Source organism: Cricetulus griseus, chromosome 8 (assembly GCF_003668045.3).
Source record: "Cricetulus griseus strain 17A/GY chromosome 8, alternate assembly CriGri-PICRH-1.0, whole genome shotgun sequence".
In the NCBI taxonomy this organism is placed as follows: Eukaryota; Metazoa; Chordata; class Mammalia; order Rodentia; family Cricetidae; genus Cricetulus; species Cricetulus griseus.
This window is the reverse complement of record NC_048601.1, coordinates 17,255,560-17,399,738: the sequence shown is the minus strand read 5'-3', so window position 1 is coordinate 17,399,738 and position 144,179 is coordinate 17,255,560. Positions and strand designations below refer to the sequence as shown.

Sequence of the window (144,179 nt, the reverse complement as noted above, 5' to 3'; positions counted from 1 at the left end):
TGCACTGTGCCACAAAATTGATGCTTTCCTTTATTACCTGTGGCTACAAACTAATGACATGTCCATTGACAATCCAAGTAAGTCAAGAAAGAAATAGTTCTCAGGTATCCCTAAACAAACAAAGCATTCATCCCTGCCCATTGTTTCATTTCATTAAAAAGAAAAGTCTCTCTGTGCTTACCCAGACCAGCAGGTCATTCTTCAGCGACAGGTCCTGAGAAAGAAGGTCCAGGATTTCAGAGTTAAAGAAGACAGAACATGTGAGTTTGGTATGTATTGCAGAAGCTGTGCCTTATGCTAGGCAAGTTCACTGAGAAATACATCATCTTGTACATGATTTCCAGTGAAGAAATGGGACAGAGCCAGAAAAAGCTGTCATCCAATAGGATTAAGTCTAAAGGAGGGTAATCCAACAGCAATGCACAAAGGATATGTGGAGACTCTAAAAAGCATGGCAGACCAAACACAGAGTGGCCTTGGGGATGATAACTCCAGTCCCTTTTTCTTTTCTTTTTTACTTTTTCTTTTTTTTTCCTCCTCCATTATAAAATTTAAATTAGAAACAAGATTGTTCTACATGTCAATCCCAGTTCCCTCTCCCTCCCCTCCTCCCCTGCTCCCCACTAACACCCTACTTATCCAATACCATTTCTGCTCCCCAGGGAGAGTGAGGCCTTCAGAGTCTTCAGAATCTGTCATATCCTTTGGGATAGGGCCTAGGCCCTCCCCCTTGTGTCTAGGCTGAGGGAGTATCCCTTTATGTGAAATGGGCTCCCAAAGTCCATTCCTATGCTAGGGATAAGTACTGATCTACTACAAGAGGCCCCATAGATTTCCCAGGCCTCCTCACTGACACCACCATTCATGGGGTCTGGATCAGTTCCACGATGGTTTCCCAGTGATCAGTCTGGGGGCCAAGAACTCCCCCTTGTTCAGGTCAGCTGTTTCTGTGGGTTTCACCAGCTTGGTCTTGACCCCTATGCTCATCACTCCTCCTTCTTTGCAACTGGATTCCAGTTTTTTATGGAGAGAAGTCTCATTATCAGGAACTGATATTTAAACTCCTTTGAGGCCCTTTCCCCAGCTCCAGTCTGGCCTAGTCAAGTTCACTCCTGAGCCAGGACACAGAACTGTATTCCATTTTCCTTTTCATCAGGGCCTCTGAGAAAGCTTGGATAGTTCTGGCTCTCCACAGTGTGGGGTGTTTCCTCCTAGATCTTCAGCAGGATGAGGCATGAGAGAGCTGCATCATTGCCTAGCCCCTTCTCTGCAATGTATCTCTGGTTTTAAAATGGGCTGGTACAACTTCCCAGCTAGTCTCCAGACTTCTCACAGAGGTGCTCAGGTGTGTGTGGCAATGCACAAAGCAATGACTCTGTGGAGAAGGAGGTCTTGTAGCTTCTGGTGAGTCATTCTGCTCCTGTCATCCATTCCTTTGTAGTTTTAGCTTGAAGCAGAAGCTCTTCCCTCTCAATTATCACTTTCTGTCTGGTATTTTCAACTTCTAGAATACAATTGTTACTTTACCACATCTGTCTTCACATGAAGGAATAATACTGCTTGCGTTTTGCTCCCATTATTTACTTGGGATTTTTTGTTTGCTTTTTTTTTTTTTTTTTTTTTCCCCGAGACAGGGTTTCTCTGTGTAGCTTTGGAGCCTATCCTGGCACTTGCTCCGGAGACCAGGCTGGCCTCAAACTCACAGAGATCCGACTGCCTCTGCCTCCCGAGTGCTGGGATTAAAGGCGTGCACCACCCACGCCCGGCAACTTGGGATTTTTAATATCAAAATGGGCATCTAGTTAAAAACTTGTCTTTATTTTTTTGAGACATTCAACATTAGTTTCTTTGTTTCCACACTCTAAAATCCTGGATTACTTATAATCCCTCACTATTAGACTTACTTAGACTTAATGTCACATTGTGTGCCTGTAACACCACATAGTAATCTCCCTCACACATTCTCTGTCTTCTCTCTATCCATATATTTTATTGTGACAAGATCAAGTTAATTCTGAATTCTGATGTATTTTGTGGTAAAAATATCATCCTGGAAATCAGGTGATCAAATAAAATCTTTAACACAGCTCAATTCTCAGGATTGCAGTCTCAAGAGGGTGCATTTTAGCATCTGTAGGATGATAGCTACACAACTGTGCAGTGGGTGTTGTTTCTGATATTGTGTAAACAGCAAGTGGTCAGTTTGTTTCCCACTCATGTGGACAAATGACGCTCATCTCTGCTTACTTTTTCCACTTAGTTCACACTTCATAGCGCAGAGGCGCTTGCAAGCATCTTTATCAGAAATCTTTTCACCGCAATCATGCCGTTCTTAGCAGAGCTAGTGTGGATTCCTAGTAGCCACAGATGGCTTCAGAACTTACAGCTCAAGTTCAGTGTCCTTACAGCATTGTCCGAATCTTCTGCTTCCCTTTATCAGACTTCTCTTCACTCCATTGATATTTCTAACTCATCCCCGCAGCTTTCATTGGCTGCAGGATTGCTTATTTAAGTGTGCCCCACGAATGAACTTAATACTTGGAATGTTTATTCACACAATCCCCATGTAAGGCTACACCATCTTGACAAAGCAAGGACTTGACAAAGCAACAAAGCAGGGGCATGCATTGTTAATGAATTTTCTGGTGATTCTTATATATAATAAAACCTGAGAACCTTATTAAATATACACTGAAGTTCCTATATGCTAGATTTTATAATTTTCTAGAACTGTATAGAGTAACTCAAGATTGACACCCCTGGAAGGTCTTGCATACTTGTTGAAATTTAGGTTTAGATGAAGAATGAGGAAGAACTTTGTGTCTGGCGTTGAGTGAAACGTCTGTCAACAAACAACGAGAGCTGAGGAGGTTTCACGGAGTCTTAAGTGTCTTGTGAGACCCTCACACAGGCTTCCTCTCACTTTTTAATCATCAGTGATCTTGGGGGATGAGGGTGTGCCCCGTGCTGTCAGTACGCATCTCCTGTCTTCTGGAACTCACTGCCAGCAGACTGCTGCCACTGCCATGTAGTTTTGAGTGCCTGGTACAATTTCAATCTGTGCACACATAGTAGCTTTAAGGAAATCCTTGCTTTTCATCTTCACCTGAAATCTGAGAATGTCTTGGAATTTGTAGTCTTGTTCTAAGTCTCAAGGCCTGAAAGTCCTTGGAGGAGTTGACACATGCTATAGACCTTGTAGCTCTGACAGATAAAGCTTCACTCAGGTGAATATTATTCTAACAACCATGTGAGCCTTCAGGGCAATGCTGAAAGGCACGTGTGGCTCCCTCCTCATAGCTTTTCCTATTTTGCCAGTAATGTCTCTATCACTTTATCATCTATCTGTCTATCTATCTATCTATCTATCTATCTATCTATCTATCTATCTATCATCTTTCTAAGTCATCATGTATCTATCATGTATATATCTATTTATCCATCTTTCATAATATTTTGCCACATTATTGTCCTTATTTCCACACATTACAGTTTCCCTCATGCCATGGATTTTCAGAAGGATTTTTGAGATTCAGCTTGTGTCAAATATAACCTTGGACTTTGATGCGTTAATTTATGTTTTTATGAAAAGTCACAAAATACCTCATATCATAATTCCTGGGAATTTGGTGGGGAGGGATCCCTTACATTTGAATTCAAGATTGGGTGGTTGTAGGCAGAGTTTACCTGTTCTTCAGTCACTCTCAAATAAACATACCGAGGCTTATTTTAAATTATATTATATTAAATTATAAATGCTTGAACAATAGCTCAGGCTTATTACTAGCTAACTCTTACATTTTAAATTAATCAAGATTCCTTATTTGCACTCTGCCACTTGGGGATCCATTTATTAGCATGGCAGTTTCATCTAACACTCCCTCTGTGTCTGGCTGGCAACTCCTGACTCCACCTTCTTCCTCGCAGACTTCTCCTAGTCTGGCTTTCCTGCCTAATCTTATTCTGTTCAGCGGCTGGCCAGTCAGCTTCTTTATTAAACCAATCACAGCAAAAATACATTCATATATTGTAAAGGAATATTCCACAGCAGGTGCTCATGTACCCTGACGTTTACTCTGAGGAAATAACTGAGAACAGATGGCTAAAGAAATAAGGACAAAAAAGTCTTTTCCATAATTTTCTCAAAATGCATTCCATGTGTTACATCTTCCCTTTGAAAGATAAGAACGAGTAAACTATGTGAGCATAATGAATACCAAATTTGGTAACTGTGGAGAAACCCTCACATACAAGTGTGCGTGGGTGTGGACACAAGCAGGAGAGTCTTAACAGCGGATTTCCTTTTGTTAATTTGACCTCACAGAGCTTTGAGTTTCTCTTCACTCACAAGACAGTGTCGAATCTCCCACCTTAATGGACACATCAGTTGTCTACGCTGACTTAAACTTAGCCAAGACTCAAGGCCTTAGGCATGTATCACCCCCATCTCTCCACTCAGGTAAGTAGTGGCTTTGTTTCTTCTTTCAGTACTTGAATATATTCTAGAGCTATGATTCCATTATATTACAGTTTGAATTTATTGCTTTGGGATGGTGAGATGACTCCTCAGGTAAAATCACTTGCTGCACAAACCTGACAACCAGAGTTCAATTCCCTTTGGTGGAAAGAAAATCAGCTCCTGAGAGTTGTTCTTCCATCTTTACACCTAGTCTGGCATGCACACACCTGCAATCACACACACACACACACACACACACACACACACACACACACACACACACACGAGCGTTAGGGTCTTTCTATAATCTCTCTCTCATTTCTTTTTTTTTAAATTTAAATTAGAAACAACCTTCTTTTAAAGGTCAATCTCAGTTCCCTATCCCTCCCCTCCTTCCCTGACCCCCCACTGACCCTCTAGCTCAACTCTTTTCAGCTCCCCAGGGAGGGTGAGGTCTTCCATGGAGGGATCTTCAGAGTCTGTCAAATCATTTGGAGCAGGGCCTAGACCTCCCCGTGTGTCTAGGTTGAGAGAGTATCCCTCTATGTGGAATGAGCTCACAAAGTCCATTTGTGTACTAGGGGTAAATACTGATTCACTACCAGTGGCCCCATAGAGTGTCCAGACCTCAAAACTGACCTTCTCATTCAGGGCGTCTGGAACAGTCCTATGCTGCTTTCCCAGCTATCAATCTGGGGTCCATGAGCTCCCCCTTGTTCAGGTCAGCTGTTTCTGTGGGTTTCTCCAGCCTGGACTTGATCCCTTTGCTCATCACTCTTCCCTCTCTGCAAATGGATTCCAGAGTTCAGCTCAGTGTTTAGCTGTGGGTCTCTGCTTCTGCTTCCATCAGCTACTAGATGAAGGCTCTAGGATGGCATATGAGGTAGTCATCAATCTCATTATAAGAGAAGGGCATTTAAGGTAGCCTCTCCACTATTGCTTAGATTGTTAGTTGGGATCAACTGTGTAGATCTCTGGACATTTCCCTAGTGCCAGATTTCTCTTCAAACCCATCTCCCCACTCAGGTAAGTAGTGATTTTCTCCCTCTATTGTGGTACCTCTTTTCTTACTCTCCTCTATTCTTCCCCTGACTAGATTTTCCTGCTTCCTCATGTCTTTCTCTCCCCTCTTCTCCTCTTCTCTTTCTTCTAACTCCCTCTCCCCTCCCCCCATGCTCCCAATTAGATTAGGAGATTTTATCCCTTTCCCCTTCTCCAGGGGACCATGTATGTCTCTCTTACGGTCCTTCTTGTTTCCTAGCTTCTCTGGCAGTGTGGATTGTAGGCTGGTAATCCTTTGCTCTGTGTCTAAAATCCATATATGAGTGAGTACATGCCATGTTTGTCTTTTTGTGACTGGGTTATCTCACTCAGGATGGTTTCTTATAGTTCCATCCATTTGCCTGTGAATTTTTCTGCTGAATAGGACTCCATTGTGTAAATGTATCATATTTTCTCTATCCATTCTTTGGTTGAGGGGCACCTAGGTTGCTTCCAGTTTCTGGCTATTACAAATAATGCTGCTATGAATATGGTTGAACAGATGTTATTATGTTTAGGTATATTCCTGCTATCCCTGATCTCTCCAAGACCTTCATCATGAAGGGGTGTTGGATTTTGTCAAAGGGTTTTTCAGTGTGTAGTGAGATGATCATGTGGTGTTTCTTTCTTACTTTGTTTATATGGTGGATTACATTGATGGATTTTCATATGTTGAACCAGCCTTGCATCCCTGGGATCAAGCCTTCTTGATTATGGTGGATGATTTCTCTGATGTGTTCTTGGATTCAATTTGCCAGTATTTTATTGAGTACTTTTGTATCAATGTTCATGAAGGATATTGGTCTATAGTTCTCTTTCTTAGTTGTGTCTTTGTGTGTCTTGGATACCAAGGTTACTGAAGCCTTGTAAAAAGAGTTTGGCAATGACGCTTCTGATTCTATTGTGTGGAATACTTTGAGGAGAATTGGCATTTGCTGTTCTTTGAATTTCTGGTAGAATTCTTCACTGAAGCTATCTGGTCCTGGGCTTATTTTGGTTGGGAGACTTTTGATGACTGCTTCTATTTCATTAGGGGTTATAAGTCTGTTTAAGTTGCTTATCTGTTCTTGATTTAATTTTGGTAAGTGATATCTATCCAGAAAATTGTCCATTTCCTTTAGATTTTCAAATTTTGAGGAATGCAGGTTTTCAAAGTATGACCTGATAATTCTCTGGATTTTCTCAGTATCTGTTGTTATGACCCCCTTTTCATTTCTGATTTTATTAATTTGCATGTTCACTCTCTGCCGTTTGGTAATTTGGATAAAGGTTTGTCTATCTTGTTGACTTTCTCAAAGAACCAACTCTTCCTTATATTGATTCTTTGTGTTGTTCTCCTAGTTTCTACTTTATTGATTTCAGCCCTCAATTTGATTATTTCCTGGTGTCTACTCCTTGGGGTTCATTGTCTTCTTTGTGTTCTAGAGCTTTCAGTTGTGCTGTTAATTCTCTAGTGTGACTATTCTCCAGTTTCTTCATGTGGGTACTTAGCGCTATGAACTTTCCTCTTAGCACTGCTTTCAAAGTGTCCCATAAGTTTGGGTATATTGTGTCTTCATTCTTGTTGAATTCTAGGAAGTCTTTAATTTCATTTTTTATTTCTTCCTTGACCCAGGAATGATGCAATTGTGCATTATTCAATTTCCATGAGTTTGTAGGTTTTTTGCAATTTGTGTTGTTGAATTCTAACTTTAAAGCATGGTGGTCTGATAAGATACGGGGGTTATTTCAATTTTTTGTATCTGTTGAGGTTTGCTATGTTGCCAAGTATGTGGTCCATTTTAGAGAAGCTTCCAGGTGGGGCTGAGAAGAAGGTACATTCTTTTTGTTTGGATCGAATGTTCTATAGATGTCTGTTAAACCCAATTGGGTCATAACTTCTATTAGTTATATTATTTTTTCTTTTTTAAGTTTCTGTCTGGGGGTTCTGTCTAGTGGTGAGAGTGAGGTGCTGAAGTTACCCACTATAAGTGTGTGAGGTTTTATGTGTGATTTGAGTTTTAGTAACATGTTTCTTTTACAAATGTGGATGCCTTTGTATTTGGGGCATAGATGTTCAGAATTGAGAATTTAGCTTGATGGATTTCTCCTGTGATGAGTAGGAAATTACCTCATTCATCTCTTTTGATTGATTTTAGTTTAAAGTCTAATTTGTTGGATATTAGGATTACTATCCCCGATTGTTTCTTGTGTTCATTTGATTGGAAAATCTTTTCCCAATCCTTAACTCTGAGGTACTGTCTTTCTTTGAAGTTGAGATGTGTTTCTTGTATGCAGAAGGATGGATTCTGTCTTTGTATCCATTCTGCTAGCCTGTGTCTTTTTATATGCAAGTTAAGACCATTAATACTGAGGGATATTAATGACCATTGATTATTCATTCTTGTTTGTTTTGGATTTGTTGTTGTTGGTGGAATTGTGTGTGTATTTCCACGACATTTTTCTTTTGGCTGTTGGTAAAGTGGAATTATATATTGCCTATGTTTTTCTGGTTGTAGTTAACTTCCCTGGGTTCGAGTTTTCTTTCCAGAACTTTCTGTAGGGCTGGATTAGTGGATATGTATTGTTTAAATCTGTTTTTATCATGGGATATCTAGTTTTCTCCATCTATAGTCATTAAAAGCTTTGCTGGTATAGTAGTCTGGGCTGGCATCTGTGGTCTCTTAGTGTTTGCAGAGTATCTATCCAGGACCTTTTGGCTTTCAGAGTTTCCATGGAGAAGTCAGGTATAATTCTGATAGATTTGCCTTTTTATGTTACTTGATCTTTTTCCTTAGCTGCTCTTAATATTCTTTCTTTGTTCTGTATGTTTGGTGTTTTGATTATTATGTATAGAAGGGACTTTTTTGTGGTCTACTCTATTTGGTGTTCTATAGGCTTCTTTTACTTTCATTGGCATGTTGTTCTTTAGGTTGGGAAAGCTTTCTTCTATGATTTTGTTGAATGTTTTCTGCACCTTTTAGTTGGGTTTCTTCACCTTCTTCTATTCCTATTATTCTTAGATTTGGTCTTTTCATGGTGTCCCATATTTCCTGGATATTTTGTGTTAGGGATTTGTTGGACTTAAGATTTTCTTTGGTTGATGAGTCTATTTCTCCTAGTGTAAGCCTTTACCCATATAAATTTCCCCATTTAAATAACCTCTATCACAATATCTTACTATATTTATTAAAAACCCTCAATCATCAAAATTCTATTTAAACTAACACTATAATTGTATTAAATCTTTGTTTCTGTTAAACAGTACAGCTTAGGAGGAAATCATCTTCATGATAATCCACAGGTAAAAATGCCCAATAGAACAGGATGTTTCTCTAAGATAACCCCAATACACTTAAGGCAGTGGGGAACTGATCAACATCCATTCACACTATTCCAGATACCAGAGAAAATTAGCTTTGGCAAATGTGTGAAGGCACAGTAGCAAGAGGCATTCTGCCCCCAAAGCCCTTGCAGTCTTGCTTGTCAGAGATTGACTCATCAGTGCTTTGCATTGTGGTGGGCGGATCTCCTGAAGTCAATAGCCAACTGCTGCTGTTTGATATAGTCACCAGTAGGTTAGAGACTCTTAAATAAAAAATTGTAAAAATCGGGAAAACATCTTGTACATCAAATCTGCTTTATTATCATTTTCACATCAGGGTCAGGGGAAAGTGGAGGCTGTGACACTGCTGGGAGGATGCCATGCTTTTCTTTTCCTCATGTTCCTGCCTAGCAAAAGGATGGGACAGGGCTTTTTGAAACGGATGTAAGAAAATGAAGGTTGAGAAAAACAATGAGATTTCCTCAACACTATTGTCCACGATCCCAAAGCGAGAGCCTAGAGAATTTGTCTGCCCTCATTGTGATTATTATCCTACCCATCATTAGCTTGAACAGAAACCTAAAGGACAAAAGTGGTAGAATAAAACCAGAGCAAAGATTGTGAAGAGAAAACACTGACCCGGTAATGAAAGAAATGAAACTGCCTGGATCCATGAGGTAAACAGATCAAACTTTGGGAAATTTACAGCATAGTGATTAGATGTCTCAGTAAACAAACAAAAAACACAAAGAGGGACATGGGCAGTGACCTCCTTTGTGGCCAAATGATCAGTTTGCTTTAATAGTAGAAAGGATAAAATGTATACAGAGCTCATTCATTCACTAGAAATAGGCATCCACTGTGTGTCAGCATTTCTCTAGTTGATGAAGATCCAGCTGTAAACAAATGTGAACATCTTTTCTTTATAGGGGCTATATGACTGTGTAGGTGTGTAATAATTGAATAACTACATCAGAGACTGTGTGATGTTGAATACTATCAAGAAAAACACTTGAATGGAAATTAAGGTTTTGCCTTTAGAAATGTCAAGTAGAGTGATCAAGTTAGGCTTTTCTCTGAGGTGATGCTGGGGTCAAGTCCTAAGAGACATTGGGGACCAAGACTGAATATCTAAGAGATGAGTCTTCTAGAAAGGTAGACTGGCAAATGAAAAGAGAAATCATGCCTGCGGTGTTGGAGAGGAACATGAAGGCCTGGTGAGGTGTGCACATCAAGTCAGGAGGAGTGGTGGCTGAGGGAAAGGGATTTGGAAGGCATTCCCTAGGTTCAGATCACCGTGAGAAGGAAATGAAATGTCTGCAACAGTGGAGGTGACTTATCATTCTGTGACTATCCAAAAATAAATAAAATAAAATAAAAAGAAAAGAAAGCCTGAAACCGATACTTCCATATAACTAAAGTTGACATGGTCTTTAAAGGCCTATTCATCCAGTCTATTCTCATACAGAAGACATCAAACAGGGCTGGATGTCTATGCAATTCCTGATATGTTAGCGTGAAGGAATAGCACTTTCAAAAATCACCCAGTCTTTTATTTTAGTTAAAAAAAGAAACACTTGGTGTGTGTGTGTGTGTGTGTGTGTGTGTGTGTGTGTGTGTGTGTGTATGTGTGTTGCAGATGGGAAGAGAATCACTGTGTATTAAATAGTGCTTTGTAACAGGCACTATGCTTTGGAATTTATAAGAATTGTTTTATAAATCCTAGAAGTTTATGAAGTTGATATTATCCAGGCATGTTAAAGATGAGGAATTCTGGTTTATGACAGTTAAACATATTGCCCTCAATATTGTGCTGTACTGCATTCTATTATGTTACATTATGATAAATTTGAAATACGACTGTTCTGAATACCAGACTTTAATAAAAAACATCAAAATGGATACTGTATGAAGGTAATTCAATTTTATGAAAACATTCATAATTTCAAAGGTGGAAAGACTGAGAAAAGAGAAATATAAAATAACACACACACACACACACACACACACACACACACACACACACACACATATATATATATATATATATATATATAGTGGGAAGCATGACTTGTTAGGCTTATTTACTGGGCTCAGTCATTCTGTGTCACACTAGTGTTCAGGAAAATTCTAGGCTGACATAAATACACCGATCTTCTCATATTTGGGGTGTCTTTGAGGTCTTGAAGCCTTCTCTGGTGTCTGCTTCTGCCTCCTTACCCAGCAACACAGCATGCCTTACACAGCAGGAATGACAATCTGTGATCTCATTTCAGTCCAATGCACTGTGAGTTTTCTTCCACAACAGTCTCTCTCACCTCTGACCACACAGCATTGCTCACTGTCCACAGAAGATTATTTACAGAACCTGCTCATATGAGATCAACTCTCTTCTGTAAAATGTGGTATCTGCACAGCGCCTATAGTGCATTTCCCTGTGTGTTTTAGATAATCTCCAGACTGCTTAGAGTTTCTAAGGCGATCCCATTGCCATGAAAATAGTTGTTCTTATTTGTCTAGATGATACAATGGGGAAAGACTGTAGATGCTCAATAGATTTTTTTGTATGTGAAAAGTTTTAGTCAGCAGTCAACTACTGGGTCTACAGATATGGATGGCTCTCAAGGCTAAGGAGAGCCATCTTCTATCTCCTATCTTCTACTCATTCTGCACAGGGCTCAAAGACAATCCACTAAGTTTATGTACTCTGATTGTTTTCTTTTTTTATCTGAGGGGGTTAGGAAAAAGACACTCACACGCTCTCCTTATGGGTTCCTTCTTCTGTATTCTTTACAGAATATTCTATATTCTCTTTTATGTCTATCCAGAAATGTCCCTTCTGTCTCTCTTGATGTTTTCCTCCTAACACTATCTTTGTTCTTCCTCATTCTTTCATTCTTGATGTTTTTCTTCTTTGTTCTTCTTCTGTATTCTCTCTCTTTAGTTTTCTCTACAGCTTATATACCCCAACAAAATCTCTCAAGCAATAGAAAAAACTACAATGTGGTTACATTCTATTTTTCAAGTGAATAATTACAATGAATACAAGTTAAAAAATAGCATGTTTTCCATATTCCTTAACATGATTAAACATTTTACATATTACAGGTGAAAATCAGGTTATCCCAAGAACTCAGGTACATTCATACCCAAGCAACTTGTTATAAATTAACAGTGTAGGTAAGCAAGGTATTCTTTTACTGGCAGACTGTATTTTTGTGGTTATAAAGAAAGGACCAATCACTTTATTACTTATCTGGAAAGGTAATATTTAAGAAATCTTAAAAGAATCACAAAACTAAACTTTTATATATGAAAAACAACTGTTTGGCTCTACTTTAAATCTTTAGGGTGCATACCCACTCATCCTTAGTTTTTTACACCAGGAGATCGAGCACAAAAATGGGTACAAGAAATTGATCATCACCTTCGGTCATCAAACAATCCTAACAAGGAAAGCACGTCAGCTGGTAATAATTGGGCTGCTTTGTATTTGTTTCTGAACTTACCAAGTTCCTCATCCAACTATATGCCTTTCTAAAACTTTAGATTGTCTTCTTGGGTTTTTAATCTAAAAGCTACTTGATGAAAACAACTTAGTCTAACTTTGTTACTTTGAAAGCTTTGTTTCAACTGTGTTGTACTCTGAAACCTGTGAACACATCTCCCAACATTAAGGTTAAAAGAATTTAAACTAGCTTTGCTACTGGGACTCAATTGTTTTTCTTAATCTTTTACCTAAACCACAGTCTATATGACTCCCCAATAGAAACTCATGTATCTGTTCTAGCTGTATGACAATTCCTTGTTTTATTTTTTAATCCTCTGCAACCTCTGCTTTATCAGAGGTTTATCTTACCTTTACCTATATTAATTTTTCCACTAAACTAACCTCTATCATAATTCTTTATTTATTTAAAACCTTCAATAATCAAAATCCTATTTAAACTAACACTATTATTGTGGTAAATATTTGCTTCAGTTAAACAATACAGCTTAGGAGGAAATCATCTTCATAATAATCCACAGGTAAAAATGTCCAGTAAAACAGGATATTTCCCTGAGATAAACACACTATATAGCAGGCAGTGGGGAATCTCCTCCTACCTGTTCACACTACTCCAGATACCAGAGAAAGATGACAGCCTCAAACATGTAAAAACACAACAGAAGCAAAAGACATTTTGGAGTCTGTAGTCTCTGGGTCTTGCCAATCAGAGATTCACTCATCAAGGGATTTTCCTCCTGATGGGCTGACACCTCAAACTTCTATTGCCATCTGCTGCTCCTCTGACATAGCCAATGGCAAATGATTTAACTTACTTAATGATTGTTTGTCAGATTCCTAAAACTGCCCTATGGTCCTGAGACCACTAGTGTTTGTCTGCAATCTGAAGCATACAATTCAGCCACCAAAGACAATGAAAAGAAAGAAAAGAAAAAAGAAGAAAAAGTAGAAATGGACATATGGGCAATTCTTGATCACACAATGAGAACAGGGAACATTTTTAGCACATCTGATTTCCATTTTAACATGTAACTCAAAGCATGCCATCAATTATACCAGGAAATATTTAAAAACAATAGAAAATAACAAAATAGGAATAACTCTGTAGCTATAGAAATTAGGAATCCCTAGCCATGCATGGTGGGCACAGCTGTAATTCCAATACTTGAGAAGTGGAGACAGGAGCATCCAGGAGTTCAAGGTCATCTACAGCCACAGTGTGAGCTTGGGACTAGCCTAAGCTACAGGAAATCCAATCTGAGAAACAGAACCAGGCAAAACCAAAAGCTACAGCAAAGCTTTGCTCAGAATGGTACAGTATTTTCTTCTAATAATTAAATCTAGAAAGCCACTCATAAGATGGTATCATATGGAGTTACTAGAAACTAAATGAGAACAAGGGGAGACTGTGATTAAATTAGAGAGGTAAGAGCCAGCTAATATTTATGATTATTACCTTTATGAACAAAACTCATGAGTGAGTATATACTGTGTTTGTCAGGATTCTGTGTCTGTGTTACCTCACTCAAGATGGTTTCTCCTAAGTTCCATTCATTTGCCTGCAAATTTCAAGATGTCATCGTTTTTTTACCACTGAGTAGTACTTCATTGTGTAGATGTGCCACATTTTCTTTATTCATTCTTTAGGGCATGTAGGTTGCTTCCAGGTTCTGGATATTACAAATAATGCTGCTGTGAACATAGTTGAACAGATATTAGACATAGAGCAAAGGATAACCAACCTACAATCCGCAACCCCAGAGAAGATAGGAAACAAGGAGGATCCTAAGAGAGACATACATGGACCCCCCACCCCCAAGAAGGAGAAAGGGACAAAATCTCCTAAGTAAATTGGGAACATGGGGGGAGGCAGGAGGAAGCAGGAGAAAGGGGAGGAAAGAAGGGGACGGGGTGGAGAACATGAGGGATCAGGAAGGTTGAATTGGGGGAAGAAAAGAGCAAAGGAGAGCAAGAAAAGAGACACCTTGATAGAGGGAGCTTTGGAGGGCTCAACAAGAAACCTGGCACTAGGGAAATTCCTAGGAATCCACAAGGATGACCCCAACTAAATCTAAGCAATAGTGGAATGGCTACTTTAAATGCCCTTCCCCTGGAATGAAATTGATGACTACCTTAAATGCCATCATAGAGCCTTCATCCAGTAACTGATGGAAGCAGAATCAGAGGCTCACAGGTAAACACTGAGGCAAACTCCTGGAATCCAGTTGTTGAGAGGGAGGAGTAATGAGTAAAGGGGTCAAGACCATGCTGGGGAAACCCACAGAAACAGCTGACCTGAGCAAGTGGGAGCTCATGGTCTCCAGAACGACAGTTGGGGAACCTGCATAAAACCAAACCAGGCTCCCTGAATGTGGGTGTCAGCTGGGGGGCTTGGGCAGCCTATGGGGCCACTGCCAATGGAACCAGTATTTATCCCTAGTGCACGAACTGTTTTTTGGAGCCCATTCCCTAGGGAGGAATACTCTCTCAGCCTAGATACAGGGAGAAGGGCCTTGGTCCTGCCGCAAATGATGTAACAGATTTTGATGGTCCCCCATGGGAGCCCTCACCCTCTCTGAGGAGTGGATGGGGATGGGATGGGGAGACTCCAGGAGGAGTGGAAAGATGGGAAGGGGTGGGAGCTGGGATTGGTGTGTAAAATGAGATTCTTTTAGTGTACATTAAAGAATTAACAGAAAGCTCATATTGTTTTCCATATCAAAGCTGATTTTTTAAATTCTCTAGCATAAAGTTAAATTCACAAATTTGTGGGACATGATGACCACATCTCAAAATTAATACACTTCACTACCTGATAGGCATAAGATATTCATTGTTGATGTTTACCAAAGAGAGCAGAGATATCAAACATAGTGTCTAGGCAGTGCAATGTGGTAGACACAGTACATGTCATGTTACAGGACAGGACTCCTTATCTGCTACAGACAGTGTATGTCATGTTATAGCATAGTACCTCCTTATTTGCCATTTTAGTATCTGTAGCTTCTGTTACTTGCATTCAACAGCGGTCTTTAACCACTAACTATATATTTATAGGAATAAGTAACTCAGTGTTTTTAGCTGGATACTGCCCTGAACAGCAATGAGGGGACCTTGCACACCGAGCTTAAGAAGAAGTGAATCACTAATCACCAGTGCTTGTGTCCCAGTGATACTCAGTGTTTACCCCAAATTGAAAAAGTAGTGATATCAACAGCGCAGTCATCCCAACGAGCAGCCATAGGGCATTATTTTAAACAAAACGGACAAAGTATTTCACCTGCTTAGTGGAAAAATCATTTTTACTGTCATACATCAAATTGTGAAAACTATAGTCACCAGATGTAGTGTGTGCTTAGTTAAGACGGAAAACTCTCCCTCCGTGTGTGTGTGTGTGTGTGTGTGTGTGTGTGTGTGTGTGTATGTGTGTGTGCATGTGTGTGTGCGTGTGTGTGTGTGTGTGTGTGTGCATGTGTGTGTGCATGTGTGTATGTGTATGTGTGTATGTGTGTGTATGTGTGTGTGTATGTGTGTATGTGTATGTGTGTGTGTATGTGTGTGTGTATGTGTATGTGTGTGTATATGTGTGTGCATGTGTATGCGTGTGTGTGTGTGTGTGTGTGTGTGTGTGTGTGTGTGTGTGTGTGTGTAAAATAGTGCACACAGAATGTAGCATTAAATCTAGTTCAATCGGTCCACTAGAAGTGATGGAAATATTCCTTGTAGTTAAGAGAGGTCTTATGTAGACAGGAAACCATCTCTAACTTTTCTCTCAGATGTACCCAGGAGGATTTAGCAAGTGTATTCTTTGCACTTCTTAGGTACCTGTCGGTGCCCACACTGGCATCGGTTGGCTCTGAAACTCAGCTGTGCTGGGCTGATCCTTCTTGTCCTGAGCCTGACTGGACTCAGTGTCTCAGGTAAGTGAGGCAAGAGCTTTAGATCCATAATTCTCCAATAAACATTAGTCCTCTTCATAGCATTTGACCACCTTGAGCCTAGGGGAAGGTCAATGACATCCAATGTTACAGGACAATATCCTGTGTCCACTGCAGAATCTTTACGTTATGGGGTATGGGGTATGAGATATGGCATAGAAGCCTCTTGAACTATAAAAACTAGAAGTCAAATTGTGACCAAAGATGACAATACACTAAAAGACCCCCATATTTAGTTTATCACATGCCTGCTAAAGCTTTTCTTGGGGTGGGTGTGACTGTGAGCAATCTGAGAGTTTCAGCAACACCCACAGATTGACCTGTCAATCAGATGATAAACAACCTCAGAGCGGTGTGAATCCACATGTTCTGTGTGTTTCTTGTTCATATATCCTGGTTCTAAACTTGCCCCTTAATCCAATTTGCTAATATTTTATCCTGGGTCCAGATGTTCAGATGAAATAACTTGACTTCCTGAAATAAGAAATAAAGCAAGCTGGGTGTGGTAACACACACCTCTAATCCCAGCACTTGGTTGGGTGGGTCTCTATGAGTGTGAGGCCAGTCTGGTTTACAGAGCGGGTTCCAGGACAGTCCAGGCTGCTACACAGAGAAACCCTGTCTCAATCCCCACCTCCCAAAAGAAAAGAAGGAAAGAAGGAAATAGAACACATCTGTTCCACCATTCATTTCAGCATTTAATCCTCTCTGTGTGATTTCCTATTTACTAGTGGGATTCTTAGTGCAAAAACCACCAATAGAAAAATGCAGTGCGGCTGCTCAAGAGAACAGGACTGAACCAAAAGGTAATTGTGCGGCTTGAATTTCCCGAGAATAAGAGGTGATTTTGACATAAAATCTAAGTTACCTCAGTTAAATTCCATAAGAGCCCTCAGTGAATACACCATATCACCTTTTATGTCTTAGAAAACAGCCAAGAAACCATTAAGAAATCGCAGGCAGCCATGCAGTTTGTAAACATTGGTGGTGGGAATTGAATTGCACTGAATTGGGTGACCTTGACGTTTATGTTTTCAGGCAACTGGCCATGCTGTCTCAGGCTGCTGGTGCACGTGATCCCTAAAAGGCAGATAAGAAGTGAAAAAGTGGAATATTTGATTATTTTTTCTGAAGTTAATAATAGAAACAAAATATAAAATAAATCCTTCGTTGTTAATTAGGGTTCCTTGCCATGTGACAGCATTAAACTGTTCCAGCATGCTCTAATGAAGCAACTCCTGTATGGAGTCGATTGTGGTGAAGCAGGAACAGGGCAGAAATAAACAAGTCTTCTTTCTTACTCTAGGGAGATCAGCCATGCTAACGTGTCCAGGAGACTGGCATTCATACCGGGATAAATGCTTATTTATTTCTCAAACTTACGGAAATTGGTCTGAAGGTCTAGCTGACTGCTCTATGAAAGAAGCTACTTTGCTGTTCATTGAAGATGAAGAAGAATTGGTAAATGGTTAAATAAAATTGCTCAGTTAGAACATAACACTTGCTTGATGTCTCTGCTTAGGAAGTGGAGATTTGGATTTTAAACAGCTCATAGCCTAAGAAACTGACAATAATGGGATGAATCAATTAAAAGTAGAAATATACAGAGAACAATTTCACAAAGAAGAGAGAATTATGAAGTTGGGGCGATAGGAAGGAGTTCAGACAGCAGTAATAGTGTTTTAGCAGTTTAATAGAAGAAAGTAAGTCATGAATAAAAGGATTGAAGATGAAGTCTCCCACTCTGTTTTGATTACAGAAATTCATTCAGGATTTCTTAAAGAGCAAAGAACATCAATTTTTTATTGGGATAAATTATGTACCAGCTGAGAAGACATGGAAGTGGATCAATGGCTCTATTTTAAACCCTGATCTGTGAGTATTAAATAAGCTCATTTGAATATTCAATTTATATTCTTATTACTGAAAATTTAGTTTTGGAATTTTGAATTAGTTTATAAATTCTTGAGAGTGTAAGAATGGGCTGAAATATCAGTTGAAAATTTTCTTGTACAAGTAGACATCATCCCTTTATGATAATGTATGTGTTTATTTATTTACAATGGGATTTTAAAAGAGGGAATATGTCTGTTTGGAAATCATAGGTTTTCTTTTTCTTTCTTTTTTCACACACTCACTTACCTAGAAATAAAAAAAAAACTTTTAATGTTTTATTTTATGTGTGTATGCCTGAGTGTATTGTGTGGCCCGAAAAGGGCATTTGTTTTCATAGAACTGGAGTTACAGATGGCTGTGAGCTACCCTGTGGGTGCTGGACCTTGAACCTGGGTCCTCTGCAAGGGCAGTAAGCACTCTTACCCTTTAAGCTATTTCTCTAGCCTCTACACAGTAATTCTTAAGCAGTACTTTAGAATTGTGGCAAAAATGTTGCCATATACTATGGTGTGTCATGAAATTTCTTTAGGTAGAATCTATACAGACATTGCCATTTTAAAATAATTTCACACATAGTAAGGTTTGATTTTTTTCCTTTATGTTGATTTTCTTTGTGTGTGTGTGTGTGTGTGTGTGTGTGTGTGTGTGTGTGTGTGTGTGTGTGTGTAATTGTACTATTATGTAAACTGCTTACTTAATTTTTGTTCATAGTAAAAATATGATGACAAGTGAAGAAATCCGTGTATAGCAGCGGATTTAGCTCAGTGGCTGTGATTTTACTCTTTGGATGAGGGACGCTCTGATTAGACAGCAGTGACCTGATAAATTTGGAGGCCATCCTGTTACAATATAAAAAGTCAGTCAAACCTGCTTTTGTTTGAACTGGCCTGAGAAAATGGCTCTTGGTAAAAGCTGTGGCTGTGTAAACATCACAGTGTGAGTTCATTCTGCAGAGCCCTTATAAAAAGTCAGATTCAGAAGTCCACATGTGTATCACAGCACTCCTGCAGAGACACAGGAGGAGGGGACAGGAGAGTCACCCAGAAGTCCACTTGTGTATCCCAGCACTCCTGCAGAGAGATGGGAAGTGGGGACAGGAGAGTCACCCAGAAGCACCTGGGCCAGTGAGTCTGGAATCCACAGCACAGTGACAGAAACAAGGTAGAAAGGGAGGCTCCCCGCGCCCCTCCTCCCCGCTCCAAATTGTTCTCTGACTTCTACATAAGCTCTGACTCTTTCTCAACCATCTCTTCTCTAACTCAACCCCCTGAACCCTTGTTTTTAGGCAAGGAAAACAAGGGGAAAGTAAAATTTTGCAAGCAGGGATGTTTTGGAAACTAAACGGGCTGTTAGACTCCTCACTGAATGTCTGGCTAGGGAGGTCCTGGGAATCCGTCAAGGGCTTTTTGAAAAGAAGTCATTGATTTGAGCAGATTGGCTTGAAGATTGAAGAAAGAAGCGAAGGGATGAAAAGAAATGTAGGGACATTTACAGAAGTCGCTCTGAGGGAAATAGTTTGATTAGCTCTAGGGTGACATCAGATTTGCTGCTAAGGTGTAGGGGCTCCATGAAGAAATGAGCAAAGGAAAAGTGACAGCTGTGAGGGAGCCCTGCCTACTGCCTGATGTGTGACAAGCTCTGCTGGATCCAGGGTGGACTTGAACTCACCCCTTCCTTATAATCACCCTAGAAGATCCCTGTTTTAGTGCTTTTCCTCTGTTCTCATACCCACCTGCAGCAATCCACAGGAACCCTGTGTGTGTGTGACTAGTGTTTCAATAAAGCAAAGACCCACCAGTTCTGGGATGAGACAGGAAGAAACCTGATGTCCACATAAGTTGAGGCTCTTTTTCTCTGTGCATCCAATTCTGTAGACCCACTCTGTGTTCACTGTGTATGTTGAATACATTTATGGAGCACCTACCATGTGTAACTCTTGTTGTGCATTAATGTATATCTCAATCCCTTCCCTAAGCAGTAGTTGGTTATAACCTATTTGATTAATGAAATTGGAGCTCAGCACAATGAAGATACTTTCCACATGATCACATGACATGTTAGTATTCCACATGATCACATGACATGTTAGTATTCCACATGATCACATGACATGTTAGTATTCCACGTGATCACAGGACAGGTTAGTGGCAGATCTAGGAGTTTTCATGACAGATTCTCACACCTTCTCCTTTTCATGCATCATGATAAAGATGCCTGATGGACTAATTCTTCTCCAATGAAACTGCAACTGAAAGTTCTAGAGGTTTCTATTGGCAGCATCTTTAATGTTTATATGTGTGTATACTGTTTGTTATTGTGTGCTTACTATGATGCTTAAACACTATGTAATCTGCAGCATCCTTAAATATCCAAAAATGGCTGATGTGATCATTGTTAGAAAATCCTAAAGACTAGGAGCAGCTATTCTTGCTCTTCAGATTGCAGGTCACTGGCAAGGCCAAAGAAGACAGCTGTGGTGTCATCTCAAAGACAGAAGTGTTTTCTGAAACCTGTTCTGCAGACAACCGTTGGGTCTGCCAAAAGAAACTGAAGCATGTCTGAAATCCTGTGTCCTGACTCCTGACTGGGAATCTCATCTCTATCAGATCTGCATTGAACTGTCAAGGCTGTCGGCCCTCCCAGAACAGTTAGTGGCACAAAACATGGACTATAAAACCTCTGTGACTTACAGATGCTCACTTCCAATGTCTTATTCTGTAAATGTAAATGTACACAGACACAGATGTGCCATTCCTTCTAAGAGGGGTGCTCTATAGGAGGAGGCCCAGGCCAGCAGGGGGCACTGGAGGCCTGGTGTGGCCTTTGTTGATCTCTGTCCCTGAGGTTATCTGCAGACAGCTGTAAAAACACTGTTTACAATCTCTACTCTCCACTCCAAGCTGTCTCACATCTGGGCTGTAGAACCTTGATTAACGTCTTTGCTCCTGGCTCTGACTCCAGAGGCTCAGAGTTGTCAAGGGAAGAGTTTGTTTTTATGGACACTTCCAAAATTCACAATTGACTATTTCTGTGATAATGAGAGTGACTCTGGGTAAACTGAGCTCTGTCATGTGACACTTCCCACTCTGCTATAATCCAGAATCATATCCTGGAGAGTTGGTGGCATCTAGTTCTGGGATTGACAGTCTCCAGAGCTGTAGACAGGAGGGTCTCTTTTCTCCAGTTTATTATTATGGCAACAAAACTGGACTTAGATGATGCCTTAACTCTTCCCACTGTTCCACAGGCCTTTCTATTTTAATTTTTCATCACTTGTATAGCTTATGGACTCATGGACAAACTGTAGTAAGTATGCAATTAAATATTTAGTTATTTTAGTAAAAATTAATGACTTCTTAATTCTTCAGTTGGAGAAATTAAAAAATTAAGTATTTATATTTGATAAATCTCTTGTGTATCAACTTTTATTGAAAAAACTGGCAAATTTTCAGTGGTAATCAAAAGAAGAATAAAATTGAATTTACTATATCAGGAGGCTTACTAAAATTTCTATTAAAATAGGCATCTACATACTCTAGACATTCATTGCATAATTTAATTACTTAAATTGAAGCATATGCTAATGTCCAAGTGAAATTTCAATTAAAAATAATTTTAAATAAAATATTATTATATTGTATGGATGAATGTTCTGCTTGCGTGTGTGTCTGTGCACCGTGTGCATGCAGTGCACTTAGAAGCCTGAAGGGGGCGTTGGATCCCCTGGGACTTGGGTTTTAGATGGGTGAAAGCTGCAATGCCTGTGCTGGGGTCAAACCTGGATCATCTGCAAGATCAGGCAATGCTCCTAAACACCAAGCCATTTCAAAATTTCAATATTCTTTCTTGTCAGAAATAAGTACTTATATTGTTGTTGGTAATATCTTTCCAATATATCAAACATCAAAGAATAATTCATTTGTGAAAATGAAATTTATTTTCCAATCCTTGGGATTAAATATACAGTCTAGAAACATGCTAGGCAAGCCTACCCAAGTTATACACTAGCCCTTCACTTCTAGTCAGGGCTTCTACCACTGAGCCATGCCCCCATTATTGTTTTTTTTTAGACCAATGAATAAATTTTATTGAATGTAAATTACACTTTAAAAAGTACCAGCTGACTTTTTAAAGTCACCACATTTTGTTCATTTTTACAAAACTCGAAGATAACAAAGAGTCTCAGTTTACACTAAGGAAATGCTGAGAGAGGACTGGATGCTTAAGCTGAGGAGGACACGAAACAGAAATGGGCAGAGCAGAGTTAGAAACAGAGGGTCCGAGAGTGAGCAGTTCCAATTACACTTTAAACAGACATTTTTGATTCTGTCCAGTCCAGAGTTCAAAAGTGACTGAGTTTCTGTTTCTTTTTTCCTAAGTGATCTCCTGAATGGATGCTGGGCATGAGGGAGTAACTGATACTAGCATGTCTTCTGAGTAGCTTTGAAAATGGATCCCTAGATTTTCCTAACAGAAATGCACTGTACCAATTCCTCAGGTTTAACCCATTACTTAAATGAGTTTTGGGTCTCCTGAGAATGGAATGTTACAATAGTCTTTGAGGCCATTGAGCCTATCAGTGCTCTGTTGAGTCCTATTTTCTCCAGGTAAAAGCATGGAATTTGTTTCTGGTCCTATACAGACATGACACACCATTGTGTCTGTTGTGCCCAGACTCTGAACTCCCCAAACTACTAAGAGACCAGAACCAATGCAAAAGCAAATTGGGAGCATGGGGGGGAGGAAGGAGCGAGGTAGGAGGAAGGGGGTGGGGTTGGAGAACATGAGAGATCAGAAAGATCAAGGCAAGAGAAGAATAGAGAAAGAGAGCAAGAAAAGAGATCCCTTAATAGAGGGAGACATTATAGGTTTAAAGAGAAATCTGGCACTAGGGAAATGTCCAGGGATTTACAAGCATGACCTCAACTAAGAATCTAAGCAATAGTAGAGAGGCTGCCTTAGATGCCCTTTCTCTATTATGAGATTGATGACTACTTTAAATGCCATCCTAGAGCCTTCATCCAGTAGGTGATGGAAGCAGAAGCAGGGACTCACAGCTAAGCACTGAGCCGAATTCCTGGAATCCATTTGTAGAGAGGGAGGAACGGTGAGCAAAAGGATCAAGACCATGCTGGGGAAACCCACAGAAACAGCTGACCTTAGCAAGTGAGAGCTCATGGACTCCAGATTGACAGCTGGGGAACCAACATAGCACAGAACTAGGCCCCCTGAACGTGGGTGTCAGTTGGGAGGGCAGGGCAGTCTATGGGACCTCTGGCAGTGGAACCAGTATTTATCCCTAGTACACAGACTTTGGGATCCCATTCCCTATGGAGGGATACTCTCTCCCAGCCTAGATACATGGGGAAGGGCCTAGGTCCTGGCCCAAATTTTGTGACAGACTTTGATGACCCCCCCATGGGAGGCCTCACCTTTCCTGGGGAGTGGGAGAGGGTGGATGGGGGGTTGGTGGAGGGCATGGGAGGGCTGGAGGGAGAGGGAGCTGGGATTGGTATGTAAAGTAAGATTGTTTTAAATTTTAAAATTTTTTTAAAAGGATAAGAAATACAATCAGGGGGAATATTTCAGTCTGTTTCATGATATTGGAAATGGATTTTTTTTAAAAAAATTCCTTTTAAATTGCTTTTAAATGATGCATGGTGTACAGAAAAGATTAATTTCTTCATTTTAATTTTATATTCTGAAATGATAAGTTACCTTATCAGTTCTAATGAGCTTGTTTTCATGTATGTCTGAGACATAGTGAGAGACATGGGGGTTTTCCTCCTTTGAGAGTCATATATACCCACAATGCATTTTGACCATATCCACCCCTCATATCTATTATTCCCCTCCATCCCATCTCAGACCCCTCTAACAGTGAATGGCTTTTTGTTTGTTTTTGTTTTCCTATTTATAAACCATTGAATTCAGTGACTTCTACCTGAATATGCATAGGTGTGAGGCCATCAGAACATGAGCAACCCACCAGTGGCAACACCCACAAAGAAAACTGTCTCTCCCTTTCCTAACAACCATGGACAGCATAACTCCTCAGGAAGCGGTGGGGCCTTGTGAGCCCCTCCCCCAACTATGCTAATTTTATTGTATTTTTGAGGAAATGTCTCTCTGTAGTCTGGTGTCCTGGAACTCACTGTATAGACCAGGCTGGCCTGGAACACACGTAGAACCTCCTGTCTTTGCCTCCCAACTGCTAGGATTAAAGGCATGTGCCAGCTCACCTGATCCATGCTGGAATTTTGACTGGCTTGAGTTTGTTCAGATAACTACAAACGCTGTGAGTGTGTGAGTGCAATGACCATGCCATGTCCAGAAGACAGAATTTTAGGGTATTTTTACATTCTTTTCACCCACTCTTTCCATGATGTTCCCTGTGTGGGAATTAATATAGACACCCATTTAAGGTTGAGCACTCACAGTTACTTATTCTCAGTACTTTGAGCAGTTATACTCTTACTACATTGATCATTGCTGAACACACACACACACACACACACACACACACACACACACACACACACACACACACACACAAACACACACACACACACTAATGCTTCACTGACCAAGGTGGAGAGCATCATCAATCTGTCGGGATAGACCTACATATTAAGAAGGTAGAATGGCAACATGGCCATTTAGCAAAGGAACGACAATAGATTCTTACCTTGGGCCTATGATCTTCATAACCATGTATCTTAGTTATGGTTTTCTGCTGTGAAGAGACACCATGACCATGGCAACTCTTATAAGAAAAAAACATTTAATGGGGAGGGGGACTGGCTTACAGTTTCAGAGGTTCAGTCTATTATCATCATGGCAGGGCAAATGGCAGCCTGTAGGGCAGACACAGTGCTGGCTACATCTTGATCAGAAGGCAACAGGAAATGGATTCAGATACTGGGCAGTATCTTGAGCATAGGAAACCTCAAACCCAGTGACACACTTGCTCCATGAAGGCCAAACCCACTCCAACAAAGCTACACCTCCTAATAGTGCCTTTCCACATGAGCTTATGGGGACCAGTTACATTCAAACTACCACATTTCACTCCCTGGCCCCATATGTTTTTAACAACACTGTAATGCAAAATGCATTTAGTCCAATTTCAAAAGTTTCCATAGTCTATCACAGCCCCAACAGTGTTTAAAACTCCAAAGTTCAAAGTCTGTTTCGAGATTCATGCAATCTTTCAACTGTAATCCCCTTTAAAATAAAAATAAAAAACAGATCACATGCTTCCAACATATAATGTCACAGAATATACACTACCATTCCAAAACAGGGAAGGGAGCATAGTGAGGAAATACTGGACCAAAGCAAGACCAAAACCAGCCGAGCAAAGTCCAAACTCTGCATCTCCATCTTGGATGTTGAAACTATCTTCAGATCTCCAACTTTGCTCAGCTTTGTTGAATACAACACTCATCTTTCTCTTGGGCTGGTTCCACTCCCTTTAGTAGCTTTTCTTGGCAGGTATCCCCTGAATCTGGTATCTCCAACATCTTGGGGTCTTCAAGGCAATCCAGGCTTCAACCTCATAGCTTCAAACAATGTCATCTCTAGGCCTCCATTCAGGGACACATTTGACACATGATTGGCCTTAGAAGCTTTCCTTAGTCTTGGGGGCAATTTCGATAGTCCTTTTAATCTACCCTCATCTCAAGAACCACGTGGCCAAAGCTGCCAAGTTCTGCTGCTTACTGGGCATGGAACATGTGGTGATATTTTGTTTATGGTATAACATATAAAGCTTGCCTGAGTGCAAAGAGTGCAAAGCTAGCCACACTAGCTAGCCATAGAGGCCAGGCAGTGGTGGTTCACACCTTTAATACCAGCACTCAGAAGGCAGAGGCAGATGGATCTCTGTTAGTCCAAGGCCCCCCTGAGCCATAGGAAATTGAGTCAGTCTAAAAGAGAAACAGAGCTCACACAAAGATGGTCTTAGTGCTTGGGATCCCATGGCTTTAATCTCAGCACTAGAGAGGAATATGATGCAGAAGGGGACAGAAACAATGCAGTTTGAGGAGTAGTGCAGTCTGGAGATACAATCCAATGGAGGGTCTGGCCCTTCATTCTGAGCATTGGTAGAAGAGAGAACTCTCTAATGACTGTCTACTTTGTTTTTCTGACCTTCAGTGTTAACCCCAATATCTATCTCTGGGTTTTTATTATTAATACCAACTAGTATTTGTGCTGCAGTCAGGCACATCACAAGAATACCCCAGTGCTTGGTATCAACTTCTGTCTTAGGGTTTCTATTGAGATGAAAAGACACCTTGAGCATAGCAACGTTTTGGGCTGGCTCACTTACAGTTTTAGATGTTCAGTCCATTATCATCGTGGCAGGGAGCATAGCAGTGAGCAGGCAGACATGGTCCTGCCTACATCTTGCTCAGAAGACAACAGGAAATGGACTCAGACACTGGGTAGTATCATTAGCATAAGAAACTTCAAAGCCTGCCCTCACCTTCCCCCACAGTGACACACTTGCTCCAGCGAGGCCAGACCTACTCCAGCAAAGCCCTACCTCCTAATCGCCCCGCTTATTATGAGCTTATGGAAGCAGATTACATTCAAATCACCACACCTGCGGTTTTAATCCATTTACAGCACCAGGCATGAATTCTCTTCAGTAGAGTAGGGGACCTCAAAATTATTCTGAAACCAGTTGTTTTCCCATATAACTTTCATACCAGCATTGCACCAGCAGTGATTTTGCATGGGTAGTTGGTGTTATAGGGCAAGACCTTTGATGACTTCTCCCTCAGCAGCTTGCATAGTGCTATCTAGGATTATGAAAGCTTACCCAAACTTGGAAGTTTTCTGGTCACTTACAGATTACAGATTACATCATTCTCATTGGTTTTAATAATAAAAATCTGCAGCTAGATATGGGGCAAGTGCTGAAAGATTGAAGAGAGAAAAAAGGAAGCCACAGCCAACTCTTACCTTGCTATTTCCTCAGCTGAAAAGGCCAAATTCCTGTCTCCTCCTGTCTCCTCCTCTCTGCCCACGCGTATCACTTCCTATCTGTACAGATCTCCAGACCCCTATGTTTAATTAGTGGCTAGCTCTACTCTATGACCTTCAGGCAAGCTTTATTTGTTAGAATATAATCAAGACATTATCACAACAAATTATTTTGTTTATGTCGTAACCATGTGGTATCTTTAGCAATAGGGTCTTACCTCATAGTAATTTTGGACAATTAAGAAAAATGACAGCCGGGCGTTGGTGGCGCACACCTTTAATCCCAGCACTCAGGAGGCAGAGGCAGGTGGATCTCTGTGAGTTTGAGGCCAGCCTGGTCTCCAGAGAGAGTGCCAGGATAGGCTCCAAAGCTACACAGAGAAACCCTGTCTCGAAAAACCAAAAAAAAAAAAAAAAAAAAAAAAGAAAAGAAAAGAAAAATGACAATGTCTTGTGTTGTTTTGGGGACCTCTGGGGTCTCCCTGACCAAGAACTTGTAGATAATCCATGCCTGGCACTGAGATGTTTTTTAATAGCCCATGTTTAATAGCAGGGTTACTCAGTTCAAATTCCTTTAAAAAATATCAAGTTTAAATTGACTACTGTTTTAGTTAGAGTTTACTAGTGCTGTTAAGAGACACCATGACCATGGCAACTCTTAAAGAAGACATTTAATTGAGGGTGGCTTGATTATAGTTTCACAGGTTCAGTGTATTATACTAATAAAGAGGAGCATGGCAGCATGCAGGCAGACACGGTGCTGGAGCCAAGAGTGCTACATTTTGCAGGTAAAAGGAAGTCAACTGACAAGATTTAAACCTCAAAGCCTGGCCCCACAATGGCACACTTCCTCCATCAAGGACATACACACTCCAACAAAGACGAATCTCCTAATAGTGCCACTCCCTCTGAAATTATGAGATTATGGGGGCCAATTATGTTCAAACTATCACACTTACAAATTATTGGGTTTCAATAGGGTTTCTCATACATTCTTAGTTTTATTTAATCCATTCTATACCCCTTCTCCTCTCCTCCAGCCCTCTAGCCCCATCCTTGCTTAAACAAACATATTTTTCAGTTATTTTATTTTTATTCCAGAATTTGTGTGATTCTATTTACAGTTTATACATCTTCATTGGTATAATTAATCCATGAATTGCTTTCCTAGAGTTGTTTCTTTGTGGCGTCAATAAACATCTCTGTGACAACTTTTAAAGACAGTGTGTCTAGGAACTGGAGAGATGGGTCAGTAGGTTAATAGCTTCCATATAGGCAGTAAGATCAGACTTCAGAACCCAGTACCTATGCAAATAACTGGGAGGTATGGCAGCCTACCTATAACCCCAGTGCTTGTAAGGTGGAGATTGGAGACCACTGGAACAAGCTCACTAACCAGAATAATTGCATAAGTGGGTTTCTGCACTTGTTGAGAGATGCTGACTCAGTATGTTAAGTAGAGCATGATCAAAGACACCTGATATCAAACTTCTTTGCCTCCACATGTACATACATGTACTACAGATGTGCACCTGTACACATGTGAACATACATACATACATATATACATACATACATACATACCATGTGCACATGCAAAAGCAGAAATAAAATTACATCATAAGTAGTTTATACATCTGTGATGCTTTAGTTTAAGAAGTACTCTTTTCCTTTCTTTTGTTGGACCATATTTTGCTACTTATTTTTTTTTTCTGTGTTTGGGGCATCTGAAAAAAACCAGTCCCAACTCTGTTAGTTTTGGACTCTTCATCTGAGCTAATTATTTTTTTATCAATTTGAGGTTATTGTATTTCTCCACACTATGTTCTTGCTTCCCTCTCTTTGAACTGCCTACTCATGAACTGTGTGTCCCACACACTGATTTCCTCTATTATCCACGGGCTCTCAACTGGTGACATGTCCATTGGCAATTCAAGTATGGCAAGACAGAAACAGTTCTTAGGTATCTAAAACAAACCATAAAATTTCTTTCCTGCCCATTGTTTTGCTTCATTGAAAAGAAGGAGGCTGTCTATGGAGACCCTGACTAACAGAATCTGTTTTTCAGTGACAGGGTCCTGAGCAGAAAGGTTTGGGAGATCAGAGATAAAGAGGATCGAACTAGTGAACCTGGGATGTCTTGCAGAAGCTGTGTCTTATTCCAAGCTAGTTTATTAAGAAATTGTAGTAACCCTTCTTTGTTTGTGCCCCACATTGTGCCCTTCACTGTGGGTCTTCATTTGGATCCAACCCACTTACTCGGTTCGTATCTGAGATGGGAGTGTCGATTGAGAAATGGCAGATAAAGATACTAAAGAAAGGACAGAGACACAGATTAGAGTCAGGAGAGCAATCCAGTGAATACTGAATGCACCAAGTTTATTCTTTCAACATTCATATATAACCCAACCAAAAAGGGGAAGACTTCTTTATCATGATATAAGTAAAATACATACTTTCTTTCTTAATTTTCCAAACATTTTGTAACCACGCCTTCGACTAAATCTCTCATGCAGGTACCCATAAAACAGTTGGAGTAGATAGACTTTTACCTTGGTGCCATAGCAAAAGGCTTTGGCTTTGGGTTAAAAGGCATGACCATTTTTCAGAGGGCCTGGTTTTAGCCTGATGAAACACATCTTTAAGTCTAAATTCACTGAACCAAAGAGGTTGAGCAAGTGGAGGAGAAGGGAGTTGCACACACTTGTGGGTTCATACCCTCTTTAATGTTAACCTGTTTCAGACAGGAAGGAGTTGGCTTTCAGCAGAGTTTCGTCATATGTGGCTGGATGTAGTACAGTAATGCTGAAAAAAACCTCTATGTAGTCTTAAAAGCCAGAACCAGTAAAATCCACAGAAATTTAAGAACTCCTGAAAACTGTAGTCATTGCTCTCTCAGTTTATCAAAATTGCATTTATCAGTGCTAAAACTCTGAATCTACCAAGTCAGGGTAAGACAGTTTTTCCATTTCCCTGATTCTGAGATCGTCCATCTGATTTTCTTCTTCTTTTCCACCTGTGTCATGAGAATTTCTGACTTGGAAATTGTAGTAGTTGGGCTAAGGAGTTAGCACATCCCACAAACCTAAGTCCTCCACTCTCTGTAGCTCTGAGAGAAGTCCTTAACTCAGGTGAACATTGCTATACCTGCATGGACTTTCCAGACAATGCTGAAAGACATGGTGGCTCCCTCCTTACTACTGTTCCTATTGTGTCAGTCATATTTTTCTTTTGCTAATTATTAGTTTTTCAAAATCCACATTCATATTTTCATTTCTACATTTTACAGCTTCCTTCAGAGCATGAGTGTTTTAGGAGGATTTTTATAGCTTCAGTTCATGTTAAATAGCACCAGGGACTTTCGCATATTTCTATTTTCACAACACAGCACAGAATATTTCCTTTGAGTGTGGTGGGGAGGAGTCCTCAGATTTTAATTCAGTATTGATTGCTTTGTTTACCTGTGCTGTGAAAAAGTAACTCAAAACAGATGGTTAAAGGAAGAAGAACAAAAAGCTCAGAGTAGATCACATGTTACATCTTCTGTTTGAAAGATAAGAATGTGGAAACTGTGTGGTCATGGTGGATACCATGTTCAGTACCTGTGGTAAAACCTTAACTCCAAGTGTGGGTGGGTGTGGTCATGGAGAACAATGTTCATAGCAGCTTTCCTTTCGCCCCACAGAGCCTGTCACTGTTCATAGTTCACATCTTGTATCTACAATGGACTCTTCAAGAGTCTATGGCAATGTAAAGACATTTAGGACCCCAGAGTATAAACCTGAATCACCCTCATCTCTTCCCTCAGGTAAGTGACTTTATTTCTCATTTTGGCATTTGACTAATTTCTACAGTTAGGATCCCCCATTATATTTCAGTTTTTAAAAATAATTTACTAACTCCTTTAAATTTCATTTTACATTCCAACTACAGTTCTCCCTCACTCCCCTCTTTCCACTCTTCTTTCCCTTCCCAAGTCCATCCCCAGTCTACTCCTCCTCATGGGTAAGGGCTCCCATGAGGAGTTAACAAAGTGTGATACAATTGGTTGTGGCAGGACCAGGCTCCTCTCCCATGCATTAGGACTGAGCATGGCATCCAACCATAGGGAATGGGCTCCAACAAGTTAGTTCATGTACCAGATTATATTGTGGTCCTACTACCACCAAGCGTGTCATCTTACCCTAAGAATGGGCTTTAACAAGTTAGCTCATGTACCAGGTTTGTATTGTGGTCTTATTTCCAGGGGCCCCTGTGATAGTTCAAGCTTCACAACTGTCTCTCCCATATGGAGGGCCTAGTTCAGTCCCCTGGATTGTCTATTGTTATAGGTCTAGAGTTCATGAGTTTCTGAGAGCTTGGTTGAAACATGAACAGAGCGTGTCCCATTCAGTTTCAGTTCTTCCACAGTTCTACAGATCTGTCTCTGTAGATTTCTCCATCATGATCTTGACCTCCCTGCTCATATATTTCCTCCACCCTCTCTTCAGTTGGGTTCCTGGAGCTCTGCCTGGTGCTTGGTTGTGAATCTCCACATTTGGTTCCATCAATTATTGGATGAGGGTTCTATGATGATAGGTGGGGTATTCAGCAATCTGATTGCAGGGTCATGTCAGTTTGGGCATCCTCTCCACTATTGCTAGGAGTCTTAGCTGGGGTCATCCTTGTGGATTCTGTTTTTTGTTTGTTTGTTTGTTTGTTTGTTTGTTTTCAAGACAGGGTTTCTCTGTATTGCTTTGGAGCCTGTCCAGGAACTCACTCTGTAGACCAGACTGTCTTTGAACTCACAGAAATCCATCTGCCTCTGCTCCTGAGTGCTGGGATTGAAGGCGTGCACCACCAATGCCTGGCTTTTTTTTTTTGTTTTGGCCTTGTGGATTTTTTGGAGTTACCCTAGCACTAGGTTTCTCCCCAATGCCATAGTGGCTCTCTATTAAGATATCTCTTTTATTGCTCTTCCATTGCATCCCCCAACCATCCCATTCACTCCTGCTCTCATCCACCCTCCCCTTAACACCCACACCCCAAATTTACTCAGTAGATCTCATCTAATTACCTTTCCCAGGTTGATCCATGTGTCCCTCTTAGGATCCCCCTTCTCTGTGGGTTGTAGTCTGGTTATCCCTTGCTTTACAGCTAACATCCACTTAAGAGTGAATACATACTGTCTTTGTCTTTCTGAGTCTGGGTTACCTCACTCAGGATGTTTTTTATAGTTCTATCCATTTGCCTGCAAACTTCATGAGGCCATCATTTATTACATCTGAGTAGTAATCCATTGTGTAAATGTACCATATTTTCTTTATCCATTCTTCTGTTAAGGGGCATCTAGGTTGTTTCCAGTTTCTGGTTATTATGAATAAAGCTGCTATGGGCATTGTTGAACAAGTGTCCCCCTGGTACACTTGAGCATACTTTGGCTAAATGCCCAAGAGTGATATATCTGGGTCTTGAGGTAGATTGATTCCCAATTTTCTGAGAAACTTCCATACTGATTTCTAAAGCACTACTCTAGATGATGAGCTTGCAGCTATAAACAAATGGGACTATCCTTTCCCTTGTAGAGTTTATATAACTGTCAGTGTGCAGTCAGTGACATATGAACACTTGTCTCGGAGACTGTGTGATATTAAATGCCAGAAAGAAAAAAAAAACATTTAAATGGAAATTAAGATTTTTGTTTAGAGATGGCATTACATCAAGCAGAGTGACCATGGCAGGCCTTCATGTGAGATGATGCTAGAGTCAAGTTCTGGATGTTGTTAGGGACTGAGGCTGAGTATCTGAAAGGTGAGTCCTCTAGGATGCTGGACCAGTAAATGCCTGATGTTGTACGGGAACCTGCATGCCTGGTGCAGTGTGGAGATCGAGTCAGGATGAATGATGACAGATGGAAAGTCCTTTGGAAGACATTCCATTGGTCCAGATCAGCTTGAGGGGAAAGCCATTGATAGGATTTCAGTAGTGAGGATACCTTAGCATTCTGTGGATACCAAATAATTCCTGAAGAAGATACTTCTATAAAACTAATGTTCATGTGGCCTCTTCAGTGATTGGTGGCTGTTCTCTTCAATATAAGCTCATACTGAACAGTCCCAATGAGCCCATCTTCCAGGACAGGATACCTGTGCAGTTTCTTACATCGTAGGGATAAGAAACAGTGATCTCTAAAGTCATTAAAATAACTTGTATTTAGTTAAACAAAACCAAACCAAAACAAAAACAACAACACAAAACAAAAACATTTTCAGGGAAAAGGAAATAAAGAAAGCAAGAGAGAAGGAAGGAAGGAAAGAAATAATGAAAAATAAGAAGAAAGAAGGAAAGAAAGTAAAGAAGGAAAAAAGAAAAGTGCTGTGTATTAAACAGTGTTTTATATACTGCTTTGGAAATTATAATAATTGTTTTCATAAATACTCAAAGTTTATAAAATAGATTTTGTCCAGACATTTCACAGGTGCCATTTATGGTTTATAAAGATCAAACACATTGTCCCAATTGTTGTGGAATATTTATGAACATTGTAAAGATAGTCTCTGCTTAAGGTGCTTTCTGATTAGTTTAATAAAGACAGGAATGGACTTAGCTAGTCAGGAAGATGTTAAGTGGGACTTCCGGGGATAGAGTGGACTTGGAAAAGAAGAAGGGCAGAGTTACCAGCCTGAAAGAGAGGAAAAAAGAGGTGCAAGATGAAGGAGAGGTAAAGAGCCATGAAGCAAAATGTAGATTAATATAAATGGTTTAATTTAAATTATAAGAGCTAGCTAGGAAGAAGCCTAAACTATAGACCAAGCTTTCATAAGAAAAGTAAGTCTCCATGTCACTTTTTGTGAGCTGGTGGCTGAAAGAAAAATCTGTTTACACCCAATATTATATTGTATTGCATTATTTTATGTGATATTATGATAATTTGAAATGGCAGTGTTCTGAATACTAGACTTCTATAAAAATCATCAAAATTGTGTCTTTGTGTGGCTTCCTCTATGTTAGAGAAGTTGGATTTTCAAGGGTGGAAAGAGTGAGAAAAGATAGAAATATGAATTAACGCACATATACACAACAGCAAACATGTCTCAGTAGGTTTATTTAATGGGCTTAGTCACTCTGTGTCATGCTAGTATTCAAGACAAGTTCTCAGCTATTTTAAATGCAGTTGTCTCCTCATATTTGGAGTAGCTCTTCTCCTTGTCCAGTAACACGACATGATCTACACTGCAGGAATGACAGTTCAGGGTCTCATTCCTCAAGTCCAATGCCTGTGTGTTTCCTTCCATGACAGTCTACTGTCATCTCTGACCACACAGCATTGCTCACTGTCCACAGAAGGTTGCTCATAAAAATCTGCACACAATAGACCAAATCTCTTCTATAAAATGTGGTGTCTACACAGGATTTGTGTGTGTTTCACTGTGTGCGTCAGATAATCTCCAGACTAACTACAGTGTTTAAGATGATCTCCCCCAAATGATGTGACAGATTTGATGATCCCCCATGGGAGGCCTCACCCTCCCTGGGGAGTGGATGGGGGTCAGTGGGTGGCATGGAAGAATGGGAGGGAGAAGGAACTGGGATTGATATGTGAAATTAGATTGTTCCTAAATTAAATAAATAAATTTAAAAAATGATCTCAATGCCATACAAATAGCTTTTATAAGTATTTATTTAAAGAATAATGATTCACAAAGTCTGTATGCATTTAATGGATGTAACTTTTTTATTTGTGAAAATTTTTACCCAGCAGTGAATTGTGCCTAGAGATATGGGTGGTCCTTATGACTAAGGAGAGCTGTCTTCTATCTCTGGGAACATTTCTACTCTTTGTGTCTCTCTTCATTTTTTTCCCTCAAGAACATTTTAAAATTAGTTGACTTACTAAATGATTGTTTGTCAGCGTCTTAACACTGGTCTACAGACCTGAGACTGCTGCTGTTTGTCTGCTGTTGGAATCATTCAATTCAGCCACCAAATATAATGTAAAAATGTAGAAAAATTAGAAATAGGCACAGAATATTTGAGACCACATAACAAGAATAAAAGAAACACACACACACACACACACACACACACACACACACACACAAGCACTTCTGGTTTATAATTTTAACATGATGTTTTTCTGTTATCTTAGTGGCTCTACATGACTCTGCTGGTATTTTAACTATCATCTAAAGTCCCATGGTCCCTCAGTCAGTGCCTCACTGTCATGGCCTAGTGGACCTTCCAGCTTTGGCCCTGGCTCTGCTCTGGCCACTATATGTAGGTTTAAATTAAGTCTCTATCAGTCTATTTATCAGTAAGACTCAGGAATCAAAGGCTAGGGCAAACCCTGCTATCTCAGAGAGGTTGATTAGCTACTATCTGACCATGCTTTGTGGCCAGAGATACTGCAAGAGACACATCTCTCCCCTCATCCCAGGACCAAAAGGAATGGCCAAACTTAAGTCCCTGCCCTTTCTTTTCTGTGCATTCACTCTTTGCAAATTGCTGACTTCTCTGTAGCCAATTTTGGTCACCTAGTCACTGGCTCCACCCCCTGATTCAAGGTTAAGCTTTATTGGCAAGACTCGGAGAGTGTCAGAGTGTGATTAAAATATCTCACAACATTAACATGTAACTCAAAGCATGCTATAAGTAATAACAGGAAATATTTAGAAGCAGTGAGAAGCTAAGAAAAACAGGAATAAACCTGTATCTGTAGAAGTTAAGAAATCCTAGTCATGTATGGTGGGCACAGCTATAATTCCAGTACTTGAGAAGTGGAGATAGGAGCACCAGGAGTTCAAAGTCATTTCAACCACAGGAAGTTTTTGAGTAGCTTAAGCTACAGGCAACCCAATCTTAGTTAATTATCACCAGAAAATTTTCCACCAAATTGTGCTGTGCTTAAATATGCCTAAAATAAACTAGTTGGGGTCAGATTCCAGAAGTTTGAATCAACAACACTGGCTAATTTGTCACGTTGAATTGAAGTGTCTTCTTGCCTCCAGTGTACAGTTACACTGCTAGCCATGTTGGCCACAGAGACTCCCCCAATGCTACACCACAGTGTCCCTTATTTACCATAAACATACTGTATGTCATGTTACAGCACAGTGCCCTTTATGTGTTATAGACATAATGTATGTCTTGTTAAAGCACAGTACTCCTTGTCTGCCATTTCAGTGTCTGTATCTTCTGTTGCTTGTATTCAAAGGTTGTCTTAAAGTACCAATTAGAAAATTATAGGATTAAGTAACTCAATATTTTAAGCTGGACACTGCTCTGAGCAGCAATGATGAGGTTCCACAGTAGATCAAGAGTGAATCTCTAGTCATCAGTACTTGTAATACTCACTCACTCAGTGACGGCCCCACATTTCAAAAGCAGAGATAGCAACAGTCCAGTCATTTCAAAGAGAAGCCATGATGTATTTCTCCAAAAGGTGATAGTACAAAGTACTCCATTTAGATAAAAAAAAAATTGTTTATACAATCACACATAAAATTGTGAAAGCTATAGTCACCAGATGTAGTATGGACTTAGTTAAGATGGAAAACTGTGTGTGTGTATGTGTGTGTGCGCGCGCGCGTGTGTGCGTGTGTGCGTGTGTGTGTGTGTGTGTGTGTGTGTGTGTGTGTGTGTGTGCGCGCGCGTGTGCACGCGGGAGTGCCTGTTTGTAAAAGAGTGCACAGTGTATGGAGCATTATCTTCAGTTTCAGTCAGTCCACTAGGAGTGTTGGAAAGAGGTCTTGTAGTTAAGGGAGATCTTATGTGGTAACAAAACCACTTCTGACTTTTATCTCAGATGTACTCAAGTGGATTTAACAAGTGTATTCTTTGTACTTTTTAGGTGCCTGTCGGTGCCCACACTGGCATCAGTTGGCTCTGAAACTCCGCTGTGCTGGGCTGATCCTTCTTTTCTTGAGCCTTATTGGCCTCAGTGTCTTAGGTAAGTGAGACAATTGTTTTTGCTTCATAATTTCCCACAAACACATTACTCCTCTTCAGAGTATTTGGATACCTTGAGCCTAGGGGAAGGCCAATGAGAATGTTACAGGACAACATCCCTTGTCCACTATGAAGACTTCATAATTCTTCCATACTTCTAAACTTTTTTGATAAACATTTTAAGGTATGTCATATTTATGTCTAAAACTGTAGAAAAATGTCACAAATTTGACAAAAAATATGACAAAAAATGGGAAAACTAGAAGACTCCTATATTTATCTTATTACATGTCTTCTAAACCTTTTTGGGATGGGTGTGATTAAATATGAGTAAGCTCAGGTGTGACTGTGAGCAAACTGAGGGTTTCAGCAACACCCACAGATCGACTTGTCAATCAGATCATATGCAACCACAGAGCTGTTTGAATCCATATGTTCTGTGCTTTTCTTGCTCGTATATCCTGTTTCCAAATTTTCCCCTTAATCCAGTTTGCTGTTATTTTTATCCCGAGTCGGGTTTTTGTTTGAAATAACTTGATTTCCTGAAGTGAGAAATATTGTTTTATCTACAGCACAGTGGCTGCCCCTGAATTCCCCAGTGCCTCAGCTGCTGACTACTCCTCCACAGTCAGTCACTCGTTGTTGTTGAGGCCTGGGGGAGCCTTCATGTCCCACTGCCCACCTCTGCTACTGCCCCAGCCACCTCCTCGTAGAGAGGCAAATGTTACTTTTGACTAAGTTTCTACTTTTTTATTTAACCTATAAGGACCCGGGAGCCAGATGCTGGGGTGAAACCTGCTAGCTCAGAGAGGCAGAGAAAGCAGCTGTCTCACCACTCTTTCTCTTTCTTTTGTTTTGGAGTATTCCTTTACATTGTAAGAAAATGTGCCATTGTTATTGGTTTAATAAAGAGCTGAATGGCAAATAGCTAGGCTGGAAGAGACTAGTTGGGACTTCTGGGAACAGAGAGGTCCCAGGGGGAAGAAGGCAGACAGAGTCACCAGCCAGATACAGAAGCAGGGTGTGCAATACTGAGTAGAGGTAACCGAGCCACATCAAATAATGATTTAAAAATATGGGTTAATTTAAATTATAAATACTAGCTAGGAACAAGCCTAAGCTAAGGCTGAGGTTTCATAATTTAAAATAAGTCTCTATGTCATTATTTGTGAGCTAGAAGCCTCATGAGATAGCCTGCTACACATGGTACTCAACACCCAGCCATGTATGTCCACATAAGGCCTGAGAAAGCTTAAAAAATATTCAGAACATGGAGTCAAATGTGGCTTCCTGGTGACCATGGTCTCTTGGGTAGGCTTGGCACCATACAAAGACATGGCCATTGGCTGATGCCTGCAGGCTGGAGTCAGCTGCCAGCACCATGTCCTAGCACCATGCACTAAGCTGAGCAGTGTGGCAGCTAACCATAGCCGTTTAAGATTTGTCCCACACAGTCAGAAAATGCTGCAGGTGCTTAGTAAAGTCAGGTGAAGAGACAGAAAACCTATATAAAGGTACATTATGTTTAAACACATGCATGGCTGCTGAAGGAAGAAAATAAAATGGGTATAGACAGTCATAAAAACTTAGTTTAAAAATATCTTTATAAAAGGAGTAACACACACACACACACACACACACACACACACACACACACACACACACACACACACGTCATGTAAGGATGAAAAATATAACAGGGTGTCTGGATGACCCCACCCCCTAACGATAGGTGGGGCACGCAGGGAAAACATGCTATGTCATCACCACGTCACCTGCCACACATAACGGCCTGCGTGAGGACTCTGCGCTTGTGTGAAACCTCAGTGCACATGCGCAGTCTTCCCTTTAAAAGTTCCAGTGTCCCCCCCTCCACCTTCTCTCTCTCTGTCTCCTGACAATCCAACCCCATCCTGCCCCTCTTCCTGTCAATAAACTCCACGTGGGTTGTTCATCTGTAGCTTTCCTTTCTTTACACCCGCAGCTGCAGCGTAAAAGAATAACAAAGGTAACTGAGCCATGTAAAAGAACATAGATTAAAAGGTACGGGTTAATTTAAGTTATAAGAACTAGTTAGGAACAAGCCTAAGATAAGGCTGAGCTTTCATAATTAATAAGAAGTCTCTATGTCATTATTTGTGTGCTCTCAGACCAAAGAAAAAGCCCGCTGCAGCTGTTGTACTAGAAATAGTTTCTTCTACACCATCTTTAACAAAATTTCCTCTGACCAAAAGTCTCCCCCTTCTACTTCCTGCGCCCCTCTCTCTCCAAACTCTTGACTTTCCCTCACTCTATGGTTATTTCCAGTCAACTGGTTACTTGCTCCATCTCTTGATCTAGGGTTCATTTTATCTAAATAATGCAATCGTGGGGTTCACAGTATGATCAAATATCCTGCAACAGAGATACACATTTCATCATTTGTGTCATCATTTGATTCTCTGTGTGTTTTCTTTTTTACTAGTGCGATTCTTAGTGCAAAACCCACCAATAGCAAAATACTGTGTGTCTACTCAAGAGAACAGAACTGAACCAACAGGTAATTGTGTGGCTTGAATTTCCTGAAAATAAGAGGTGATTTTTGATGTGTACTGTGAGTTACCTCAGTCAATGTTCAAATATCCCTCCATGAAGACACCAGGTAACCATGGTTTTGACTGAGAAAACAGGCATAAACTGTTAAGAAGTCATGGAGAGTCATACAGTTTATGATTGTTGGTGCTGGAAACTTCACTGAAGCTGTGTAACCTTGAAGTCTATGATTTAGGCACCTGGCCATGTTGCCTCAGGCTGCTGGTGCAAGTGATCCTTCATAGGCAAATAATAAGTTAAGAAGTTGAATGTTTGGTTATTTTAATGAACATGTTGAATATTTTACTTTGTCTGAAGCTAATTAATAAAAACAAAATATAAAATGAATCCTTTGTCATTAATTAGGATTCCTTGACACATGCCATCATTAACATTGTTCCAGCATGCTCTAATGAAGCAGCTACTGTGTGGAGTTGATTGTGTTGCAGCAGGAACAGGGCAGAAATAAACAAGTCTTCTTTCTTACTCTAGGGGGATCAACCATGCTAATGTGTCCAAGAGATTGGCATTCATACCGCGATAAATGCTTATTTATTTCTCAATCTTCTGGACCTTGGTCTGAAGGTCTAACTGACTGCTCTGTGAAAGAAGCCACTTTGCTGTTCATTGAAGATGAAGAAGAATTGGTAAATGGTTAAATAAAATTGCTCACTTAGAACATAACAATTGCTTGATGCTGTGTTGATGTGTCTGCTGAAGAAGTAGAGATGTGGATTTTAAACAGCTCATTATCTAAGAAGTTGATTGGATTTATGAGTTGCTAACTGAAAATAATGCAATGAATCAATTAAAAGTAGAAACATATAGAGAATAATTTCACAAAGAAGACATAGTTATGATGGTGGGGAGCTAGGAAGGAGTTCAGACAGCAGTAACAGTGTTTTACAAGTTTAATAGAAGAAAGTAAGTCATGAATAAAAGGATCGAAGATTAAGTCTCCCACTATGTTTTGATTATAGAAATTCATTCAGGATTTATTAAAGAGCAAAGAGTATCAATTTTTTATTGGACTAAATTATGTACCAGCAAAGAAGATGTGGAAGTGGATCAATGGCTCTATTTTAAACCCTGATCTGTGAGTATTAAATGAGCTAATTTAAATATTCAATTCACATACCTATTACTGAAAATTTCACACATAGTAAGGTTTGATTTTTCCTGTGTGTGTGTGTGTGTGTGTGTGTTTGCGTGTGTATAATTGTACTATAATGTAAAATGCTTACACAATTTTGATTCACAGTAAAAATATGATGACAAGTGAAGAAATCCATGTTGGGCAGAGGATTTAGCTCAGCTGCTGTGATTTCACTTTTGGATACAGGGATGCTGTGGCTAGAGATCAGTGACCAGGTCCATTTAGAGGCCATCCTGTTACAACATAAAGAGAGTCAGTCAAACCTGCTTTTGTTTGAACTGGACTGAGAAAATGGCTCTTGGTAAAAGCTGTGGCTGTGTAAACATCACAGTGTGAGTTCATTCTGCAGAGCCCTTATAAAAAGTCAGATTCAGAAGTCCACATGTGTATCACAGCACTCCTGCAGAGACACAGGAGGAGGGGACAGGAGAGTCACCTAGAAGTCCACATGTGTATCACAGCACTCCTGCAGAGAGACAGGAGGAGGGGACAGGAGAGTCACCCAGAAGTCCACATGTGTATCCCAGCACTCCTGCAGAGAGATGGGAAGTGGGGACAGGAGAGTCACCCAGAAGCACCTGGGCCAGTGAGTCTGGAATCCACAGCACAGTGACAGAAACAAGGTAGAAAGGGAGGCTCCCCACCCTCCCCCCACCTGCCGCCCCAAATTGTTCTCTGACTTCTACATAAGCCCTGACTCTTTCTCACCCCATCTCTTCTCTAACTCAACCCCCTGAACCCTTGTTTTCAGGCAAGGAAAACAAGGGGAAAGTAAAATTTTGCAAGCAGGGATGTTTTGGAAATTAAACGGGCTGTTAGACTCCTCACTGAATGTCTGGCTAGGGAGGTCCTGGGAATCCGTCAAGGGCTTTTTGAAAAGAAGTCATTGATTTGAGCAGATTGGCTTGAAGATTGAAGAAAGAAGCGAAGGGATGAAAAGAAATGTAGGGACATTTACAGAAGTCGAGCTGAGGGAAATAGTTTGATTAGCTCTAGGGTTTATGGAGCAACTACCATGTGTAACTCTTGTAGTGCATTAATGTATATCTCAATGCCTTCCCTAAGCAGTAGTTGGTTATAACCTATTTGATTAATGAAATTGAAGCTCAGCACAATGAAGATACTTTCCACATGATCACATGACATGTTAGTATTCCACATGATCACATGACATGTTAGTATTCCACATGATCACATGACATGTTAGTATTCCACATGATCACATGACATGTTAGTATTCCACATGATCACATGACATGTTAGTATTCCACATGATCACATGACATGTTAGTATTCCACATGATCACATGACATGTTAGTATTCCACATGATCACAGGACAGGCTAGTGGTTGATCTAGGAGTTTTCATGACAGATTCTCACACCTTCTCCTTTTCATGCATCATGATAAAGATGCCCGATGGACTAATTCTTCTCCAATGAAACTGCAACTGAAAGTTCTAGAGGTTTCTATTGGCAGTATCTTTAATGTTTATATGTGTGTATAATGTTTGTTATTGTGTGCTTACTATGATGCTTAAACACTATGTAATCTGCAGCATCCTTAAATATCCAAAAATGGCTGATGTGATCATTGTTAGAAAATCCTAAAGATTAGGAGCAGCTATTCTTTGCTCTTCAGATTACAGGTCACTGGCAAGGCCAAAGAAGACAGCTGTGGTGTCATCTCAAAGACAGAAGTGTTTTCTGAAACCTGTTTTGCAGACAACCGCTGGATCTGCCAAAAGAAGTAAAACATGTCTGAAATCCTGTGTCCTGACTCCTGACTGCAAATCTCATTTGTATTGCTTTACCTTCCACAGCAGATGTCTGCATTGCACTGTCAAGGCTGTCGGCCCTTCCAGCACAGTTAGTGGCACAAAACATGGACCTCTGTGACTTGCAGATGCTCACTTCCAATGTCTTATTCTGTAAATGTAAATGTACACAGACACAGATGTGCTATCCGAAGAGGGGTGCTCTATAGGAGGAGGCCCAGGCCAGCAGGGGGCACTGGAGGCCTGGTGTGGCCTTTGTTGATCTCTGTCCCTGAGGTTATCTGTAGACAGCTGTAAAAACACTGTTTACAAATCCTCGTCTCTACTCTCCACTCCAAGCTGTCTCACATCTGGACTGTAGAACCTTGATTAAAGTCTTTGTTGCTGGCTCTGACTCCAGAGGCCCAGAGTTGGCAATCAAAAAAGTTTGTTTTTATCGACATCTCCAAAATTAACAATTGGCTAGTGCTATGATGAGAGTGACTCTAGGTAACCTGAGCTCTGTCATGTGACACTTCCCACTCTGCTGTAATCCAGAATCATATCCTGGAGAGTTGGTGGCATGTAGTTCTGGGACTGTCAGTCTCCAGAGCTGTAGACAGAAGGGTCTCTCTTCTCCAGCGTTTTATCATGGCAACAAAAATGGACTAAGACAAGGCTTAACTCTTCCCACTGTTCCACAGGCCTTCCCATTTTAATTTTTCATCACTTCTTTCTCCAACACCAGTCCATAGCTTATGACTCATGCACAAAGTGACGTAAGTATGCAACTAAATATCTAGTTATTTTAGTAAAAGTTAGTAACATCTTTTTAATCTTCAGTTGGGAAATTAATAAGTATTTATTCTGATAAATCTCTTGTGTATCAACTTTTATTGAAAAAACTGGCAAATTTTCAGTGGTAATCAAAAGAAGAATAAAATTGAATTTACTATATCAGGAGGCTTACTAAAATTTCTATTAAAATAGGCATCTACATACTCTAGACATTCATTGCATAATTTAATTACTTAAATTGAAGCATATGCTATGGTCCAAGTAAAATTTAAATAGAAAATAATTTTAAATAAAAAGATTAATATTTGTTTATATAGATGTTCTGCTTGAGTGTGTGTCTGTGCACCATGTGCATGCAGTACACTTAGAAGCCTGAAGGGGGCATTGGATCCCCTGGGACTTGGGTTTCAGATGGGTGAAAGCTGCAATGCCTGTGCTGGGGTCAAACCTGGATCATCTGCAAGATCAGGCAATGCTCCTGAACACTGAGCCATTTCAAAATTTCAATATTCTTCCTTATCAGAAATAAGTACTTATATTGCTGTTGATAATAACTTTCTAATATATCAAACATCAAAGAACAATTCATTTGTGAAAATTCTTAAGAAAGAAATTCTCTAGGAAAACCTTTCCAAGTAAAGCAGTAGTATAAATCAATAGTTAACATCAGCGAAGTTTTGGAAACATCCTGTAACTGTTACGAGCATGCAGCTAATCATATATGAGCAGAAAGAAAGCAGGGGCATGCACATCCACCTTTTTCTAGTTAGGTACCTCTTGACCAGGGAGGGATTCAAGAGGACAATGGCTGTGTATTTGTGATTGTATCTCTTGATTGTTGCACTGTTCCTTTGTGGATAGGCACACTTGAAGCTACAGTTGAGCTCCTCCTGCCATGTAAGAAACTATGGTATTGCCAGGCGTTGGTGGCGCACGCCTTTAATCCCAGCACTCAGGAGGCAGAGGCAGGCAGATCTCTTTGAGTTCAAGGCCAGCCTGGTTTCCAGAGCGAGTGCCAGGATAGGCTCCAAAGCTACACAGAGAAACCCTGTCTCGAAAGCAAACAAACAAACAAACAACAACAAAAACCAGAAACTATGGTACCAGGGAACTTTCCAAATTATCATACATGCCACCAATAAGTATGCTGACAGTAAGGGAAAGAAATACTGTAGGGACATCTTGGCCCTAGAACAATATGCTTAGTGTAGGAGAAAGGAAATTTCCAAGAGGGGAACTTAACAATGACATTATTGAATTAGGACCATAAAAAACTTCTGTAAATTCCTCCATTCAAAGTCCAGTGGGCTGCCTCCAACTTTCACGCCAGCCTGCTCCAATCTTGTTTTGGAGTGTACATTCACTTTGAGTTACTTTGCTTTGTTAAATAAACTTTTGTTCAAATTGTGTCTTGGGTGAATTCTTTCTGTGAGAAGACAAGAATAAAGGAAAAACTGTCACCTGCTACAATGACACCATCCGAACAGAAATCAGAGTAGGATATTACCATAATTGACAATGTATATACAGCCTCTTGGGATGGTGTTGGTACCAGCCTTCTGATGCTGGTCAGGAGGAGCTGAGTTCTTCTTGAAGGGTCAATTTATCACCCATGAGTGTTAGATCTGAAATCAAGTAACCCTGAAGGTACATTGGTAGGAATGTTTTCCCATGACACCCACCCCAAGAAAATAAATTATCTGTGTCTGTTACTTTTTTTCAATCATTAACTTACTATTGGATAGGATCTTACTGAGATCTATTTTAGCTATGAAGGTGAAATTCCACTAGGAAGCCATGTCTCACTGTATCTCAACAGGCTAAAAATATCAGGTCTAATTGAGATTATTAGAGGTTTGAACATTCACTTGTCAGATTTATTGTGAAGGGAGCAGGCAAAAGCACCTTGTCCTAAAGTACTGCCATTTTGACTTCAGACTCCATTTTCCCTGTAGGGTGAAGCACAGTTCAAGTTTCCAGGCCCTGGTGGAGCTTGGAACTTTCCTGTGGCTCACCAACCTCCTCCTTAAACAACAGAAATAGTCTGTTATGCCCCTTATTTCTCTAACACATTTTGGCTGTTCTTAACAATAGAAGGAACATATGAGTCTTATTGGTTGGACTGAAAGGCTTCCATTCTGTGCCAGTTGACAATGATGGAACACTTAAGGAAAGCCCCTAATCCTTAGGGTGAAGAAATCCTGATTGGTGAAAAGACTAAATGTAACTTGGCAATAGGTATGTTTATGGATTTGTGCTTATGAACCAGCTTCTGTCCCTTCTTGGAGATGTCGGGAGAAACAAGGCTCCCAAAGCCTTGTCCTGTAGCCCAGATGCATCAATGATTCCACTTATGGCTTATTAAAATCTTTGGAACCCATAAGTGTAATCTCTCATTCCATGTGTTGCAAACAGACTGGGTACAAAAATGGATATACTTTATGTGACTAGAAGCCAAAACAAAAGTTGATGGTTAATCTGGTATTTAATGCCCCCTGCTATTTACCAAACAAAACATGAGATAACTAAATTGAGGAGGATATAGACCAAAGGAAAACTGCCCACCATGGTGAGAATGAAAGCTAACGTGGAACAAAATGGAGTCAGAACTAGATTGACCACAGAGAGTTTATTATGAAAGTACCCACCCACTGGAGCCAGTCCTGTTCAGGTAGGCGGGAGAGGGAAAAGAGGGCTGCATGTGTGTGTCCCTGATATTTAAAGCCTTGCTACATCACTCTGATCATACCCAAGTGGGTGTGGACAGTATCACCTGTGCCAGCCCCCAAGAGGGTGTGGTCAGCATTTCCTCCTACAATTCCCCTTTTTATCTAAAAGAGGATTAAAACTTAACAGTATAAATTATCTATAATTAAAAATCATAAAGGTGAATTGCAAGAAGTTATAATAATCTACTAATGTCACATCTTAACTATTTCTATTCCAACTAAACCTTAAAGTTATCTGAAAGAAATGTCTAAGCTTGAACACCTCCTTCCAAACCCAACCTTAAACAATAGGAAACTAGCCCTAACTAGGTGTTAACAGTGGGGAAAGGGGTGTAGTATTCTACAAGCTACTTTCTGCTGAACTGGGATGGTGACAGCCTCGTGGGTCCTATAGAAAGAAAATATTAGTGTAGTGAAAGTCTTGAATGGGTTATATCCAGTCTGTGTCTGGTGGAAGATGCTTGATGAAGGTCCAGGTTGAAGTCCTTGTGTTGAGTGAAGTCAGTACTCGAAGTTCTGGCTGGAGTGTCAGTTGAAATGATGTAAGTTGGATCCAGTGTACTTGAGGAGGTGTGGCCTATTTTCTTTGCAGAGCATCCAGGGATTGCTGTCAGGCATTTCTTCATTGGCTGTGAGGGAGTCAAACATAAATGTTAGAAGAGGAATTTTTACTTGTATATGTATGCATACCGGGAAAGGCAACAATGGGAAAATAACAATTATGTGGGAATGTAATCCTTGAGAGAAAGAGCCAAGACAAGACAAATGTCAGTCAATTGGCTTCTTGATATAATACAGAAACTTTGAATTTCTTTTTAACAACATGCTTGGATTTAGAGGAGGAAAGCCAACTCCAACTCTAAAGCCAGCATTGGTTTAATTGAATAGGGACTAGGAAATAAAGAGAAATAGAGTTCTTTGAGAGACAGCTGTAAAGTTTACCATATGGCACATACCTTTTGTCTGGACGGTTACAGCTACTTCTCTCCTTAAGTATCTACCCATGCAGTGTCTTTTGACTTTTGGAGGTGAGTTTTCCTGTGAAGATAAAAACAAAACACTTCCATTCCCTTTGGGAGGTTTCTATACAGTTTATGAGTCATACCTTGGTATATTACATGTCTTTTCTCCTAAATGGAGAGGTTTTTCTTTTTCGACTGGAATCTTGATCAACTTTAATGGTATCCAAAGTTTTCCTTCTCCTGTGGAAACAAATACAAAACCCCTTCCCCAGTGTAACATATGCCCTGGTTTCCATACAGAGGTCAATATATCTTTGAAGTATACTGGGTAATTCAGTTAAGCAGTTTTCTCTGAAGTCCAGTGTTCTTTCTGCAGCTGTTTGTCCTTTCTCATTAGCATTAAAAAAGTTTAGTGTTAATAATGCATTATGAAACCTATATTTGGGGGGGTTTGTTATCCCATCCTGTTTAAGGAGCATCTCCTTTAGTGTTCTATTAGATATCTCAACCATTGCTTGTCCCATAGGATTGTGTAGTATACCGGTGGCATGCTTTATATTATAATATTTGAAAAACTGTTCCAATTTTGTGGAGACATACATTGAAGCATTGTCAGTTTTTATTTGTGTATGTATACCCATAATGGCCATCACCTCTAACAGGTGTGCAATAACAGAATCAGCCTTTCAGAGCTAAGAGTGGTAGTTCATTGAAACCCTGAAAATGAATGTATAGTATGATGCACATTTTTTTTTTTTTGGTTTTTCAAGACAGGGTTTCTCTGTGTAGTTTTGGAGCCTATCGTGGCACTTGCTCTGGAGACCAGGCTGGCCTCAAACTCACAGAGATCCATCCTCCCGAGTGCTGGGATTAAAGGCGTGTGCCACCAATGCCCGGCATCATGCACATATTTTAAATTTCCAGATTCTGCAAGTGAAAAACATCCATCTGCCAAACCTCTTTTCTCCGAATGACCTTAGGATTAGAGCCTGCTGGCAGTAGAGCTTGATTATAGAAGGAACAGATAGTCCAGTTTCTCACTATCTCCTTGGCTTGTTGACAAGTGGTGGAGAAGTCCATTTTAAAACCTTTGCTATTTACACACTGTTTCTTATGTAATTCTGAGGCTTCTAGCACACTTCCTATTAATAAGTGGTCAATCTCATCTTTGTCTTGTGTTAGTGGGCCTGGCAGACCTGTATGGGATCTGATATGTGTTTTATATATAGGTTTAATTCTGTTCCTGATTGTGTTCTGTAATTGTATAAGCAGTGAAGCTAATTCTGTATTATCAGGAACAAATTCTGTAGTCTCGAAATGTAAAACAACTCTCTCTCTGCATATTGAGAATCAGTAACTATATTGAGAGGCTCTGTAAAATCCATAAGTACCATAAGAATTGCATATAATTCTGCCTTCTGTACAGATGTATATGGACTTTGAACTACTTTACTTACCTCTCCTGATTTATATCCTGCCTTACCTGATTTGTTGGCATTAGTGTAGAAGGTAAGAACTCCAGAAATAGGAGTTTGTCTTACAATATGTGGAAGGATCCAGATGGTCTTTTGTATGAATTTAATTCTGTCAGTTTTGGGATAATTGTTGCTAATTGTTCCCCCAAAGTCAGTAAGAGCTATTTGCCAATATTCATTATCCTTCCATAAGGAGGAAATTTCCTCATTAGTTAGAGGCACTATAATTTCTGCTGGATCATTTCCAGTCAGATGACGAAGTCTTAATTTACCCGTTAAAATCAAATCAGAAATCTTTTCTATATATGTCTTTAACTTTTTATTCTGCTTATGTGGCAGAAATATCCATTCCAATATAGTATCTACCCTCTGCATCAGAATCCCTGAATGGTGTTCTCTGGATGGTAAAATAACCAGAATACAGTCTACATTAGGGTCCACATAGTCTACATGTGCATCCTGTATTCTGCTTTCCACCCATTGTAACTCTTTTTCGTCCTCAGCCAATAATATTCATGGGCTGTTTAAGTCCTTGTCCCCTTTAAGGGCCATATTTAAATGTTTAAGTCATGTCCTTCCATATCAATTAGTGTCTGTACTTGAGAAATTTCTTCTAGCAGTTTCTGAAAACTATTAAAAGTTTGATAACAATCTCTTCTAATTTGTACTTTTTGAGGCCTGTTTCTTTGTAAGTCTATCTTGTAACCGAAATAATTAATAGAATCTCCTCTTTGTATCTTTTCTGGGGCACTCTGTAATCCCCAACAAGGTAGAACTTTCTTCACTGTTTCAAACATTCGTTCTAATGTTTCTTTATTAGAATCTGATAATAAAAGATCATCAATATAATGATAAAGAATGGATTGTGGGAATTTATTACGAATTATCTCTAGAGGTTCATGCACAAAGTGCTGGCACAAGGTAGCACTATTTAGCATTCCCTGTGGCAAAACCTTCCACTGAAATATCTTAACTGGCTGTGAATTATTAAGAGTTGGTACAGTAAACACAAATTTTTCTCTATCATTTCCTTGTAATGGTATTGTGAAAAAAAAACCAATCTTTCAGATCAATGACTATGATCTCTCATCCCTTAGATATCAAGAAGGCAAGGGCATTCTAGGCTGCAGAGAGCCTATTGGCTGAATTACCTTATTTATGGCTCTCAGGTCTGTCAGCAATCTCCACTTATCTGACTTCTTTTTGATAATAAATACAGGAGAATTCCAAGGGCTGGTACATCCTTCTATATGCCCACTCTCTAGCTGTTCCTGCACTATCCTTTCTAAAGCCTGTAGCTTCTCAGAAGTCATAGGCCATTGTCCTACCCAGACAGGTTCATCTGTAAGCCACTTTAAAGGTAGAACTTTTGGTTCCTCTGAAGGTTTATCATTTGTACTTTATCTATGTACAGCCTGGATGGTTGGGTTGGTAACTGTTTACCATAGTGTCTTACTATATTTTGTCTATCATCTAGAGGTTGTATATGATTTGTATCTGATAGTGGAGGAATGTTAATCTGGGTATTCCATTGCTGTAACAGATCATGACCCCAGAGATTTATAGCTATATCTGCTACATATGGTTTTAACCTTTCACTCTGACCTTCTGGTCCAATGCAGACAACCAAGGTAACATTCTGGTATACTCTAGAGAGAGTTCCAATCCCTAAAAACTGTACATTCACCTCTCTAAGAGGCCATCTCTGAGTCTAGGAGTTTGGGGTTATAATAGTCATGTCTGCCCCAGTGTCTATCAGACCAGTAATAAATTTATTATTGATTTTTACTTTCTTTTTTATCATATAACATTTAAAAAAATTCTTTATTACTACTTATAATTACATATGCATTCCCCCATTGCCTTGCTCTCTCATCCACCCATATTCCCACCAACCCCCCATCCCATCCCCAAACTCCTCCCCAGGGATAGTGGGGCCCTCTACGAGTGACATTCAAACTCTGGCATATCACTTGGGGGAGGGCCTAAGCCCTCCTTGATGTATCTGGGCTGCAATAGTATCCCTCCATAGGGAATGGGCTCCCCAAGTCCATTTGTGCTCTAAGGTTAAATACTGGCTCCACTGTTAGAGGTCCCATAGACTGTCTTGGCCTCCTAGCTGGCACCCACATTCAGAGGGCTTGGTTTGGTCCAACGCTGTTTCCGCAGCGTTATGACTAGGGGATCCATGCTCTCACTAGGTCAGGTAAACTGTTTCTGCGGGTTTCTGCAGCACCGTCTTGGCTTCTTTGCTCATCCCTCCTCCCTGTGCACAATTGTATTCCAGAGGTATGGTTCAGTGGTTAGCTGTGGGTGCTTGTTTCTGCTTCGAACAGCTACAGGATGAAGGCTCTAGGAATGGTTACCAAGGTAAACACCAATCATCTTATAGGGGAAGGGCATCAAAGGCATCCTCTCCACCACTGCCTAGCTTCTTAGTTGGGGTCATCAAAGTGGATCCCCTAACATTTCCCCTGTGCCAGACCGCTCCAAAAACCTGAATTGTCTCCCTCTAACAAGGTATCTCCTTTCTTGTCCTCCTCTATTCCTCCCCTGTCTCAGTACTCTTGTTCTCTTCCCCCCTCCCTTTTTATCCTTCCCACCTCCTTCTTCTCCACCCATGCCCCATGGTCCCACTTTGTTCAGGGGTTCTTGTCCTCCTCCCCTTCTTCAAAGAACTATGCACTATTCTCTTGGGGTCCTCTTTGTTTCCTAGCTCCTCTGGCAGTGTGGATTGTAGGCTGGTAATCCTTTGCTCTATATCTAATATCCATATATGAGTGAGTATATACCATGTTTATCTTTTTGTGACTGGATTACCTCACTCAGATGGTTTCTTCTAGTTCCATCCATTTGCCTGAACATTTCAATATTCCATTGTTTTTTTCCACTGAGTAGTACTCCATTGTGTAAATGTACCACATTTTCTCTATCCATTCTTCAGTTGAGGGGCATCTAGGTTGCTTCCAGGTTCTGGCTATTACAAATAATGCTGCTATGAACATAGTTGAACATATGTCCTTATTGTATGAATGTGCCTTCTTTAGGTATATGTCCAAGAGAGGAATTGCTGGATCTTGAGGTAGACTGATTCCCATTTTCCTGAGACACCACCATGTTGATTTCCAAAGTTGTTGTACAAGTTTTCACTCCCACCAGCAATGGAGGAGTGTTCCTCCTTCTCCATATTCTCTCCAGCATAGATTGTCATTGGTGTTATTGATTTTAGCCATTCTGACCGGAGTAAGATGGTATCCCAGAGTGGTTTTGAGCTGCATTTCCCTGATGGCTAAGGATGTTAATTAGTTTCTCAAGTGTCTTTCAGCCATTTTAGATTCTTCTGTTGAGAGTTCTCTATTTAGTTCTGCACTCCACTTTTTAATTGCATTTCTTGGTCTTTTGGTGGCTAGCTTCTTGAGTTTATTGTATATTTTATTTATTGGTGATCAGCCCTCTGTTAGATGTGGGATTGGTGAATATCTTTCCCACTCTGTGGACTAGCATTTTGTCTTGCTGACTATGTCCTTTGCTTTCCAGAAGTTTCTCAGTTTCAGGAGGTCCCATTTATTAATTGTCGATCTCAATGTTTGTGCTACTGGTGTTATTTTCAGAAAGCAGTCTCCTGTACCAATTTGTTAGAGGATACCACCTACCTTCTCTTCTAGTAAGTTCAGTGTGGCTGAATTTATGTTGAGGTCTTTGATCCATTGGGATCTAAGTTTTGTGCATGGTGATAGATATCGATGTATCTGCAATCTTGTACATGTCTGAATCCAGTTATGCCAACACCACATGTTGAAGATGCTATCCTTTTTCCATTGTGTAACATTAGCTTCTTTGTCAAAAATCAGGTGTTTGTAGGTGTGTGAGTTAATATCAGGGTTTTTAATTTGATTCTATTGGTGTATCTGTCTATTTTTGTGCCAATACAAGCTGTTTTCAGGACTATGGCTCTATAATAGAGCTTGAAGTCTGGTATGGTGATGCCTTGAGAAGTTCGTTTATTGTACAGAGTTGTTTTGGCTATCATGGGTTTTTTGTTTTTCCATATGACATTGAATATTGTTCTTTCAAGGTCTGTGAAGAATTGTGCCAGTATTTTGAGGGGGATTGCATTGAATCTGTCTATTGCTTTTGGCAAGATTGCCATTTTTACTATGTTGATCTTGCCTATCCAAGAGCATGGTAGATCTTTCCATTTTGGGGGGTCTTCTTTAATTTCTTTCTTAGAGGCTCAAAATTCTTATGGTACAGGTCTTTCACTTTTTTGGTTAGTGTTACCCCAAAGTATTTTATGCTGTTAGTTGCTATTGTAAAGGGGGGTGTTTCTCTGCCTTCTTTCTCAGCACATTTATCATGCATATGTACTAAGGCTACTGATTTTTTTTTGAGTTACTCTTGTATCCTACCACTTTGCTGAAGGTGTTTATCAGCTGTAGGTGTTCTCTGGTAGAGTTTTTCAGGTCACTTATATAAGCTTTCATATCATCTGCAAATAGTGAGAGTTTGAGTTCATTCTTTCCAATTAATTTCCCCTTGACCTCCTTTTGTTGTCTTATTCTCAGGCTAGAACTTCAAGTACAACATTGAAAAATATGGAGAGAGTGGGCAGCCTTGTCTTGTTCTTGATTTTAGAGGAATAGCTTTGAGTTTCTAACCATTTAATTTGATGTTGGCTGTTGGTTTGCTGTATATTGCTTTTACCATGTTTAGGTATGTTCCTGTTATTCCTAATCTCTCCAAGACCTTTATCATGAAGGGATGCTAGATTTTGTCAAAGGCTTTTTCAGCATCTAGTGAGATGATCATGTGCTTTTTCTTTTTCAGTTTGTTTATATGGTGGATTATATTGATGGCTTTTCATGTGTTGAACCATTCCTGCATTCCTGGGATAAAGCCAACTTGATCATGGTAGATGATTTCTCTGATGTGTTTTTGGATTTGCTTTGCCAGTATTTTGTTAAATATTCTTGCATTGATATTCATGAAGTATATTGGTCTGTAATTCTCTTTTTTTCCTTGTGTCTTTCTGTGACTTGGGTACCAAGGTAATTTTAGCCTCATAGAAAGAGCTTCACAATGTCCCTTGTGTCGCTATTGTGTGGAACAATTGGAGGAGTACTGTTATTAGCTCTTCTTTTAATTTCTGGTAGAAGTCTGCACTGAAGTCATCTGGCCCTTGGCTTTTTTTGGTTGGTAGACCTTTGATGATTGCTTCTATTTCATTAGGGTTATAGTTCTGATTAAATTTCTTATCTGTTCTTGATTTAATTTTGGTAAGTGATATCTATCCAGAAAATCATCCATTTCCTTTAGATTTTCGAATTTTGTGGAGTACAGGTTTTCAAAGAATGACCTGATAATTATCTGTATTTCCTCAGTGTCCATTGTTACATCCCCCTTTTCATTTCTGATTTTGTTAATTAGCATGCTCTTTCTCTCTGCTTTTTGGTTAGTTTGGATAAAGGTTTGTCTATCTTGTTGCCTTTCTTGAAGAACCAACTCTTTGTTTCATTGAGTCTTTGTAGTGTTTTCCTAGTTAATTCTTACTTTCAACTGAGGTCTCTTATCATTAATAGAGGTTTGCCAAGATATGTGTTTCTCATCTCCTCTAATCACGTTTGAGTCCTCATCACTAGCCAAACTACCATCTAGAGTAAATATCATTTTTTATAATAGGCAATGTACTATCTATTCATCCTGTGAGAGATTGTCCTCCACAGTGAGTGGCAATGACCAGACCTTTCTTGATGTGGGGGCCTCTGAGAATCCCCTCAAGGAGTTTCCCAATTATAAACTTTTTCCTTGTATGTGTCTGGTCGATCTGTGTTTATTGGTCCAGTGCCTGCATCTACCACATTTCCTGCATAAATCCAGAAGGCAGAGACCTTCTATATGAGACATTGTTGAAATCTCCTTGCCTACAATTCCTTAGTATGTCCTATTCTGTCACATTTGAAATATCTAGGTTCCTGGTGCCTTCTTGGCCCTTTGGGGATTGCTCTTCCTACGCAAGTTCTTGTTCCATTTCAGTGACTGCATCTGGCCTCTTGGTTACTGTTTTGATCTTTGTAAGTTGCTTCTCCTTCCCAAGCAACTGCATCATTACCATGAGAACATTTAACCTCTTGGTGTCTCTTTAATTCTTTTGAGATTACCTTTCCTACCAAAGCTCCTGTATCTTGTACATTATAGTTGAGATTAGCTGTATGCAAAACCCTTTCTTCCGTTGGTGCTGATCTGATCTTTAAAGGGAAAAGTATTCTTTTGCATATCGGGTTAGCATTTTGCTAGAGAGTATATGATCATTTTTCTAAGTTCTGTATCTGCTACCTGTAACTTCACTGGCCTGGATAGCCTGTGTAAAAAATATTGAAATTGTTCTGCCATTCCCTGTTCTATCTTTGTATAGGTTTCTACTCTTTCTCTTGGTTCACAAATCTTGTCCCAGGCATTTAAGACTGCCATTCTGCATAAGGACAATATATGCTCATCATATCCCGCCTGAATTTGTGGGTTAGCATAAAGACCCTTGGGGAGCTTCATAACCTTTCTTTATGCCTTAAAGCTGGAGGGCTTTTCTATGGGTCCAGCTTGTCTCAGTCCCAAGCTGCAGAAGCCACGGGGTAAAAACTGTGGTCGGGCTGGGTGGTGGAGAGTGCTGAGCAGGGAAATAAATCCCACCAAAGCTCATGACCCACCCATGGGTTCAGAATCAAAACTACTCCTGACACCAGTTAAAGTAGAATGCAATGGAGTCAGAACTAGATTGACAACAGATACTTTATTAAGAAAGTCTTCATGTGACAGAGCCAGTCTTGTTCAGCCAGGCATGAGAGGGAAAAGAAGGTCGCATGCATGCTTCCCTGATATGTAAAGCCTTGCTACATCACCTGTGCCAGCCTTCAAGTGGGCGTGGACAGCATTTCTCCATACAATGGTTGTCATGTAAAACAGCATTGGGTTCCTCCTCTCAGAAATTAAAAATGCATCCATTGGACCATCAAACAATCTCATTCTCTCCATATCCTTGATGTAAAAAATGAGATGTTCTGAAATTTAGATAGCTAGGTATTAATGCATTCATTAATCCTGAAAATGTTGCTGATGAATGTAAATAAAAGGAAAACTAGCTAAAGAAATTCTTGGTCACCAACAAAGTTCCCCAGAAGATATATAAAGGATCCTTTCAGCCTGAAGATGAAGACAAACATACCCATGAGGCCACTGGGAAGAATGAAACCATGTGTGAAAATGGATAAGAAAGAAATGAGGAAAAACAGCATTATTAAAAGAAAGTAACTAATAGACAACTTTTAATTAATATTCAAATTACTACCAGAAAGTCAATGCTTTGCATCCCCCAATCAAAGAAAACAGACTGGCAGGTTGGCTTAAAAGAGAGGATTTTTCTATATATTTTTTTTCAAGGATTTTTCTTCAAGAAACATACCTCAAGATCAAAGACAGATACTACCCGAAAGAAAGAGGGTATCTTTCTTTCAACCATGCCAACACAAGGCAGGCAAGTAGGGGAACGGTTAGGTCCCACTTTCATTCCCTCAGCGCTAGCTCACCTGCACCCCCAAATACAGGGTCAGTTCTAGTGTGATGCCCAGGTGAGTGCAACCTGTGGTGAAAGGGGGAGCCGTCTTTCCGGAGTGTGGGGGTCAACTCTCCTGCTACAGTATCCAGTGAGGGGCAGGGCCAGCTATCCCATGGCCAGTGAAAGGAGGAGCCAGCTCAATAAAGCCCTTGGAGTTCTACAGGCATGGTTCCTAAAGACCCCTTTGTTAACACAGGTCATGTGCATTAACACAGATCCCAGCTACTGCAGGACCTTCATGGCCCTTGCTGACAACTAAAGTCTCTATGTCACCATGGCACCAGTGGCAGCACAGGCTATGCAAATCAGAATGGCTCTGGAGGCAGCCTGGCTCTCAGACATCAACATGGTTTCAATGGCTGACCAGACCCTGGGCATCTGCAGAGCTCTCAGTGGTAACAGGAACAATGGACATCTCCCCAAACTCTGTCCTCTGCAGGGTCAAGAATCCAGATATGGCCCTAGGCAGCAGACCTGTGACAGTGCAGGCCACTCAAATCTGCATGATTCTGGTTGTGGCATGGCCCTCAGACATCTACATTGCCACAGGTTACAGCTGTGGCCTTTGGTGGCAACATGGTCATAGATATTAATACAGACCATGGTTGTGGTAGGACCAAGGAAATGGACATGGTTCTAGGCAGAAACCTGAGCTCTGATGTCACCCTGGTACCAGGTGACAGCACAAGTCACTTAGGCTGTCACGGCCCCCACAGCATCAGTGCCTTAGGACACTGAAATGGCCCAAGAGAGGTGCCAGCCCAGTTCCTTGGTATTATCAGAATGACCTTCAACAGTATCAGGAGCTTCAGATATCAACACAGACCCTGGCTGTGGTAGGGCCACAGGGTCAGACATGGTCATCGGCAGCAGCCCTTGTCAAGATGACACCATAGCCTCAGGTGACAGTGCTGGCCACTCAGATCACCATGGACCTTGTGGCAGCATAGCCCTAGGGTAGCAGCCTACACAATAGCCATCTTCATGGCCCTTTATTTCGACAGGAGCCACAATATCCACACAAACCTCCTGGGCTGCTTCAGAGCCTTAGATCAAGACCTTACACTGGCAATAGCCTAACGCCATGTATCACCTTGTACTAGGGTGGCTAGCAGACCGTTCACATCAGCCTATTCCTTTCTGTCCACACTGCTTCAGAGATGCCGCTTTCTCCAGTCGGTGAACCATTCTGTTCTTCTCTTTCCATTTCATTACCCTGTACTCAGTTACTATAGTGGGTCCAACTACCTCCTGGAGTGACTGGAGGTGCATGTTTGAGCCCTTCCAGCCCCAGGCACAAGGCATGGTGCAGAGCAGTTGTTTTTTCTCATGTGTGCAGGGACCTAGCTGCAATTAATAATATATAATCTAACAGGTTATCCCACAGTCACTGTCATGAGAACTCCTTTACATACATGATTTGAACACTCCTGTGTTCAACACACTGTGCTGTTCTCTGAGAATACAGAAGTGAATTACACATAGGTCTTTCTTATTTGTTTACTAGAAATAAAATATACTGCAAAGCTAAAAGGGCTAAATGAAGAAGGAGCTTCACTGAGAAAAGTATTTTCCTGAGTGAGATATTCTTGTGTTTGTCTAATAAATAAAAACACAGTCTAAGCTGAGTGGTGGTAGCACACACCTATAAACCCAGCACTTGGGAGACAGAGTCAAGCAGATCTGAGTTCAAGACCAAATGGTCTATAAAGAAGGGTAGGACAGCCAAGGCTACACAGAATTCCTGTCTTGAAATACAAACAAACAAAGAGCCAAACAGTTGAAAGGAAGAAAGAAAAAAAATACAAAGTCAAACTGAGGAGTCTACTATGAAAAGTGATCTTAAATATTCATTTCTTTATTTATTTGTGGTTTTTAATACACATAGCACAAGTTTGAAGGTCACAGGACAACTTGCTGTGGACAGTTTTCTGCTTCCAACATGTGGGTTTAGGTGTTAAACTCAGGTTATCAGTCTTAGTGGCAGGAGTGTTTACCCTCAGAGACGCATTACTGGCCCTGAGTGGTGGTAGCACACACCTATAAACCCAGCACTTGGGAGACAGCCCCCACAGCATCAGCATTAATATTACTTTAATAAAGAATAAATGTGTGTCTTATGTGGTGATGCATAGCTCTAATTCCAGCCATTTTGAGATTGGGATTACACATCAGCCTTGCCACAAAATTAATTTACAAAAACATCAGTAGTGTGATGTTTTCCCAGGTTAGTGAGAAGGTTCAATGCAAATGCCAATCAAGTAAGAAGATAGAGTTAACAGAAGAGATGCTGGTGTTCTATTATTTTGTCCTTATTGGAACTCACCAGTACAGTATAGCATATGATCAAAAAGTTTTCAATGTTTTGCTCCTAAAATTCAGAGATGTTTAAACAGTAGCTTTGATGGAGATTGAGTAATTAACTGTCTCCTGATCCAAAAAGAGTATAATAAAGAATGAAATTCAAAAGGCATACTCATATATGAAACTCTCAGAAAAGTTGAGTTAGGAAAATAAAATGGCATTTGCTTATAACATACCCTTAGTCTGTTTTAATTTTTTAAAGACATTGAAAAGTAAAGTGTAACCTTTCTGACAATGGTATTGAATCACAGAGTGCACAGCATTGGTTTTAATCCTGTCTAGATCTCCCTTCTTGTTGGTCATTGAATTTTGTAAAAGAATGATGGCAATGTTTACAAAGTATCTGGAGGCCAAAGACCAATTATGATCTTTCTTGTAATTACTGAATCATTTCCATGGTTTCAGTCATTCTACATTTTTATTTTCCAAGGCTTTAAAGCAAGAACCAAAGGAAAAAAATCAGATATGATCATAAAAGTGGATCTTACTAATATGGATATGACTGTACTTTGGTTTAAGATATAAGCAATAACTCAAACCCAAACACCTATTTAATTACAATCATATGTGTTCTTCCAATTTCCTGTATCTGTGATCCTCTAAGCGAGTTTTCTACTTCAGTGTCAACACATATTATTGATGGATTTTGATGATAATTTTAGCAGCTCAGGAGTGGAACATATGACAGGCATCCCCAAAGCTATACAGAAGAAAAATGGTGTCCTCTAGAAATTTCAGATTTAAGGAGATTTAAGGAAACAGTAGTTTCCAATGGTATGCATTCACCTTATATGAGACAGATGTTGAATACATGGTCCACTCACAACAAAATTACTCCACATCACTGAGAATTTTTCATTAAAGTAGCATTGGAATGTGGTTCTCAATTGGAATGGAACAATTGGTTGAGAAAAGGAGGTACAGCCCTAGAACAGCAAGATGGGTTTATATGTTATAGGATTTCTCAAGATAAAATCCTTGGTGAGGGTCCTTATGCTGATGTGGACGGTCAAGCTGCATTTGATGATCACACCTTGTCCCTGTGCCATGCAGCAGACTTAAATGCTTGGGACAGGGTTCAACATTTTGCTCTAGATACTTTAAAGATGTGTCAACCTCAGAATGGAAACCAGGATATGTGGCACATTGAGGGGCTGGAGAGATGAGTGCAGTGTGTGGTGCTCAGGGATGTGGATTGAGGTGCACAGGAGAAGCCACTGAGCTAGATACACTTACACAGGGTATGGGTGTTGTTGGTTAACTATATTGAAGGGAAATCGCATGAGAAACCGATAGCCCAGGTTAGTGCTCCAAGCACCCATTCTCAGCAGCTCTCTGAGACCTGACCAGAACCCTGAGAGAGGAGGAGTACCTCTCTCCTCAGTCCTTTACCCACATGCACTGTACACACCTCTGGCCATGCCCAAATGGGCTTGGTCAGCACCACAGGTGCCTGGAGATCTCTCCCTACAATTCCCCTTTTAATCTAAAGAAAAGATTCAGACTTGATACAAAACTATATACAAAGATGGCAAAATTCAAGTATGCTCTGGGAGAAGAAAATAAGAACAAACACACCTGATACCTGTTGCCAGTATGCAACTAGAGCAAATGGCAAGAACTGCCCATCTAGTCCTTGCCATGAGGTTATCTTAAGTTGGACAGTTTAAGTCTTGACCTAAAATTTCTATCTAGGGAGAGAGAACAATAATTCTGAGTCTAATATTTGACAAGAAAAATCCTCCTCAAAGACTTGAGAAGGAAGATGACAATTCTATGTTAGGCAGGAAGTGCAGCTGAGCAACTTCCAAAAGGTGCAGCAAAGACAGAAAAAGCAGGCTACCTGGACAGTCACCCAAAGTCTCACAGCAGCAAAGGGGCAACCAGCTTTGGTTAAGTCCTACAGGATCTGACTGACCAATACAGAACCAGGGAGATAGAAAGGCTGTCTCACCCTGACTTGGCAAGAAGGTTCAGCAGTCTTCTAAATTATTTCCTGCAAACACAGTAGGACAGCATGTCCAAAGTCAGTGGTAGAAGTGGGGGCAGTTCTTTGCCCAAGAGGCCATTACCCAAGTAAAGAACGAACTCCAGAAGAAGTGACATAAGTGCCCAACATTTTCTTGGGAATAGCTTAGTGCTGTCAGGAGCAAATGTGTCTCATGTCAACAGATTACTAATGTTAAAACATTTAAATGCCATATTTAGCAGGTCTATGAAGTGTTTGAAGATTAAAATCTATGTCTGACTAATCTCATAGATATGAGAATGTGGGGAAACCCGTGTTGGACAAAGCAACTCCAGTCTGCTGAGATCACTGGGCTACTCCAGCCCCCACTCAGGGAAGAGGTGAGCTTCGGCCCCTGTGTTGGATCTGACTTCCGTCTGCCCTTTTCGAGAACTCCAGGCCTGGGATCTGCAGGCAGGTTGACTCCCCCAGGTGGACCAAGCAACCAAAAGTCTGCTGAGATTGCTGGGCTACTCCTGACCACCCCTCAGGGGAGAGGAGAGGAAGAGAGACCACTTGCACCCACTGGAAGAAGGGATGGGAAGACTACAATATAAGAACACATTAACAACAGAAAAACCAATATGATGGCGCCAGAGTCTAGGAACTCTACACCAGGAGACCTGAATATCCCAACACAGATGAAGCAGAAGAGAATAACCTTAGAAACAACTTCATGAAGATGATGGAGAACCTAAGAGAGGAAATGAGAAAAATCCTTTAAAGAAATTGAAGAAAAGACAAACCAAAAATTACAAGAAACAATTCAAACAGTGCAAGGTTTGAAAGCTGAAATAGAGACAATAGAAAAATCACAGTCTGAGGGAATGCTGGAATTAGAAAAGATGGGTAAATGATCAGGAACTACAGATGCAAGAATGACCAACAGAATATAAGAGATGGAAGAAAGAATCTCAGGCTTTGAGGATATACTAGGAGAAATAGATTCTTTGACCAAAGGAAATCTTAAGTCCAACAAATCCCTAACAGAAAATATCCAGGAAATATGGGACACTGTGAAAAGACCAAATATAAGAATAATAGGTGTAGACGAAGGTGAAGAAACCCACCTTAAAGATTCAGAAAACATATTCAACAAAATCATATAAGAAAACATTCCCAACCTAAAGAAAGACATACCAATGAAAGTACAAGAAGTCTACAGAGCACTAAATAGAGTGGACAACAAAAAAGTTCTCTTGTCACATAATAATTAAAATGCCAAACACACAGAATAAAGAAAGAATATTAAGAGCAGCAAAGGATAAAGGCCAAGTAACATATAAAGGCAGATCTATCAGAATTACACCTGACTTCTCCATGGATACTCTGAAAGCCAGAAGGTCTTGGATAGATATTCTACAATCACTAAGAGACCACAGATGCCAGGCCAGAATAATAAACCCAGTAGGGTTTTCATCCACTATAGATGGAGAAAACAAGATACAATACATATTCACTAATCCAGCCCTACAGAAAGTACTGGAAAGGAAACTCCAATGTAAGGAAGTTAACTACACTCACAAAAACATAGGCAATAGATAATCCCACTTTACCTACAACAAAAAGAAATAGCAGATTAAATTCACATACAATACCACCACCACATACAAATAAAAAAAAAGAACAAGAATTAATGCTCCAGTCCTTAATTTCCCTCAATAGTAATGGTCTTAACTTGCCTATAAAAAGACACAGGCTAACAGAATGGATACAAGGCAGAATACAACCTTCTGCTGCATACAAGAAACACACCTCACCTTCAAGACACTCGTTACCTCAGAGTAAAGGGCTGGGATAAGATTTTCCAATCAAATGGAGCCAAGAAACAAGCTGGTGTAGCTATCCTCATATCTAAGAAATTAGACTTCAAACTAAAATCAATCAAAAGAGATGAAAGAGGTCATTTCATATTCCTCACAAGGAAAATACATCAGGAAGAAGTCTCAATTCTCAACATTTATGCCCCAAATACAAAGGTACCCATGTTCATAAAAGAAACATTACTAAAACTCAGATCACACATAAGACCTCACACATTTATTGTGGGAGACTTCAAATCCCCACTCTCACTGCTAGACAGGAACACCAGACAGAAACTTAACAAATAGACAAAGGAACTAACAGAAGTTATGACTCAATTGGGATTAACAGACATCTATAGAATATTCCATCTGAACACAAAGAACATACTTTCTTCTCAGTGCCTCATGGAACCTTCTCTAAATCCTCCACATGCCTAGCAAACCTCAACAGTTACAAAAAAAAAATTGTAATAAGCCCCTGCATCTTATCAGACCACCATGATTTAAAATTAGAATTCAACAACAACACAAATTGCTGAAAACCTACAAACTCATAGAAATTGTACAGTGAGCAATTGCACCATTCCTGGGTCAAAGAAGAAATAAGAAAAGAAATTAAAGACTTCCTAGAATTCAATGAAAATGAAGATACTATATACCTAAAGTTATGGGACACATTGAAAGCAGTACTAAGAGGAAAGTTCATACCACTAATGCTCACATGATGAAAATGGAGAATAGTCACACTAGAGAATTAACAGCACAACTGAAAGCTCTAGAGCAATAGAAACAAACTCACTCTGGAGGAGTCGACTCCAAGAAATAATCAAACTGAGGACAGAAATCAATAAAGTCAAAACAAAGAAAATAATACAAAGAATCAATTGTAACAAAGAGTTAGTTCTTTGAGAAAATCAACAATATAGACGAACCTTTATCCAAACTAACCAAAAGGCAGAGAGAGAAAACATGCAAATTAACAAAATCAGAAATGAAAAGGGGGACATAACAACACACACTGATGAAATCCAGAGAATACTCAAGTCATACTTTGAAAACCTGCACTACACAAAATTCAAAAATTTAAAGGAAATGGACAATTTTCTGAATAGAAATCACTTACCAAAATTGAATCAAGAACAGATAAGCAACTTAAATAGACCTATAGCCCCTAATGAAATAGAAACAGTCATCAAAAGTCTCCCAACCAGATGGTTTCAGTGCAGAATTCTACCAGAAATTCAAAGAAGAGCTAATAACAATATTCCTCAAATTGTTCCACACAATAGAAATAGAAGGAACATTGCCAAATTCTTTTTACAAGGCTACAATTACCTTGATACCCAAGCCACACAAAGACACAACTAAGAAAGCAAACTACAGACCAATATCCCTCATGAATCCTCATGCAAAAATACTCAATAAAATACTGGCAAAGCAAATCCAACAACACATCAGAGAAATAATCTACCATGATCAAGTAGGCTTCATCCCAGGCATGCAGGGATGGTTCAACATATGAAAATCTATCCATGTAATCAACCATCTAAACAAACTTCAAAATAAAAGAAAATACATAATCATCTCACTAGATGTTGAAAAACTCTTTGACAAAATCCAACTCTCTTTCATGATAAAGGTCTTGGAGAGCTCAGGAATAACAGGAACATACCTGGACATAATAAAAGCAATATACAGGAAATCAACAGCCAACATCAAACTAAATGGAGAGAAACTCAACTTGATTCTTCTAAAATCAGGAACAAGACAAGGCTGTCCACTCTTTCCATATCTCTTCAATATTGTACTTGAAGTTCAGCTACAGCAATAAGACAAGAAAAGGAGATCAAGGGGATACAAATTGGAAAAGAAGAAGTCAAACTTTCACTATTTGCAGATGATATGATAGTTTACATAATTGACCCCAAAAATTCTACTCAAAAATTCTACAGCTGATAAACACCTACAGGAAAGTGGCAGGATACAAAATTATCTAAAAAAAAAAAAAATCAGTAGCCCTACTATATACAGACAAGAAAAGGGTTGAGAAAGAAATCAGAAAACCGTCACCCTTTACAATAGCCACAAACATCATAAAATATCTTGTGGTAATGCTAACCAAACAAGTGAAAGACCAGTATAACAAGAAATTTGAGTCTTTAATGAAAGAAATTAAAGAAGATACTAGAAAATGGAAAGATCTCCCATGCTCTTGGATAGGTAGGATCAACATAGTAAAAATGGCAATCTTGCCAAAAGCAATCTAAAGATTCAATGCAATCACCATCAAAATACTGGCACAATTCTTCACAGACCTTGAAACAATACTCAACTTTATATGGAGAAACAAAACCACCCTGTACAATAAGGCAACTTCTGTATGCATCAGAATCCTTGACCTCAAGCTCTATTATAGAGCTATAGTCCTGAAAACAGCTTGGTATTGGCAGAAAAATAGATAGGTAGATCAATGGAATCAAACTGAGAGCCCTGATATTAACCCACGCAACTATGAACACCTGATTTTTGACAAAGAAGCTAAAATTATACAATGGAAAAAAAAGAAAGCATCTTCAACAAATAGTGCTGGCATAACTGGATGCGGTTATATAGAAAACTGCTGATAGATCCATATCTATCTCCATGCACAAAACTTAAGTCCAAATGGATCAAAGAACTCAACATAAATCCAGCCACACTGAACCTCTTAGTAGACAAAGTGGGAGGTACCCTTGAATGAATTGGTACAGGAGACTGCTTCCTGAAAATTATACCAGTAGCACAGACACTGAGGTCAACAATTGATAAATGGAACCTCCTGAAACTGAGTAAGGTAAAGGACATAGTCAACAAGACAAAACAGCAGCCCACAGAATAGGAAAAGGTATTCACCAACCCCACATCCAACAGAGGGCTGAGCTCCAAAATTTACAAAGGACTCAAAAAGCTAGTCTCCAAAACACCAAATAATCCAGTTCAAAAGTGGGGTACGGAACTAAACAGAATTCTCGATAGAGGAGTCTAAAATAGTTGATAAACACTTAAGAAAGTGCCCCAAACCCTTAGCCATAGGGAAATGCAAATCAAAAACAACTGTGACATGCCATCTTACTCCTGTCAGAATGGCTAAAATCAAAAACACCAATGACAGTTTATGTTGGAGAAGGTATGGAGAAAGGGGAACACTTCTCCACTGCTGGTGGGAGTGCCAACTCATACAGCCACTTTGGAAATCAGTATGGAGTTTCTTTAGCAAAGTGGGAATCAGTCTACCATAAGATCCAGCAATTCCACTCTTAGGCATATACCAATAAAAGCACATTCATACAACAAGGGTATCTGTTCAACTATGTTCATAGCAGCATTATTTTTAATAGCCAGAACCTGGAAGCAAATGAGATGCCCCTCAACCGAAGAATGAATAGAGAAAATGTGGTACATTTATATAATGGAGTACTACTCAGCAGGGGAAACAAAAAACAAAAACTAAAACTAAAAACAATGGAATATTGAAATGTTCAGGCAAATAGATGGAACTAGAAGAAACCATCCTGAGTGAGGTAATCCAGTCACAAATAGACAAACATAGTATGTACTCACTCATGTATTGATTTGAGACATAGAACAAAGTATTAACAGGCTACAATCCATAACCACAGAGAAGCTAGGAAACAAGGACAACCCTAAGAGAGAAAAACATGGTCCCCTGTAGAAGGGGAAAGGCACAAGATCTCCTGAGCAAATTGGGAGCATGGGTGGAAGGGAGAGGGAGCTAGGAGAATGAGAAGAGGAGAAGAGGAGGGGTGAGGAGGACAAGAGACAGCAGGATGCTTGAGTCAGGGGAAGAATAGAGGAGAGCAAAATAAGAGATACCATAATAGAGGGAGCCATTATAGGTTTAAACAGAAATCTGGCATTAGGGAAATGCCCAGATATCTACAAGGATGACACCAATTAATAATCTAAGCAACAGTGGAGAGGCTACCTTAAATGCCCTTCCTCAACAATGAGATTGATGAGTACCTTATATGCTATCTTAAAGCTTTCATCCAGCATCTGACAGAAGTAGAAGCACACACACACAGCTAAACACTGAACTGAACTGGAATCCAGTTGCAGAGAAGGAGGAGTGATGAGTAAATGGGTCAAGACCAGGCTGGTGAAACCCACTGAAATAGCTGACCTGAACAAGGGGGAGCTCATGGACCCCAGACTGATAACTGAGAAACAAGCATGGGACTGATCCAGACCCACTGAACATGGGTGTCATGAGGAAGCCTCGGAAATGTATGGGACCTCTGGTAGTAGATCAGTATTTATCCCTAGCCTACGAATGGACTTGGGGAACCCATTTCACATAGAGGGATACTCTCTCAGCCTAGACACTCGGGGGAGGGCCTAGACTCTAATCCAAAGGGTATGACAGACTCTGAAGATCTTCCATGGAAGGCCTCACCATCCCTGAGGAACAGAAAGGGTATGGGATAGGGAGCTTGTGTGGGGCAGGGGAGAAGGGGAGGCAGAGGAAACTGGGATTGGTATGTAAAACAATCTCATTTCTAATTTAAATAAAAAATGGAGAAATAAGATACAAGAATGTGGGTGAAAATATCTGTAATTCTTGGGAACCTAGTTGTACAAAGGCTTAAGTTTCCTAAATAATTTAGCAAGGGCCAAGATTACAGCAATCAAGAAGCTAGTCTCCAAAACACCAAACAATCCAATTAAAAAGTGGGGTACAGAACTAAATAGTCAATTCTCAATAGAGGAATCTAAAATGGCTGAAAGACACATAAGAAAGTGTTCAACATCCTTAGCCATCAGGGAAATGCAAATCAAAACAACTCTGAGATACCATCTTACTCCTGTTAGAATGGCTAAAATCAAAAACACCAAAGACAGTTTATGCTGGAGAGGATGTGGAGAAAGGGGAACACTTCTCCACTGCAGGTGGGAGTGCCAACTTGTACAGCCACTTCGGAAATCAGTATGGTGACTCCAAGAAAATGGGAATCAGTCTACCTCAAGATCCAGCAATTCCACTCTTAGGCATATACACAAAAGAAGCACATTCATACAACAAGGACATCTGTTCAACCATGTTCATAGCAGCACTATTTGTAATAACAAGAAACTGGAAGCAGCCTAGATGCCCTCAACTGAAGAATGGATGGAGAAAATGTGGTACATTTACACAGTGGAGTACTACTCAGCAGAAAAAACAATGGAATCTTGAAATTTGCAGGAAAATGGATGAAACTAGAGGAAACCATTCTGAGCATGGTAACCCAATCACAAAAGACAAACATGGTGTGTACTCACTCATATGTGGATTTTAGACATAGAGTAAAGGATTACCAGCCTACTATCCACACTGCCAGAGAAACTAGTAAACAAGGAGGACTCTAAAAAAGACAAACATTGTCCCCTGGAGAAGGGGAAAGGATCATGATCCCCTGAGCAAATTGATAGCATGTGAAGAGGGGGGAGGGAGATAGGAGAATGAGAAGGGAAGAAGAGGAAGGATGCAGAGGTCATGAGGGAGCAGAAAGGTTGAGTCAGGTGAAGAATAGAAGAAAGGGTGATAGGTAGGGTTTTAGTTGGGTGGATGATAGGGGAGGACGGGAGGGAGAAGGGAACTGGGATTGTCATGTAAATCAATCTTGTTTCTAATTCAAATAAAAATGATAAAAAAGATTACAGCAATATAACTATATACACATATATATGTGAATTTCTAAAACAGAAGTAGTAGTAGTGCCTTAATCTTAGGTAGAACTGTATAGTGCAACATGATAGAAATACACTAAATTGTGTCAAAAGACAAAGTATCTTAAAGATATGTAAAAGCATATCTACATAGAAAATGATAAGGATATTTATGCACCAAACATCCTGAATAGAAACAATACCTTGCCCAGTATGACAAAATGAGATATACAAATTATCCAAGATAGGAATACAACTTGATTATACATAAGTCACATCAAATGAGAATCCATAACAATGTAAGTTGTCTATAGCTAACAATTACTAAGGCAAATCACAAGAAGATATATTCATCCATCTATATCCCATCCTAACCATATCTTTCCCATCCAAACCCTGAACTCATCTAAAAGAGATACCCAATTCTGAACACCTCCTTCCAAACCCAACCCTAAACAACTGAAAACCAACCCTAAACAGGTGTAAATTATCCCTCGTGTCAACAGTAGGGAAAAGGGGGCATGGTATTCTTAGAATTACTGCCTGCTGAAATGGAACAATGATGATCTCATGGGATCCTGTAGGAAGAAAGACTTAGAGTAAGGAAAGTCTTGAGCAGATTAGCTATAACATTTGTACCTAGTCTTTTGTTCGGTGGGGGATGCTTGACTGAAGTTCTTATCTGAAGCTCTGGCCAAGTGTAATAAGAAGGCACACCATTTCAGCTAGCTAGTCCAGAGTTGTGTAGAGCAATATAGTCCCGAACCGGTTTTAGGGTGGCAATTGTCAGTTCAAAGACATCAAGTTGAATCAAGTGGGATTGATGAAGTGGGGTCCCATTTCCTTTTGGGATAGTTCAAAGATTGCCAATAAGTAATCTTTGTTCAATGTGGGGGGATTAAACATTTACGTCAACACAGAAATTTCAACTTTTATAGGTATGCATACCAGGAAAAAAGATAATAAATATAAGGGAAATTAGGCTTTCAGAGAAAGAACCGAGTATAGACAAATGACAGTCCCTAGATTTTGTTTTGTCTTACATCAATTTGCTTCTTGATATAATAGAGAAATTCTTAATTGTAACAACCTGCAGCACACAGGGATGTGGAGCAGGGGTGGGGGGTGGAGGGTGGGGCAAGCTCAGGAGAACCATGCTGTTGAGCTGGGAGACCCAGGTACCTCAGAGACTCAGGGACTCTGGGGGCGTGGGGCAAAAGACAGTGAGTATAGCTGTGGTAGTGAGTGCTCGCCTTGCTGGGAAGGGCTGGGAATTTCTCACTTCTGACACCAGATGTAGTCAGAAGATATCCATACACAGGATGTGGGTATTGTTAGTTAACTTTATTGAGGGGAAATCACTTACATGAGAAACCCATAGCCCAGGTTAGCACTCTGAGCACCCAGTCTCAGCAGCTCTCTGAGACCCCACCAGAACCCTGAGAGAGGAGAAGTACCCCTCTCCTCAGTCTTTTATCCCTCACGTTCTTTACATACCTGTGGCCACACCCAAGTGAGCGTGGTCAGCGCCATAGGTACCTAGAGATCTCTCTGTACACTCTGAGTTTTCATCTTCAGTGTAAACACATATTATTGATAGATTTTGATGATAATTTTAGCACCGTAGGAGTGGAACAGCAAGTGCAGATGGCAGGTCACAGAGCATCTGTTTCTCATGAAGGCTTTGGCACATTCCCTATCCTCCATTTAAAATCTTGGGAACTGTTAAATATGTCTTTTGGACTTGCTACAAATCCACTTCCTGTGTGTGTAGACCCTTGCACTGCTGATCCCGATGTCACTCAGGTAGCTACATTCTCCATCTCCTCGGGTGGGAACCCTGAAGCAAAACAAACAAATGAAAAAATTCTGCACAGGCCAACATTGCATTCAAATACCTGAACTAGTTTTGCACCTGCCATCTTTTACATACTCAGCTCTCAATTTGAGCAACAAATCTGTAGGGAGGTAAAAGTAAGAAGCTAGGGGCTGGCTGCTTTGCTTCCCTGACCATCAGCTTGAGGTTTTAACCCCAATATCTGTCTCTGGGTCTTTTATTTTTCATGTTACAAAGAGCTGTCTCAGTGCTCATTGGTGATGAAACTTAGAGGAGGTCCCCAATGCTCCTGGAATCTCTGCTTCTGTGACAGGCACAGCTGTGCACACAGTGAACTGACAAGTCTTATCCCAGGAGTTCTGCAGTGACTTCCTGGGGTTTCAGAGCCCTCACTGCCCATCCTAGTTTCTGCCGACATCTGACAAGTGTGTTTCTCATCAAGGAAATGTTTTCAGTTGGTGATGGAGAAGACCACATCCACCCCAGATGCCATCATCATGTGAAATTTTTCAGGTAAAATCACACTAAGTGAAAGCTTTGGAAATGATAACCAATAAATGGGAGAACGTTCAAAGTATTTAAATTTGTAAGGACATGCAGTTTCCTGGTTATTGGCTCTGCATATAAGTACGCACCCTGCCTCTGACCTACAACTCCACTTGGAAGGCTTATGTTATTTCCTTCCCAGTATTGTTGGCTTCAAATATCATAGCTATTCATCTCTTATACACACACACACACACACACACACACACAGAGAGAGAGAGAAGAGAGAGAGAGAGAGAGAGAGAGAGAGAGAGAGAGAGAGAGAGAGATGAACCGAGTAGAAGGAAAATGTGCTGAAAACATACATGTTGTTATATTGAGTGTTGTCTGGCCACATCCAGTCCTGCTCTGCTGACTTCCTGTGCAGCCCGATCCAGTGGTCAGAAGGCCCCTTGTATCTCTTCAGGAAATTCTGCCATAAAACACAGAAAGCTAATACATGTATCTCTGAGCTATAGATGACCATTGGGTGTCTCCAACCTACAGCCTCCTCTAGGGATGGCAGCTGAGAGTCATTGATTATGGAGCCATAATAACCCTCAGTTCTCAGTGGATGTATCCTACGTGTATAAACCTAAGTACATTGATGACCAGACATCCCATTGCAGCTGATTAAGAATGTCCTTGGAGTTTTTAACAGATGCCATTTTTGTATACAACATGTAAATTCTCAGAGGGAACAGGACCACTAGTTATCTTAGTAGATTGTATATTTGCCCCGGCATGTTTTGCTATGAGCACTACATGAGAGCATGACTCTAGAATGTCTCAAGAATCCAACCAGAAGCAGTAACATTAGCAAATGGTGTGTACTAATGTGCTCCCCATATGCCCCACACACTCCATCTGCCTGGAGTGGGCTCTTCCTCACACTTAAGCTTTAAGGTCTCCATCTGAAGACAAAACTTATTCAACAGAACAAACAACAAACCAATCCTGACCATTTCTTACCAGCTCCTCTATGCTCTCAAATACAGCTAGATGGGCCTCTAGTTCCATGCAGGAGGTCTGGCTGAATGTCCAGTTTCTCATGTCTTCAGAAAAATAAAAACATTGACTTCCAAATCCAATCCAGTCTTTTGGGCAGGTGTTATAGCAAGGTCCACACTTCCCCATGACTGGTCTCCCTAAAATGTAAACAGTGCCAAGAAATATAATAAGAACATTTCCGTGTCTGGTCCCTTTGGCTAGCATCTAAATCTTAATGTTAGGGGGTGTCCTTGAACTGTACTTTCATTACTGATCTCTAGGAGAACCCTTCTATCATGCTGGTTCCCAATCCAGGGCGTTCCAGTGAGCTCTAAGGAAGTGCTTTTATTTTCTTCTTTGTATTTTGTGTTTTGAAACAGAATCTCGCTGTTTCCACTGGCCTGGCCTGGAATTCAGTCTGTGGACTCTACTTGTACTGGTTGTGGCTCCTGAGTGTTGGGACTAATTATTTCCCGGTGAGGAAATAATTTCTAGTCTATCAGCTCCTTTGGATTCTTCCTGGTTCCTGAAATTCTGTAGCTTCCTTTCCCATAATCCTCATTCACATTTGCTCTTTCTCTTGGCTAGAAAAACTCCTCATTTGTTAAGATTTTACTATAGAGAAATGACAGCCTTCGAAATATGGCACATTTGAAATAGCTCTTAATTGCTAGAATTTTTATCATGGGCTTCCTATCATTCTATCACACACATATTAAATGTATACAATCACATGCTGGCTCTTATTAGAGTCTGTAAGAATGACTGTCATTAGGAAATCTGACAACAATACTGGGTAATAGTCAGACTTAGCTTAAATCCCAGTACTTGGGAGGCAGAGGCAGCCAGATCTCTGTGAGTCTAAGGCCATCATTTTGAGAAGCATATGCAGAAATAGGAACACTTATTTACTGCTGGTGTGAGTACAAACTGATACAGCCAGTACGGAGGTTCCTCAGAAAATGTAAAAATAAACTTGCCATGTGACCCAGTCTGTTACTCTTGGGTATGTATGAAGAGAATTCCACATCCTACCATAGAGACACTTTGCACCAATGGTTATTGCTCCCCTATTTACAATAGTTAGGAAATGGACCTGACCTATATGTCAATCAACTGATGGACAGACAGTGAAAATGTGTTCCATGTACAAAACTGAATGTTATTCAGCAGCAAATAAATAATGAAACTTTTAGTAAAGTGTGTGGCCTGGGAAAGTACGATATTGAGTGATGTCACCCAAACTCAGACAGAAAGAGACCCATGTACTCTCTTACACGCAATCTGAGACTGTGATGTAGAGTGTGAACAGCTGGGACTGTACATGGTGTAACACATAGACAGAAGGCCAAGGAAGAGAGATGTAAGGTGATGGAAAGGACAGCGTGCAAAGGGACCAAAAGTTATGAAAAATTATGAATAACAATGTTTTTCTAGTTTTAACTCTGCCATAGTTTTTCTTTTCTGTGGCAGATAAGTGCATAAAAATGTGGTTGGCAGTGAAGATCTAAAACCATAACCAAAGATCCATGGCTTTTGAAATGCTTTTCTAGCTGTGTGGAAGTTCCATGAGATACATAGGGTTTGGGATTTGACAAAAGTTGGAGTGGCTATGCTAATGAAGATGCGTGATGTGTTCATTAATGAGTCCATTGAAATAAAGTAACGTGTGTGTGTGTGTGTGTGTGTGTGTGTGTGTGTGTGTGTGTGTTTATGTGTTTGTATGTGCAAGAATATGTGTGTAAAAAGCTATAAATGCAGCAATGGTTCAGAGCACAGCTTAGAAGAATAACAGACATTTTCTTTCATCCCTTTACCTTTTTCTTCCTTCAGCAGGTCAGAAGGAAACTGCTGCTGTTCAATGCTCTACTGAGTCACAGAAACAAATGACTTGACTAGAAATATTAAATACAAATAATGATTGCCAAGTTTTATTCAGTGGATGAGAATTTGCTGTAGTTGTCCTAGTTCCTATGCCATGAGGGTTCAGTAAAAGAGACAAATGCAATGGGCGGTGAGGGTGACTGTCGCTTCTTTTTACCTGAGTCTTTACAGGGCTACATAATAGTTTAGGTTACAATGACTAAGACTAGTTTGCAAATGCTTGTCCTGTTTTGATGTGTGTGTATTATTATTTGGTGTGACTAAAGGTGATTTCATTTAACAATGTTGGGTGGTGGTGGTTCACACCTTTAATCCCAGCTCTTGGAAAGAAGAGGCAGGTGTATGCGCAAGTTCAAAGCAGTTTCAAGACAGCCAGGACTACATATAGAAACCCTGTCTCATATATATATGAAGTTGTATATGACTTTATCACAGTATTCAAAGCAATCTACAACTAAAAGCTAAGGAATAACATATTCTGAAACTTTCTAATTCATATTTTCAGATCATGGTGAAGATGTTGACTGAAACCATGGGTCAGAGGGGTAGAGGGTTCTCTACCTTCCTCCACCTTATATCTCTTCACTGTTCTCTCTTCCCTCAGCTGTAGAAATCTCCTTGAGAGTCTCCTTTCGAGTTTTCCTCTCCTTATTCTCTGTGTTGAAAAGTTCTCCCAGTGGGCATACGTCTCCTGCATCTCTGTCTAGAGCTTGCTGGATGTCATCTTCCCAGGGATGCTGAGCCTGGCCTCCTGTGCTCACCACAGCCTGTGCTGTCCTTTCAAGGAATCTTCCTGCTACATCCTAAGTTCCCAGAGAACAGGAATTTCCAGTGTTTTCTCTCCAGCCCTTCACACAGTGCCTGACTCACAGTGGTAATGAAGTGTTTGCTGACAACATGTGTAGACAATGCTGCACAATTTGTAGAACAAGTCACTCACCTGACAATGACAAAGCAACAGAAAGTGAAAGTACAGCTGCAGTGAGGACAGCAATCACTCCATAGCAGCAGTAAAGCTTAACAGGAGACTCAGTGAAGATGATTCTCAGACATTTTCCTTGGAGCTTTTTACCTGAAAATATAAATACCAGAACATCAATTTCAAGACCCTACAAGAGCCAGAAAGAGCCAGAAAAAGGTTAGGGTGTCTGCTCAATATTCTAGTGTGATTCTGGAGGTTCTAGCTGGGACAATACGGCAAGAATAAAAAAGAACACTTAGGCCTCATAGAGATAAATATCTTGATATTCAGACAATATGGATATATCTACACATAAATTTCTAAGATGTCTAATAAAGGGGCTCTAAAAATTATGAACAAGTTTATAATGTTGCAGGAAAATATGTCAATGGGCAAAATAAATTTCATTTTTATATACCAGCAATTGTCAAATGCAAAGAATTGCAATATTCCCAGCATGTCTAAATACACAATTACACATCTAATGAAACACTGGGTTTTAAAAACTCTTAGCACATTGTAGGTACAATTTCTTTTGAGAGAGTGACACGTAGACAGACAGATAAAGACAGAGTTAACACCCACACAGAAACAAACAGATAGACAGACAGACAGACAGACAGACAGTCAGACAGTTATAAAGGTACATACACAGATCATGGGGCAGGGGTCCAACTAGCCCATTGCTTATCTTTTTATTAGTTTTTAGGGCCAGAGAAGAATTCTCATTTCACTAAATTCAATTTATTTTTATTGGTATTGTAGGCAAGAAATCTTTGCCTAAGACAAATTCTTACTCATAAAGATTTTTTCTTTTTTTCTTCAAATAGATTTAAGTTCTAGGCTTCATGCCTGGGTCTGTGATCCGTTTTGAGTCTGTTATAATACAGAGGACGAAGTGTGAGTCTTATCATGAAAACCAGTTGACTAAGCATCATATACAGAAGAGTTTTCATCCTCTTTCTACTTAAGAATGTCTGTCTTCCCCAGTCTACAGTACACATGCACAATAAACACACATTGATTTTTAAAAAGAAAAATATGTCATATTATGGAATAAAAAGATGCTTATATAAAAAATACATGCATTAACTATGGTTAGTATTACCAAAATCTAGGAAAAAGAGTTGAATAATATTTTATCATTTTGTTATAATGAGACTGTATTTCTCTCATGCCCTGTATCTAAGGGAAATGCCCACATTTATATAAAAAAACCTGCCTATGCTTTTAGCAGATTTATGAATTAACCCTGTCTTTTGAAACAGATCAAATATCCCCAAGCTTGTTACGAAGTCAAGCAACATTACTCAGAACTGGGGAAAATGACTGAAAAAGGAAACCTGGATATCATGCTTGCACCTGCCACTATCTTATGCTGGTTAAATGATCCTCAGCCTGCTGTCCCCACCGGCCAAACACAGTAAAAATAAATTAAACAAATCCACCCCAACCCAACTGAACAACCAACAAAAACAATGTCTCAGGCTTTTATAATTAATTTTTTGTTTATTTCTCTTGCCTACAAATACTTGAGTATTATGTACTCTGACAGAGTAGCTAATTAAGAGAGCCTTCCTCGAATGTCCACTTCTATAGAGACCCACTGTGACAGGCTAACAGGCAGGTGTTTCAGCTCCTCTGAGGGTCACAGGTGAGTCTCTATCTCTTATTTTGACTCAAATTGGATTAAATTACATACCTATTTCTACCTTTTGCAGGCTGTTTGGAGTAATGAGGTCTGTCTTTAGCAAGCCCTTGGAAGCTTCTTCACTCTTTGCAGCTATCATTTCTGAGCTGAGAGGAAGAGATTGAACTGAATTCTGGAGGAGGTTTGAAATTTGGATCTGTGGAAGAAAATGAGCAGTGTATTCTGCATATTGTTCTGAATGAGCACTTCACAAGCTCACTCTGGTGATTCATTAACTACTCCTTGTGAGGTCACCTCTCAGAACTTAGCCTTCTCTTTCCGGGGGGGGGGGCGGGGGAACAGAAAACTTCAGCATCAAAGCACACTAACAAGTACAAAATATTATAAGTTATGTTCTTTCCTCCTCTCTGTACACCAGTTCTTTGCCCCCATTTTTTAGTTTTCATTTCATTGTACAAAAATGAACACAGTTTCTCTTCCTACCCCTCCTCCCACACCCCGCTGCCTCTTTCCACCCCCCCTCACCTCTCTCCTAGACCACAACCATTCCACTCCTCGTCACAGCTAAGGGCTCCCAAGAGGAGTCAACAAAGTCTGGTACAATAGGCTGGGGCAGAGCCTGGCCCCTTTCCCATGCATTAAGACTGAACAGTGCATTGAACAGCACAGAATGGGCTCCAACAAGCTAGAATCTGGTCATACTTCCAGGAGTCCCTGTGATAGTCCAAGTTTCAGAACTGTCTCCCACATGTGGAGGGCCTAGTTTGGTCCTCTGCAGTCTCCACAGTTCTAGGTCTAGGGTCCATGACTTTCCACAAGCTTGGGTCAGTAGTCTCTGTAGATTTCCCCATTATGATTTTGACCTCCCTTCCTTATATGTTCCTTCCTCCCTCTCTTAGCCCGAATCCCTGGAGCTTGATCTGGTTATTGGTTGTGGATCTCCTCATCTGGATCCATTTATTATTGGATGAGGGCTCTATGATGACAGTGGATGTATTCATCAATCTGATTGCAGGAGTAGGCCGTTTCTGGCATCCTCTCTACTATTGCTAGGAGTCTTAGCTGGGGTCAACCTTGTGGATTCTTGGGTGTTACCCTTGTACCAGGTTTCTCCCTAAGGCCATGGTGGCTCTCTCTCTCTTGAGACATCTCTTTGATTGCTCTCCCACTGCATCCCTCCCCACCTAGTCCATCTCATTTCCTCCTGTTCTCATCCCTCCTCCCCCTCCCCATTACCAAATCCTGCCCTCAGTTTGCCCCGTAGATATCATCTAATTTCTCCACTCAGAGTGATCCATGTGTCCCTCTTAGAGTCTTTCTTTTTACATAGCTTCTCTGGAGTTGGATATCAGTCTGCTTATCCTTTGCTTTACATATAATATCCACTTCTGAGTGAATACATACCGTGTTTGTCTTTCTGAGTCTGTGATATCTCATCATGATTTTTTTTATAGTTCTTTTCATTTACCTGAAAATTTCACAAGGTCGCCATTTTTACTGCTGAGTAAGACTCCATTGTATGAATGTGCCACATTTTGCTTATTAATTCTTCAGTTGGGGAGCATTTAGTTTGTTTACAGGTTCTGGCTATTAGTAATAATGCTGCTATGAACATTGTTGAGCAAATGTCCTTATGGTATGACTTAGCATCCTTTGTTTAAATGTCCAAGAAAATATCTTTGTGTTTTGAGGCAGACTGATTCCCAGTTTTGTTAGAAACTGCCATGCTGATTTTTCAAAATGACTATACAATTTATAATCCCACCAGCAGTGAAAGAGTATTCCCCCTTTTCCAAACCCCTCCAGCATATACTGTCATTAGTGGTTTTGATTTTAACATTCTGACAGGTGTAAGATGGTATCTCAGGGCTGATCTTTAAGGGTGGAAGCACCCTTTTCAATCGTGAATTAGCATTGTCATAAGCTGTAGATTCTATGAGTATTCATCCAGCGTCTAGATAAGCAACTCCTATTTGAACCACTCTAGTCAATCTTTGCAAAAATGCATTATAACTTTCCTTCGGGTCTTGTCACAACTTAGTATAGGAGTCTATTCTTTCCCCTGGTTCTTGAATCTTATCCCAAGCAGTGAAAGCTGCTGTGGCATAGGGGCAAGATTGTTCAACCTATGCAACTTGAGTGTCTGCATCAGCATGAAGACCATCACCAAGAATTTTATCTTGGGGAGCCTTATAACCTCTCTTTTGGCCTTGATGTTCAAGTGCTTTGGCCTCCTCCCTCCTTAAAGCAAGCCATCCAATTTGAGATGCAGTTTCTAAGGATATCACTAGGAGTCACCCTATTTCTTGTTGCCCATGACTCTCCTAACTGCCACACATATGGTGAATGCATGCCACAAGAGACTACTGCTTCCTTTACCCCTTTTAAATCTTTCATGTGTAGTGGCTCCCAATGACATTCAACAAATCCCTTTGGTATTTTTTAGTTACTGGTTTCTCAGTAACAGTAATGAAGGAAACTATAGGGGATGACGTAACTACCTTTGGTTAGTCATCTCTGACTCTGAAAGGTTCTGGTAATGTTAAATCCCTTTCATTCTCTATTATTTGTTCCTCTACTTCTGGTGTACCAGTTTGAAGATTTTCTTTGGCCTGTAATCTATTCACCATTGTTTTTCTCTGAGTGTTTGAATTTCCTGGACAGTATACATTTCTAGGGAGTTAATTAAATCAGTCAGTTTGTTGTTCTCTTCATTTGCATATGATTCTAAAGATTTAATATTCTCATCCTTAGAGATTATCTGAATGACTTGTAAATTGCTTTCCAAAAATGATGTTCTATCTTCTAGCTTGTCATTAGTCTCAGACATGGAACAAATTTTTCTATTAGCTGGTCAGTTTTACGTTCCATATTTTATATTCTGTTAATCAAATCACCATTCCATTATCAATTTTCTCAATCCTTTTTTCTTTTTTGCATATTATTTTTTATTTTAGAAGCACTCATATTTACATATCCATCTCCCCATTCCCTCGCCCTCGAATCCTCCCATGCTCCTCACCAACCCTCTTTCCACTCCCTTCCTAGGGATAGTGAGGTCCTCCATGGGCGACCCTCAAAGTTATATTAAGACCAGAGGTTACCTTACATTGTTTTCTGTTTACCACAGTTTCTTTTGTTGTAGCAGATCCGTTCCACGTAAGTGCTCTCCAGCCAGTCTCCTTCCCAACTTAAACCATCCAATAAACACTTCAACTCCCTTTGGCAGTGTTGCTCACCCTTCTTTCAGAGACATCCTGGCAGTTTGTACCTCAACAGATACTTTCCCAATAATAAAATTTCATATGGCTGTACATGTGTTATCAAGAAAGGGCTTAAGTGTTTGGTAAAAAAAAATGTTTTTAATAAGAATGAGTCAAAATTACTCAGTATTTCAATGACACAATCTAGGTAATAAAAGTTAAACAATAACTGACCATAAAAATTTATTAACCTGATGTAAAAATTGGCAGGTAGCCTTGGATGAATTGTGCTGTGGTTAGCCATGAATGATTTTCTGATTTATCGCTTTGGTTATTTTTGGATAATTTGTGTATTATTGTGCCTAGTAACACTAATGCTATTTGTTCTATATGGGTCTGCTTCACTTACACATGCCCAGAGAAAATATTTTTTATTCTGTATAAAAGGCCTTGCTTTAGAGTTTCAAAATGCACTCATACTCAAACTGCCTCTGTGTTTGTTTCTGTTTGGCCTCGCCAAATCCTTACCCATCTAGTCTTTAAGGACCTTCAACCCTGGGACCCCCATACCAGGCTTGCGTGGTCTGTGGCATAGCTCCAGTGATCTCACACTCCTGTAAAAAATACACATATGCAGTTATAAGAGCAATGTTCCCAAAATTATCTTTGTTCTAATTCCACAATCTTACATAGGGGTTAAATTAATTAGTCAATCTGACTTTTCTGGTAGAGTTAAAGACCTTGAGATGGAGACATTTTTCTGAATCAAGTAGGTGGTCTAACCTACAATTGAGACAAAAGTAAATTTTTGTGCAGTAAGGTCTCTTCTGAACCTCTGGCCTTCAGAACTATAACAGAGATTTATGTTGTTATTTTTCTATGTCTATTTGTATATTTTTAAGATTTATTTCTTCATTTTTCATGTATGTGAATATTTACATGCATGCATGCATGTATGTGCACCATTTGCATTTCTGGTGCCTGCAGAGGTCTGAAATAGCATTGGATCCCCTAGAATTTTATTTAAGGATTGTTGGGAACACCTTGGGGTGTTGGGAACCACGTGTGGGTCCTCTACAAGAGCAGCTGTGTTCTTAGCTGCTGAATTATGTCTCTAGTCCCTCAGTGAGATTTTGGTTTAACTGACAGACTAATATAAAACTGGGTTTTTTGTTGTTGTGGTTTCTCTTTTGGAGGCAGCGTCTCTGTGTGTAGCACTTGCTGCTGTGGAACTTCTTATGCAGTCCAGGACAGCCTCTAACTCACAGAGATATTCCCGTGTCTGCCCCTCTGGAGCTGAGATTAAAGGCATGCACCACTATATACAGTCCATAAAACTTCTATAGTAAACTGAGCGTGGTGGCGCACACCTTTAATCCCAGCACTTGGGAGGCAGAGGCAGGTGGATCTCTGTTAGTTCGAGACCAGCCTGGTCTACAAGAGCTAGTTCCAGGACAGCCTCCAAAAGCCACAGAGAAACCCTGTCTCAGAAAAAACAAACAAACAAACAAAAAAAACAAAAAGAAAACAAACAAACAAAAATTCTACAGTATGGCTTTGTATATTTCCTGGAATTTATTCAATAATCCCACCTAAACAATATTGACAAGAGAGAACACTGTGCCTAGGTGCTGTGTCTCACTGCTGTTGCCTTGCAGGACAGAAGCATACATACTGTTTACCACCAGCCAGGGACACAATAAACTCACATCTCATTTCCTAAAACTACTGGTGAGTTGTAGTGAGTGTGACAAGATGGTTTGAACAGCTGTCACCTGTGGGTGGCAGCAGTGTCACTAGGAGATTTCAGCCTAGTGAAGACCATAGCTCTTCTTTTGATTTTCATCTCCAGCTTGCAATATTGGAAGACAAACACATTACAGCTTTCCTGAGACTGGTAAAATATATACATGGATAATTCTGTCAGTAACACTGCCATTCTTAGACCCATTTTACATATGAAGAAACCCTGTGACTGGCACTACAAAATTTATCAGGGTACTGGTTTAACAATAGAGTAATCTAAACTTTGTTAGTATGTTATTTATAAGACAGTTTTTACATGAATATTAGTCAGGGAGATGAAGTAATATTTTCTTGAATGAATATTGCAATGTTGCAGTTTCCTTAAATCATTACCTCCTGCAAGGAAGCTATGAAGTAAACAACGCAAAATATACCTGGAAATCCCTGAACCTGACCACATTCACCAGACAACGCCCTTCCAAAGAGTGTTTACAGTAAGGACTGCTGAGTGTCACAATCAGACACGAACAGTTGTGTGAAGGAAGCAGAGACAAGCAAAAATCATCTGCAAGGCTGATAGAGCAACTGCGCCACTACCAAAGGACACGATGGTTGTTTGAATGAGAACAGCTCCCATTTGTTCATATGTTTGAATGTTTCATCCTCTGTTGATGGAAATGTTGCAGAATAATTTGTTATAGGATGTATAATTTACTGGAGGAACTGTGGCCTTGTTGGAGGTGGTGTGCCACCAGAATTGGGGGATTAAATAAACCCACACCACTCCCAGTTAACTTTCTTGCTCTGTGGTTGTTTTCTCATCTTGTAAGCTTTTCAGCCACTGCCCCAGTTGCTGCACTCCTCATCAAGATGGTCCTGGACTCACCCACTGAAACTGTAAGCAAGATCCCAGTAAACTCTACTGAAATTTGACTTGGTCATGGAGTCTCTTCACAGAACAAATTAACTGAACTGCCTGTAGGTTCTGCAGTGTCCCAGATTTCAAGGTTTTGTGATCATCACCCATGCTGGGTTGGGTTTTGGTGATGTGATGCATCTGTGTTTGAGTCATTTCTGCTCTGGTTAGTAACACCTCACCTATATTTGTCTAAGTAACCCCAATAAAAGTCATTGGTGCAACAAGTTAGATTTTGGTGATATCTGTACTTTGGTCTACAGTGGGCTCCCTCTCTTGGATGAGTACGTGTGTGTCCTGTACCATGCCAGGAAAGTCTGCCTCACAACACCCACACAGCTTAATGATATAAAATAATTTGTTATTGTAAATATTTGTAGAAAAGACCCTTTCTACATGAAGAACTTAGTTGAAAACAACCCAGTGAGAAGTCACAGTCCTGAGAACATACCTTTCTTACACAGATGATTTGAACCCTCGAGTGTTTGACTCACTGTTCTGGTCTCTGAGAATATAGAAGTGAATTACACACAGGATGATTCTATTAATTTCCTGGAAGTAAAATGGACTGCAAAGCAAAAAGCCTAAATGAAGTACAAGCAGAACACAGAGAGAAGTATTTTCCTGAATGAGATATCCTTGCATTTATATAATTATAGAAACTCAGACTCAAAACAGATACAATTTATGTCATTATTTACTGATTTTATCTGTATGTGTATAGCTTAAGGGTGAAGGTCACATGACAACTTGCTGGGGTTGGTTTTCTCCTTCCACCAGGAGAATCCAGGTGTAGAACTCAGGTTTTCAGGCTTAGTGACAAGTGTCTTTATCTTGTGAGCCATGTTCTTGGACCTGAACATATACTTTAATAGAGAGCAATGAAATGTCCTATGTGGTGATGGACAGCTGTAATTGTAGCCATCTGTGTATTACTTAGAGACATTTTTACAAAATAAAATTTTACAAAAGGATATACTACTACAGATTAAAAGTACAAGCTTGCCAGGCGAGTGTAACTGGTTCAGTCTATACATCAATAGAATAGGATGGCAGAACTAAGAAAAGAGATGCCTGTGTCTTATTATTTTATCCCTTTGGACAATAACACAGTGTCATTAATGATGCAATAGAAACTAAAATATCTTGTTCTTCTAACTCAACAATATGAAAACTATTGCAAGATAAGGGATCAAACGCTTAAGAACCTTCAGTACTTAACAATCTTGATCTCAAATGAATCTAAAAGGGAATTTAAAAATACTAGTGTATGAATTATCAAAAGTTTAAATTAAGAAAATAAAATGACATTGCTTATAACAGGTACTTAGTCCACTGTAATTAAAAAATGTTGTCTGAGAAGTAAAGTTCAAAACCATTTTGACAAGAATTATTTTTATTTTTATTTTTTTTCCAAGACAGGGCTTCTCTGTAGCTGTGGAGCCTATCCTGGCATTCGTTCTGGAGACCAGAACCAGTTTGTGGCTTCAAACTCACAGAAATCTGCCTGCCTCTGCCTCCCGAGTGCTGGGATTAAAGGCATGGGCCACCAACGCCCGGCGTGGCAAGCATTCTTAATGAGTTAAATTGCAGAGTATAAAAAGTGGGCTTTAACTTTTTGTAAATTAATGTTAACTGTGTTTCTAAAAATACTTGAAGGGTACAATCTAAGTATCATGTTTCTTGTGATTTTTTTGAATCATTTCCACAATTTTCAGTCACCCCACATTTTTGTTGTTCTATTCTTTCAAAGTAAGAACTAACGAAAAAATTCATTACTGGTCATGAAAGTGGAGGTCACTAATACTGATGTGATTGTAGTTTATGATTCAAGATGTGAGTGCCAACTCATACCTGAATACCTACTTAGTTTAGAACCATTCATTGTCTCCCAAGAACACACAGGAATAATCCTCAAGGATATTTTTTGTCTTAATGTTAGCACACAATGAATTGAAGATCAAGAATTGTTAGACCTGGAAAACTCAGGTATCCGGGGTCCCAGGCCACATTCGAGGTCACCCCAATCACCAGGCGGATTCAAGAGCTTGCTGCAAACTGCACGAGGCCGAGGCTTTATTGTAGTTTAACGAGCTAACCCCATGTTAGCTCGGGTCTTTCACCCACCCGCCATGGCGGATGGCTAGCAAAGACAGCTCCTAGGGCCTCCCAAGAGATCTTATAGGACAGCGTAAGGGGAGTGTCTAGGGGTACGCACAGGCTCACGATTTGTGTGCCTCCAGGCTTGGAGGGCTTGCCCTGTGTTGATTGGTCAACTGGTTGATATGGCCCATAGGCCCTCCCAAGGTGGTTGCTATGCTTTGTGCGTCATTGTTGTGTGCTTGTTCGTAAAGCACACCCAGGGTTGTAAAGCATAGCGCCACCAGCTAACTTCTGATTGGTTCCTTGTCATGAGGCAGGCATCTGACTTTCTAGTGACAAACTTCTGATGGGTTCCTTGTCACGAGACAGGCATCTGACTTTCTAGTGACTAACTAACTTCTGATTGGTTCCTTGTCACAAGGCAGGCATCTGACCTCTAAGTGACCAAGTCAAGGTTATGGCAAGCACGTGTTCTGCTGTTATGGCTGCCGAAAGGGAAGCTGGTCCCTTCAGAATGAATCAGCAACTTTAGGCAACATGTTAGAGGTTTCTCATGGATGTTTTGAAACATTCTTTAGCCTGGATTTAAAAGTACTGGTCACTGGTCACTGTAAAGTGTAGCTGTTGGACTTGCTGCAAATCTACTTCCTGTGAGTATAGTCCCTGCCATTGCTGATCCCTCTGTCACTCAGGTAGGCACACTCTCCTGCTCCTTGGGTGGGAACCCTGAAACAAAACAAAACAAACAAACAAAAGATTTCTACAGGGGTCTGCATTGCATTGCATTGTAGTGTTGTATTTCCTGCAGGTCCATGGAAAGAAAAGTGTCACTCTGGGATGAATTTTAGATTAGCAAAGCAGCAGGGTGAGTCAGGCTCTGGTGAATTGACTGCACATTCTTCTCAAAAGGCTTTTTCTATTGTATATCATTTACACCTTAGCAAGTCAATTACCAAATACCAAAACCTCTTCTCTGGGGGTCCCTTGAAGGAATTGGTAAAGCAATTCTCAGGCACAATATTTACTGGTTTTCTAAGTACTCTCATAAGCAAGTTTTGCAAAAGCCTTGGACTTGTCAAGAAAAACTCAGATAAGATTTAAACCCTTCAAACAAAAGGTATCAGTAGCAAAAGGCAGGTCAAACTCGAGATGCTAAGACTCTGGAATTCAAGCCAGCTGCAACGCTCTAGATGTCTGCAATTACATTCCTTCCTGCAATGAAATATCACCCATCTCCACTTCTTGTTTGCACAATGAATCAAAGAAAGGTAGAGGCCGTCAGGAATCACATGCACTAGTTTAGCACCTAGCATCTTTTACGTTATCAGAGTCAATTTTAAAACCACACCTTTGTCATTGATCCATGTTGCACTCTGTGGTGTGTGTACAAAGCATTTGACTAGTGCTTGTTGCCATGTTCAGATGAACTGCTCACATGGGTGACCTCACTGAAGGTGATTTTCAACTCTCTCTTGAAGTATTTTATACATTGTTGAAAGGGCTTTAATGATGGTGATGACTTACTCTGTGATTCACCATCCATCCGTAATGCTCCATATGACACTGTTATGCTCACATCTAAGAGTCTTGGGGTGCTCTTTGATTACAGACTTTAGAGGAGGTCCCAATACCCCTGGAGTCTCTGCTTCTGTGAACAAGTGCAGCTGTGCAAAGAATGGACTGATAAGTTTCAGACTTGCCTGTCTGCTGTGGCTTACTGGGGCTTCAGAGCCCTCACTGACCATCTGCAATTCTATGTACATTCAATAATGGCATTTATCACCAAGGAAAAGTTTTAAATTGGTGATAGAGAAGACAATAGCAATCTTAGATGACATCACTATGCTCAAGTGAAATCACATTAAATAAATGCTTAGAAAATACTGGCTAATAAATGGGAGAACATCCAAAGGATTTAAATTTGTGGGGATGTAAATTTTGCTGAGGATTGGCTGTGCATGTAGGCACACACCCTGTGTCTGAACCACACCTCCAGCTGAAGGGTTTATAATTTCTTCCTTTCCAGTCCTTTCTCATGACATCGTCATTCTTCTCTTATAGACATTACTCACACACTTCCCAACAAATGATCACAGTAGAAGGAAAAATTTCTGAAAATATACAAGTTGTTATATTCAGTGTTGTCTCTTCATATCCAAGGGTGTTCTGGTGATTCTCTGTGAAGGTCGATCAAGTGGTCAGAAGCACCTCTGTATCTCCTCAGGAAATCCTGCCATAAAGCATGGAAAGCAAATACATATGTCCCTCAGGTTTAGTGTCCCTCAGCTTGAGTGTCTCCAACCTACAGCCTCCTCTCAGGATGTCAGCAGGGTGTACAGAGGGTCATCGAACTTGGAGTCACAATAACCCTCAGTTTTCAGTGGCTGCATTTTGCATTCATAATCCAAAGCACCTTGACAACCACCCATCCTTCTGTGGCTGGTAAAGTCCTGCCAAAGGAATACAGTGGTAAAATGACTTGTAATGACATTCAGCTACACTCATAGATCAGTATCTTGCTCAGAGTTCCTCAAAGGAGATTCACCAAGATGTAAATGGGAAAATATACAGAGAATCACAACTGGACATCGTTCAGAGAGTGGGGGACTGTGGGACACTCAGTCCTAAATAAAATGTCTCCATCAAATCCCTCTCCTCAGGCATCAATCAAATGTACAGAGGATGCAGAGAGATTGTAAGAGCAAGTGAGGATGGAACACTCCAAAGAAAGAAGATCTAGATACAACAGGACTGACGCATACATGAGCTCACAGACTGTAGCATCATGACAGGGCCTATACATGTCCAAGTCAGATGGGAGTAACGAGCTGTGAGGAGAAGGAACACAAGTGTGATGGGGGATGTTTTTGTGTGTATGTTTTTTTTTTTTTTTTAATGGGTTGTTGACTAAAGCACTGTTCAGCCAATGAGGCAAAAAGATAAGTGGGACTAGGAGTCGAGGAGGATTCTGGGAAATAGTAAAGAAGTCTTGTGATCCAGGCAGAAGTGACATAGCAGGCAGACTCAGAATATAAGCAGGGACAAGAAGGAAGTCATCCTCTTCCTCCTGCTCTCTGCTCTGGAGCTGCCATGTGATGCCGGCAAGAGAAGACACCTGCCGCTGGCGTCCGTTAAGATAAGTCTTATAAAATATATAGATTATGATTATGGCTGATAATTAAGACTGAACTAGCAAGTAAGGAATCCTCATCATTGGCCAGCTGTACCTAATATAAGTCTCTGTGTGTTATCTGGGGCCCTAACGTGCCGGGCAGAACTCTGGCGGCTTGGCGGAAAGACTTATCATTACACAAGTTCACATCCCTAATCCAGAAATCTATTTTCAATTGATATTCACCAGCAAAAGAAGAGTATTCTTTGTTCATTTGTGACACTGGGTATGCAAACCACATACTGCTTATACTCAGCAGTAGATGGACTACAGAAAACAAACTCAAAGTATTTTGAGAGATATTTTTGTCTCATAGTGGTTAACCTGGAAAAGGCTTTTTTAAACTCACAAGTCTTTTGTTTTTATGTTATTGTTTCTGATTTTGTGTTTGTATGTGACTTCTGCATGTGACAATGATCCATTCATCTGTATGTGTTTCTTGTAGTTTTGGTTCTTTTGTCCCTTTGCTTGTTTGCTTGTTTTGTGGTATTCTAATTTTTTTACTTTATGTTATTAAATAAAATTTAATTAATTATTTTCATATTCTTGTTTTTTTACTGAGAGAGTAATAAATGGTGTGGATTTGGGTGGGTGGGAAGATGGGGAGGATCTTGAAGCAGTTGAGGGAGGGAAAGCATAATTAGAATATATTGTATGAAAGTAAAGAAAAGTTAAATAAAAATGAAAAGAAAAATTTTTAAACAATTCAAACTTTTTAAAGTTTTGAGATTATAAATAATTACATTTCTTCCTTCATATTTTCTCAAACCTCTCCCCTAATGCACCCTTCTTTATTCTCCTTCAAATTCATGGCCAATTTTCATTAAATATATATATTTATTTATTTATTTATTTATTTATTTATTTAGAGAGAGAGAGAGAGAGAGAGAGCCTACTCAGTTGGTGTAATTATGCCTGTATGTATGTTTTCAGGGCTGACCACTTGACAATGGATAATCAGTTGGTGTGCGCTTCCTTCTCAGCATTCCTTAATCGTCTGTACTTCTTTGCATGGATTGGGCCTCAATTGACTACTTATTCTGCATATTTAAAGTACTTAGTTAATATATATAAATTTAATGTTGGTGCTTATGTTCATAAGGTTTCTATTGTCGTTCTATTTATTCTTTTTTTTTTGTTTTTTTTTTGAGACAGGGTTTCTCTGTGTAGCTTTGGAGACTATCCTGGCACTCACTCTGGAGACCAGGCTGGCCTCAAACTCACTGAGATCCACCTGCCTCGGCCTCCAAAGTGCTGGAATTAAAGGCGTGCACCACCAATGCCCGGCTTCTATTTATTCTTATTAATAAATCTGAAATATACCCCCACATCTACAAAAAGAAGCACATTTCCCATCAATTTGACCTTAAACAGTGATGCAACACTTACCTAGGGAGTCAATTTCTATTTTTCTTAGGTAGGGTGGGCAGCTGTGATCTACAGAAACAGGTGCATCCTAGTTCATCTTAGAGAACCAGGTAGTTACTGTGGTTGCTTGAGGGACACTGTTGACTCTTGGGTACATGCATTATGGAAAAGTCTTAGACACAAATGAGGGTGATGACTCACAAAAACTGTCTTGAAAAGATATAAGGAACTAGCAAAACATCATGAAAATTATCATCCCAGTGTCCTTAGGCCTTACTGCCCCTGGACACTTTGCTTCTGACAACCTGACATGGTACAGAGACTGCATGAATGAGGAGAATAAAAGATACTACATTATGAGGTAAAAGGTCACAGCTTTTATAGGGAAAGCAGATCACATTCAATATGATCCTTCAAACATGATATTTGTTTAAAATCAAACATGTGTAGTTACAATAATAATATTCCCAAAGACCTACTTGTCCTAACACCCCAATCCTGTATGCAGGTTACCTTTCAGAGTGATTAAAGACCTTGAGATAGAGAGATCTTTCTGAAACAAATAGGTTGTCTAACCTAATCACAGGGTTTCTTGATAGAGAAGACAGGGGGCTTCAGAGAAAAAGTTACAGATCCTACACTGTTGGCTCTGAAGATGGAGGCTGGCCCTTGCCATGGAAAACAGATGACCTCTAGAGACTGTTAGGCCAAGGCAGATTTTGCCTTTAACCTTCCAAATGAACATGATTCCATCTTTTGAAACTTTGGCCTTTAGAACTGTAACAGAGATTTGTGGTTTTGTTCTAAGCTTATTATTATTTCACATATTTATATATTTTATTTTGAAATGTATCAGTGTTTGCATGTAGGTATGTGCACCCTATGCATACCTGGTGCCTTCACATCTGATCCTCTGGAACTGGAACTAGGGATGGCTATGGGGCCACCATGGGGTGTTAGGTACCAAACCTTAGTCCTCCATAAGAGCAGCCAGTGCTCTTAACCACTGAGCCATCTCTCTGGCTCCCCAGTGGGATTTTTCTTTTAAGTTAAAGCACCATTATAAAACCGGGTCTGTTTTGTGACAGGATCTCACTATGTATGTGGACTTGGCTGGCCTGGAACTCTCTATGCAGACCAGACTGGCCTCAGACTCACAGAGATCTTCTTGCTTCTGACAACTGGTTGCTGGGGTTAAAGATGTGCATCATTATACCCAGCCTATAGAACTTTATAATGTGGCTTTGTATGCCTCCCAAAATATATGCAATAACTTCATCTAAACAATGCTGTAACCATGAAGCTGTCTGGATGCTCTGCTCCTTGCTGTTGTCCCATAAAATAGAGACATACAGGTTATCACTCACCAGGAAAACAGCAAAATTCAAATTCTATTCATTTCAACTAGTGGGGAACTCTAGTGAGTATAAGAAGATGGTTAAACATCTGTCACCTCTGGGTGGCAGCAGTGTCATTTGGAGGTTGAAGTCCCGTGAAGACTATAGCTGTTGTTTTAATTTTTATCTCCATGACCCAACAGTTGAAGAACAGGACAGTACAAATTAACTGAGAGTGGCAAGGCATATTCCTGGATAAGATTGTCAGTAATATAATTGTTCACTGACTAAGTTAGCATATTAAGAAGCTCTGTGACAGATGCCACAAAATTTTTCAAGCTAGTGGATCATAAATAGAGTAATCTACATTTTCTTGGTATTTGACTGTCTTAGGGTTTCTATTGCTATAGTGGATCATAAATACATTTTCTTGGTATTTGACTGTCTTAGGGTTTCTATTGCTGTGAAGAGACACCATGACCACAGCAACTCTTATAGGGGAAAGCATTTAAATGGGGTGGCTCACTTACAACTAAGAAGTTCAGTCCATTATCATCAGGGTGGGGAACAGGGCAGCACAGAAGCAGACATGGCTCTGGAGAAGTAGCTGAGAGACCCACATGTTACAGGCTACAATTCACTGACACTGGTGGAATCCTGAGCATAGGAAACATCAAAGCCCACTCCACAGGACACCCTTCATCCAACAAGGCCATACCTATTCCAAAAAAGACACACCTCTTAATAGTGTCACTCCCTGTGAGCTTTTGGGGGCCAATTACATTTAAACTACCACAGTGACTTAGATGTCAGTTTGGGCATGAATAATATGCTAGCTGGGGCTACAGTGTCAATCAAACTTCTTTTGTGAATTAATATTGTAGTGCTACAGTACCCTCAGATAATTGTTCCCCCCTGAAGAGAAACTAAGTAAACAAACAAAACAAAACCAAACAACAAGGAAAAAAAAGGAGAAGAATCTCATTGTGGAAGCTGTAGCATGGCTCATTGACTCACACACTTTACCCGGTTAGTCCACTCATCTTTACTTTACTGTGTTCATTGCTGGTGAAAGATTTGAGTTTGCTGAGAGAAAAAGTTTTAAAAGATTTTAGTTCACAGAGAGAAAAAGTTTCCCACAGGCCTTGGCCCAGGACAAGGACAATACTTTGTAATTGAAGGACTTAAAAATTAACAAAGAAATAAAATAAGGAGGCTTAAAAAATAAACTCCCACACTAAAAGCAGGGTAGCCTGACTTAAAAATCTAACCAAGGCCACAATGACTCGAGTCCCTGGAATTTCCTAGCCAGCTGCAATAACTCCCTTACAAGGCCAAAAGACAGCCTAACTAAATACCAAGAATTTCCAAAGGGCCACTCTCCCATGGGGTCATGAAGATAAGAACAAACTATCCCACCAGTTAATGTAACAACAATTGACAAAAGAGAGCCTCTGAGAAACCAAAGAGATAGCTGCAATTACTGGTTCATTCCATGGGATGTTGACCCAACTAGTGAGGCAGGAGACCATCTGGTCCCAAAGAGAAGAGACCTTCAAAGGACTTGTGACTCCGGTTATGTACTCAAGCCCCCTCCCCTCCCCCAAACCTTGTAATTTCTTCCTATAAAAGAGATCTGCCTTTGAGGAACGGGGCTTCCTTGGTCTGTCGGACTGGGAGGCCCATTTGCACAAACGTCCCACAATAAACTTACCTCTTGTTTTTACATCAGCTGGACTGGACATTGTTTTTTGGGGGAAAACCATCCGATGTATAGAGGCTCCTCAGTAATCACTTTGTGTCCCTTGCCTGTATGCTGATCTGCGGTTTTTTCCTATATAAGGAGCCTGTAACCCTTGCTGGGGTGTCCAACTTTCCTGATATTGCTGACACCCTAATGCACATTCGTTCAATAAACCCTCTTGCTTTTGCAGCTCTTGGTCTGGTTTCTGAGTCTCGGGGGCTCCTCAGGATCCTGAGGCCCTTAGGGGTCTGAGGGTCTTTCACTGTGAGTCATTGGTCTGCCTTAAAGCCTCTGGCTTCTACTACACTATCAGTAATGGGCTTTCATTGGGGCTCCTTTTGGATGTCCTGTTGTTGTCCTGTCTGTGGTGAAGATCCTGCAGGTTTGGATCTGTAGTTCATCCCCTTCACCTGGCCAATAGTTCATAGATGAGGTACATGTGGATTGGGCTAACTCATATCCCTGGCTCAAGGTCTGGGTGGTAATTGTATTGGTTAGCCCATCATCTTTCTTTCACTGTTTCTAGTGAGGTGAGCACTGCAGCATTGCCAAGGCTAGCTCATCCAATGCAGCCTGCAGCACGTAATAGGATCAGGTCTCCTGTACTCAGGTCCTCAGAGCAGGCTCACCCATACTCACACCACTATCGCCAGCTCTACTGATTTGTCCAGGTGATGTGCAGGGCCCTTTATCCTAATCCCTGTAGGAGACATGTGAGCGGGTGGGGTTCGAACTCCTGAACTCATTCTGTGAGGGCTGCCTTATTTGTGTCCCCTACAACAGGGTCATCCATAGCATGCTGCCCAGGTGGAGAACAGGGCCTGCTGTCCTGTATACTGCGGCTGGAGAGGGGCAGGATAAGTTCAGTCACTCTCAGGAACCTGGGGCCAGCTCTCTCGTCTGCTGTGGGTGATAGAGGGTAAGCAGGGGAGAGATCATCTTTCTCTCCACCATGCCACCCCATGGCCGGCAAGTGGGAGAAGGGTTAGGTCTCACTTTCATTCCCCCTAAAGCAACACCAACTATAGGGTCAGTTCTAGGGTGTTGTCCAGGTGAGGTGCAGCCTGTGGTGAAAGGGGGAACCATCTTTCTGGGCAGGCTCTCCTGCTACAGTATCCAGTGTGGGTCAGGGCCAGCTATCCCAGGGCCAGTGAAGGGAGAGGACAGCTCAATAAACCCCTTGGGTTTCAACAGGCTTGATTCCTATGGACCCCTGTCATAACATAGGCCATGTGCATAAACACAAACCCCAGCTATAGCAGGACCAAAGACCCAGACATGGCCCTTGCTAAAAGCTCAGGTCTCTATGTCACCATGGCCCCAGAGGGAGCACAGGCCACATAGATCAGGATAGCTCTGGAAGCAGCCTGGCCCTCAGACATCAACATGGTTTCAAGTGGCTGACCAGACCCTGGGTATTCACTGAGCTCTCAGTGGTATCAGGAACAATGGACATCACCCAAGATTCTGTCCCCTGCAGGATCATGGATCCAGATACGGCCCCAGTTATCATACCTGTGACAGTGCAGGCCACTCAAATCAGCATGGCCCGGGAGGTCGCATGGCCCTCAGACATCTACCTGGCCACAGGTTACAGCTTAGATCGTGAGCATCCATGTGTCCTTTGGTGGCTTTAGGGGCCACAGACATTAATACAGACCATGGTTATGGTAGGACCAAGGACATAGAAATGGAAGCAGCATGGACTCTGATGTCACCATGGTACCAGGTGGCAGTACCAGTCAGTCACATTGGCACAGCTCCAATGACATCATTTCCTTAAGACACCTAATTGGCCCAAGGGAGGTAGCAGCTTAGACTGCTGGTGTAGCATAGCCTTTGACAGTATCAGGAGCTTCAAATTGTGAGCTGTTGCAATGGCCTTTCAGATCCTGGTAAATAATTCATTTAATTTATATACTGACAGTCACTATGTGTTTCAAGCTTTTGAGGTAATAGGGACAATTCCATACATACGATCCAATATTAGATTAAAATGTTATTTGAGCAAATTTAAAATGTTATTCACCTAAGAGAATTACCGTGTTTATGGGTCACACTGGGAACCTATTAAATAGGCCTTTCCCTGATTACTAGCCAAAGGGAATGAATTAACTGATTAACAAAATTGGTTGATTTGCCTCAAATAGAAAAAGCTTGACAGGCTTATAACTTTCTTCATCATAATAGCAAAAGTCTAAGAAAGAAATGTGGCTTAACCAGAGAGACTGCTGGTCAAATCATCAAACAATATGGTGGAAATATGTCCACAGTATGGCTATGGCTAATTTAAGGGTGAATCCTCAAGGCCTGCTCCCCAACCATTTATGATGAATGGATATGACTCACATTACAGAGTTTGGCAAGTTAAAAATGTGCCACTCCACAAACAGGAGAAGCCACCAGACATGTTATAAGTTTAAGATGTTTTGCTTACATGGGAGTGCCAAAAGTTATAAAAACAGATAATGGGTCTGGATATACTAGCAAAGCTTTCCAGCTTATTTTGTGCTTAATGGAAAATTGACCAAAAAAAAAAAGTATTCCTTATATAAGCCCAAGAACAAGGAATAGGAGAGTGGGCCCATAGTGCCCTAAAAGCACAGCTTCTAAGATAAAAAGGGGGAGCTATGCCCCCAGTCTTCACATGGTGTGTTAAAGAATGCACTGTTTATCTTAAACTTTTTAAATATGGATGCCAATGAGCAATCTGATGCAGACAGATTCTGGCATGAAGGAACTCCAGCAAATTTTGCTCAGGTCAAATGGAGAGACAAATAGAGGGGACCAGACACCATAATTATTTGGGGTCGAGGGCATGTCTGTGTTTTCTCACAGGAGGAGAACGAGGCGCACTGGCTACCGGAAAGATTGATGAGATGCAGGAACCAAGAAAAATGGGACCTGGGCCCACAGGAGACCATCTGAAACAGCTGGAGTGAAACACTGGACTTGTATTCCTGAACCTTGAGGACATTTGACCTACAGCCAGAGGAAGAAAGGAGACACACCCAGTTCCAGTTTCGAGATGCTTTCCAGAGTTCCAGCTTTCCTACAGACAGACTACATTCACCTCTCTGAATCGGTGAGTGCTCATCCAGGAGCAGGCTAAGGACTCGACAACACACAGCTTGCTTTCTTGCCACATACACACAAAACTGTTTTGCCAGTTTTCCCATTGGGAGATAGGACCCATTTAGGACAGTCAGATACTGGCATGAACCAGAGTGGCAGAAGCTCCGTCACAATGCTTAAACAAGACACAGACAAAAGACTTTTTAGTTAACTTTCAAAGACTGATATTACAAACCTGATGTTAGAACTTCGGACTTTAAGCAAGAAATAGGAAGGCTCAGGGGGCATTGGGTCCCAGGCAGGGAATAAAGTAAAGAGGATTTAGAATCATGAAATTGTTCACACCCCACAGACTGTGAGAATATCTTATTGTTTTTTATTGCTTTGTAACTCACCCTAATATATGTTCATGATGGAATTGTTAATGTCTGTGATCTTGCTATATGTGTTATGCAAATGTTATTAGAAACTAGAAGTCAGAGTTCATTCTTACAGGAATGTAACATGCAGTTTACAAGCCTTAGGATAGAAGTATATTTTAGTGAGCAAACTTTAATAAGGTCCGTATCAGAGGCACTAGAGGCATGGCCACAGAGATTTTTAAAAGTCCATTTTAAACCTTTACTTGTCTTCATCCGCAGGAGAAGGTTTGCAGCCAAGCTGAGATGATATTCTTGTGGCGGTTTCTTGCTGATTCAGAATTCTTGGATCAGGACTATGGCCCATCCCCCCACTAACATTATTTGTTTTACAGAGACTGGTTCCAGCCAAAGACGGTATGGTTTTCCTTGCCTTCAGGGAATCCTAAGACAGAACACGCATGACAGAAAGCGTGATCCCATGACAGGCACCCCTGGTAGGTTGAAAGGAGCCTCCTAAAACAGGCGCAGTCATCTGTACTGATGCAGAAGCACAGGTTTCTTTTTATTAATTTAAGAGAGAGGAATTGTGGGGGACCAAAATATTTCCCCTATGGAATATTTTGAGATCCAGCCTTTGGTTTCACTAAACATGGAGCACCGGAAAGTTCCGGCCCACTATTGTATTGTCAATGCCAGTAAGGCTACTACTGTTTACCATAGCCTCAGGGTAATATGCCTCTTATTTGCATCTGTATATGCCTAAGCATCTGAATAGGCCCTCACCAGGGGCAGAGGAGCTGGAGGTGTGTGAATAACTTGTGAGGACAGAAGGTTAGGAGTTAAGAGGCTAGAGGCCAGAACAGCAAGGGGACAAAGAGAGAAATGATTGCCTCTTGGTATTAGCAGGATGGTTAAGAAACACCAGAAAAGATGGCTAATAAAGAAATGAATCTAGTTCTACAACATGGAACTGAGAGCTCTCTGAAGATGACAAGATGCCTGTATTTGGTCTTTATTGCCGTTGGATTGCTCGGAGCTTCCAGGTCCACACACCCCCACTCAGGTAGAACCTCATGGACCAAGGCTGAGACATGCTGGGTCACGACAAGGAGTGGAACAGCAACTGCACATAACAGGTCACAGAGCATGCTTTTCACATGAAGGCTTGGGCGCATTCCCTATCCTCCTTTAAAGTCTTTGGAACCAGTTAAATATATCTGTTGGGCTTGCTACAAATCCACTTCCTGTGTGTGTAGTCCCTTGCACTGCTGATCCCCATGTCACTCAGGTAGCCACATTGTCCTTCTCCTCTGGTGGGTACCCTGAATCAAAACAAACAAACAAAAATCAAATGAAAAAATTCTGCACAGGCCAACATTGCATTCAAACACCTGAACTAGTTTTGCACCTATCATCTTTTACATACTCAGGTCTCAATTTGAGCAACATATTTTTGTCATTTGTCAATGTTGACCCTGTAAAGTGTGTACGAGGAATTTGACTGGTGCTTGCTGCCATGTCCATATGGCCTTCTGCCATGTATGGCTTCACTGAGCATGATTTTTAATTCTATCTTGAAGCAGTTTACACATGTATAAAGGTGGGAGAAAAACCGTTTCTTAGTAAAATTCTGAAAGGTCTTTATTGATCACAGGCTGGGTCTGTGTTTTGTGGTTCCAGTGAATGGCTCCATTCAAAATGGCTATTCTCACTTCCAATTGCTGTAGTGATATATTATTTATGATTTATTAGATCCTTGCCTTAGGATTAAGAATGCAAAATCAGCCACAAGCCATAGAAGCCAAACACACACCTTTAACCCCAGCATCCAGAAGCTAGGAGGTGGTGGTACACAGCTTTAATCCTAGGACTCAGTTTTAAGAGATATATGGCTTTCTTTCAGTTCAAGGCTGCCCAGGGATACTTGAGATTGAATCAGTCTAAAAGAGTAACAGATCACATCTCTTTAATCACAACACTAGAGGGGTATAAATGATAGAAACAGGGTCTTACTAATCAGCAGTAGGCATTCATTCTCCAGCCACACTGAAGATAGAAACATTCATTCCGCAGACACACTGAGGAGAGGTTTCAGTCTGAGGCTTGGTGAGAGCTCGTGGAGACAGGGTCAGCCCATTTAGACTGAGGTAGAAGTAAGAAGCTAGGGGATGGCTGCTTTGCTTCCCTGACCATTAATATCTGTCTCTGGGTCTTATATTTTTCATGTTACAAAGAACTGTCTCAGTGCTCATTGGTGATGAGACTTAGAGGAGGTCCCCAATGCCCTGGAGTCTCTGCTTCTGTGACAAGTGCAGGGGTGCACACAGTGAGCTGACAAGTCTGACCCCAGGAGTTCTGCATTGACTTCCTGGGGTTTCAGAGCCCTCACTGCCTATCCCAGGCTCTGTCTACATCTGACAATGGTGTTTCTCAACAATGAAGAATTTTCAATTGGTTGTGGAACAGACCACATCTACCCCAGATGCTATCATCATGCTAAAGTTTTTGAGTAAAAATCACACTAAAACCTTTGAAAACAATAACCAATAAATGGGAGAACATCCAAAGGTTTTAATTTTATAGGGACATAAAATTTGCTGAGAACTGGCTCTACATATAAGCACACACCCTGCCTCTGAGCCACAACTCCACTTGGAAGGTTTATGGTACTTCCTTCCTAGTACAGTTGGCTTCAAATGACACTGCCAATAATCTCTTATACACACACACACACACACACACACACACACACACACACACACACACACACACACACACAGAGAGAGAGAGAGAGAGAGAGAGAGAGAGAGAGAGAGATGAACACAGTAGGTTTTCCTCTCCATTTTCTCTGTGTTGAGTAGTTCTCACAGGTGGACATATGTCTCCTGCATCTCTTTCTAGAGACTGCTGAATGCCATCTTCCCAGGGATGCTGAGCCCGGCCTCCTGGGCTCACCACAGCCTGTGCTGTCCCTTAACTGCATCTTCCTGCTAGACAATAAGTTCCCAGAGAACAGGAATTACAGTGTCTTTTCGTTCCAGCCCTTCACACAGTGCCTGGCTCATTGTGGTAATTAAGTATTTGCTGATAACATACAGGTGTAGAAAATGCTACGCAATTTGTAGAACAAGTCACTCACCTGACAATGACAAAGTAAATTTAACTGCAACTACAGCTACAATGAGGGCCATAATTACTGCATAGGCATAGCAGTAATATAGCTTAGTAGAACACTCAATGGAGATGATTCTGAGACATTTTCCTTTACGGTTTTTGCCTGAAAATATAAATGTTAGAACATTAATTTCAGAACCTGCAAGAGCAGGTAAAGATAACCTAGAAAAAGGTAAGAGTGCCTGCTCAATATTCTAGTGTGGCTCTGGGGACCCTACCCAGTACAATAGGGCAAGCATAAGAAAAAACAGTCAGGCTTCATAGAGATAAAAGTCTTGCTATTCAGACAACATGGATATATCTACACATAAATTTCTAAGAAGTCTATTAAAAGGGCTGTAAAAATAATGGAAGTGTTTACAATATTGCAGGAAAATATGTCAAGGAGCAAAATAAATTTCATTTTCATATGCCAGCAATTGTCAAGTACAAACAAGGATAATAATATTCCAAGCATGTCTAAATACACAATTACCCATCTATTGAAACATTGGGTTTTTAAAACTCTTAGTACATTGTAGGTATGATTTCTTTGGAGAGAGACAGAGACAGAGAGACAGACATACACACACAGAGTGTGGGGTATAGAAGCACAGATTAAGATACATGGGACTTGGTTAAATATAGGTTAATTTTATCCAGGGAGAAATCACTTACATAAGAAACCAATGACCTGCCAGTTCTATCTCCAAGGATCCACACCCAGGATGACCTCCGTGACTGGACCAGGAACCAAGACAGAGTGAGCTCAGATCCGGGACCCCAGACATAGCCTTCCCCTGTCACATCGGCACCTGTGACCACGCCTAAATGGTTGTGGTCAATGCAACAGGTGCTGACAGGGTGGATATCCCACTACAATTCCCCTTTTAGTTTAAAGAAAAGATTTATATGTGATACAAAAGTATATGCAAAGATAGCAAATATCAAGTGTGCTCTAGGAGAAGGAAAAGTAAGAACATACACACTTAAAGCCTATCGCCAGTGACACAATTAGAGCAAATGGCAGGAACCACATATCCAGTCCTAGGGTAAGGGCATAACAGAGACTGCTATAGAGTTGTCCTAAGCTGGAAAGATTAAGTCTTGCATATAAAATTTCTATCTAGGAAGAGAGAACAATAATTGTGATAGTCTAATCTTCAACCTCATCAAAGACCTGAGAAGGTGGATAACAATACTAGGGTATACAGGAAGTACAGGTGAGCAACTTCCAAATACCGGGGTGGGGGATGGATGGGATGCTAACCTACTAGCCCACTGTTTATCTTTTTATTCCTTTTTAGCAACCAGAGCAGAGTTCTCATTGCACTGAATCCAATTTACTCTTCTGGTGTATTAGTAAAGCCTTGGGTATTGGTATTAGATGAGGAAATCTTTACCTAAGACAAGCTCCTATTCATTAAGATGTTTTTCATTTTTTTTCTTCAAATAGATTTAAGTTCATGTTTGGGTCTGTGATCCATTGTGAGTTTGTTATAATACACAGGAACAGGTGTGAGTCTTACCATGAAAACCCACTGTCTAAGCTTCATATGCAGATGAGTTTTCATCCTTTCTCTACCTGAGAATTGTGCACCTTCACCATCTACAGTACATGTGCCTATGTGCTATAAATAAACACACACTGATTTTTAAAAAGAAAAATATGCCATATTTTGGAATAAAATGTTGTTTACATAGTAACTACATGCATTAACTGTTCTTGATATTACCAAAATCTGGGGAATATAGTTGAAAAATACTTTAGCATTTTGTTACAAAGAGGCCATATTTCCCTCTTGCTCTGTATCTAAGGGAAATTCCTGTGTTTAGATAAAAAAAAAAAAAAAAAAAACCTGCCTGTGTTGACAGCAGCTTTATCAATTAACGCTGTATTTTGCAACAACTCAAATATCCCTGAGCTTGTGCTAAAGTAAAGCAACATTACTCAGCACTGGGGAAAATGATTGAAAAAGCAAACCTGGACATCATGCTTGCACCTGCCCATATCTTATGCTGGTTAAATGATCCTCAGCCTGCTGTCCCCACAGGTCCCTAATTTAGTCCATAACCATCAAAAGTAAATATAAAAAATAAAACACTCCAACCTAACCAACCAGACAAACAAAAAACATGTCTCAGGCTTTTGTAATTAACTTACTGTTCATTTCTCTTGCCTAAAAATACTTGAATATTTTGTACTCTGAGAGAGTAGCGAAGAGAGCCCTCCTCGAATCTCCACTTCTACAGATACACACTGTCAGAGTCTAACAGGCAAGTGTTTCAGCTCCTCTGAGGGCCCCAGGTGAATCTCATCTCTATCTTTTATTTTGAGTCAAGTAAGATTAAAATATATACCTATTTTTACCTCTTTCTGTCTTTCTGGAGTAGTGAGGTCAGTCTTTATCATGCTCATGGAAGCCTCTTCAATCTTTACAGCACCCATCTGTGAGCTGAGAGGAAGAGACTCAACTGAATCCAGGAGGGGGTTTGAAACTTGGACTTGGGGAGAGTGAGAAGGAACCTTGTATTCTGTATGTTGTTCCTAATAAGCATTTTATAAGCACAGTCCAGCCTTCTGGGTGATTCATAAGACACTCCCTATCAGTACTGAACACATCATCATCTCCCAGAAACAGAATTACAAAGCAATCAGTGGCTACCATGAGGACCAATCTAAGCCAATCTGCTACAGGATAAAAATGCTCTAAGAGTCATGTCCTTCCCTCCTTTCTCTGTACACAAGTTCTTAATATTTTTCCCTACTGTATCCAAATTTTCTACATCTAAAATCAGCCAGTCTGGAAACCAGGGACTGACTGACTGCACAAACTTAAGAAAATTATTCAACTGGCCTATGCTCATCTCAATTCATTTTTTAAAAGCATAGGCTTAATAATATCAATAAAGCATTGTTTTTATTTCGACTTTCCTTGATCCATGCTGAAGGAGACTACACAAGGGGAAAATGTAGGGGAAAATAGGAAACTATTGGGCTACTCCCCCTTCTTCACTTGACAGTCACTAGCCAAGGGGCTACAGCACCATGAGGGAGATGCTATCTGTGGCTATCATTAGAGAAATGTATCTCCTTTGTGGACAATCCCCAGGAGAATGCTACACTCTGGACAATCTCCAAGGAGAGCTGCCTCTCTCCCACAGTCTTCTTGATTACCCCTTCAATATCCCTGCTCCTGGTGCTAGGTACCACCACTGTGAGGTCCAGTCTCCAGCAGAGCAGGGCTCAAAGGGATCCACAGAGTAGGCTGACTGAGAATTTTTTATCTGAGTGGGTAAGGGGAAGATGGATAAACACTCATAGACTCTCTTGATTGCTTCCTTCTGGCCTTTTTTTCATTTTTTTTCATTCTTCTTCTGTATTCTCTCTCTCTAATTTTCCTGGTGATTTCTTTCTCTCATTGTTGATATTTTTCTTCTAACTCTCTTTAGTTTTTCCCTGACATCTTATATACGACAGCAGAACCTTTCAAGCAACACAAAAATTACAATGTGGTTTCATTGTATTTTTAAGTGTAAGATTACAATGAATACAAGCAAAAATCGGCATGTTTTCCATATCCCTCACATAATTAAACATTTACATATTACAGGAAAAAAAAATGTCCCAAGAAACCACCTAAATTTGTGTCTAAACAATTTGCCATAGATTAACAGAGTGTGAGCAATCAAGTTATTTTTCTCAGCCAGTTCAGTGGTTAGCTGTGGGTGCTTGTTTCTGCTTTGAACAGCTACAGGATGAAGGCTCTAGGAATGTTTACCAAGGTAAACACCAATCATCTTATAGGGGAAGGGCATCAAAGGCATCCTCTCCACCACTGCCTAGCTTCTTAGTTGGGGTCATCAAAGTGGATCCCCTAACATTTCCCCTGTGCCAGACCTCTCCAAAAACCTGAATTGTCTCCCTCTAAAAAGGCATTTCCTTTCTAGCCCTCCTCTATTCCTTCCCTGTCTCGGTCCTCTTGTTCTCCTCCCCCCTCCCCTTTTACCCTTCTCACCTCCTTCTTCTCCACCCATGCCCCATGCTCCCACTTTGTTCAGGGGTTCTTGTCCACCTCCCCTTCTTCAAAGGACTATGCACTATTCTCTTGGGGTCCTCTTTGTTTCCTAGCTCCTCTGGCAGTGTGGATTGTAGGCTGGTAATCCTTTGCTCTATGTCTAATGTCCATATATGTGTGAGTACATACCATGTTTATCTTTTTGTGACTGGATTACCTCACTCAGATGATTTCTTCTAGTTCCATCCATTTGCCTGTGAATTTCAAGATTCCATTGTTTGTTTCTACTGAGTAGAACTCCATCGTGTACATATACCACATTTTCTCTATCCATTCTTCAGTTGAGGGGCATCTAGGTTGCTTCCAGGTTCTGGCTATTACAAATAATGCTGCTATGAACATAGTTGAACATATGTCCTTATTGTATGAATGTGCATTCTTTAAGTATATGTCCAAGAGAGGAATTGCTGGATCTTGAGGTAGACTGATTCCCATTTTCCTGAGACACCACCATGTTGATTTCCAAAGTTGTTGTACAAGTTTTCACTCCCACCAGCAATGGAGGAGTGTTCCTCTTTCTCCATATTCTCTCCAGCATAGATTGTCGTTGGTGTTATTGATTTTAGCCATTCTGACCGGAGTAAGATGGTATCCCAGAGTGGTTTTGAGCTGCATTTCCCTGATGGCTAAGGATGTTAAGCAGTTTCTCAAGTGTCTTTCAGCCATTTTAGATTCTTCTGTTGAGAGTTCTCTATTTAGTTCTGCACTCCACTTTTTAATTGCATTTCTTGGATTTTGGTGGCTAGCTTCTTGAGTTTATTGTATATTTTATTTATTGGTGATCAGCCCTCTGTCAGATGTGGGGTTGGTGAATATCTTTTCCCACTCTGTGGACTGGCATTTTGTCTTGCTGACTATGTCCTTTGCTTTCCAGAAGTTTCTCAGTTTCAGGAGGTCCCATTTATTAATTGTCGATCTCAATGTTTGTGCTACTGGTGTTATTTTCAGAAAGCAGTCTCCTGTACCAATTTATTAGAGGATACCACCTACCTTCTCTTCTAGTAAGTTCAGTATGGCTGAATTTATGTTGAGGTCTTTGATCCATTGGGATTTAAGTTTTGTGCATGGTGATAGATATGGATCTATCTGCAATCTTCTACATGTCTAAATCCAGTTATGCCAACACCACATGTTGAAGATGTTATCCTTTTTCCATTGTGTAACATTAGCTTCTTTGTCAAAAATCAGGTGGTCGTAGGTGTGTGAGTTAATATCAGGGTTTTTAATTTGATTCCATTGGTGTATCTGTCTATTTTTGTGCCAATACCAAGCTGCTTTCAGGACTATGGCTCTATAATAGAGCTTGAAGTCTGGTATGGTGATGCCTTGAGAAGTTCCTTTATTGTACAGAGTTGTTTTGGCTTTTATTTTTTTTTTTGTTTTGTTTTTCCATATGACATTGAGTATTGTTCTTTCAAGGTCTGTGAAGAATTGTGCCAGTATTTTGAGGGGGATTGCATTGAATCTGTAGATTGCTTTTGGCAAGATTGCCATTTTTACTATGTTGATCCTACCTATCTAAGAATATGGGAAATCTTTGAATTTTCTGGTATCTTCTTTAATATTTTCTATAAAGACTCAAAGTTCTTACTATACAGGTCTTTCTCATTTTTGGTTAGTGTTACCCCAAAGTATTTTATGCTGTTAGTTGCTATTGTAAAGGGTGATGTTTCTCTGCTTTCTTTCTCAGGGCATTTATCATGTATATGTACTAAGGCTACTGATTTTTTTGAGTTAATCTTGTATCCTACCACTTTGCTGAAGGTGTTTATCAGCTGTAGGTGTTCTCTTGTAGAGTTTTTCGGGTCACTTATATAAGCTTTCATATCATCTGCAAATAGTGAGAGCTTGAGTTCTTCCTTTCCAATTAATTTCCCCTTGACCTCCTTTTGTTGTCTTATTGCTCTGGCTAGAACTTCAAGTACAACATTGAAAAAATATGGAGAGAGTGGGTAGCCTTGTCTTGTTCCTGATTTTAGAGGAATAGCTTTGAGTTTCTAACCATTTAATTTGATGTTGGATATTGGTTTGCTGTATATTGCTTTTATCATGTTTAGGTATGTTCTGTTATTCCTGATCTCTTCAAAACCTTTATCATGAAGGGATGCTATATTTTGTCAAAGGATTTTTCAGCATCTAGTGAGATGATCATGTGCTTTTTCTTTTTCAGTTTGTTTATATGGTGGATTATATTGATGGCTTTTCGTGTGTTGAACCATTCCTGCATTCCTGGGATAAAGCCAACTTGACCATGGTGGATGATTTCTCTGATGTGTCTTTGGATTTGCTTTGCCAGTATTTTGTCAAATATTCTTGCATTGATGTTCATGAAGTATATTGGTCTGTAATTCTCTTTTTTCTTTGTGTCTTTGTGTGACTTGGGTACCAAGCATCATAGAAAGAGCTTGACAATGTTCCTTGTGTCGCTATTGTGTGGAACAATTTGAGGAGTACTGTTATTAGCTCTTCTTTTAATTTCTGGTAGAAGTCTGCACTGAAGTCATCTGGCCCTTGGCTCTTTTTGGTTGGTAGACCTTTGATGACTGCTTCTATTTCATTAGGGTTATAGTTCTGATTAAATTTCTTATCTGTTCTTGATTTAATTTTGGTAAGTGATATCTTCTATCCAGAAAATTGTCCATTTCCTTTAGATTTTCCAATTTTGTGGAGTACAGGTTTTCAAAGAATGACCTGATAATGATGTGTATTTCCTCAGTGTCCATTGTTACATCCCCCTTTTCATTTCTGATTTTGTTAATTAGCATGTTCTCTTTCTCTCTGCTTTTTAGTTAGTTTGGATAAAGGTTTGTCTATCTTGTTGCCTTTCTTGAAGAACCAACTCTTTGTTTCATTGAGTCTTTGTAGTGTTTTCCTAGTTAATTCTTACTTTCAACTGAGGCCTCTTATCATTAATAGAGGTTTGCCAAGATATGTGTTTCTCATCTCCTCTAATCAAGTTTGATTCCTCATCACTAGCCAAACTACCCTCTAGAGTAAATATCATTTTTTATAATAGGCAATGTACTATCTATTTGTCCTGTGAGAGATTGTCCTCCACAGTGATTGGGAATGACTGGACCTTTCTTGATGTGGGGGCCTCTGAGAATCCCTTCAAGGAGTTTCCCAATTATAAACTTTTTCCTTGTATGTGTCTGGTCGATCTGCATTTATTGGCCAGTGCCTGCCTCTACCACATCTCCTGCATAAATCCAGAAGGCAGAGACCTTCTATATGAGACATTGTTGAAATCTCCTTGCCTACAATTCCTTAGTATGTCCTATTCTGTCACATTTGAAATATCTAGTTTCCTGGTGCCTTCTTGGCCCTTTGGGGATTGCTCTTCCTACGCAAGTTCTTGTTCCATTTCAGTGACTGCATCTGGCCTCTTGGTTACTGTTTTGATCTTTGTAAGTTGCTTCTCCTTCCCAAGCAACTGCATCATTACCATGAGAACATTTAACCTCTTGGTGTCTCTTTAATTCTTTTGAGATTACCTTTCCTACCAAAGCTCCTGTATTTTGTACATTATAGTTGAGATTAGCTGTATGCAAAACCCTTTCTTCCGTTGGTGCTGATCTGATCTTTAAAGGGAAAAGTATTCTTTTGCATATTGGGTTAGCATTTTGCTAGAGAGTATATGATCATTTTTCTAAGTTCTGTATCTGCTACCTGTAACTTCACTGGCCTAGATAGCCTGTGTAAAAAGTACTGAAATTGTTCTGTCATTCCCTGTTCTATCTTTGTATAGGTTTCTACTCTTTCTCTTGGTTCACGAATCTTGTCCCAGGCATTTAAATCTGCTATCCTGCATAAGGACAATGTATGCTCATCATATCCCGCCTGAATTTGTGGGTTAGCATAAAGACCCTCACCAAGAATCTTGGGGAGCTTCATAACCTTTCTTTATGCCTTAAAGCTGGAGGACTTTTCTATGGGCCCAGCTTTTCTCACTCCCAAGCTGCAGAAGCCACGGGGTAAAAACTGTGGTCGGGCTGGGTGGTGGAGTGTGCTGAGCAGGGAAATAAATCCCGCCAAAGCTCATGACCCACCCATGGGTTCAGAATCAAAACTACTCCTGACACCAGTTAAAGTAGAATGCAATGGAGTCAGAACTAGATTGACAACAGATACTTTATTAAGAAAGTCCTCATGTGACAGAGCCAGTCTTGTTCAGCCAGGCATGAGAGGGAAAAGAAGGTCGCATGCATGCTTCCCTGATATTTAAAGCCTTGCTACATCACCTGTGACAGCCTCCAATGGGCGTGGACAACATTTCTCCATACAATGGTTGTCATGTAAAACAGCATTGGGTTCCTCCTCTCAGAAATTAAAAAATGCATCCATTGGACCATCAAACAATCTCATTCTCTCCATATCCTTGATGTATAAAATGAGATGTTCTAAAATTTAGATAGCTAGGTATTAATGCATTCATTAATCCTGAAAATGTTGCTGATGTATATAAATAAAAGGAAACTAGCTAAAGAAATTCTTGGCCACCAACCAAGTTCCCCAGAAGATGTATAAGGGATCCTTTCAGCCTGAAGATGAAGACAAACATACCCATGAGGCCACTGGGAAGAATGAAACCATGTGTGAAAATGGATAAGAAAGAAATGAGGAAAAACAGCATTATTAAAAGAAAGTAACTAATAGACAACTTTTAATTAATATTCAAATTACTACCAGAAAGTCAATGCTTTGCATCCCCCAATCAAAGAAAACAGACTGGCAGGTTGGCTTAAAAGAGAGGATTTTTCTATATATTTTTCTTCAAGGATTTTTCTTCAAGAAACATACCTCAAGATCAAAGACAGATACTACCTTAAGAGGGTATCTTTCTTTCAACCATGCCAACACAAGGCAGGCAAGTAGGGTAAGGGTTAGGTCCCTCTTTCATTCCCTCAGTGCTAGCTCACCTGCACCCCCAACTACAGGGTCAGTTCTAGTGCAATGCCCAGGTGAGTGCAACCTGTGGTGAAAGGGGGATTCATCTTTCTGGAGTGTGGGGGCCAACTCTCTTGCTACAGTATCCAGTAAGGGGCAGGGCCAGCTATCCCACAGCCAGTGAAAGGAAGAGCCAGCTCAATAAAGCCCTTGGAGTTCTACAGGCATGTTTCTTAAAGACCCCTATGTTCACACAGGTCATGTGCATTAACACAGACCCCAGCTACAGCAGGACCTTCATGGCCCTTGCTGAAAGCTATAGTCTCCATGTCACCATGGCACCAGTGGCAGCACAGGCTATGCAAATCAGAATGGCTCTGGAGGCAGCCTGGCTCTCAGACATCAACATGGTTTCAATGGCTGACCAGACGCTGGGCATCTGCAGAGCTCTCAGTGGTAACAGGAACAATGGACATCTCCCCAAACTCTGTCCTCTGCAGGGTCAAGAATCCAGATATGGCCCTAGGCAGCAGACCTGTGACAGTGCAGGCCACTCAAATCTACATGGTTCTGGTTGTGGCATGGCCCTCAGATATCTACATTGCCACAGGTTACAGCTGTGGCCTTGGTGGCAACATGGCCATAGATATTAATACAGACCATGGTTGTGGTAGGACCAAGGAAATGGACATGGTTCTAGGTAGAAACCTGAGCTCTGATGTCACCCTGGTACCAGGTGACAGCACAAGTCACTTAGGCTGTCACGGCCCCCACAGCATCAGTGCCTTAGGACACTGAAATAGCCCAAGAGAGGTGCCAGCCTAGTTCCTTGGTATTATCAGAATGGCCTTCAACAGTCTCAGGAGCTTCAGATACCAACACAGACCCTGGCTGTGGTAGGGCCACAGGGTCAGACATTGGCAGCAGCCCTTGTCAAGATGACACCATAGCCTCAGGTGACAGTGCTGGCCACTCAGATCACCATGGACCTTGTGGCAGCATAGCCCTAGGGTAGCAGCCTACACAATAGCCCTCTGTATGGCCCTTATTTTGACAGGAGCCACAGATATCTACACAGACCTCCTGGGCTGCTTCAGAGCCTCAGATCAAGACCTGAAGCTGGCAATAGCCCAAGGCCATGTATTATCTTGTACTAGGTGGCTAGCAGGCCTTTCATATCAGCCTGTTCCTTTCTGTCCACGCTGCTTCAGAGCTACCGCTTTTTCCCGTCGATGAACCATTCTGTTCCTCTCTTTTCCATTTCATCACCCTGTACTCAGTTACTATAGTGGGTCCAACTACCTCCTGGAGTGACTGGAGGTGCATGCTTGAGTCCTTCCAGCCCCAGGCACAAGGCATGGTGCAGAGCAATTGTTTTTCCTCATGTGTGCAGGGGCCTAGCTGCAATTAATAATATATATAATCTAACAGGGAATCCCACAGTCACTGTCATGAGAACTCCTTCTTTACATATATGATTTGAACACTCCTGTGTTCAACACACTGTGCTGTTCTCTGAGAATACAGAAGTGAATTACACATAGGTCTTTCTTATTTGTTTACTAGAAATAAAATATACTGCAAAGCAAAAAGGGATAAATGAAGAAGGAGCTTCATTGAGAAAAGTATTTTCCTGAGTGAGATATTCTTGTGTTTGTCTCAGAAATAAAAACACAGTCTAAGCTGAGTGGTGGTAGCACACACCTATAAACCCAGCACTTGGGAGACAGAGGCAAGCAGATCTGAGTTCAAGACCAAATGGTCTATAAAGAAGGTATAGGACAGCCAAGGCTACACAGAATTCCTGTCTTGAAATACAAACAAAGAGCCAAACAGTCAAGAGGAAGAAAGAAAAAACAAACTCAAAATAAGGAGTCTACTATGAAAAGTGAACTTAAATATTCATTTCTTTATTTATGTGTTTTTATTTATTTGGTTTTTAATACACATAGCACAAGTTTGAAGGTCACAGGACAACTTGCTGTGGACAGTTTTCTGCTTCCAACATGTGGGTTTAGGTGTTAAACTCAGGTTATCAGTCTTAGTGGCAGGAGTGTTTACCCTCAGAGACGCATTACTGGCCCTGAGTGGTGGTAGCACACACCTATAAACCCAGCACTTGGGAGACAGCCCCCACAGCATCAGCATTATTATTACTTTAATAAAGAATAAATGTGTGTCTTATGTGGTGATGCATAGCTCTAATTCCAGCCATTTTGAGATTAGGATTACATATCAGCCTTGCCACAAAACTAATTTACAAAAATATCAGTAGTGTGATGTTCTCCCAGGTTAGTGAGAAGATTCAATTCAAATGCCAATCAAGTAAGAAGATAGAGTTAACAGAAGAGATGCTGGTGGTCTATTATTTTGTCCTTATTGGGACTCACCAGTACAGTATAGCATATGATCAAAAAGTTTTCAATGTTTTGCTCCTAAAATTCAGAGATGTTTAAACAGTAGCTTTGATGGAGGTTCAGTAATAAACTGTCTCCTGATCCAAGAAGAGTCTAATAAAGAATGAAATTCAAATGGCATACTCATATATGAAACTCTCAAAAAAGTTAAGTTAGGAAAATAAAATGGCATTTGCTTATAACATACCCTTAGTCTATTTTAATTTTTTAAAAACATTGAAAAGTAAAGTGTAACCTTTCTGACAATGGTATTGAATCACAGAGTGCACAGCATTGGTTTTAATCCTGTCTAGATCTCCCTTCTTGTTGGTCATTGAATTTTGTAAAAGAATGATGGCAATGTTTACAAAGTATCTGGAGGCCAAAGACCAATTATGATCTTTCTTGTAATTACTGAATCATTTCCATGGTTTCAGTCATTCTGCATTTTTACTTTCCAAGGCTTTCAAGCAAGAACCAAAGGAAAAAAATCAGATATGGTCATAAAAGTGGATTTTACTAATATGGATATGACTATACTTTGGTTTAAGATATAAGTAATAACTCATATCCAAACACCTATTTAATTACAATCATATGTGTTCCTCCAATTTCCTGTATCTGTGATCCTCTAAGCGAGTTTTCTACTTCAGTGTCAACACATATAAATGATGTATTTTGATGATAATTTTAGTAGCTCAGGAGTGACAGATGACAGGCATCCCCAAGGCTATACAGAAGAAAAATGGTGTCCTCTAGAAATTTCAGATTTAAGGAGATTTAAGGAAACAGTAGTTTCCAATGGTATGCATTCACCTTTTATGAGACAGATGTTGAATACATGGTCCACTCACAACAAAATTACTCCACATGACTGAGAATTTTTCATTAAAGTAGCATTGGAATGTGGTTCTCAATTGGAATGGAACAATTGGTTGAGAAAAGGAGGTAAATCCCTTGAACAGCAAGATGGGTTTATAGGTTATAGGATTTCTCAAGATAAAATCCTTGGTGAGGGTCCTTATGCTGATGTGGACGGTCAAGCTGCATTTGATGATCACACGTTGTCCCTGTGCCATGCAGCAGCCTTAAATGCTTGGGACAGGGTTCAACATTTTGCTCTAGATACTTTAAAGATGTGTCAACCTCAGAATGGAAACCAGGATATGTGGCACATTGAGGGGCTGGAGAGATGAGTGCAGTGTGTGGTGCTCAGGGATGTGGATTGAGGCACACAGGAGAAGCCACTGAGCTAGATACACTTACACAGGGTATGGGTGTTGTTGGTTAACTATATTGAAGGGAAATCGCATGAGAAACCGATAGCCCAGGTTAGTGCTCCAAGCACCCATTCTCAGCAGCTCTCTGAGACCTGACCAGAACCCTGAGAGAGGAGGAGTACCTCTCTCCTCAGTCCTTTATCCCACATGCACTGTACACACCTCTGGCCATGCCCAAATGGGTGTGGTCAGCGCCACAGTGCCTGGAGATCTCTCCCTACAATTCCCCTTTTAATCTATAGAAAAAATTCAGACTTGATACAAAACTATATACAAAGATGGCAAAATTCAAGTATGCTCTGGGAGAAGAACACAAGAACAAACACACCTGATACCTGTTGCCAGTGATGCAACTAGAGCAAATGGCAAGAACTGCCTATCTAGTCATTGCCATGAGGCTATCTTAAGATGGACAGTTTAAGTCTTGTACCTAAAATTTCTATCTAGGGAGAGAGAACAATAATTGTGAGTCTAATCTTTGACGAGAAAATCCTCCTCAAAGACTTGAGAAGGACGATAACAATCTAGGTTAGGCAGGAAGTACAGGTGAGCAACTTACAAAAGGTGCAGCAAAGACAGAAACAGCAGGCTACCTGGACAGTCACCCAAAGTCTCACAGCAGCAAAGGGGCAACCAGCTTTGGCTAAGTCCTACAGGATCTGACTGACCAATACAGAAGCAGGGAGATAGAAAGGCTGTCTCACCCTGACTTGGCAAGATTCAGCGGTCTTTTAAATTATCTCCTGCAATCACAGTAGGACAGCATGTCCAAAGTTAGTGGTAGAAGTGTGGGCAGTTCTTTGCCCAAGAGGCCATTACCCAAGTAAAGAACGAACTCCAGAAGGAGTGACATAAGTGCCCAACATTTTCTTGCTTATAGCTTAGTGCTGTCAGGAGCAAATGGTACCATGTCAACAGAGTACTAATGTAAAACATTTAAATGCCATATTTAGCAGGTCTATGAAGTGTTTGAAGATCAAAATCTATGTCTGACTAATCTCATAGATATAAGAATTTGGGGATACCCCTGGTGGACAAAGCAATCTCCAGTCTGCTGAGATTGCTGGCCTACTCCAGCCCCCACTCAGGGAAGAGGTGAGCTTCAGCCCCTGCATTGGATCTGACTCCCATCTGCCCTTTTCGAGAACTCCAGGCCTGGGATCTACAGGCAGGTTGACTCCCCCAGGTGGACCAAGCAACCTCCAGTCTGCTGAGATTGCTGGGCTACTCCTGCCCACCCCTCAGGGGAGAGGAGAGGAAGAGAGACCACCTGCACCCACTGGAAGAAGGGATGGGAAGACTACAATATAAGAACACATTCAACAACAGAAATACCAATATGATGACGCCAGAGTCTAGGGACTCTACACCAGGAGACCTGAATATCCCAACACAGATGAAGCAGAAGAGAATAACCTTAGAAACAACTTCATGAAGATGATGGAGAACCTAAGAGAGGAAATGAGAAAAATCCTTTAAAGAAATTGAAGAAAAGACAAACCAAAAATTGCAAGAAACAATTCAAACAGTGCAAGGTTTGAAAGATGAAATAGAGACAATAGAAAAATCACAGTCTGAGGGAATGCTGGAATTAGAAAACATGGGTAAACGATCAGGAACTACAGATGCAAGAATAACCAACAGAATATAAGAGATAGAAGAGAGAATCTCAGGCATTGAGGATATACTAGGAGAAATAGATTCTTTGACCAAAGGAAATCTTAAGTCCAACAAATCCCTAACAGAAAATATTCAGGAAATATGGAACACTGTGAAAAGACCAAATATAAGAATAATAGGGTGTAGAAGAAGGTGAAGAAACCCACCTTAATTCAGAAAACATATTCAACAAAATCATATAAGAAAACATTCCCAGCCTAAAGAAAGACATACAAATGAAAGTACAAGAAGTCTACAGAGCACTGAATAGAGTGGACAACAAAAAAGTTCTCTTGTCACCTAATAATTAAAATACCAAACACACAGAATAAAGAAAGAATATTAAGAGCAGCAAAGGAAAAAGGCCAAGTAACATATAAAGGCAGATCTATCAGAATTACACCTGACTTCTCCATGGAAACTCTGAAAGCCAGAAGAAGGTCCTGGATAGATATTCTACAAACACTAAGAAACCACAGATGCCAGGCCAGAATAATAAACCAGTAGGGTTTTCATCCACTATAGATGGAGAAAACAAGATACAATACATATTCACTAATCCAGCCCTACAGAAAGGACTGGAGGGAAACTCCAATGTAAGGAAGTTAACTACACTCACAAAAACATAGGCAATAGATAATCCCACTTTACTTACAGCCAAAAGAAACAGCAGGGTAAATCCACATACAATATCACCACCACATACAAATTAAAAAAAAAAAAGAACACGAATTAATGCTCCATGGTCCTGAATTTCCCTCAATAGTAATGGTCTTCACTTGCCTATAAAAAGACACAGGCTAATAGGTACCCATGCTCATAAAAGAAACATTACTAAAACTCAAATCACACATAAGACCCCACACATTTATTGTGGGAGACTTCAACTCCCCACTCTCACTACTAGACAGGAACACCAGACAGAAACTTAACAAATAGACAAAGGAACTAACAGAAGTTATGACTCAATTGGGATTAACAATTCTATTATCTATAGTATATTCCATCTGAACACAAAGGATATACTTTCTTCTCAGTGCCACATGGAACCTTCTCTAAAATCCTCCACATACTCGGCAACCTAGCAAACCTCAACAGTTACAAAAAAAATTGGAATAAGCTTCTGGATCTTATCAGACCACCATGATTTAAAATTAGAAGAGGGGGGAGGGAGCTATGAGAATGAGAAGGGAAGAAGAGGAAGGATGCAGAGGTCATGAGGGAGCAGAAAGGTTGAGTCAGGGGAAGAATAAAAGAAAGAGTATGTGATAGGTAAGGTTTTAGTTGGGGGGGTGGTAGGGGAGGACTGGAGGGAGAAGGGAACTGGGATTGTCATGTAAATCAATCTTGTTTCTAATTCAAATAAAAATGATAAAAAGATTACAGCAATATAACTATATACACACATATATGTGAATTTCTAAAACAGAGGTATTAGAAGTGCCTTAATCTAAGGTAGAACTGTATAGTGCAACATGATAGAAATACACTAAATTGTGTCAAAAGACAAAGTATCTTAAAGATATGTAAAAGCATATCTACATAGAAAATGATAAGGGTATTTATTCACCAAACATCCTGAATAGAAACAATACCTTGCCCAGTATGACAAAATGAGATATACAAATTATCCAAGATAGGAATACAACTTGATTATACATAAGTCACATCAAATGAGAATCCATAACAATGTAAGTTGTCTATAGCTAACAATTACTAAGGCAAATCACAAGAAGATATATATCATCTATCTATATCCCATCCTAACCACATCTTTCCCATCCAAACCCTGAACTCATCTAAAAGAGATACCCAATTCTGAACACCTCCTTCCAAACCCAACCCTAAACAACTGAAAACCAACCCTAAACAGGTGTAAATTATCCCTATTGTCAACAGTAGGGAAAAGGGGGCATGGTATTCTTAGAATTACCTCCTGCTGAAATGGGACAATGATAATCTCATGGGATCCTGTAGGAAGAAAGACTTAGAGTAAGGAAAGTCTTGATCAGATTAGCTATAACATTTGTACCTAGTCTTTGTTCAGTGGGGGATGCTTGACTGAAGTTCTTATCTGAAGCTCTGGCCAAGTGTAATAAGAAGGCACACCATTTCAGCTAGCTAGTCCAGAGTTGTGTAGAGCAATATAGTCCCGAACCGGTTTTAGGGTGGTAATTGTCAGTTCAAAGACATCAAGTTGAATCAAGTGGGATTGAATAAGTAGGGTCCCATTTCCTTTTGGGAGAGTTCAAAGATTGCCGATAAGTAATTCTTTGTTCAATGTGGGGGGATTAAACATTTATGTCAACACAGAAATTTCAACTTTTATAGGCATGCATACCAGGAAAGGAAGATAATAAATATAAGGGAAATTAGGCTTTCAGAGAAAGAACCCGAGTATAGACAAATGACAGTCCCTAGATTTTGTTTTGTCTTACATCAATTGGCTTCTTGATATAATAGAGAAATTCTTAATTATAACAACCTGCAGCACACAGGGATGTGGAGCAGGGGTGGGGGGTGGAGGGTGGGGCAAGCTCAGGAGAACCATGCTGCTGAGCTGGGAGACCCAGGTACCTCAGAGACTCAGGGACTCTGGGGGCATGGGGCAAAAGACAGAGCTGTGGTAGTGAGTGCTCGCCTTGCTGGGAAGGGCTGGGAATTTCTCACTTCTGACACCAGATGTAGTCAGAAGATATCCATACACAAGATGTGGGTATTGTTAGTTAACTTTATCGAGGGGAAATCACTTACATGAAAAACCCATAGCCCAGGTTAGCACTCTGAGCACCCAGTCTCAGCAGCTCTCTGAGACCCCACCAGAACCCTGAAAGAGGAGAAGTACCCCTCTCCTCAGTCTTTTATCCCTCATGTTCTTTACACACCTGTGCCCACACCCAAGTGAGCGTGGTCAGTGCTATAGGTACCTAGAGATCTCTCTGTACACTCTGAGTTTTCATCTTCAGTGTAAACACATATTATTGATGGATTTTAATGATAATTTTAGCACCTCAGGAGTGGAACAGCAACTGCAGATGGCAGGTCACAGAGCATCTGTTTCTCATGAAGGCTTTGGCACATTCCCTGTCCTCCCTTTAAAATCTTGGGAACTGTTAAATATGTCTTTTGGACTTGCTACAAATCCACCTCCTGTGTGTGTAGTCCCTTGCACTGCTGATCCCGAAGCTACTCAGGTAGCTACATTCTCCTTGTCCTCGGATGGGAACCCTGAAGGAAAACAAACAAACAAATGAAAAAAATCTGCACAGGCCAACATTGATGCAAGCATCTGAACTAGTTTTGCACCTGCCATCTTTTACATACTCAGCTTTCAATTTGAGCAACAAATCTGTAGAGAGAGAGATCTCTAGGTACCTGTGGCACTGACCATGCCCATTTGTGTATGGCCACAGGTGCATTCAGGGCTTGTGGGATAAAGGACTGAGGAGAGTTCCAGTCAGGTCTCAGAGAGCTGCTGAGACTGGGCACTCGGAGCACTAGCCTAGGCTATCATTTCTCATGTAAGTGATTTTCCCTCAATAAAGTTTGTGTCACAGGCCTTTAACCCTAGCACTTGGGAGACAGAGGCAGGCAGATATCTGTGAGTTCAAGGCCAGCCTGGACTACAGAGTAACTTTCTGGACAGGCTCCAAAGCAATACAGAGAAACCCTGTCTTGAAAAACAAAGAGAAAAAAAAAGAAGAAAAAAGAAAAGAAAAGAAAAAGTTAACCAACAATACCCATATCCCATGTACTGATATCTTCCCCTACACATATCTTTGTCATTTGTCAGTGTTGACCCTGTAAAGTGTGTATAAGGCATTTGACTGGTGCTTGCTACCATGTTCAAATGGCCTGTTGTCATGTGTGGCTTCACTGAGAGTGATTTTTAATTCTGTCTTGGAGCATTTTACTCATGTATAAAGGTGGGGCAAAACCCACGTAGTAAAATTCTGAAAGGTCTTTAATCATCACACGACTGGGTCTGTGTTTTGTGGTTCCAGTAAATGGCTCCATTCAAAATGGCTATTCTCATTTCCAAGAGCTGTAGTGATATAATATTTATGAATTATTAAAGCTTGCATGGGATTCCAGAAAGCAAAGTCAGTCACAAGCCATAGAAGCCAGGCACACACCTTTAATCCCAGCAGCCAGATGCTAGGAGGTGGTGATACACACCTTTAATCCTACCACCCATTATAAAGAGGGAGACAGATCTCTTTGAGTTCTACGCTGATACATGAGATTGAATCAATCTAAAAGAGTAACAGATCACACCCCTTTAATTGAAGCACTAGAGGGGTATAAACGATAGAAGCAGGGTATTAGGTCTTAGTATTCAGTCACACTGAAGATAGAAACATTTATTCTCCAGCCATTTTTAGGAGCGGTTCTGAGGCTTGGTGAGAGCTTGTGGAGATAGGGTCAGCCCATGCAGCCTGCGGTAAAAGTAAGAAGCTAGGGGCTGGCTGCTTTGCTTCCCTGACCATCAGCTTGAGGTTTGAACCCCAATATCTGTCTCTGGGTCTTTTATTTTTCATGTTACGAAGAGCTGTCTCAGAGCTCATTGATGATGAGACTTTAGAGGAAGTCCCCAATGCTCCTGGAGTCTCTGCTTCTGTGATAGGCACAGCTGTGCACACAGTGAACTGACAAGTCTTATCCCAGGAGTTCTGCAGTGACTTCCTGGGGTTTCAGAGCCCTCACTGCCCATCCTAGTTTCTGCTGACATCTGACAAGTGTGTTTCTCATCAAGGAAATGTTTTCAGTTGGTGATGGAGAAGACTACATCCACCCCAGATGCCATCATCATGTGAAAGATTTCAGGTGAAATCACACTAAGTGAAAGCTTTGGAAATGATAACAAATGGGAGAACATCCAAAGTATTTAAATTTGTAAGGACGTGCAGTTTCCTGGTTATTGGCTCTGCATGTAAGTATGCACCCTGCCTCTGATCTACAACTCCACTTGGAAGGCTTATGTTATTTCCTTCCCAGTATTGTTGGCTTCAAATATCATAGCTATTCATCTCTTATAGACACACACACACACACACACACACACACACACACACACAGAGAGAGAGAGAGAGAGAGAGAGAGAGAGAGAGAGACAGAGAGAGAGAGAGAGATGAGCAGAGTAGAAGGAAAAGTGTGCTGAAAACATACATGTTGTTATATTGAGTGTTGTCTGTCCACATCCAGTGCTGCTCTGGTGACTTCCTGTGCAGCCCGATCCAGTGGTCAGAATCCCCCTTGTATCTCTTCAGGAAATTCTGCCATAAAACACAAAAAGCTAATACATGTATCTCTGAGCTATAGATGAACATTGGGTGTCTCCAACCTACAGCCTCCTCTAGGGATGGCAGCTGAGAGTCATTGATTATGGAGCCATAATAACCCTCAGTTCTCAGTAGATGTATCCTAAGTGTATAAACCTAAGTACATTGATGACCAGACATCCCATTGCAGCTGATTAAGAATATCCTTGGAGTTTTTAACAGATGCCATTTTTGTATACAATATGTAAATTCTCAGCGGGAACAGGACCACTAGTTATCTTAGTAGATTGTATATTTGCCCCGGCATGTTTTGCTATGAGCACTACATGAGAGCATGACTCTAGAATGTCTCAAGAATCCAACCAGAAGCAGTAACATTAGCAAATGGTGTGTACTAATGTGCTCCCCATATGCCCCACACACCCCATCTGCCTGGAGTGGGCTCTTCCTCACGCTTCAGCTTTAAGGTCTCTATCTGAAGGCAAAACACATTCAACAGAACAAACAACAAACCAATCCTGACCATTTCTTACCAGCTCCTCTATGCTCTCAAATACAGCTAGATGGGCCTCTAGTTCCATGCAGGAGGTCTGGCTGAATGTCCAGTTTTTCATGTCTTCAGAAAAATAAAAACATTGACTTCCAAATCCAATCCAGTCTTTTGGGCAGGTGTCATAGGAAGGTCCACACTTCTCTGTGATTAGTCTCCCTAAAATGTTAACAGTGCCAAGAAATATAATAAGAACATTTATGTGTCTGGTCCCTTTGGAAGCATCTAAATCTCAATGATAAGGGGTGTCCTTGAACTGTACTTTCATAACTGATCTCTAGGAGAACCCTCCTATCATGCTGGTTCCCAATCCAGGGCTTTCCAGTGAGCTCTAAGGAAGTGCTTTTATTTTCTTCTTTGTATTTTGTGTTTGAAACAGAATCTCGCTATTTCCACTGGCCAGGCCTGGAATTCAGTCTGTGGACTCTACTTGTACTGGCTGTGGCTCCTGAGTGTTGGGACTAATTATTTCCCTGTGAGGAAATAATTTCTAGTCTATCAGCTCCTTTGGATTCTTTCTTGTTCCTGAAGTCCTGTAGCTTCCTTTCCCATAATCCTCATTCACATTTGCTCTTTCTCTTGACTAGAAAAACTCCTTACTTGTTTAGATTTTACTATAGAGAAATGACAGCCTTTGAAATATGGCACATTTGAAATAGCTCTTAATTGCCAGAATTTTTATCATGGGCTTCCTATCATTCTATCACACACATATTAAATGTATATAATCACATGCTGGCTCTTATTAGAGTCTGTCAGAATGATTGTCAAGAGGAAATCTGATAACAATACTGGGTAATGGTCAGACTTAGCTTACATTCCAGTACTTGGGAGGCAGAGGCAGCCAGATCTCTGTGAGTCTAAAGCCACCATTTTTAGAAGCATGTGCAGAAATAGAAACACTTATTTACTGCTGGTGTGAGTACAAACTGATACAGCCAGTATGGAGGTTCCTCAGAAAATGTAAAAATAAACTTGCCATGTGACCCAGTCTGTTATTCTTGGGTATGTAAGAAGAGAATTCCACATCCTACCACAGAGACACTTTGCACCAATGGTTATTGCTCCCCTATTTACAATAGTTAGGAAATGGACCTGACCTATATGTCAATCAACTGATGGATAGACAGTGAAAATGTGTTACATGTACAAAACTGAATGTTATTCAGCAGCAAATGAATAATGAAACATTTAGTAAAGTGTGTGGCCTAGGAAAGTATGATATTGAGTGATGTCACCCAAACTCAGAAAGAAAGAGATCCATATACTCTCTCACATGCAATCTGAGACTGTGATGTAGAGTGTGAACAGCTGGGACTGTGCATGGTGTAACACATAGAAAGGAGGCCAAGGAAGAGAGATGTAAGGTGATGGGAAGGACAGCGTGCAAAGGGACCAAAAATTATGAAAAATTATGAATAACAATGTTTTTCTAGTTTTAACGCTGCCATAGTTTTTCTTTTCTGTGGCAGATAAGTGCATAAAAATGTGGTTGACAGTGAAGGTCTAACACCATAACCAAAGATCCATGGCTTTTGAAATGCTTTTCTAGCTGTGTGGAAGTTTCATGAGATACATAGGGCTTGGGATTTGACAAAAGTTGGAGTGGCTATGCTAATGAAGATGCGTGATGTGTTCATTAATGAGTCCATTAAAATAAAGTAACCTGTGTGTGTGTGTGTGTGTGTGTGTGTGTGTGTGTGTGTGTGTGTGTGTGTTTGTGTATGTGCAGGAATATGTGTGTAAGAAGCTATGAATGCAGCAAGGGTTCAGAGCACAGCTTAGAAGAATAAGAGACATTTTCTTTCATCCCTTCACCTTTTTCTTCCTTCAGCAGGTCAGAAGGAAACTGCTGCTGTTTCAGTGCTCTACTGAGTCATAGAAACAAATGACTTGATTAGAAATATTAAATACGAATAACGATTGCACAGTTTATTTTAGGGGATGAGAATTTGTTGTAGTTGTCCCAGTTCCTATACCCAGCACCACGAGGCTTCAGTGAAAGAGACAAATGCAATGGGCAGTGAGAGTGACTGTTGCTTCTTTTTATCTGAGTCTTTTCAGGGCTACATAATAGTTTAGGTTACAATGACTAAGACTAGTTTGCAAGTGCTTGTCCTGTTTTGATATATGTGTATTATTATTTGGTGTGACTAAAGTTGATTTCATATAACAATGTTGGGTGGTGGTGGTTCACACCTTTAATCCCAGTACTTGGAAAGAAGAGGCAGCTGGATCCCCAAGTTCAAAGCAGTTTCAAGACAGCCAGGACTACATAGAGAAACCCTGTCTCATATATATATGAAGTTGTATATGACTTTATCACAGTATTCAAAGCAATCTACAACTAAAAGCTAAGGAATAACATATTCTGAAACTTTCTAATTCATATTTTCAGATCATGGTGAAGATGTTGACTGAAACCATGGGTCAGGGGGGTAGAGGGTTCTCTACCTTCCTCCACCTTGTTGCTCTTCACTGTTCTCTCTTCCCTCAGCTGTAGAAATCTCCTTGAGAGTCTCCTTTCGAGTTTTCCTCTCCTTATTCTCTGTGTTGAAAAGTTCTCCCAGTGGGCATACGTCTCCTGCATCTCTGTCTAGAGCTTGCTGGATGTCATCTTCCCAGGGATGCTGAGCCCGGCCTCCTGTGCTCTCCACAGCCTGTGCTGTCCCTTCAAGGAATCTTCCTGCTACACCCTAAGTTCCCAGAGAACAGGAATTTCCAGTGTTTTCTCTCCAGCCCTTCAACAGTGCCTGACTCACAGTGGTAATGAAGTGTTTGCTGACAGCATGTGTAGACAATGCTGCACAATTTGTTGAACAAGTCACTCACCTGACAATGACAAAGCAACAGAAAGTGAAAGTACAGCTGCACTGAGGACAGCAATCACTCCATAGCACCAGTAAAGCTTAACAGGAGACTCAGCAGAGATGATTCTCAGACATTTTCCTTGGAGCTTTTTACCTGAAAATGTAAATACCAGAACATCAATTTCAAGAACCTACAAGAGCCAGAAAGAGCCAGAAAAAGGTTAGGGTGTCTGCTCAATATTCTAGTGTGATTCTGGAGGTTCTAGCTGGGACAATACGGCAAGAATAAAAAAGAACACTTAGGCCTCATAGAGATAAAAATCTTGATATTCAGACAATATGGATATATCTACACATAAATTTCTAAGATGTCTAATAAAGGGGCTCTAAAAATTATGAACAAGTTTATAATGTTGCAGGAAAATATGTCAATGGGCAAAATAAATTTCATTTTTATATACCAGCAATTGTCAAATGCAAAGAATTGCAATATTCCCCGCATGTCTAAATACACAATTACACATCTAATGAAACACTGGGTTTTAAAAACTCTTAGCACATTGTAGGTACAATTTCTTTTGAGACAGTGACACCTAGACAGACAGATAAAGACAGAGTTAACCCCACACAGAAACAAACAGATAGACAGACAGACAGACAGACAGACAGAGAGTCAGACAGTTATAAAGGTACATACACAGATCATGGGGCAGGGGTCCAACTAGCCCATTGCTTATCTTTTTATTAGTTTTTAGGGCCAGAGAAGAATTCTCATTGCACTAAATTCAATTATTTTTATTGGTATTGTAGGCAAGAAATCTTTGCCTAAGACAAATTCTTATTAATAAAGATTTTTTTCTTTTTTTCTTGAAATAGATTTAAGTTCTAGGCTTCATGTCTGGGTCTGTGATCCGTTTTGAGTCTGTTACAATACACAGGATGAAGTGTGAGTCTTATCATGAAAACCAATTGACTAAGCATCATATACAGAAGAGTTTTCATCCTCTTTCTACTTAAGAATGTCTGTCTTCCCCAGTCTACAGTACACATGCACAATAAACACACATTTATTTTTAAAAAGAAAAATATGTCATATTATGGAATAAAATGATGCTTATATAATAAATACATGCATTAACTATGCTTAGTATTACCAAAATCTAGGAAAAAGAGTTGAATAATATTTTATCATTTTGTTATAATGAGACTGTATTTCTCTCATGCCCGGTATCTAAGGGAAATGCCCACATTTATATAAAAAAAAACCTGCCTATGCTTATAGCAGATTTATGAATTAACCCTGTCTTTTGCATCAGGTCAAATATCTCCAAGCTTGTTACAAAGTCAAGCAACATTACTCAGAACTGGGGAAAATGACTGAAAAAGGAAACCTGGACATCATGCTTGCACCTGCCACTATCTTATGCTGGTTAAATGATCCTCAGCCTGCTGTCCCCACCGGCCAAACACAGTAAAAATAAATTAAACAAATCCACCCCAACCCAACTGAACTACCAACAAAAACAATGTCTCAGGCTTTTATAATTAAGTTTTTGTTTATTTCTCTTGCCTACAAATACTTGAGTATTATGTACTCTGACAGAATAGCTAATATAAGAGAGCCTTCCTCGAATCTCCACTTCTATAGAGACCCACTGTGACAGGCTAACAGGCAGGTGTTTCAGCTCCTCTGAGGGTCACAGGTGAATCCGTCTCTATCTTTTATTTTACTCAAATTGGATTAAATTACACACCTTTTTTTAACTCTTGCAGGCTGTCTGGAGTAATGAGGTCTGTCTTTAGCATGCCCATGAAAACCTCTTTACTCTTTGCAGCTCTCATTTCTGAGCTGAGAGGAAGAGATTGAACTGAATTCTGGAGGAGGTTTGAATGTTGGAACTGTGGAGGAGAAAGAACAGTGTATTCTGCATATTGTTCTGAATGAACACTTCACAAGCTCAGTCTGGTGATTCATTAACTACTCCATGTGAGTCCTGAACAGGTCACTTCTCAGAACTTAGCTATCTGTTTCCGAGAAAACAGAATTACAAAGAAAGCTTTGGCCATCCTGAGCAACAATCTAAGCACACTTTCTGAGTCATGTCCTTTCCTCCTTTCTCTGTACACTATTTCTGCCCCCCATTTTTTAGTTTTCATTTCATTTTACAAAATGAACACAGTTCTTCCTCCTACCCCTCCTCCCACACCCCGCTGCCTCTTTCCACCCCCCCTCATCTCTCCCCTAAACCCACAACCATTCCACTCCTCCTCACAGCTAAGGGCTCCCAAGAGGAGTCAACATAGTCTGGTACAATAGGCTGGGGCAGAGCCTGGCCCCTCTCCCATGCATTAAGACTGAACAGTGCATTCAACAGCAGGGAATGGGCTCCAACAAGCTAGAATCTGGTCATACATCCAGGAGTCCCTGTGATAGTCCAAGCTTCAGAACTGTCTCCCACATGTGGAGGGCCTAGTTTGGTCCCCTGCAGTCTCCACAGTTCTAGGTCTAGGGTCCATGACTTTCCACAAGCTTGGGTCATAGTCTCTGTAGATTTCCCCATTATGATCTTGACCTCCCTTCCTTATATGTTCCCTCCTCCCTCTCTTAGCCTGACTCCCTGGAGCTTGATCTGGTTATTGGTTGCGGATCTCCTCATCTGGATCCATTAATTACTGGATGAGGGCTCTATGATGACAGTGGATGTATTCATCAATCTGATTGCAGGAGTAGGCCATTTCTGTCATCCTCTCTACTATTGCTAGGAGTCTTAGCCTGGGTCACCCTTGTGGATTCTTGGGTGTTACCCTTGTACCAGGTTTCTCCCTAAGCCCATGGTGGCTCTCTCTCTCTTGAGACATCTCTTTGATTGCTCTTCCACTGCATCCCTCCCCACCTAGCCCATCTCATTCCCTCCTGTTCTCATCCCTTCTCTTCCTCCCCAGTTTGCCCTGTAGATATCATCTAATTTCTCCTCTCAGGGTGATCCATGTGTCCCTCTTAGAGTCCTTCTTTTTACCTAGCTTCTCTGGAGTTGGACTTCAGTCTGCTTATCCTTTGCTTTACATATAATATCCACTTATGAGTGAATACATACCATGTTTGTCTTTCTGAGTCTGTGATACCTCATCACGATTTTTTTCTAGTTCTATTCATTTACCTGAAAATTTCACAAGGTCATGATTTTTACTGCTAAGTAGGACTCCATTGTATGAATGTGCCACATTTTGCTTATCAATTCTTTAGTTGGGGAAGAATTGGCTATTAGTAATAATGCTGCTATGAACATTGTTGAGCAAATGTCTTTATGGTATGACTTACCATCCTTTGTTTAAATGTCCAAGCAAATATCTTTGTGTTTTGAGGCAGACTGATTCCCAATTTTCTTAGAAACTGCCATGCTGATTTTTCAAAATGACTATACAATTTAAAATCCCACCAGCAGTGAAAGAGTATTGCCCCTTTTCCAAACCCCTCCAGCAGATACTGTCATTAGTGGTTTTGATTTTAACATTCTGACAGGTGTAAGATGGTATCTCAGGGCTGATCTTTAAGGGTCGAAGCACCCTTTTCAATCGTGAATTAGCATTGTCATAAGCTGTAGATTCTATGAGTATTCATCCAGCGTCTAGATAAGCAACTCCTATTTGAACCACTCTAGTCAATCTTTGCAAAAATGCATTATAACTTTCCTTCGGGTCTTGTCACAACTTAGTATAGGAGTCTGTTCTTTCCCCTGGTTCTTGAATCCTATCCCAAGCAGTGAAAGCTGCTGTGGCATAGGGGCAAGATTGTTCAACCTATGCAACTTGAGTGTCTGCATCAGCATGAAGACCATCATCAAGAATTTTATCTTGGGGAGCCTTATAACCTCTCTTTTGGCCTTGATGTTCAAGTGCTTTGGCCTCTTCCCTCCTTAAAGCACAGCATCCAATTTGAGATGCAGTTTCTAAGGATATCACTAGGGGTCACCCTATTTCTTGTTGCCCATTGACTCTACTAACTGCCACACATATGGTGAATGCATGCCACAAGAGACTACTGCTTCCTTTACCCCTTTTAAATCTTTCATGTGTAGTGGCTCCCAATGACATTCAACAAATCCCTTTGGGTAGTTTTTAGTTACTGGTTTCTCAGTAACAGTAATGGAGGAAACTGTAGGGGATGATGTAACTACCTTTGGTTAGTCATCTCTGATTCTGAAAGGTTCTGGTAATGTTAAATCACTTTCATTCTCTATTATTTGTGCCTCTACTTCTGGTGTACCAGTTTGAAAGTTTTCTTTGGCCTGTAATCTATTCACTATTGTTTTTCTCCGAGTGTTTGAATTTCCTGGACAGTATACATTTCTAGGGAGTTAATTAAATCAGTCAGTTTGTTGTTCTCTTCATTTGCATATGATTCTAAAGATTTAATATTCTCATCCTTAGAGATTATCTGAATGAATGTAAATTGCCTTCCAAAAACGATGTTCTATCTTCTAGCTTGTCATTAGTCTCAGACATGGAACAAATTTTTCTATTAGCTGGTCAGTTTTATGTTCCATATTTTGCATTCTGTTTGTCAAATCACCATTCCATTACCAATTTTCTCAATCCTTTTTTCTTTTTTGAATATTATTTTTTATTTTAGAAGCACTCATATTTACATATCCATCTCCCCATTCCCTCGCCCTCGAATCCTCCCATGCTCCTCACCAACCCTCTTTCCACTCCCTTCCCAGGGATAGTGAGGCCCTCCATGGGCGACCCTCAAAGTTATATTAAGACCAGAGGTTACCTTACATTGTTTTTTGTTTACCACAATTTCTTTCGTTGTAGCAGATCCGTTCCACGTAAGTGCTCTCCAGCCAGTCTCCTTCCCAACTTAAACCATCCAATAAACACTTCAACTCCCTTTGGCAGTGCTGCTCACCCTTCTTTCAGAGACATCCTGGCAGTTTGTACCTCAACAGAAACTTTCCCAATAATAAAATTTCATATGGCTGTACATGTGTTATCAACAAAGGGCTTAAGTGTTTGGTAAAAAAAAAAATGTTTTTAATAAGAATGAGTCAAAATTGCTCAATATATCAAAGACACAGTCTAGGCAATAAAAAGTTAAACAATAACTGACCATAAAAATTTATTAACCTGATGTAAAAATTGGCAGGTAGCCTTGGATGATTTGTGCTGTGGTTAGCCTTGAATGATTTTCTGATTTATTGCTTTGGTTATTTTTGGATAATTTGTGTATTATTGTGCCTAGGAACACTAATGCTATTTGTTCTATATGGGTCTGCTTCACTTACACATGCCCAGAGAAAATATTTTTTATTCTGTATAAAATGCCTTGCTTTAGAGTTTCAAAATGCACTCATACTCAAACTGCCTCTGTGTTTGTTTCTGGTTGGCACTGCCAAATCCTTACCCACCTAGTCTTCAAGGACCTTCAGCCCAGGGACCCCCATACCAGGCTTGCGTGGTCTGTGGCACAGATCCAGTGATCTCACACTCCTGTAAAAATACACACATGCAGTTATAAGAGCAATGTTCCCAAAATTATCTTTGTCCTAATTCCACAATCTTACTTACAGATTAAATTAATTAGTTAATCTGACTTTTCTGGTAGGGTTAAAGACCTTGAGATGGAGAGATTTTTCTGAATCAAGTAGGTGGTCTAACCTACAGTTGAGACAAAAGTAAATTTTTGTGCAGTAAGGTCTCTTCTGAACCTCTGGCCTTCAGAACTATAACAGAGATTTATGTTGTTATTTTTCTATGTCTACTTGTATATTTTTAAGATTTATTTCTTCATTTTTCATGTATGTGAATATTTACATGCATGCATGCATGTATGTGCACCATTTGCATTTCTGGTGCCTGCAGAGGTCTGAAGATAGCATTGGATCCCCTAGAATTTTATTTAAGGATTGTTGGGAACACCTTGGGGTGTTGGGAACCACGTGTGGGTCCTCTGCAAGAGCAGCTGTGTTCTTAGCTACTGAATTATGTCTCTAGTCCCTCAGTGAGATTTTGGTTTAACTGACAGACTAATATAAAACTGGGTTTTTTGTTGTTGTGGTTTCTCTTTTGGAGGCAGCGTCTCTGTGTGTAGCACTAGCTACTGTGGAACTTCTTATGCAGTCCAGGACAGCCTCTAACTCACAGAGATATTCCCGTTTCTGCCCCTCTGGAGCTGAGATTAAAGGCGTGCACCACTATATACAGTCCATAAAACTTCTATAGTAAACCGAGCATGGTGGCGCACACCTTTAATCCCAGCACTTGGGAGGCAGAGGCAGGTGGATCTCTGTTAGTTCGAGACCAGCCTGGTCTACAAGAGCTAGTTCCAGGACAGCCTCCAAATCCACAGAGAAACCCTGTCACGGAAAAAAACCCAAAACAAACAAACAAACAAACAAACAAAAAACTTCTACAGTATGGTTTTGTATATTTCCTGGAATTTATTCAATAATCCCATCTAAACAATATTGGCAAGAGAGAACACTGTGCCTTGGTGCTGTGTCTTACTGCTGTTGCCTTGCAGGACAGAAGCATACATACTGTTTACCACCAGCCAGGGGACACAATAAACTCACATCTCATTTCCTAAAACTACTGGTGAGTTGTAGTGAGTGTGACAAGATGGTTTGAACAGCTGTCACCTGTTAGTGGCAGCAGTGTCACTAGGAGGTTTCAGCCTAGTGAAGACCATAGCTCTTCTTTTGATTTTCATCTCCAGCTTGCAATATTGGAAGACAAACACATTACAGCTTTCCTGAGACTGGTAAAATATATACATGGATAATTCTGTCAGTAACACTGCCATTCTTAGACCCATTTTACATATGAAGAAACCCTGTGACTGGCACTACAAAATTTTCAATGTACTGGTTTAACAATAGAGTAATCTAAACTTTGTTAGTATGTCATTTATAAGCCAGTTTTTACATGAATATTGGTCAGGGAGATTAAGTAATATTTTCTTGAATGAATATTGCAATGTTGCAGTTTCCTTAAATCATTACCTCCTGCAAGGAAGCTATGAAGTAAACAACTCAAAATACACCTGGAAATCCCTGAACCTGACCACATTCACCAGACAACTCCCTTCCAAAGAGTGTTTACAGTAAGGACTGCTGAGTTTCACCATCGGACAGTTGTGTGAAGGAAGCAGAGACAAGCAAAAATCATCTGCAAGGCTGATAGAGCAACTGCGCCACTACCAAAGGACACGATGGTTGTCTGAATGAGAACAGCTCCCATTTGTTCATATGTTTGAATGTTTCATCCCCAGTTGATGGAAATGTTGCAGAATAATTTGTTAGAGGATGTATAATTTACTGGAGGAACTGTGGCCTTGTTGGAGGTGGTGTGCCACCAGAATTGGGGGATTAAATAAACCCACACCACTCCCAGTTAACTTTCTTGCTCTGTGGTTGTTTTCTCATCTTGTAAGCTCTTTAGCCACTGCCCCAGCTACACTCCTCATCAAGATGGTCATGGACTTACCCACTGAAACTGTAAACAAGATCCCAGTAAACTCTAGTAAAATTTGAGTTGGTCATGGAGACTCTTCACAGAAAAAAAAATTAACTGAACTGCCTGTAGGCTTTTCAGTGTCCCAGGTTTCTAGGTTTTGTGATCATCACCCATGCTGGGTTGGGTTTTGGTGATGTGATGCATCTCTCTTTGAGTCATTTCTGCTCTCGTTAGTAACACCTCACCCATATTTCTCTAAGTAACCCCAATAAAAGTCATTGGTGCAACAAGTTAGATTTTGGTGATATCTGTACTTTGGTCTACAGTGGGCTCCCTCTCTTAGATGAGTACGTGTGTGTCCTGTACTATGCCAGGAAAGTCTGCCTCACAACAACCACACACAGATTAATGATATAAAATAATTTGTTATTGTAAATATTTGTAGAAAATAAAATGGACTGCAAAGCAAAAAGGGCTAAATGAAGAAGGAGCTTCACTGAGAAAAGTATTTTCCTGAATGAGATCTGCCTGTATTTATCTAAGAAATAACACAGTTTATACCGACTGGTGGTGGCACATGCCTATAAACCCACCACTTGGGAGACAGAGGCAAGCAGGTCTGATTTCAAGACCAAGTGGTCTATAAAGAAGGTTCAGGACAGCCAAGGCTATACAGAGAAATCCTGTCTTGAAAAAAACAAAGAACCAAGCAATTGAAAGGAATCAAGAAAAAATACAAACTAAAATAAGTAATCTTCTATAAAAATGAACTTCAAGTATTTTTATTTCATTTCATTATTTATTTGTGGATTTTTATACACATAGCACAAGTTTGAAGGTCACAGAACAACTTGCTGTGAACAGTTTTCTGCTTCTAACATGTGAGTCCAGGTATTAAACTCAGGGTATCAGTCTTAGTGGCCAGTGACTTTACCTTCAGAGCCATGTTTTTGGACCCAAACAAATACTATAATAAAGAATAAGTTTGTTCTTTATTAAAGAATAAACCATTCTTCTGTGGTGATGCATAGCCATCTTGAAATTAGGTACACATAGCAGCCTTGTCACAAAATTAAATTTACAGAAAGCGTTGGTGGTAAATATCAGTAGGGCAGTGTTTGCCCAGCACCAGTGAGAAGGATCAATTCAAATGTCAATCAAGTAAGAAGACAGAGTTAACAGAAGAGATGCTTATGGCCTGTTATTTCATCCTCTTTGGGACTCATCAGTACAGTGTAGCATATAAACAAAAATTTTTCAATGTTTTGCTCTTGAAACTCAGACATGCATGAGATTCAAGAATTAACTGTCTCCTGATCTGAAAAGAGCCCAGTAAAGAATAAAATTCAAATGACATACTCATATATGAAACTTTCAAATGATCCAATTAGAAAATTAAAATGACATTTGCTGATAACCTACCCTTAGTCTATTTTAATTTTATAAAGAACACCGAGAATAAAGTGTAACCTTTCTGACAATGGTATTGAATCTCAGAGTGTTCAGCATTGGTTTTAATCCTGTCTAGATCTCCCTTCATGTTGGTCACTGAATTTTGTAAAAGAGTGATGGCAATGTTTACAAAATATTTGGAGGCTGCAGACTAATTATGAGCTTTCTTGTGATTATTGAATCATTTCCATGGTTTCAGTCACCTACAGTTTTACTTTCCATGCCTTTAAAGCAAGAACCAGTAAAAGAATTCAAATAGGGTCATAAAAGTGGAGCTCACTAATATGGATGTGACTGTACTTAAGATATGAGTACTAGCTCATACTCAAACACCTATTTAATTTACAATCAGCTGTGTTCTTCTGATTCCATCTATCTGTGATCCTCTAAGTGAATTTTCATCTTCCGTGTAAACACATATTATTGATGGATTTTGATGATAATTTTAGCAGATCAGGAGTGGAACAGCAACTGCAGATAACAGGTCACAGAGCATCTGTTTCTCGTGAAGGCTTTGGCGCATTCCCTATCCTCCTTTTAAAATCTTTGGAACCAGTTAAATACATCTGTTGGACTTGCTACAAATCCACTTCCTGTGTGTGTAGTCCCTTGCACTGCTGATCCCCATGTCACTCAGGTAGCCACATTGTCCTTCTCCTCTGGTGGGTACCCTGAATCAAAACAAACAAACAAAAAACAAATGAAAAAATTCTGCACAGGCCAACATTGCATTCAAACACCTGAACTAGTTTTGCACCTATCATCTTTTACATACTCAGGTCTCAATTTGAGCAACATATTTTTGTTATTTGTCAATGTTGACCCTGTAAAGTGTGTCCGAGGAATTTGACTGGTGCTTGCTGCCATGTCCATATGGCCTTCTGCCATGTATGGCTTCACTGCGCATGATTTTTAATTCTATCTTGAAGCAGTTTACACATGTATAAAGGTGGGAGAAAAACCGTTTCTTAGTAAAATTCTGAAAGGTCTTTATTGATCACAGGCTGGGTCTGTGTTTTGTGGTTCCAGTGAATGGCTCCATTCAAAATGGCTATTCTCACTTCCAATTGCTGTAGTGATATATTATTTATGATTTATTAGATCCTTGCCTTAGGATTAAGAATGCAAAGTCAGCCACAAGCCATAGAAGCCAAGCACACACCTTTAACCCCAGCATCCAGAAGCTAGGAGGTGGTGGTACACAGCTTTAATCCTAGGACTCAGTATTAAGAGATATATGGTTCTCTTTGAGTTCAAGGCTGCCCAGGGATACTTGAGATTGAATCAGTCTAAAAGAGTAACAGATCACATCCCTTTAATCCCAGCATTATAGGGGTATAAATGATAGAAGCAGGGTCTTATTAATCAGCGGTAGGCATTCGTTCTCCAGCCACACTGAAGATAGAAACATTCATTCTGCAGACACACTGAGGAGAGGTTTCAGTCTGAGGCTTGGTGAGAGCTCGTGGAGAAAGGGTCAGCCCATTTAGACTGAGGTAGAAGTAACAAGCTAGTGTCTGGCTGCTTTGCTTCCCTGACCATCAATATCTGTCTCTGGGTCTTATATTTTTCATGTTACAAAGAACTGTCTCAGTGCTCATTGGTGATGAGACTTAGAGGAGGTCCCCAATGCCCTGGAGTCTCTGCTTCTGTGACAAGTGCAGGGGTGCACACAGTGAGCTGACAAGTCTGACCCCAGGAGTTCTGCATTGACTTCCTGGGGTTTCAGAGCCTGCACTGCCTATCCCAGGCTCTGTCTATATCTGACAATGGTGTTTCTCAACAATGAAGAATTTTCAATTGGTTGTGGAGCAGACCACATCTACCCCAGATGCTATCATCATGCTAAAGTTTTTGAGTAAAATCACACTAAAACCTTTGAAAACAATAACCAATAAATGGGAGAATATCCAAAGGTTTTAATTTTATAGGGACATAAAATTTGCTGAGAATTGGCTCTACATATAAGCACACACCCTGCCTCTGAGCCACAACTCCACTTGGAAGGTTTATGGTACTTCCTTCCTAGTACAGTTGGCTTCAAATGACACTGCCAATAATGTCTTATACACACACACACACACACACACACACACACACACACACACACACACACACACACACACAGAGAGAGAGAGAGAGAGAGAGAGAGAGAGAGAGAGATATGAACACAGTAGGTTTTCCTCTTCTTTTTCTCTGTGTTGAGTAGTTCTCACAGGTGGACATATGTCTCCTGCATCTCTTTCTAGAGACTGCTGAATGCCATCTTCCCAGGGATGCTGAGCCCGGCCTCCTGTGCTCACCACAGCCTGTGCTGTCCCTTAACTGCATCTTCCTGCTAGACAATAAGTTCCCAGAGAACAGGAATTACAGTGTCTTTTCTCTCCAGCCCTTCACACAGTGCCTGGATCATAGTGGTAATTAAGTATTTGCTGACAACATACAGGTGTAGAAAATGCTACGCAATTTGTAGAACAAGTCACTCACCTGACAATGACAAAGTAAATTTAACTGCAACTACAGCTACAATGAGGGCCATAATTACTGCATAGGCATAGCAGCAATATAGCTTAGTAGAAGACTCAATGGAGATGATTCTGAGACATTTTCCTTTAAACTTTTTGCCTGAAAATATAAATGTTAGAACATTAATTTCAGAACCTGCAAGAGCAGGTAAAGATAACCTAGAAAAAGGTAAGAGGGCCTGCTCAATATTCTAGTGTGGCTCTGGGGACCCTAGCCAGTACAATAGGGCAAGCATAAGAAAAAACAGTCAGGCTTCATAGAGATAAAAGTCTTGCTATTCAGACAACATGAATATATCTACACATAAATTTCTAAGAAGTCTATTAAAAGGGCTGTAAAAATAATGGAAGTGTTTACAATGTTGCAGGAAAATATGTCAAGGAGCAAAATAAATTTCATTTTCATATGCCAGCAATTGTCAAGTGCAAACAAGGATAGCAATATTCCAAGCATGTCTAAATACACAATTACCCATCTATTGAAACATTGGGTTTTTAAAACTCTTAGTACATTGTAGGTATGATTTCTTTGGAGAGAGACAGAGACAGACAGACAGACATACACACACACAGAGTGTGGGGTATAGAAGCACAGATTGAGATACATGGGACTTGGTTAAATATTGGTTAATTTTATCCAGGGAGAAATCACTTACATAAGAAACCAATGACCTGCAAGTTCTATCTCCAAGGATCCACACCCAGGATGACCTCCGTGACTGGACCAGGAACCAAGACAGAGTGAGCTCAGGTCCGGGACCCCAGACCTAGCCTTCCCCTGTCACATCTGCACCTGTAACCACGCCTAAATGGTTGTGGTCAATGCAACAGGTGCTGACAGGGTGGATATCTCACTACAATTCCCTTTTAGTTTAAAGAAAAGATTTATATGTGATACAAAAGTATATGCAAAGATAGCAAATATCAAGTGTGCTCTAGGAGAAGGAAAAGTAAGAACATACACACTTAAAGCCTATCGCCAGTGATACAATTAGAGCAAATGGCAGGAACCACATATCCAGTCCTAGGGTAAGGGCATAACAGAGATTGCTATAGAGTTGTCCTAAGCTGGAAAGTTTAAGTCTTGCATATAAAATTTCTGTCTAGGAAGAGAGAACAATAATTGTGACAGTCTAATCTTCAACCTCATCAAAGACCTGAGAAGGAGGATAACAATACTAGGGTATACAGGAAGTGCAGGTGAGCAACTTCCCAAGGTGCAGCGAAGATAGAGACAGCAGGCTACCTGGACAGTCACCCAAAGTTTCACAGCAGCGTAGGGGCGACCAGCTTTGGCTAATGCCTAGAGTATCTGACTGACCAATACAGAAGCAGAGAAGTAAAAAGGTTGACTTACCCTGACTTGTCAAGGTTTAGCAATCTTCTATGTTTATCTCCTGCAAGCACAGTAGGACAGCATGTCCAAAGTCAGTGGTTGAGGTGGGGCAGTTCTTTGTCCAAGAGACCAGTAGGTTTAGCCAAGGAGAGGCAGGGTGGATATCTCACTACCGGGGTGGGGGGGTGGAGGGATGGAGGGGATGCTAACCTACTAGCCCACTGTTTATCTTTTTATTCCTTTTTAGCAACCAGAGCAGAGTTCTCATTGCACTAAATCCAATTTACTTTTCTGGTGTATTAGTAAAGCCTTGGGTATTGGTATTAGATGAGGAAATCTTTACCTAAGACAAGCTCCTATTCATTAAGATGTTTTTCTTTTTTTTCTTCAAATAGATTTAAGTTCTAGGCTTCATGTTTGGGTCTGTGATCCATTTTGAGTCTGTTATAATACACAGGAAGAGGTGTGAGTCTTACCATGAAAAACCACTGTCTAAGCATCATATGCAGATGAGTTTTAATCCTTCCTCTACCTGAGAATTGTCCACCTTCCCCATAGTACATGTGCCTATGTGTTATAAATAAACACACACTGATTTTTAAAAAGAAAAATATGCCATATTTTGGAATAAAATGTTGTTTACATAGTAACTACATGCATTAACTGTTCTTGATATTACCAAAATCTGGGGAATATAGTTGAAAAATACTTTAGCATTTTGTTACAAAGAGGCCATATTTCCCTCTTGCTCTGTATCTAAGGGAAATTCCTGTGTTTAGATGAAAAAAAAAAAACTGCCTGTGTTTACAGCAGCTTTATGAATTAACGCTGTATTTTGCAACAGCTCAAATATCCCTGAGCTTGTGATAAAGTAAAGCAACATTCCTCAGCACTGGGGAAGATGATTGAAAAAGCAACCCTGGACATCATGCTTGCACCTGCCCATATCTTATGCTGGTTAAATGATCCTCAGCCTGCTGTCCCCACAGGTCCCTAATCTAGTTCATAAACACCAAAGTAAATTAAAAAAATAAAGCACTCCAACCTAACCAACCAGACAAACAAAAACCATGTCTCAGGCTTTTGTAATTAACTTACTGTTCATTTCTCTTGCCTAAAAATACTTAAATATTATGTACTCTGAGAGAGTAGCGAAGAGAGCCCTCCTCGAATCTCCACTTCTACAGAGACCCACTGTCAGTGTCTAACAGGCAAGTGTTTCAGCTCCTCTGAGGGCCCCAGGTGAATCTCATCTCTATCTTTTATTTTGAGTCAAGTAAGATTAAAATACATACCTATTTTTACCTCTTTCTGTCTTTCTGGAGTAGTGAGGTCAGTCTTTATCATGCTCATGGAAGCCTCTTCAACCTTACAGCACTCATCTGTGAGCTGAGAGGAAGAGACTCTACTGAATCCAGAAGGGGGTTTGAAACTTGGACTTGTGGAGAGTGAGAAAGAACCTTGTATTCTGTATGTTGTTCCTAATAAGCATTTTATCAGCACAGTTCAGCCTTTTGGGTGATTCATAAGACACTCCCTATCAGTACTGAACACATCATCATCTCCCAGAAACAGAATTACAAAGCAATCTGTGGCCACTGTGAGGACCAATCTAAGCCAATCTGCTACAAGTTGAAAATGCTCTAAGAGTCATGTCCTTCCCTCCTTTCTCTGTACACAAGTTCTTAATATTTTTCCCTACTGTATCCAAAATTTTAAATCTAAAATCAGCCAGTATGGAAACCAGGAACTGATTGACTGCACAAACTTAAGAAAATTATTCAACTGGCCTATGCTCATCTCAATTCATTTTTTAAAAGCATAGGTTTAATAATATCAATAAAGCATTGTTTTTATTTAGACTTTCCTTGATCCATGCTGAAGGAGACTACACAAGGGGAAAATGTAGGGGAAAATAGGAAACTATTGGGCTACTCCCCTTTCTTCACTTGACAGTCACTAGCCAAGGGGCTACAGCATCATGAGGGAGATGCTATCTGTGGCTATAATTAGAGGAATGTATCTCCTTTGTGGACAATCCCCAGGAGAATGCCACACTCTGGACAATCTCCAAGGAGAGCTGCCTCTCTCCCACAGACAGTCTTCTTGAATACCCCTTCAATATCCCTGCTCCTGGTGCTAGGTAGCACCAGTGTGAGGACCAGCCTCCAGCAGAGCAGGGCTCAAAGGGATCCACAGAGTAGGCTGACTAAGATTTTTTTATCTGAGTGGGTAAGGGGAAGATGGATAAACACTCATAGACTCTCTTGATGGCTTCCTTCTGGCCTTTTTTTTCATTTTTTTTCATTCTTTTTCTGTATTCTCTCTCTTTAATTTTCCTGGTGATTTCTTTCTCTCATTGTTGATGTTTTTCTTCTAACTCTCTTTAGTTTTTCCCTGACATCTTATATACGACAGCAGAACCTTTCAAGCAACACAAAAATTACAATGTGGTTTCATTATATTTTTAAGTGTAAGATTACAATGAACACAAGCAAAAACCGGCATGTTTTCCATATCCCTCACATAATTAAACATTTACATATTACAGGTGAAAAACAAAATGTCCCAAGAAACCACCTAAATTTGTGTCTAAACAATTTGCCATAGATTAACAGAGTGTGAGCAATCAAGTTATTTTTCTCAGCCAGTTCAATGGTTAGCCATGGGTGCTTGTTTCTGCTTCGAACAGCTACAGGATGAAGGCTCTAGGAATGGTTACCAAGGTAAACACCAATCATCTTATATGGGAAGGGCATCAAAGGCATCCTCTCCACCACTGCCTAGCTTCTTAGTTGGGGTCATCAAAGTGGATCCCCTAACATTTCCCCTGTGCCAGACCTGTTATGATAAATCTCCAGCCAGAGGTTGGGGTACTGACTTCAATCAAGTTGAGGATTTCAAACGAGATCTTCAATCAAGTGAATCCCATCTAACATGGACTGGATACTAACATTTTCTTCCTACAGGACCCCACATGACTATCATTGTCCCATTTCAGCAGGAAGTAACTTAGAGAATGCTACGCCCCCTTTCCCCATTGTTCTCACTTAGGATAGTGAGTACCTAGTTAGGAATAGCTTCCTATTGTTTATGGTTGGGATTGGAAGGAGGTGTTCAGGCTTGAACACCTCTTTCAGATGACTTTAGGGTTTAGTTAAAATAGATAGTTAGGATGTGACATAAACAGTTTGTTGTATCTTCTTATATTTTATCTTTATGATTGTTAATTTTGGATATTTTACACCGTTAAGTTTTATTTCTCTTTTAGACTAAAAGGGGAATTGTAGGGGAAGCTGTAGCCACGCCTTCTTAGGGGCTGGCTACAGGTGTGTCTGACCATGCTTGTGAGGGCATGGTCAGAGTGATGTAGTGTGACTGCGTTTTTGCTTCTGGTTGCTCTTTGGGCCTTGCTGTACAGACTGCTGCCACTCTGGCTGGCTAGGTCACTCTGTAAGTAAGGCTTTTCCCTATTAAATACCCTTATATTTCTACCTGACTCTGTATTGGTAATTTCTCACTATACAGACCTCTCCAAAAACCTGAATTGTCTCCCTCTAAAAAGGCATTTCCTTTCTTGCCCTACTCTATTCCTTCCCTGTCTCAGTCCTCTTGTTCTCCTCACCCCTCCCCTTTTACCCTTCCCACCTCCTTCTTCTCCACCCAGGCCCCATGCTCCCACTTTGTTCAGGGGTTCTTGTCACCCTCCCCTTCTTCAAAGGACTATGCAATATTCTCTTGGGGTCCTCTTTGTTTCCTAGCTCCTCTGGTAGTGTGGATTGTAGGCTGGTAATCCTTTGCTCTATGTCTAATGTCCATATATGAGTGAGTACATACCATGTTTATCTTTTTGTGACTGGGTTACCTCACTCAGATGATTTCTTCTAGTTTCATCCATTTGCCTGTGAATTTCAAGATTTCATTATTTTTTTCTACTGAGTAGAACTCCATTGTGTATATATACCACATCTTCTCCATTCTTCAGTTGAGGGGCATCTAGGTTGCTTCCAGTTTCTGGCTATTACAAATAGTGCTGCTATGAACATAGTTGAACATATGTCCTTATTGTATGAATGTGCATTCTTTAGGTATATGTCCAAGAGAGGAATTGCTGGATCTTGAGGTAGACTGATTCCCATTTTCCTGAGACACCACCATGTTGATTTCCAAAGTTGTTGTACAAGTTTTCACTCCCATCAGCAATGGAGGAGTGTTCCTCTTTCTCCATATTCTCTCCAGCATAGATTGTCATTGGTGTTATTGATTTTAGCCATTCTGACCAGAGTAAGATGGTATCCCAGAGTGGTTTTAAGCTGCATTTCCCTGATGGCTAAGGATGTTAAGCAGTTTCTCAAGTGTCTTTCAGCCATTTTAGATTCTTCTGTTGAGAGTTCTCTATTTAGCTCTGCACTCCACTTTTTAATTGCATTTCTTGGATTTTGGTGGCTAGCTTCTTGAGTTTATTGAATATTTTATTTATTGGTGATCAGCCCTCTGTCAGATGTGGGGTTGGTGAATATCTTTTCCCACTCTGTGGACTGGCATTTTGTCTTGCTGACTATGTCCTTTGCTTTCCAGAAGTTTCTCAGTTTCAGGAGGTCCCATTTATTAATTGTCAATCTCAATGTTTGTGTTACTGGTGTTATTTTCAGAAAGCAGTCTCCTGTACCAATTTGTTAGAGGATACCACCTACCTTCTCTTCTAGTAAGTTCAGTGTGGCTGAATTTATGTTGAGGTCTTTGATCCATTGGGATTTAAGTTTTGTGCATGGTGATAGATATCGATCTATCTCCAATCTTCTACATGTCTAAATCCAGTTATGCCAACACCACATATTGAAGATGCTATCCTTTTTCCATTGTGTAACATTAGCTTCTTTGTCAAAACTCAGGTGTTCGTAGGTGTGTGGGTTAATATCAGGGTTTTTAATTTGATTCCATTGGTGTATCTGTCTATTTTTGTGCCAATACAAAGCTGTTTTCAGGACTATGGCTCTATAATAGAGCTTGAAGTCTGGTATGGTGATGCCTTGAGAAGTTCCTTTATTGTACAGAGTTGTTTTGGCTATCACGGTTTTTTTTTGTTTTTCCATATGACATTGAGTATTGTTCTTTCAAGGTCTGTGAAGAATTGTGCCAGTATTTTGAGGGGTATTGCACTGAAACTGTAGATTGCTTTTGGCAAGATTGCCATTTTTACTATGTTGATCCTACCTATCCAAGAGTATGGGAGATCGTTGCATTTTCTGGTATCTTCTTTAATTTTTTTCTATAAAGACTCAAAGTTCTTACTATACAGGTCTTTATCATTTTTGGTTAGTGTTACCCCAAAGTATTTTATGCTGTTAGTTGCTATTGTAAAGGGTGATGTTTCTCTGCCTTCTTTCTCAGCCCATTTATCATGCATATGTACTAAGGGTACTGATTTTTTTGAGTTAATCTTGTATCCTACCACTTTGCTGAAGGTGTTTATCAGCTGTAGGTGTTCTCTTGTAGAGTTTTTCGGGTCACTTATATAAGCTGTCATATCATCTGCAAATAGTGAGAGCTTGACTTCTTCCTTTCTTTATATCCCCTTGACCTCCTTTTGTTGTCTTATTGCTCTGGCTAGAACTTCAAGTACAACATTGAAAAAATATGGAGAGAGTGGGCAGCCTTGTCTTGTTCCTGATTTTAGAGGAATAGCTTTGAGTTTCTAACCATTTAATTTGATGTTGGCTGTTGGTTTGCTGTATGTTGCTTTTATCATGTTTAGGTATGTTCCTGTTATTCCTGATCTCTCCAAGACCTTTATCATGAAGGGATGCTGGATTTTGTCAAAGGCTTTTTCAGCATCTAGTGAGATGATCATGTGCTTTTTCTTTTTCAGTTTGTTTATATGGTGGATTATATTGATGGATTTTCATGTGTTGAACCATTCCTGCATTCCTGGGATAAAGCCAACTTGACCATGGTGGATGATTTCTCTGATGTGTTTTTGGATTTGCTTTGCCAGTATTTTGTCAAATATTCTTGCATTGATGTTCATGAAGTATATTGGTCTGTAATTCTCTTTTTTCGTTGTGTCTTTGTGTGACTTGGGTACCAAGGTAATTTTAGCCTCATAGAAAGAGCTTGACAATGTCCCTTGTGTCGCTATTGTGTGGAACAATTGGAGGAGTACTGTTATTAGCTCTTCTTTTAATTTCTGGTAGAAGTCTGCACTGAAGTCATCTGGCCCTTGGCTTTTTTTGGATGGTAGACCTTTGATGACTGCTTCTATTTCATTAGGGTTATAGTTCTGATTAAATTTCTTATCTGTTCTTGATTTAATTTTGGTAAGTGATATCTATCCAGAAAATTGTCCATTTCCTTTAGATTTTCGAATTTTGTGGAGTACAGGTTTTCAAAGTATGACCTGATAATTATCTGTATTTCCTCAGTGTCCATTGTTACATCCCCCTTTTCATTTCTGATTTTGTTAATTAGCATGCTCTCTTTCTCTCTGCTTTTTGGTTAGTTTGGATAAAGGTTTGTCTATCTTGTTGCCTTTCTTGAAGAATCAACTCTTTGTTTCATTGAGTCTTTGGAGTGTTTTCCTAGTTAATTCTTACTTTCAACTGAGGCCTCTTATCATTAATAGAGGTTTGCCAAGATATGTGTTTCTCATCTCCTCTAATCACGTTTGATTCCTCATCACTAGTCAAACTACCATCTAGAGTAAATATCATTTTTTATAATAGGCAATGTACTATCTATTCGTCCTGTGAGAGATTGTCCTCCACAGTGATTGGGAATGACTGGACCTTTCTTGATGTGGGGGCCTCTGAGAATCCCCTCAAGGAGTTTCCCAATTATAAACTTTTTCCTTGTATGTGTCTGGTCGATCTGCGTTTATTGGTCCAGTGCCTGCCTCTACCACATCTCCTGCATAAATCCAGAAGGCAGAGACCTTCTATATGGGACATTGTTGGAATCTCCTTGCCTACAATTCCTTAGTATGTCCTATTCTGTCACATTTGAAATATCTAGTTTCCTGGTGCCTTCTTGGCCCTTTGGGGATTGCTCTTCCTACGCAAGTTCTTGTTCCATTTCAGTGACCGCATCTGGCCTCTTGGTTACTGTTTTGATCTTTGTAAGTTGCTTCTCCTTCCCAAGCAACTGCGTCATTACCATGAGAACATTTAACCTCTTGGTGTCTCTTTAATTCTTTTGAGATTGCCTTTCCTACCAAAGCTCCTGTATCTTGTACATTATAGTTGAGATTAGCTGTATGCAAAACCCTTTCTTCCGTTGGTGCTGATCTGATCTTTAAAGGGAAAAATATTCTTTTGCATATCGGGTTAGCATTTTGCTGGAGAGTATATGATCATTTTTCTAAGTTCTGTATCTGCTACCTGTAACTTCACTGGCCTGGATAGCCTGTGTAAAAAATATTGAAATTGTTCTGTCATTCCCTGTTCTATCTTTGTATAGGTTTCTACTCTTTCTCTTGGTTCACGAATCTTGTCCCAGGCATTTAAGACTGCCAACCTGCATAAGGACATTATGCTCATCATATCCAGCCTGAATTTGTGGGTTAGCATAAAGACCCTCACCAAGAATCTTGGGGAGCTTTATAACCTTTCTTTATGCCTTAAAGCTGGAGGGCTTTTCTACCTCCTTCCACAGAGCTCTCCACTCTATCTGAGACCAATTTTCCAGCACAGCTGATACTAGGCATTCCCTATCTGTGGGCATCACCCTATTAAAGGTTGTCCATGAATTTAATAATTCTTTCACATAAGGGCTATGGAGACCATATGAAATAACTGACTCCTTAATTCCTTTAAGGTCTTTTAATTGTATGCGTTCCCATTCATATGCCATCTGGTCATTTGGATGCTTTCTTGGATGGTGGTTTTTCTATCATAGTTGCTTGGAACAACATTAGTGTTTGCATAACAACCTTAGGAAAGTTTTCCTGATGTTTGAACAGAGTAGGTGCATTGGATTGGGAGTACTCCGATTCTGTGCCATCCAAAGCTTGTAGCCTGGCAACCATAGTCCCATGTAGAGATTGAATTTCATGAGTCATGTTAGAGTCTAAGAGTTTCATAGAATCAGTAAATTTCTTTATTTCTACATCTACAAGTGCTTCTAAATCTTTAATACTCTCATCCTTGGACAGTATCTGAATGGCATGTAAATTGCCTTCCAAATATACAATCCTAGACTCCAGCTTTTGGCCTGTGGTGGTAGATTCCTTAGACATGGAGTGAATTGCCTGTGGTAGGTCACCAATCTTGTCTCAGTTCTTAGCTATTTTTGCATTCAAAGCATTAGACATGGAACAAATTTTGGTTTCTATTTTGCCATGAGTCTTTTCCACCTGTGTTAGTAATGTAGTATGGCCAGACTGAGTATTCTCAAATTCTTTATGTAAACGTTCCATGTCTTCGATTTTTGAAATCAAAGTTTCCTGGCTTGCTTTTATATCCTGCATCCAATTTGCTAAACTGTCCTTTTCCCTAATCATCTGGTTAGAGATATCATATGGAATATAGTGCTGACTGCATATAGGTATACCACTGGCAACGCATAAGCCTCCTCTAACATTGAATTCACATAAGTAGCGAGAATATTCCCAATTTTCTGCAGGGTTAGATACTCTGCCATTCTGCAAGTTTACCTGTACTGCAGTTGCCATCCAGCTGCAGTAACTGTTTGACCAGCAGGTGGCGCAGTATGATGGTTGAGATGACACAGTGTTCAGCTGAGGAGGTGAAGTCCTGTCTTAAGACTACCTGAAAAATATCTGAACACTTTCCGACCTGTGTTAGAACGGACGGAAGGAATTGGCTGTTGTTAGCAGAAAAAAGGCCTTGGATAACCTGCAGGGCCATAGCCGGGTTCCGGATACCAGCGGATGACTTGGATGGCGCTGCTCAACCGGGCGGAAATGGTGGCAGCAGTGAGTTTGTCTCTTCTGTGATCAGCAGCACTTGTCCTGCAAGTAGCAGCTGTGGGTTTGGAGGTCTGCAGAGAAAAAAACCTCTCCCGGTGGGATCGAGCTGTAGCTGGCACCATGCAGCTGTAGTGCTTGGCAGTGTGTACTGTGGCTGCAAAGGCTAACACAGAAGGGGAGGAGCTTTGGGTTTCTAAAAATGGAGGAAACCCGCAAAAGGCATACATGGGCCAGCTTGTCTCAGTCCCAAGCTGCAGAAGCCACGGGGTAAAAACTGTGGTCTGGCTGGGTGGAAGAGAGTGCTGAACAGGGAAATAAATCCCGCCAAAGCTCATGACCCACACATGGGTTCAGAATCAAAACTACTCCTGACACCAGTTAAAGTAGAATGCAATGGAGTCAGAACTAGATTGACAACAGATACTTTATTAAGAAAGTCCTCATGTGACAGAGCCAGTCTTGTTCAGCCAGGTATGAGAGGGAAAAGAAGGTCGCATGCATGCTTCCCTGATATTTAAAGCCTTGCTACATCACCTGTGTCAGCCTCCAAGTGGGCGTGGACAGCATTTCTCCATACAATGGTTGTCATGTAAAACAGCATTGGGTTCCTCCTCTCAGAAATTAAAAATGCATCCATTGGACCATCAAACAATCTCATTCTCTCCATATCCTTGATGTAAAAAATGAGATGTTCTAAAATTTAGATAGCTAGGTATTAATGCATTCATTAATCCTGAAAATGTTGCTGATGAATATAAATAAAAGGAAACTAGCTAAAGAAATTCTTGGCCACCAACAAAGTTCCCCAGAAGATATATAAGGGAACCTTTCAGCCTGAAGATGAAGACAAACATACCCATGAGGCCACTGGGAAGAATGAAACCATGTGTGAAAATGGATAAGAAAGAAATGAGGAAAACAGCATTATTAAAAGAAAGTAACTAATAGACAACTTTTAATTAATATTCAAATTACTACCAGAAAGTCAATGCTTTGCATCCCCCAATCAAAGAAAACAGACTGGCAGGTTGGCTTAAAAGAGAGGATTTTTCTATATATTTTTCTTCAAGGATTGTTCTTCAAGAAACAAACCTCAAGATCAAAGACAGATACTACCTTAAGAGGGTATCTTTCTTTCAACCATGCCAACACAAGGCAGGCAGGTAGGGGAAGGGTTAGGTCCCGCTTTCATTCCCTCAGGGCTAGCTCACCTGCACCCCCAACTACAGGGTCAGTTCTAGTGCGATGCCCAGGTGAGTGCAACCTGTGGTGAAAGGGGGAGCCATCATTCCGGAGTGTGGGGGCCAACTCTCCTGCTACAGTATCCAGTGAGGGGCAGAGCCAGCTATCCCATGGCCAGTGAAAGGAGGAGCCAGCTCAATAAAGCCCTTGGAGTTCTACAGGCATGGTTCCTAAAGACCCCTATGTTAACACAGGGCATGTGCATTAACACAGACCCCAGCTACAGCAGGACCTTCATGGCCCTTGCTGAAAGCTAAAGTC

General features: G+C 40.4%; 4 protein-coding genes across 4 annotated transcripts; 2 read left to right on the top strand and 2 right to left on the bottom strand.

The window, feature by feature from the left end:
* Positions 1-4,374: 4,374 nt before the first annotated feature.
* Positions 4,375-20,708, top strand: LOC100756313 (killer cell lectin-like receptor subfamily B member 1). The gene is made up of 6 exons (XM_027429964.2): positions 4,375-4,459; positions 16,134-16,232; positions 16,982-17,056; positions 17,557-17,711; positions 18,010-18,125; positions 20,585-20,708. Exons 1-6 carry the CDS (start codon positions 4,375-4,377, stop codon positions 20,706-20,708), a joined length of 654 nt encoding a protein of 217 aa, XP_027285765.1.
* Positions 20,709-30,863: 10,155 nt separating this feature from the next.
* On the top strand, positions 30,864-42,547 carry LOC100756028 (killer cell lectin-like receptor subfamily B member 1F). The gene is made up of 6 exons (XM_027429814.2): positions 30,864-30,948; positions 36,970-37,068; positions 39,532-39,606; positions 40,131-40,285; positions 40,619-40,734; positions 42,436-42,547. Exons 1-6 carry the CDS (start codon positions 30,864-30,866, stop codon positions 42,545-42,547), a joined length of 642 nt encoding a protein of 213 aa, XP_027285615.1.
* A 27,184-nt stretch (positions 42,548-69,731) lies between these two features.
* On the bottom strand, positions 69,732-75,993 carry LOC100751635 (C-type lectin domain family 2 member H-like). The gene is made up of 6 exons (XM_035448736.1): positions 75,906-75,993; positions 74,188-74,314; positions 73,829-73,836; positions 71,341-71,516; positions 70,695-70,801; positions 69,732-69,846 (listed from the first exon to the last, which is right to left on the bottom strand). The coding sequence occupies exons 1-6, from the start codon at positions 75,991-75,993 to the stop codon at positions 69,732-69,734; spliced, it is 621 nt and encodes a 206-aa protein (XP_035304627.1).
* Positions 75,994-84,463: 8,470 nt separating this feature from the next.
* LOC100771650 (C-type lectin domain family 2 member E-like) lies at positions 84,464-122,818 on the bottom strand. The gene is made up of 6 exons (XM_027429815.2): positions 122,731-122,818; positions 121,010-121,130; positions 118,424-118,441; positions 118,150-118,321; positions 117,504-117,610; positions 84,464-84,548 (listed from the first exon to the last, which is right to left on the bottom strand). Exons 1-6 carry the CDS (start codon positions 122,816-122,818, stop codon positions 84,464-84,466), a joined length of 591 nt encoding a protein of 196 aa, XP_027285616.1.
* Between the last annotated feature and the right edge of the window lie 21,361 nt (positions 122,819-144,179).

Bases quoted from the DNA above. Each gene is read 5' to 3' on its own strand.
- LOC100756313 (XM_027429964.2), top strand. From the start codon at position 4,375: ATGGACACATCAGTTGTCTACGCTGACTTAAACTTAGCCAAGACTCAA. The intron at 17,057-17,556 runs GTAATTGTGCGG...TTCTTACTCTAG, and splicing joins GAACAGGACTGAACCAAAAG to GGAGATCAGCCATGCTAACG. The intron at 18,126-20,584 runs GTGAGTATTAAA...CTTGCTCTTCAG, and splicing joins TCTATTTTAAACCCTGATCT to ATTGCAGGTCACTGGCAAGG.
- LOC100756028 (XM_027429814.2), top strand. From the start codon at position 30,864: ATGGACTCTTCAAGAGTCTATGGCAATGTAAAGACATTTAGGACCCCA. The intron at 40,286-40,618 runs GTAAATGGTTAA...TTTTGATTATAG, and splicing joins TTGAAGATGAAGAAGAATTG to AAATTCATTCAGGATTTATT. The intron at 40,735-42,435 runs GTGAGTATTAAA...TTTGCTCTTCAG, and splicing joins TCTATTTTAAACCCTGATCT to ATTACAGGTCACTGGCAAGG.
- LOC100751635 (XM_035448736.1), bottom strand. From the start codon at position 75,993: ATGATAGCTGCAAAGAGTGAAGAAGCTTCCAAGGGCTTGCTAAAGACA. The intron at 74,315-75,905 runs GTATGTAATTTA...TTATATTTTCAG, and splicing joins CCTGCAAAAGGTAGAAATAG to GTAAAAAGCTCCAAGGAAAA. The intron at 69,847-70,694 runs GTATGTTTTCAG...GTTTTGCTTCAG, and splicing joins AACACTCAATATAACAACAT to GGTTCCCACCCGAGGAGATG.
- LOC100771650 (XM_027429815.2), bottom strand. From the start codon at position 122,818: ATGAGAGCTGCAAAGAGTAAAGAGGTTTTCATGGGCATGCTAAAGACA. The intron at 121,131-122,730 runs GTGTGTAATTTA...TTACATTTTCAG, and splicing joins CCTGCAAGAGTTAAAAAAAG to GTAAAAAGCTCCAAGGAAAA. The intron at 117,611-118,149 runs GTAAGAAATGGT...GTTTTATGGCAG, and splicing joins TTGAGAGCATAGAGGAGCTG to AATTTCCTGAAGAGATACAA.